Genomic DNA, 144,179 nt, shown 5'->3' on the forward strand with positions numbered 1-144,179 from the left:
CCTTCTCAGCTTCCTGCTCTGATCCCCCGGACAGCCTCTTGATACCCGTGGATGTGGACTGGCATCTGGAGAGGGCCTGTGCCTGGTTGAGGGTGCAATCTGGCTGCTGGTCCTTGTGGTGGAGAGGGTTCTCTGGCCCAGAAGGGGAGGAGAAATGGGCAGCTGCTGCAGGGGTGCCGTGGCAGTGTGGCTAGACAGATGGGGGAGGAGTTTCAAGTTCAGGGGAGTGGGGAGGGAGCCTAATGAGTCATGAAGAGGTGGAACATTAGGGGAGCGGTGGGTCGCTTCTTTGGCTCCCCGGGTGAGTCTCCGTATAGAGCAGCTAAAACCTTTGCCTGGCTCTCCTTGCTCTGTTCTGACCCCACAATGCTCCCATGAGGCAGAGTCGCAAAGACAGAGGGACAGGGGCGCCCCCTCCAATGAGGAGACCAGCTAGATGCCTGCCTGGCCATGTCCCAGAGAAACCCAGGCAATGCTCAGCCCCACAGGTTTCAGCCCTGCAACCCACAATCAAAAACCATTCTGATATTGCCACAGACTGTGCGCCATCCATCATGGAATCGCAGACAGGCCCACTCAGACTCCTTGGGCCCCTGGGGACCCCAAGGGCACCCGCCCATGGAGCCACAGAATTGAACTTGGCAGGCAAGCTAGACTGAGTTGCACATTCACATTCACATACACACCAGAGGTTATTACATTCCCGCCCACAGAATTCCTACCTGTGAGACTTTTGAAGTCTTGGGGAGTGATCGGGTCCCCCTTCCACTCTTACGAGTGGGCCTGACTACATTGGGCCCCAGCCTTACCGGTTGTGACGTTGGGTCAGGTCCTCACCTGCCAAGTCTCTCGAGTCAGGCAGGAGTGGTGGAGTGGGGCTGGCCTGAGGCAACCGAGCGGGAGACTGCCAAAATTCAGGCAGGGTGCTCCCTCTCCCTTGTGATCCCTCATTCCGTCACCGCCTTGCCCTTCTCCCAAACCAGTGGCAACAATGGGCCAGCACAGTTGGGTTTCCCGGTCAGGGAACCACATTTGTTACGGAACCAGGCTGGATCACTGGCAGAAAAACCAAGCAGCACTCAGAGATCTTGGTGGATAGGGAGATTTATTTAATACTGGCGGGCTCAGAGGAGACTGTTTCTCCAAAGATCTGAGCCCCAAATGTGAGTGAGAAGGGTCATTTGTAGTTGTAAGCCTCCATATTTGTGTGTTGGGGTTGGGAGGGGGGGGTTCGCGTGTGCAGCAAACAAAGGAAGAAGAACCCGAAGGAGGGGTCTCTAAGCTAGAGACCAGAGCTTGTTTTAGCCCCCATAGGCCATCTTCGGCATACTTTATTCCCTTCTCCAACACTAGAATGACTGTGAAATTACAAACTTAGATGCAAACTCAAATTCTCTTTATATTCCATAAAATTATTTCATGAGACGATTTGAGTGAGGTGGTTGCTAAGAGATAGTTAATTTGTAGCATCCACTGGTGGGTGGATCATACCACAACCTCATTTATTTACCCCGATGTGAAGGGGATCATAGTATCACATTTTATATTTCTTAACCATTTAACAAGGTGGCCATTTTTGTTACATGACTTTCACTGTCTCACTGGACACCAAGGATCCTTGTGGTGGGGCTGGGAAGCACTGGTTTGAACACTTAGGCATTTTCAGCTTTCGATATTTACCTTGAAGTTCTCTCAGATGCATGTGGTGATGCCACAACTCGAGGAATTTTTAGCCTTCTACTCATTAAACAAGAAAAAACAAAACAAAACAAAAAACAAAGAAAAATCACCACCTATTATGTGCCAGGCACTCTTCAAGACACTGGAAAATACGATCTTCATTCTTTAAGAACACACAGCCTATTAGGAAAAACCTAATGAAATTAAACAAAAACAGACAACTTTCATAAACCAGGTAATTGCACCAAAGAGGATGTGAATGAGGTTGAAGAAGCTGAGAAGTACCCTCTATAAATCCCTGGTCTGACTGTAGAGAGCATAGATTCTGAGCGCAGATCACCTGGATTTGAATCCAGACTCTTATTTCCTCTTTGACCTTGAAGTAGTCACTTTATCTGTATTTGTGTCTGTGTCTATATCCGTGTCAATGTCTATATCTATAGTATAGCTATAGCTGTTTCTGTATCTGTGTCTGTGTCTGTATCTGTATCTATATTTCAGATGTTTCCTCATCTGAAATCTGAGGTCAGTAATAGCACTTACACATAGGGCTGTGTTAAGTTTACATGAGTTGATATTCCCAAAGTACTAGAGGAATGCATGGCATATTTTAATTCCTTTTATTCATAATAATACCTAGTTTCAACATAAATGTCTGTGAACAGCATTTCACTGACACCTTACCTTTGCCCTTCCTACTATATCTTGATGCTCAATGAATATGAATGGCCACATGAAATACAGTGGTGACCATTAGAAAGTTAATGCTCCATCGTTATAATTTCTCATTTAATTCATCAGTAATTCAATAAGCACTATTGTCCAATGGGGGCATGGCTCTCTGCTAAGAGACAAGGGTGTTAAGATCGCCAAAGAAACTTCCCTTTTCATGGTAAGCTCAAAGTTCAGTGTAAGAGACAGGCATGTGGCTGTAATGGGCAATCATAATAGTGAAAATAAACATGACGTGTCAGGAGGATAGAGTTGGTCCTCCTAAGCCAGCTCAGGGTCTAAAAGGAAGCTTCCCAGGACAAGGCACACCCAAGCCAAGTCCTCAAGGGTAAATCGAAGCTGGTTGGGTAAGGATATGAGGAGAGACATCAGTTTGGTGAAGAGAACGTGAGCAGTTCTGGTGTGGCCCCAGATAGGCACTGGCAGGTCCTAGAAGATACATGGAACTCACTCTTCGATGGGACTCCTGATTGGCTTCTGTCCTGTGGGCCTGGCCAACAACTAAAACATTTTTTAAGGGTGTGTTATTTGAATCCCTAAAGTGACTTTTCCAAGATGACACCAGGACAGAGCCGAGGCAGTCCAGCTGGACAGTCCTCCCAGAACAACAGAAGAGGTGAGCACAGAAGCCCATGCTAGAGCTCAAAATGGCGCATCGGCCTGGCTGCATCTCCATCACCTGCCTTCAGAGGCACGAGCAGCTCACTGTCAGCCCGGGTCAGGCCAGGGCTTTTGTGTTGGCTCTGTAGAACTGGATGGGCGTGCCATACTGCTGGCCTTCCCTCCAGGCCCCAAGGCCGCTCACTCAAAGCAGCTTCTTTCTTTGTATATCCAACCTTAGGGAAGAAGAAAAATCTCAAAGATCCGCTCTCCTAACAGCTTGACCTACACTTTTTCTGTTATATTTGTACATTAAAATGTTATGCTCCTTCAAATGCTCCACGGCGAGTATGAGAACGTTGATGTGTACCAAGTGTGGGGCCTTGCCAACAGAGTCAAGGTTGAGTGGTTTCTGGGAGTTATTTATACTCTAGGTTAGAAATTTTGAGAATCGCCAACAATGCTGAAGATAAACTCACTTTGCAAAAAGCACTTGCATGCGTGTTGATTAAAGATAAAATTAAAAAAAAATTTTTTTTAAGTTTGTTCATTTTTCAGAGACATAGTGAGACAGAGCATGAGTGGGGGAGGGGCAGAGACAAAGGGAGACACAGAATCTGAAATGGGCTCCAGGCTCTGAGCTGTCAGCACAGAGCCCGACGTGGGGCTCGAACTCATGAACTGTGAGATCATGACCTGAGCTGAAGTCCGATGCTTAACAGACTGAGCCCCCCAGGGGCCCCTGGACCACATTTCTATTACATTGGCAGAGTCGCACCTGAGGAAGTACATGATGACTTTTTTTAAATTTTTTTTTTAACATTTATCTATTATATTATTGAGACAGAGAGAGACAGAACATGATTGGGGGAGGGGCAGAGAGAGAGGGAGACATAGAATCCGAAGCAGGCTCCAGGCTCCGAGCCATCAGCACAGAGCCCAACGCAGGGCTCGAACTCACAAACCGTGAGATCATGACCTGAGCCAAAGTCGGACGCTCAACCTACTGAGCCACCCAGGCGCCCTGTAAAAATAAAAAGATTTAAAATATGATGAACAATATCTGCACCAAATCAGATCGCAAGTATCAGGAAGTGTTTGTAGACCAGAATAAAGCAGCAGATAGCACGTTGTGTTTGGTTACCCTCCAAACCTCTAATGTGCATCATCTCTCACGCAGTCCTCAAAGAAAACTTGGGAAACAGCCTGAGGATACTGTTTTAGTGCAGAATTTACAGGTGAAGAACGGGAAATGGCATTTGTATCATTTTGACCACAAATAGAGGATTCTACCCACTGAGCCATGAGGAAGGCAGTTCAGTGTCACCAACCTGTTTTGAGTTAGATGTGGCCAGTGTGATGTTGGCCAGGTTATGACCTCTGGACCTCAGCTCTCTCTTCTGTAAGAGATAACCAGAACTGTCTTGTGGGACTATTGTAGGATTACATGGGCTGTGTTATCTAACGTGCTTAACCCAGCACCTAAAACATACATTTCAGTGATTTTTCTTGAGACATTAATATGTAAATTCCTGTCTTCTATCACAATTGTAAAGTATCTTCTATTCCTTGTCATACAAAGTAGTTTTTTTAACTGAAAAAATCTCTAGTTTCTTTCTGTCGTAGAAGAGACTCTTGAATCTCGTTTTCATGTTTCAAGCTGAACTGACCATTGTTGGTAACTTCACTGAGGGATTTGGTGTATAGTGAGCAAAAGCCCCTGGTCCCTGGTCACTGGGACTTGAAATGGACTTACAAGTAGGCTGTTGAGGATACTGAAGGCATGACTTTAGACGGAAGAGGCCAGTGCCTCTAATACCGATTTCCTTCAAGAGAAGCCAGAGGCAATGGACATCTCTGGCTCTTTCTTCACCTGGGGAGGATTCAGTTTGCCCTCTTCCGTTCAGAATAAAGTTGAGGGTTCAACCTTCCTTTGATTTTGTCCCCAATTCAGGTTGTACCCTAGTCACCCCTCCAAGCTGACATATATTGCACACCCAAGTGGAGGCCGACAAATCCAGAATGATGTTCTCCACAGATCTGACCATCATAGAGTCTGTGAAATTGTTCAGAAGCTCCCACTTTTGGGGCAGCTGGGTGGTTGAGTCAGTTGAGCATCTGACTCCTGATTTCAGCTCAGGTCATGATCTCACGCTTCGTGGGTTTGAGCCCCGCATCAGGCTCTGCTCTGACAGCGTGGAGCTTGCTTGGGATTCTCTCTCTCTCCCTCTCTTTCTGCCTCTCTCCCCTGCTCACATGAAGACTCTTTCAAAAACAATGAGAAAAAACAAAACAAAAACTCCCACTTTCCTTATAGAAGAAAAACTAAGTCACTGGCTTGGGATTCATGACCTGACCACAAGCTACTTTCCTGTCCTTTCTCACCTCCGGCAAGTCCTCAGAAGTGCTTGAATCATCTTGGCAACACATACATTTAATTAACAGTCACCCAGCAGATATTTTGTAACATGTGGCTTCTGAAACGCACAAAGCTTGCCTTTTCTTTACCTCCTTCTGCGGAAAGTCTGTTCATTCTTTGGGTCTCATTTCTGGGCAGTGTCCTTGGTTCCTCAGACATACTTTGTTCTGTCCTCCCTTAAGCTCTTGTGACTCCTTGTATGACTCACTGTGCCCTTTCTTCTACTGAACTATCTGACACAGCTTCCCCCACTTGGGAAGAGGTTTGAGGGGACTGGCTCGTCATTGCTGTGCCCCATGTCTTCACACAGTGTGTGACCCACAGTAGGTGCCCAGTAGTACTTGTCAAATCAATAAACTTAGCTTCTTTCTTGGCCTCATGAGCTTATTAACTGCCACATACGTGTTTAATGCCTACAATGTGTCATGTGCTGTTCTCGATGCCTTTGGAGCTCACATTCTAGCTGAACTGTAAATAGACTCCTTCCACTTCTTTCTGTCAAAACAGAGCTTTTTATTCTCTTCCTTCCTTCCTTCATCCTATCAAAAATTACCATGTCCTTACCATGTGTCAGGTGTTTTATTGAGGGATTCCCATGTGCAATATAATGTAATTTTTACAAAATAATTTACAAAATCCTATGAGGCAGCCATCATTTCTTTTCTACTTAGTGAAAAACTGAGACTCAAATCAGTTGACCGCTTACAAGGATCCATTAGGCTGCAGACAATAAAACACTGGCTTACACTGGATTCACCAACAGGCAATTTTTTAATCTCAAATAACTAATGTCAGAGGGGAAACTTCAGGGTTGGTTATTGATGTTCGTAGCTTCCAGATGAGGCTTAAGTTCTTTCTGGGTCTGTGCTCTGCTGTTCACGTTCCTCCTCCCCTCAACCCTTCTCATTTCAAACATGGCTGCCAGAGATCAGGGCTCTGCTGCCTTGTTCACACCCAGTGGAAGAGAGATAGTCACACACACACACACACACACACACACACAAAGTGTGTGACAGAAAGAGAGGTTGTAGACTTTCTGAAGAAGCCTCTCAACTTTTTCCTCACAATTCATTTGCCTGAAATTTGTCACATGCCCGTCGTGAATCAGCTAATTGGCAAAACAGATGGCATTACTCTTACACTAATTATTCCCACAGCTGGGTCTGAGCTCAGTTCTCCAACTTACATTGCATCCGAGAAACACTAGAATCAATGTTGGGGATTCAACCGCAGGATCCCCCATAGATACATGTCTGAGGGGCACTGGGAATCAATGCTGGCGAGGTGGATCTTGTCATCGCTGAAGCAAAAACAGCTCAGACGTGAGTGAAGAAGCCAACTTTTTGGAATCTGGAAGGAGGAAATAATGTGGAAGAGTGAAGAGTGAGCACCAGTGAGCCCCAGGGCCCAGGATGGCCAGTGGGACCCCAGGGGCAGAGCCGGGGCAGTTCTGTCTCATAGACCCCGAAGGGCCCAGAACAGTGAAGGGCGAAGATGGCTGGAGAGAGCTGTCCCACAAACGTCCAGTGTTTATCCCAGGCTGAATTTTGACGAGGAGGGGAATGTTTTTGCGAGCCTCACTCTGCTGGGTATACGGCACACAGGCAGTTTGGATGTAGAAACTATAAATGACATTTTTTTTTCACTTTGAAAATAGAATATGCTAAAAAATAGCAATATATTTTTTGATTCTCTTCTTTTATTCACTTTTAAAATTTTGGTTCACAACTGAATATTCATATTTTTCCAACATGTTTAACCCACTAAACTACTGTTGTGGAAAGATTGATAAATGAGGCTACACTGGAACTGTAATCGGTATAATTTTTTAAGCATGTTGATAATGTCAACACGTAACGCTGAATAGTTGCAGCCCTGTGACCAAATAAGTACACACCTAGCACACCCGACAGAAAGGTGTCCGACTGTTTACCAGATGACATGTGCAAGGCTGGCCAGAGAAGTGTTGTTTTGTAATCATGCCAAACCTGAAGCAGCCCAAATATCCACCAATAATAGAAGAGAGGAGGTGGGGTCTTCGAAATGACAAGGCAAGGTGCTCAGAGCTCAGCAGGATTTCTTTCCAGCAAAATAACAACTGACTGATTAAAATCACGTTAGAAAACAGTCCTGTAAACTCGAAGTTGTCCTAAGCACACACACGGCAAATGGGAAAAAATTGTCAAGAAAATCTACTGAATCTCCATGGAATCAGTGACAGTCCGTGGCATTTGAGCCACTCCCTGCCTCATCAACTTCCTTTCCCCCAGCTCCACGCTATCGAAGCTCTCCTGTGGGCCAGTGCAGTGAGTGGGGGCTCCCTCTCCCCCACTGCCCAGTCTGGGCTATGGTTTCATTTCAAGAGGGGCAGGTGGCAGTGTTTGTCATCACCCCCAGTCCTGTGTTGCAGAAACTATGTTCCAGACAGGTGGGGTGGAGATGACCTGTCTGTCTTCCTCCACCCAGTTGAGATGGATAGAGCTGCTGGGAGTCTGTGGCCCCTGCCTCAGCTTGTTCCTAGGGAACAGGTTTCACAGCTGAAAAGGCGAGCCAAGAAAACCAGAGGTTGTGCTTCCCAAGTGCCTAATGTAGAGAGAGGTTTCACTCTGGGAGAAGTGGATTCATGGTACTGGGGCTTTGCCTATGGGGAAAGGCAGGTCATAAGGAAGAAGATCGTCATAGCTCTGCCTGAGGAGATTGACTATTTGGAATAGGCTGGGAGAAATCCATTCCTAAGGGTCTTATTGGAAAGAATGGAGATCTTGGTGGGGAGTAACGAAAAGTAGGCTGGTAGCTCCCACATACATGTAAAATGGCAGAACAGCCAGTATAATAGGAAGAACCAGGAAAAGAAATGGCCAAGACGAGCCCTCTCAGCATCAGAGACAATCCTGGGGGTCAGGAAAGCTGGAAGCATGTGCTAGATGGCACCAAGTTGGAAGCAGTCAGAGAAGGATGTGGGTAGACCTGCAGGAAATCCCTCAAAGTACATTACAGAGTCTGAGTGGAGACTACAGCTAGAAAACCAGGCTTGAGATTATCACACGCAGTCCTGGCAGCGTGGAAGTTCATGCGTAAGTTCGAACCTATATTATCTCAGGGATTCTCATAGAGGGAACCTCCAAGCTACCAGTCCCTGGGGAACAGGGGGCAAAAAAACCCAAACTCCTTAAATTGATAGCAACCTTCAAAGCATATACTCATCCAATGGCCAAGGGTATAAATATAACTGGCTATGAGGACTTAAGCACAACCTTTGATCAATAAGGAGTTTATGCTGACTCAGGGGTATCCCCCTAGATAGCAAAGCTAAGAGACTTAAAAAAAAACGTGGGGTACAATCTGAGCAAGAGAAACTGAACTGCAAAGGAAATAGATGTAATAGATTTAGTTTCAGCCAAGTCCCAAGAAATAAACAAATGACCAAGAAAACAACAGCCATGTCTGGGAAGGAGGATCAATACACAGAATTGTTTGCCCCAAATAATCAGTTCCCAACAAAAATGATAAACATACAAATAAACAGGAATACATGATCTATATAGAGCGGGGAAAGAAAACAGGCATTTTGCAACTGCCTTTGAAGGTGAACTTGGCAGAGAAGGACTTCAAAGCAGCTATTATAAATATCTTCAAAGAGCTAAAGGAATCCACGCTTTAAAAATTAAAGAAAAGTAGGATGACACTGATACTGAATGTCAATGAAAGAAATTGTAGAAAGACCAAGAGTTGGAAAGTATAATAAACTAAATAAAACATTCACTAATGATCAGGGATAAGACAAGGATGCCCACTCTTGCCATTTCTACTTTACGTTGTACTGGAGGTTCTAGTCAGGGCAATTACACAATTAAAAACAAAAAAAGATACCCAGATTGGAAAAGAAAAAGTCAAACTATTTCTTCTCTCAGTTTGCCGTGATATTGTAAATAGAAAATTGTAAAGAGTCCACTAAGTGTCTATTAATAAACTAATAAAAAATTGGCAATGCTGCAGGATAGAAGACCAATATGCAAAACTAAATTTCACTTCTGTAAACTAGCAACAAGTATTCTTAAAACAAAATTAAGATAACATTCTCATTTATGATGGCATCCAGAGGAATAAAATAAAAACAAACATAACAGGAGTACAAGTCTTGTAGGCTAGCACTACAAAGCATTAATGAAATAAATTAAAGATCTAATAAAAAGAAAGCATCCACATTAGAAAATTTGATATTGTCACCATGGCAAAACTCCCAAAATAAATTGAGAGATTCCACTCAATCTTTCAAAATCCCAGCTGCCATGTTTGCAAAAATTGACAAACTTTTCCTAAAATTTATGTGGAAATGTACAGGACCCAGAACAGCCAAAACAATCTTGAAAAAGGACAGGATTGGAAGGCTCAAAATTACTGATTTCAAGCTTAGAACAAAGCTACAGTAATCAAGACAGTACGGAGCTAGCCTACAGATAGACACATAATCAAGGAACAGAACTGAGAATCAAGAACTAAATCTATATGTCTATGGTCAAGTGATTTTAGAAAAGGATTCCAAGATGATTCATTTGATAATAGTAGTATCTTCAACAAATAGAATCAGGGTGTGCCTGAAGCTCAGTCTGTTAAGCAAGGGTCCGACTCTTGATTTAGGGTCAGGTCATGATCTCATGGTTTGTGAGATCGAGCCCTGGATTTTCTCTCCCTCTCTGTCCCTCCCCCATTCACGTGTGTTCTCTCTCTCTCTCTCTCTCTCTTTCTCTCTCTCTCTTTCAAAATAAATAAACTTTAGAAAATAGAATCAGGAAAACATGCAGAAGAATGACTTTGGACCCTCACCTCACACCATATAAAAGACTATGAACTTAAAATGAATCATAAATGTACGAACTAAAATTAGAAAACTCTTATAAAAGTAGGACTAAAGTCTAGTGACCTTGGATTACATAATGTTTTCTTAAAGATGACACCAAAAGCATGAATGATGAAAGAGAAAATAATTAAATTGGGCTACAAGAATATTAAAAACTCTTGTGATCCAGACAATCCCATCCAGAAGGTGAGAAAACAACCCCCAAAACTGGAGAAAACATTTGAAAATCATTTAACTGGTACTTGTATCCAGAACACATAAAGAACTCACAACTACAAGCCCCTTTTTAAAAGAAAACCCAATTTGAAAAATGAGCAAGGGGGGCGGGGCGCCTGGGTGGCGCAGTCGGTTAAGCGTCCGACTTCAGCCAGGTCACGATCTCGCGGTCCGGGAGTTCGAGCCCCGCGTCGGGCTCTGGGCTGATGGCTCGGAGCCTGGAGCCTGTTTCCGATTCTGTGTCTCCCTCTCTCTCTGCCCCTCCCCCGTTCATGCTCTGTCTCTCTCTGTCCCCAAAATAAATAAACGTTGAAAAAAAAAATTAAAAAAAAAAAAAAAAGAAAAATGAGCAAGGATTTGAATAGGTATTTCTCCAAAGAGTTGAACAAATGGCCAATAAATACATGAAAAGGTGTTCCACATCATTGGTTATTCGGGAAAAGCAAATCAAAAGCACACTGAAAGACCACTTCACACCTCCTAGAAGGGCTAGAATCAAAGGGACAGAGAATAACAGGTGTTGGTGAGGAGATGGAAACAAATCAAAGACCCACATACATCGCTGGCAGGGATGGAAGATTGTTCAACCACTTTGGAAAACAATTTGGTAGTTCCTCAAAGAGTTTATCCCAGGGTCACCACATGACCCATTGTTCCACTGCTAGGTATGTACGTGAGAGAAATGAAAATACACATCAATACATGTCTGCACATGTCCATTATAGTACTGTTCATGATAACCAAGATGTGGAAACAACCCACGTGGGAAACAACCCATTCTTCAGTCGATGAATGAATCAATAAAAAGTGGTCTGTCTGCATAATGGAATGTATTCAGTGATTAAAAGAAATGAAGTGATGGGACAACTGGGCAGCTCAGTTGGTTAAGCGTCCAACTCTCAATTCCAGCTCATGTCATGATCTCATGGTTTATGAGTTTGAGCCATCCATCAGGCTCTGTGCTAATGTTGCAGAGCATGCTTGGGATTCTCTCTCTCTCTCTCTCTCTCTCTCTCTCTCTCTCTCAAAATAAATGAACTTAAAAACAGAAGAAATGAAGTACTGAGCCATGCTACCATGAACTTCGAAATTATTATGTGAAAAAAGCCAGTCACAAAACACCACATATTGTACAATTCCATTTATACATAATCCAGAATAGGTAAACATATGGATACAGAAAGCAGATGAGTGCTTGTTTTGGGTTGAATGGGGGAACAGTGCATGGGGAAATGGAGACTGAGTACTAACAGATTCTAAGTTTCTTTTAGTGAAAAAGAAAATGTTCCAAAAGTAGATTATTAGATTACGATGATGGCTGCACAGGCTGTTAATACACTAAAAATCATTGAATTGTACATTTTAAATGGGTGAATCATATGCTACGAGAATTATGTCTCAATAAAGCCATTTTCAAAAGACTAGAACAGATAAATTGTGATTAATTTGCACATTAATTACTATACAGAAATGAGAACAGTTTGTACATGAAACATAGGTATATCTTACAAAGATGATGCTGAGCAAAAGAAGCAAGACACAGAGGAGCACATACTGTTTGATTCCATTTCCATAAATGCACTCATCTGTGCAATAGAATCAGAGATGGGGTTGCCTCTGGGAGGAGGGAGCAGATGGGTGAGGGCACGGAACAGGGCGGGCCTCTGACCCGCTGCTGGAAAGGCTCAGTTCCTTGATCTGGGTGCTGGTGACATTGAGTGCACTCTGTTTGTGAAATTCATGGACCTGAGCCCTGCTGCTTATGTATGGCTTTTCTACATGCATGTTATATTTCAAGAAAAAAAGATTTTAAAACGCTCTACGTATCTTATCATTTATTGTGCACCCTAGTTCAGAGCTATGGTGAAGAAGTAGCCAACTGCACAAGATTTCCGGTTTGGCAACATGTCCTCTGTTGATTCAGCATAATATTTAAGAGCCACATGCAGAGCCTTTGAAAATGGCCTAGGTTTCTGGATCACAAAAGTGAACTGAACATTGCAACTGCTTTCTCTTTCCCCAAGTCCCCGTGGAATTAGCAGAAGGCATGTAATTTTGCTTAAAAATAAGAAGGGGAGACAGCACTGGGCCAGATATTTTGAGATATGGTATCTTGGGAAGCAGAACACAGATTAGATTGGATGGATGGAAAAGAAGAAAGAAAGCGTGCATCCACACCAGAGAGGTAAGGTGTGGATGCAATCCAAGGTGGCCCCAGAAGCGTCTCAAATTTACAGCCATGGAATGCAGATTGCGGAGTGATCCGTGGGCAGTCTTTGGGGTGATAGGGGAAAGAATGGAGAACCACCTTGGGAGCAGCTGGGTTGACGAAGCCCAGTCCTGTGAGCTTCAGCTGTTCTGGTCGTCCACACCAGGTAGAGAGGGCTGGAGGGAAGGCAGCTCCCCTGGGTAGAGCCACGCCACCGATCGATCCTCCTTGACCCCTCAACTGGCCTTAAGCTCACGACTCAATGTGCAGGCTAAGGAGCGCAGAGGCCCCAGGAGGGGGGATGAGCGTGGGCGGGGTGCCGGTTGGAAGTGCAGACTCTCAGGCCCCACCCAGGACCTACCAAATCAGCCTTCGTTTAACTCACTTGGGGGCCATTGATATGCACTGGAAACATTGAGAAAGTTGTCTGCTAATACTTTCTAATCTTCTTGTTCGCATACATGTCAGTGATTCCTGTGTTCTTTTAGAATTGTAAGAGAAATTTCCCTCAAACCGCAGTGCTAAAAAAGTGGATTAACTCACTGTTTCTCGGTGTTCCCCAAAGATGCAGAACCAATAGGGTGCAGATGTATATATACATCGAGAAAGAGATTTATTGTAAGGAATTTGCTCACACGGTTACAAAGGCAAGGCACAAGTTCTGGAGGGTGAGTGTCCAGTGTGTGTTTACTGAATTATGTGTCAGGAGCTGTGAAGAACATTGGGGGTGAAGGGGGCAACAGTGAATATAATAAATCCCCAGAGTCTAGAGTTGATCCTGTGAGCAGTCCAAACCCATAACTGATGTGTTTTCCCATTGCTTTTGTTATCAGTGACCTAGAAAAATGGAGGATGATATCTGTAATTATGGAGAATCCCTCAGCGTTAATTCTTCTGCACTATGATCCTTTCTTTCACAGTCTCATCTCACTGTTTTCCTTTCTTTTCACTTCACTCTGATCTTTCATGTTTGTTTTTGGTCATTCCGTATATACACGTTTTTGTTATCTGCTGAACGTCTCTCTGGGGCGATGTGGCACAGTTGGCTACAATGAGAAGACGTGCAATGTACCTGCTGACCAAGGGAAACTGACGTGCGTGTGCCAGCACAGGGCTGGTCCTGGGAGGAGGAAGTTAGGGTGTGGTGGCTGAATAGGGACAAGGGCTCCCCTCCCCTCACCGTTCCATCTCCCCCCAGTGGGGTGCTTTGTTATCCACTTCTCTTGCACGACACCTGCCATTTTCCATTGGCATCCCCTTCTGATATGGGATGAATTAAGTCCCCCCCAAATGTATGTATTGAAGCCCTAACTCCCAAGGTAACTGTAATTGGAGATAGAGCCTTTAAGGAGGTGATTAAGGTTAATGAGGTCATGTGGGTAAAATGGACCCGGTTCTGTATATAGATTTCTTATTTTGACTCTGACAACAAACAAACAAACAAACAAACAGATTAAGAACCAGATGGAAAGCCAATATGGCTGATGTTTTTATAGGAAGAGGAAGAGACACCTGCAGGATACATCCACAGAGTGAGGGCCACGTAAGGACACACGGAGAAGGCGGCCCTGCTGATACCTTGATCTTGGCCTTCAAGTCTCCAGAACTGTGAGCAATAAACTACTGTTATTAAAGCTGCACAGTCTGGCATCTTCTATAACAACGTAGAACCCCCAATGTCTCCCCTTAGCCCAGGACGGAAGCCCACCCTCCAGGTCCCTGCAGCAGCTCTTCTCTTGGTCTGGCTGAGTCGATCTGGTCATTTTCCCCTAGGACCAGTGAGCGGCATTTCTCGTGCACAAACCCACGGGCAAGGGAAGAGCTGGCAGAGAGGGTGTCTCTTGAAGGGGTGGTACTTATCATCCACACTCATTTCCCTTGAGGCACAACAGCCTGGCTCACCCACAGGCTGTATTGCTAGCCCTCCGCATGTTTCTTTCACCTCGGCACATCACCAGCCCATGAGCACGGAAGCCGGGGAAGGTAAAGGTTTCTGCAAAGCCCTTCCTGCCTCTCTCCCCAAGGAGCGTACCGTATGAGCTCCGGATCCAGTTGGGTCCGCCTGTGGGTGGACCCGTCTCCGCCTGTGGATGGACAGGTATACACGACACTTGTCAAGTGCCACCACTCTGCGTGGTTGAGGTGAGGTCTGAGACAGAATTAGGCAACCGGTCCATCCGTCCCTTTTCCTCCACGTTAACCTGCCCAGTGACATCTCGTGAGCCATGCTAGTTCATTTTGTTTGGCTCCTCCGTCTGAGTTCCTTTTTCCTGCTGCAGTGTTTCTCAAATCCGTGGGGCTTTGGAATCCCCTGTGGCACTTGTTGAGGATCCCACCCCTAGACTTCCTGGCTTGGCAGGTGTGGGGTGGGGCCTGGAAACTTGCACGTCTAACAGATTCCCGGGTGATGCTACTGCGGTTGGCCAGGGGGAACCCTCTTTGAGAACTGCCACTATACTGTGACCCAGAGGGCGGGAGGGGCTTCTGGGTGATGGTTGACTTTGGGCCTGAAACTCCACACCGGAGAGGGTGGCGAGCTGCAGACCCAGGGGTTCGAGGAAGCTACTGCCAGGTGAAACCTCAGAGCCAGCCACGCCTCTGCAAACTATTTAGGCTGTGAGTCAAAGTTCGGGCCAGTCGTGGGAAGTGTGGTTTTCGGCAGCATTGCTGAAACCAAAAGCTTTGCCCCATTTCAAGTGTCGAAAGCCTACGCCAGGCACTGGCTCTGCTTCTTTTCTTCTGCGGGAGTCTCTGCTCTCCGTGTGTGAAAGTTTCAGCTGCTATAGTGTCTGGGGCTTGGCAGGGAGGGACATTCCACAGTGATGAGATGGCAATGCCGAATCTGTGTATGTGGTGACTTCCTCCATCAGCCAAGCTCCGTGGAGTCTCCCTCTCCAGAAGACTGACATTCCTCCCCTCCAAGGCTCTGAGTCAGGAACCCCTTAGAGCAGCATCTTAAATGATGTTGTGCCCTCATACAGCCACATCTAGCCAAGACATGCCATGGCATCCATCAAAAAAAAAAAAAAACAAAGTCCTATGGGAAACATATCACTGTCACAAAGCTCATGCGTTTTACTGCATTAGCGTAAGAGAATCCAGCAGGGATCCAGAGCCGGGTAATTATAAAAACAAAGTCATGAATAGTGACGATAGTATACAAATATATTACAACCACAGTTAATGACAGAAGGTAGCAGAACAAATATATGGACGAGCTGTACAAATTCGAAAGAACTCCATGAGACCAACAATCTGGGGCCATTCGACGGGAGATTTATTCTTCGCAATTTACTGTCCCGGAGGGCACTACACGGCATGATCTAGTAGATGTAATGTCCTAAGTTCACCTAGATGGCCTAGAACTATAAGAAGACTCAGCAAGGTTTACTGTTCTTAATTCAGGAAGTCTGAGATAGGCATACCCCGTGTTATTAAGGTTCTACAGAATGATGGAGGAACTATGGACTGGTGTTCAAAAGCCCAGACTCTGGACTGGATTTGAATGCTGGACTACTAGCTCTGCAGCCTTAGATAATTTATTGGACGTCTCTGGGCCCCCGTGTCCTCCTCAGTAAAATGAGAATAATGATAGTCACCGTATTATGTAGTTATTAGGAAGACAAAGGTTTTAACGTATGTGAAGTTGTTAACATGGCCCACAGTACAATAGATTGTTTATCAGATAAGTATTCTGGTAGCTGATGAAGTACTTTGTATTGTTTGTTAAATAAATAAATAAAAGATGGAATATTCAATATGTTATGCTTATAGTCATAAGATTTGGTCATGGAGAGGATTCCCATTGTGGGAAAGCTCCTTATTTTCTGATTCTGGTGGGTCAGTGAGATGACCTGGCTGTTCAAGCCTTAGAAAAAGGCATTCTAACAGTGGAGAAAACACGGGCATCAGAGTCCCAACACATTTAGGCCCCGATCCTGCCTGTGTCCGTTCTAGCAGATGACCTTGGGCAAGACCGTCAACCTCTCTGAACTCCAGTCTCAATCCTCTGTGGAAGAAATATCCATGGTTTATTTAAAGCACCTCCTAAAAGCTGAAACACTCACTAGGCCCTCCCTGGATGGTGGAGGCTCGTGACTGTGTGTGCGGCCGGGAGAGCAGGGACCGGCAGCAGGTGCCCACGGAACTCAGGTGTGAACCCCACAAAGGCAAATGCCCACAAGTTACCTGGGCGGCCACTGCCCTGCCCTCCTCCTCCACCAGGTGCCGGCCATCTGCCCGGCAGCCTGAGCGTGTGTCGGTGTTGTTCCATGGGATCGGGGGCAGAGAAGACGATCACGAGAAGCCACCCAGACACCTGAGCTCTTGCCCCAGAGTGCAACTCCGGCGAGTCACGTTCCCTTCCGAAGGCTCAGGTTTTCTGTCTGCAAAACACCAAGCCTGAAGCACCTTTTAGCTCCAAATGTGTTACAGTCCACACTGACGTCCTGCAGGGTTTTGACTGAGCCTGAATCATGCCGCCGTGAGCTGTCCCGTTCTCAGCTGGCTTTTCTGTTCCCTGGCACACGAGCCTTCATCTGCAGCCCCTTGGTTTTCTGGCCATGTTGCTTATCTTCATAAGCCCTTGCCTTGAGAGGCCAACACCTGGCCATACTGTCCTCCTTCTGTGCATGCCTCACCTCCTCTCGCCAATTGCCAGAATGCTAATCTCGAGGGGCAGTGTAAAAACTCAAAATACTTTCGAGAAGAAAGGAAAACTCGGGTATGACAAATCACATCTGACAAATATATTTCAAGAGGATACGTGAAAAGGAGGCCACGTGGTAGACAGAGAATGCCTTGGCCTTGGGGATTTTAAGCCTTACTTCACTCTTGTCTGTATCTCACTTTCATCATCCGGGAAATGGGCACAAGTAAGAGCCATCCGGCAGAAGAGCCGTGAAGGGGAAGGTGCTAAGTCGTGGTTTCTAGTGCAATGCTTGGCACCAGACAGACTTGACGATTTTATCAGTTTCTCTCTATAAGTTTTACTTTGCTTACGTAGCAGTATAAATTAGAAGACAAAGTCAACTGTGGAACAACTCTTAAGGAGTTTTATAGTGAGGAGGCTGGGCAGAAGTGGCCAAGGGCCGGTCTTTACGGGTGTCCAGTAGGGCCTGGCCACGCTGACTCCCTCCCCTTTTCAGGGAAGGTGGCGGGAACCGGGGAGAGGTGGGCTGGAGCCCTGGGCCCTGCACTTGGTAACTGCGGGGTCTCGGCCAGCTTTCCTGACATTGGAGAACCAGTCCCTGGCTCTTCGAGGGTGCTCATTTGCCCTTTCTGGGGTACCAACGAAGAGGTCACTGTGAATGTTCTGGAATAACGTCCGGCCCTCTGCCGCGTTATTCTCACACAGAATACAGGTTTTCCTCGACATTTCAAGGTGTCCATTCTTTCCGTTGTTTTCAGTACAGCATTTGGGAGAAAAAGCACAAGGAGTCAGAGTTTTCTGCAGTCTTTTCCACAGATCTTCTGTTTTTGCATTTTAACAATCTCACTGACGTGATTTAATTTTCCCTTGCAAGCTAAGTTCAGGTCATGTCTAAACGCAGAATGTTTACACGCAGTCCCCTTTACTGGCACCTGCAGAGCTGCTGATATTTCAGGGAAAGTATTGCCTAACTTGAGGTTTTAACTTTTTGTCATCTAGTGAATCTTTCTTCACAATTCACAATGGGCCTTCTATGTCTCTGTCTTTTAATGTTTATTTATTTTTGAGAGAGAGAGAGAGAGAGAGAGAGAGAGAGACAGAGCATGAGCAGGGGGAGGGGCAGAGAGAGAGGGAGACACAGAATCTGAAGCAGGCTCCAAGCTCCGAGCTGTCAGCACTGAGCCCAAGCCGGGGCTGGAACTTATGAACCGGGAGATGTGACCTGAGCTGAAGTCAGACGCTTTAACCGACTGAGCCACCAAGGTGCCCCTTTAAAAAAAAAAAAAAAAAAAAAAAATTTTTTTTGATGACAAATAGCTTTGAAGAAACCACAAATAGCTTTGAGCAAACACAAACAATCGGCAGATGTGAGACTCCACCTCCCCCAGCCGTAGCCAAGTTCACTTTTCATCTGTTTCTGCCCAAGTGTCTTAGCTTTGGCCTTGAACCTTGACACATCATTGGTGGTGTGCTTTTCGGGGAATTCATTTGAGATCTTGACGTTTCCCGCGTCGGAGAGTTGGGTGGGTTATGTAGCTCTCTGCTTGAGCCAATTAAAACAGTTACATGCCAACCCATCAAAGCTCAGTTTTCCTCTTAGCTAATCCGCCCTGCAAAGTATGAATTCCGTCGTTTGTTCATCCGGGAATCAGCTGATCCTTCCATTTAACAAAAACGCCAACCGACCGCCGTAGCCGAGGCGCAGTGCCCAGCGACGCGCGGGCTGCAGAGTTAACAGCGAATGTTATACCGGGGCCACGTGCAAGGCGTTCCGAAGTGCAGGCCCTGCGTCGCACGATTAACTGACCACTTTTGCAGCCTTAACTTCCCCTCGGTGGTAGGGCCCCACCCGACTGAAATACAGTGCGGGTGCGTGCTCTTCTGGCTTTGAATTCTGCCCTTTTCATAGACCGGACTTCTTAGCCCTGGGCCCTTGGCCCTTGTCCTCCAGGCCAGTACAGCGTGAGCGATAGACAAAGATGCACCTATCCACGCTTCTGTGTGTGTGTGTGTGTGTGTGTGTGTGTGTGTGTGTGTAGTATGAGCGGGGGGAGGGGGGGCGGGTATGTATGCGTAATGTGTCTGTGTGCAGTGTGTGGAGTGTGGGGACAGCCACCCTCATACCGGGGGCGCACGACCGACCGTGGACGGACGCAGCGACGCACACAGAGGGGCGGGGTCCGTTATGACCTGTGGTCAGAATGAGGGGGAACCCCTGGAGGGCGCACAGTGGGGACGCGCAGCGTGCATGGGGCCCCAGTCTCTGCGGAGGAAGATGCTCCTCCGGGCAGGGCCGCTGCGGGGAGGGCCCAGGGCTCGGTTGGGGGGTGGGGGAGGGCCCCTGGGGGAGGAAGGCCTGGGGTGGGGGGAGGGCAGGCGCGCAGCCCCTCCGGGCCCACAGAGCCCTGGCTCCTGGGGCGCACCGGGGACCCCGCAGCGGTCCTCACAGGGAGCCAGGAGGCACCCCTGCCCTGAGTCCTGCCCTGAGCCCTGGCCCAGCAGCGCAGGCTGGCGATTGGCCTTATTTGGTAGCGAAGCCATCGGCCCCTGCTTGGCGGTCCCTCCTGAATTCCGTGGGGTCTGCGCTTCCTCACAAGCACAGGGCCTTTGCGGTTCCCAGTAAACAGCGCCCTGGCCTCGCAGCCAGGCCTGGCAAGTGATCAGACAGCCCCGCCGACCAGGGCGAGGACTAATTTGGTAATGGGGCGCCCTGAGGAGTGACGTTTACTGGATCCCTCCTGGAGCTAACGCAGCGCAGCCTGGGGACCTGAGGAGGGGGCCTGGGACCCCGGAGAGGGGCCTGGGGACTGGGACTGGGGACCCGGAGGGGAGCTGGGGACTGGGCCTGGGGATCTGGAGAGGGCGTTAGAGGACTGGGGCTGGGGACCTGGATTGGGGCCTGGGGACCTGGAAGGAGGCTGGGGACTTGGAGAGGGGGCTGGGGACCTGGAGAGGGGGCTGGGGACTGGGCCTGGGGACTTGGAGAGGGGACTGGGGCTGGAGAGGCAGATTGGGACAGGGCCCTGAGCCCCATTTCCTGGGGAAGCAGGAGCCCTGCCTGGCCCTGCTTCTCCATCGCGGGGTGTCTGGGATTTCTCCACCACGATTCCCCAGTCCTGCCCGCCCTCCATCCCTAACCCTGCTCACTCGGCCTCAGCAGGCCGGAGACGCCGTGGTGTGTGAGAGTCAGGAGAAAACTGAACTCGGCCTTGAAGTGAGCCGTGAAATTCCAGAATCCTTTGGTGGAAAGAAAGCAGGTTCTGCCACCTTGGATAACACCAGGATTTAAACACATAATTCTCCCAGGTAGCAGCTAAATTCGATTCCTGGGGCCTGCTTGAAGAAAGATCTTGTTCTCAGATATTCGTCCTTCAATTTGGAGGTCACTGGACCTGTCAATTCTCTGTCACTGGGGAAATAGTAACGGCTTCAGGTTTTGTGAGCTGCGAGGTTTCTGTTGTAGTCATTCAGCTTTGCCCCGTGGTGCAAAGGCAACCACAGAATATGTGCAGAGCAGTTGGAGAATCTGTGTTCCCATAAGACTTCGTTTATAAAAGCTGTCCCCCAGCTGGAGGTGGCCTGTGACTGTGATTTGCCCGCCCCTGTTTTCATTCCTCGTCAAATGTCGAGTGAATGCCTACATTTTCTAGGTCCTACAGAGACAGCAAGGACTTCAGACACAGAATCCTTGCCTCGGTAGAGTGCATGTTTATGGGGAAGAGAAACAAAAACTCCTAAATAATCAGGCAATCAATGACAGGCTGTGAAGTGTGCTATAAAGAAAAACGAAGCTGGGTAAGTGAGTCTTAACATTTATCCGGGCTCTTTCTCTTTAAATTTCAATCTCGCATTCAACCCCGTGAGGACAGGGACCTGGAACATCTAATTTGTTTTTCTGTCCCCTGCACCTAGTGTGGTATTTGCTCATGATCACTTCCATATGTCAATATATACATTTACATATATACGTATATGTACACACGCAAGTGGAAGAAATACAACACATGAACAAAAACAAAACAAAATACAGTACTTAAGAATGAATTTGCAATAGATGCTCCCTGCGACAAGAAAATTTTAAAATGTGTCTGAGGGTCAGAAAAATACAAGAATGTGACAAATGGAAATATTATGTTTTTTATTAAGAAGGCTCATCATTATAAATACATTAAAATTCCCAAGGACACATAGTATATGTAATATAAATCCCTTCTATTGTTTTAAAGGGAGGTAATTTTAGTTTGAAAAGGGACTCTTACGCTTTTCTTTTCGGCGGTCTCATAATAAAGGGGGCTCTAACAAAGACACAGAGCCCACTTTCCATCAGTACTGTGAACCTGATGGAAAAACAGGAGAACAGAGAATTTCATAGCTCTGCCTGTGATTAGATTAGATTTTTATGATTATTATTTTTTCTCTTTTTAAAGTTTATTTAAATTCAGGTTAGTTAGCATACAGTGTAGGGCTGCCCTCAGGAGTAGAACCCCATGATTTATCGTTTACGTATCACGCCCAGTGCTCATAACCAGTGCCCTCCTTAATGCCCAGCACCCATTTAGCCCATATCCCCACCTGCCTCCCCTCCAGCAACCCTCAGTTTGTTCTCTGTATTTAAGAGTCTCGTATGGTTTGCCTCCCTCTCTTCTTATCTTATGTTTCCTTCCCTTCCCCTATGTTCATCTATGGCGTTTCTTAAATCCCACGTATGAGTGAAATCGTATGTTTGTCTTTCTCTGACTGACTTGTATTGTTTAGCATAATACCCTCCAGTTCCACCCACACAGTTGCAAATGGAAAGATTTCCTTCTTTTTGATTGCCGAGTATACTCCATTGTATATACAGACCACATCTTCTTTATCCATTCATCCATCGATGGACATCCGGGCTCTTTCCATAATTTGGCTGTTGTTGATAGTGCTGCTATAAACATGGGGGTGACTGTGCCCCTTCAAATCGGCATTTTTGTATCCTTTGGATAAATACCTGGTGGTGCAATTGCTGAGTCATAGGGTAGCTCAATTTTTAATTTCTTGAGGAACCTCCATCCTGCTTTCCAGAGTGGCTTCACCAGTTTGCATTCCCACCAGCAGTGCAAAAGTTTCCCCTTTCTCTGCATCCTCACCAACATTGTTGCTTGAGCTGTTAATTTTAGCCATTCTGACAGGTGTGAGGTGGTATCTCATGGTTTTGATTTGTATTTCCCTGATCGTGAGTGATTTGAGAGTCTTGTCATGTGTCTATTAGCCATTTGGATGTTTTTCTTTGGAAAAGTGTGTATTCATTCATCCATTTCTTCACTGGATTATTTGTTTTTTGGGTGTTGAATTTGATAAGTTCTTTCTAGATTTTGGATACTAACTCTTTATCCGATAGGTCATTTGCAAATATCTTCTCCCATTTCATTGGTTGCCTTTTAGTTTTGTTGATTGTTTCCTTCACCGTGCGGAAGCTTTTTATCTTCATGAGGTCCCAATAGTTCATTTTTGCTTTTATTTCCCTTGCCTCTGGAGACATGTCTAGTAAGAAATTGCTGTGGCTGAGGTCAAAGAGGTTGTTGCCTGTCTTCTCCTATAGTATTTTGATGGTTTTCTGCCTCACATTAGGTCTTTCACCCATTTTGAGTTTATTTTTGTGTCTGGTGTAAGAAAGTGGTCCAGGTTCATTCTTCTGCATGTCGCTGTCCAGTTTTCCCAGCACCACTTGCGGAAGAGACTGTCTTTATGCCATTGGATATTCTTTCCTGCTTTGTCAAAGATTAGGTGACCATATGTTTGTGGGTCCATTTCCGGATTCTCTATTCTGTTCCATTGATCTATGTGTCTGTTTTTGTACCAGTACCATACTGTCTTAACGATTACAGCTTTATAATACAGGTTAAAGTCCAGAATTATGATGCCTCTGGCTTTGGTTTTCTTTTTCAACATTACTTTGGCTATTTGGGGTCTTTTCTGGTTCCATACAGATTTTAGGATTGTAAAAAGTTTAGCTCTGTGAAGAATGCTGGTGTTATTTTTGATTGGGATTGCATTGAATGTGTATATTGCTTTGGGTAGTATTGATATTTTAACAATATTTGTTCTTCCAATCCATAAGCATGGAATGTTTTTCCATTTCTTCGTGTTTTCTTCAGTTTCTTTCATAAGCTTTCCATAGTTTTCAACACGCAGATCTTTTACCTCTTTGGTTAGGTTTCTTCCTAGGAATCTTATGTTTTTTGGTGTAGTTGTAAATGGGATCGATTCCTTGATTTCTCTTTCTGCTGCTGAATTATTGGTGTATAGAAATGCAACCGATTTTTGTATGTTGAATTTGTATCCTGCAACTTTGCTGAATTCACCTATCATTTCTAGCAGTTTTTTGGTGGAGTCTTTCAGGTTTTCTATGTAGAGTATCATGTCATCTGCAAAGAGTGAAAAGTTTTACTTCTTCCTTGCCAATTTGTGTGCCTTTTATTTCTTTTTGTTATCTGATTGCTGATTGCTATTATCACTATTATTATTTTCATTAGAGAAGAAAGTAACTACCTTCATCTATGAAGAATGGTATAGAAATTCAAAATAAAATTTCATTGAATGCAATCTGGTGCTGCATTAAAATGATCAGATAGGGTGTATCTGAGTAACACATTGATGGCTTAATGTCAAAGTATCTATCAGCATGATATGACATATGAATGATTTGAGGGGAAAATACGCCATTTTAATATATGAAGAAATGATTTAGGAAATTCACTAAGCATTCTAGATTTTTTTAAATTCTTGAGAAGTTGGATGCAAAATGCAAGTTCTTTTTTACTACAAAAAGGCATCTATCACAAATCTATAGTAAACATCATACTTACTGGTAAATTATGGAATAATTTACATTAAATTTAGGAAAAGATAAAAATTCTCATTATCGCCAAACCTTATTCTTCAACATTTTCTTCAAGTACCAGAAAATGAGCTACAATAACAACAACAAAAGAAATAAAACAGCTTATAAGAATTGGCAGTATACTAACAAAATTCTTATTTGCAGATACAGTTGTCTACATACAAAATTCATGAAAATCTAAAAACAAACTATGAGAATTATTGAGTTTAGCAAAGTTACTAGGTATGTTAGTATCGTATGAAAAAGGATGTAATTTCCTTCCCGGTAAAGACAAAGACGATGTAAAAACAACCACCACCACCACCACCACAACACTAATCATAACAGTGACAAAACTGTAAGGTACATGGGACTCAATCTAATTGATTTTCTTATGAAAAATATTTTTATAAAAATTATGGATAAAGAGCACTTCAGTTCTAGAAATGGCAGGTAAGGTAATCAAAACAAATCCTCTCCTAGTGGACAGCAATTGCAAAAAATGCTGGATTAAATGTGAGAAAATTCTGAAAACATCGAAGAACTAGTAACATAGTAAGAACTGGGCTAAAATCTAAGGGTAGATGACAGCTTGATGAGATGAATCTTACACTAAAATAGGCTTCTCCTTGAAGGTGTTTGTAATCAAGAAGACACATCTTCAATTAATGTCTAGTGTTTGCCCAGTGCCCACCCATGTTTTAAGCTGGGCTTCAAAGTGGCTTCAAACACATGAAGTATGAATCTGAAGTTAATCGTGTGGCTTCCAGCCCGCCCTGTATCTCCTGGGTCTCCCAGAAGATCCCAAACCTTGAATTTGGAATTAAAGCGATCCTAGAACGTTTCTCCCATAGCCATAGAAAAGAAAGGAAGATCTTCTGTTAAGAAATATTTGATTTTTGGGGCACCTGGGTGGCTCAGTTGGGTAAGCATCTGACTCTTGATTTAGGCTCAGGTCGTGATCTCATGGCCCGTGGGCTCGAGCCTCATGTTGGGCTTTGCGTTGACACTATGGAACCTGCTTGGAATTATCTCTCTCAGTCTCTCTCAGCCTCCCCGCCTCTCAAAATAAATAAACATTAAAAAAATACCCGATTTTCATATACCTCATGTTATTCCTAGAAATAATCTTAAATATTACGATCAGCATACAAAAGTGAACAGGCACCCCACAAAACAAGGTGTAAATGAATGAGAACGTGAGAAAAGAGAACAGAAATACAGAGACATGTTCATTTCCAAACGTACACACCCTAAAGCAGTTATGCATCCTATACTTAAAGGTCTTTGTCTAAGAGCAAAGGAAATGATAACAGAATACTCTGATAAATTAGGGAGCATCATATACTTTGCAAACTGTTGAAGAAGCAGAAGGGCGGAATGATAAAAATTCTCCATCAAAACAAACAAGAAAGGAGATAAAGAATCGGAACACAATTAAGTCCCACAGAAAGAATGAAATAAACCGGTTCAATTAACCTAAAATATAAATGTAGTTGCATTAAAGCAGAAGGTTCTAAATTCTTCAATTAAAAGACAAAGATTATCTGAATGGATTAAAAGAAAGTGAGTTATCTTACATACAAGTGCATTTAGTTACTTACTGCTGTGTAAAAATTACCCCAAACTCAGTAACTTAAAACCACACACTTTTGTCATCTAATAGTTTCTGTGGATCCGGACATAGTTTCTCTGGGTCCTTTGCATCAGGACCTCACAGGGCTGCAACCAAGATACTGACAGGGGCTACAGACTCTCTTCCAAAGGCATAGTTGAGTAAGGGTCTAGTTCCAAGCTCACTCATGTGGTGACTGGTGATATTCAGCTCATTCAGGGACGTTGACCTGGCCACCCTCAGGTTCTTGCCCATCCTTAGGGAAACTCACAACATGGCAGCTCACTTATTGGAGCAAAGATGTGAACAGAGCCAGAAAGAGAGTTTGAGCAAGGGAGAAGTCAAATTCTATTATAATGTAATAAGAGCCATGATATTCTATCGCTTTTGCTATATGTTGTCTCTATATGTTTATTGCTATATGTTATGAACGAACTAGTCAGTACTCACAGACTGAGGACGACCTGGGGTGTGAATTCCAGGAGATGGGGATCATCAGAGACAATACTGAAGGCTGCCTAACACAGCTTGGTGTTGTCTCTATCAGAGCTCTCTGCACTTTTAATTGCCTGCATGGCACTCGGATGGGTTGTTTGTGTATCTCCTCGTTTATTGTCTGTGTCCAGCCCCTTGGATGGTATCCATGAGTACAGAGGTTGCACCTGTTATTATAGTAGGCGATCAGTAATACTCGCCGAATGTGGGAATAAACGGATGCGTGACCTGCAAACACCTGAAAAGTTGGCTGACCTTCCTGGAGAACCAGGTAGGCTCTTCTCCCTGGAGGAGATTGCAGAAACCAGGGCGCACTTTGACGGATGCAGAAATAGTGGACCAGGGTGTCTCTGATTTATCTTACTGCAGCTGTTCTTTCTGTTTCTGACCTCTGTCCTGGGGACAGCAGTTTAGAAAACGAAGGGGTAGCAGCTCATGATTATGCTGCACACGCTTATTCAATTGAAGTGATCTCATTTGTAACAGAGATTGCACGCTGAGCGAGAGCCCTAAGTGGCGCCTGCTGCTGTATCCTCCGTGGGCTGTTCACCTGGACCCCAGGCGTCACGGATCATTCTCTGTAAATCTAACTTCTGCTTCCCTGGCCTTTCCCCTCATCATTTTTTCCTCTGTGCCTTCGACATGACTTGTCTTCCTCCTCCAGCAGTTGAAATTTAATTATCCCTTGCTTCATGATCTCATGGTGCTCCATTTGTTCAACTCACATAAATTCTAGCCCAGGCTCTGATTTCCGCCGTCCTGCAAAAGACGGTATGAGGACAGCCTAAGCCCCCGTCTCAGAATCTACTTCTCCCCTACATTCTTTAGCTCTAGAAGGCCATGAAACTTGTACTGAAATGTCTGTGCCCTGCAGCGTCCTCAGCCTGGACACACAGTAAATGAATTGGCAAAGTTAAAGATAATCCTCACCACCCTTTCTAGAACTTCTGTTTTCTGGACCATGTGCTGCCTTTCTGGTTGCTATTTCTTATCCCTCTCCCCAGAGCATCCTTGGACTATCAGCTAATGCAGAAAAAAAAGAAAAAAGAAAAAAAAAAAACCCTCTTGACTTGGTAGTGATTGTGAATTTCAGTCATAAACACGGGTATTTAGATAATAAAAATTTCTTTCAACATAGTCAAAGATGTTCAAAGCACATTGTTTTTACAGTCGAGTGGCTCTATGATGTTTATAACAAAAACAGCAGAGCAGATCCCCCCTCTTTCATTTTTTATTCCCACCTCAAAGAGCTGGCCATTCCAACCCTTCCAGCTGATTTTTCCTGTGGTAGTGACCCACAGATTTCTGTAAAGCAACCATATGCTTCTATGTTTTGATTTTTCCATTTTAGTTGTTACCTATTGACTTTGTAATATGCAAGATGAAGGGTAAGTTCACTGATAACTAACCCAATGCAGGCATGAACGCTCACGTGCACGTGTCCACAACCCCCTTCCCAAAATAGTGATGATTCTAGTGCATTATGATATTTCCATACTTGCACATTTTGTTTTAATACTTTATCTCTTACCCATTTAGATTTCTAAGTAGCCATAAATAATGCATTCTACACCTCCCTAACTGGAGGGTAAATCTTATCTTAACATATTGAATTTCCTTTTATTTCCTGGAAGACATCCCTTAGTAGTATTCTGCTTTGCTCCCCAAATGAGCTAGACCTATGCCTTAGCTGTTCCAATGGGGATTCCCTGTATAATTACCCTGTAAATTTGCCTATTCACTTTTTTTTCCCCTTTGGGGTTAAATATTTCTTTCTTCATATCTGTCTCTTCCTCTTTTGTGGTTTAATTCCTCATTTATTTGAGTTCGTCTTCCAACAAAGAGCGCATAGAAAGTAAAATGTTGATTTATCTTAAGACATCCTATACTTTTGCTTAATTGCTGGTTTGAATACAAATAGGATTCCAGGTGAACAATATTTTTTTCCCACAATAATTTTAAAGATGTTGCTCATTTTCTTCTAGCTTCTTCTGTTGCTGCTGGAAAGTTCTATTTCAGTTATGTCTTGCTGAGTAGGAAATGGTCCCGGATCTTGGTGCTTAAAACAACAATTTGTCATTCGGTATCATTTGGTATCATTTATCTTCTCTGGGTTGGCTGGCAGTTCTCTTGCTGGGCTTACATGGGCTACCTCATATGATGGCATCCAGTTGGGTCATAGCCTGGGGCTGGGGGATTTCCTCTCGTTGCAGTGCTTTGTCCTTAAGAGGGCTGGACTGGGCTGGCTTCATCACAAAGTGGCGGCCATATTCCAGAAAAGCAAGACCCCCCCCAAAAAAATGGCAGCTTATTAAACATTTGCTTGCAACATTTTCACCGATGCCTGCCCATGGGTTAGAACAAGTTCTGTGGCCAAGCCTAGAGTGTTTGAGAGCCGATTATACAAGGGTATGGGCACTGGGAGGTTTAATTCACTGGGCACCATTAGTGTAACAGCCTGCAGCATCCGTCCTCCTGCCCCAATGATTCAACCCTCTCCATGGATTCAACACACTCATTCCCTAATAAGACCTCCACCGCAAACTCATCAAGTCACAACAGTGAGTTTGAAGACCGTGTTCTCATGTCTACATCAGGCCCAGATGTGAAGTGACCTGTGTGGATGCTTCTGTCTTTGATCCAGAGCTTTGTGAATTCAAAAGACATGCAATCTGCCTTTCACACACCTATACACATTGGTGATATGGAGACAAGATAACTGTGGCAAAACTCTGCATAGGAAAGGTAGGGACAGGAGGCACAGAGGGGTCACTGGTCCATAGCAATTCTGAAATCCAGCTCATCATCTCAAGGCCTATGTCTGGCAGCAGAGGGTCCTTCCTTGATTAGGGACAATTATGCCTCTCAAAAGTAGTTCCCAGTTCATGATTTACATCCTTTGGAATTCTTCCTTCTGAAACATCTCTTCTTTCCTATAAGAAATAACCCACGTGTTCGTTCACCTGAGCAGTTTTCTGAGCCTCCTTCTTGGTTGTGGAAAGTCTGAGAATCTCAGAGGTATCTTTCTTTTTTGAATGATTTCTGCCCCTTTCAGTCCCTACTTGTACAACACCTTTGAAAACTTTGTGGGCTTTGACCAAATCCGATCGTGACTTGCATCATGTTCCAAAAGCCATGCCCTTAATTCCATTTGAGTGAATGCTCTCCACTTTTGAGCCAAGCGTCCAGCTGCAGTGAAGCAATACTTTCAAGATTCTTCAGAAGTGCTTTCTCTTAGTTGAGAGAATCTACCAAGCTGGGTCTTAAAAGGGGTCTTCTGACCACACCCTTGATTTACTCTTTACCCTGAGGCCATTTCTTATTTTGAGAGCCTTGAGCCAGCTGGTGAGTCTGAAAATGTGTAACAGTTTTATTTTTCAGCCGAGCAAGTCTGGATTGGAGATTCTGCTTGCATACTGAGCAGTTCTCTCTTTAGCTCGTCTTCATCATCCCGTATCTTATCATCTGCAACTAACAGAAGCCAATTGGCACTTTCAATATTCTGCCTAGAAAATTTATCTGCATGCGTAGGTTAATTTGGTACATTTTTCTTTTTATTTTTCAAGTTAATGGAAATGGCGGGTTTGCTTCTTGTTTCCTTACAGCAGAGTATGGATCACCATCTCTTGAGCCTATACGATCAGTTTCTCGCTGGGCTTCCGGCCTCCACTGACAGTCTCCTCACTGTCCTTCCGGCACCCCCCACGACTGTCCCGTGACAAAGCGAACACTCCTTTGTGAGTCTGTGTTATCGCAGGGTCCCATTTCCACACCACTTTCCTGTTTTAGTTATTTACTGCTGCACGACACTCTAAAACGGTACGGTAACGTACGACATTATGTAAAGCACCATATACACCTGAGAAATAATATTTTCTTTATTATTTAAGAAGACAGTCGATCTAAAGATATCACAACTTCTGCGTTCTGTGTGAATGGCAGGAAAGAGAGTACACACCAAACTACTGACAATAGTCACCGATTTGGGGGAATGTGATTCCTGAGGTTCCCGTAAGAGGCTTTCAATGTGTTTCATCGCAAACAAAAGGCATGCTACGACAGAACTGGGAGCGGTGGGGGAGGGGAGAAGTATTTTATTTTAAAATGTGTTTTTAATTAGAGCCAGTTGAAGATGCATTTATCTGGAATTTAGGGAAGGTGGGTTGGTTTTCCTTTGCTCCTGTGAGTGCATTTCAGTAACAAATAGGGGTTTAGGAGAACAGGTTCTCAACACCATCTCTGACACCAAGTGTGTGACCTTGGGCAAGCGACCTCATGGCTCCAGCCTGTGTTTGCATTTGCAATGTGGTAAGGTTAGGCCATCTGCTGTTCATCTTCTCCCCTAAACTTAACAGTCGATGACAGAATAATTTGAGCCTTTAAACAAATCTTTCCCATCTGGAAATTGGACTCAGCATAAAAAGAAGGCAATGCTCATATTTGGGAAAACTCCCGAGACAGTTTTCCTAAAAAAAATCTGGAGTTTATTTTTTTTATAAAGTACCATAACACTTGCAAGCTTTTATTTACTAATAAGTTTGATCCTAAGATAAACTAATGGGGGTAAATCACCTCCTTCAAACGTGTTGATCACCCCCCAGAGATTCATGTGATTCAGGTGATTAATCAAGCTTCTATTTAATTGCACAGAGGAGAGAATGTTAAATGTGCTGGGTGAGCGCTACAGAAACCATTCACCTGATGGGCATGGACACAGTTTACACAAGACAATCTGTGTGTCTCTCTCTGATAATTTTATTTTTAGAGTAGGTGTGTGTGGACAGGCTAGAAAACATTCTCCAGAGCATAGTCTGTAGGGATTTAATTGAAAATCTCTCCACAGACATGAAAGTATAGAAAATCCTTTCTGCTGCAAAATGAATTCAACTTTCCAAATTGACAGTGTAATTTCTTTTTTAGTAGATGATTTACCAGATAATTATTGTTTATCGGACAGAAGACTCAAATTCAGAAGTGGAAAGACTCACACCACCTCTGAGACCCTATTAAACTTACCTTCAGTTTCAACAACCGCAGACAGAACAGGTTAAAGTCTCTTTTGGGCCACCCTACTTGAAAAATGTGTAATTTTGGTCAAATAACTTAGTTCCCCTGAGCTTTATCTTTATAGGCTGCTGAAGGAAAAAAAAGAGATGATGAATGTGAAGACACACTGTAAAGTATAAATTGCTATTAACATTTGAGGGCTTGTTTTCATTCATGATGCTATTGTAAATTATTTTATTGAAAGCTTTTTAAAAGGATAATTTAAAAAGCTAGAACCAACGTTAAGCAAGTTTTATTATCCCATGTACACTGTTATTTTGGATAACTGATACTTATTAATTAATATTATTTGTTTAATTTATGGAAGAGAGAAAGAAAGGGAGTGAGGGAGAGAGAGAGGACAGGGAGAAAGACTTGTTTCTTTTTATAAAATATGCTATATTGTAAATATTTTGTAATTTAGTGGTTAATGTGCCCAAACTTGACTTTAAGTGCATGTGTAGTAGTCCTCTCCAAGTACCCGTATTTCCATTGGTTGCTCATTTAAATGTATTTCAAATTGTAAAAATTATAAATCATATAATATTAACACTTTTCATATACAAATTAGCATCGGTATCTCTGACTACTTTAGTAGGATTGGTTCCTAGAAGGTTCTGAAGTCACCTGGCCACTGGGCCACAATTACGAACTTGATACAAATTGGCAAATTATTTTCAGGAGATTTTGTACCAATCTGTGCTCTAACAGGTAGATTAAGAGAGTTCTTTTCATGACACGTGCTCCTCACCATTGCCATGTTTCCAAACATATTTCTCATTTGTAATAAGAAAACAGTATTTATTGGTTCGTCCTCATACGTTTTGTCATTTTAGCGCTGCACGGTCCGAAACAGTAGCTGCATGACTTAAATTAAGATGAACTGACGTTAAATACAATTAAAAACGCAGCTCCTCAGCTGCACTAGCTGAATCTCAAGGTCTCAGTGGCCACGTCGTGTTGGCCAGTGCAGGCCGTTGCCAGCATTTCTGCTGCTAGAGAAGCTAGACTTTATTTTCATATATTAATTAGTTACCAGCCATTCCCAATAAGAAAGAGAGATCACTCAAGCCTATTAAAAAAACACGCGTAAATTCAAGAATGTTTTGGTACATGATTTTTAAGCAGTGCTTCCCCCACTCTCTCTGCGCTCCACACACCAGTCACTTCTGTCGTAAATCTTGCCGTCATTTTCTCCATGTTTTCTGTTTTGTGGCAATGCCCACATCTTGCAGTCGGCCGTGTCTCCACAGCTAGTTCTGGTAGAGATTTGGTTTGACTCGTTTTAATCACAGGAATTAACTCAGTTTTCCCATCTGGAAATAGTGCACTCCAGTGTTCACTTTGATAGATCACTAAAATCTTTGTATGTTTCTTGGTTTTCGTATAGCTTACACATAGGTCTCGAGAAATTCACACCTAGATATTTCATATTTCTACTCTTATTCTCAGTGTGGTCATTTTTTAAGGCGTGTCTTCCAAAACCTTATTGCTGGTTTCTAAGAAAATTTCTCAGGTTTCTGTATCTACTTTGTATCTGGCTCTTTTGCTTGACTAACATACTGCATCTAATAGTTTTTTCAGTTGATTCTCTTGGGGTAGCCATAGAATAATCTAAGCATAATCTTTGAGTTGTATTTTAGTGTAACTTGGTATATCTTAAAATATTTTGGCATATTTAAGTATCATTTTTTTAATTATAAATGGACTGTCTTCCTTTTTTTTTATTTCAAACAGTTCTTAGTGTATTTGTTCTTGCCTTTTTTCATTCTGTAGGACATTCTGAGTCATTTACATTTTTATTTTTATTTTTTAAGTAGGCTCCACACCCAACACAGAGCCCAGTGTGGAGCCTTGAACTCGTGACACTGAGATCAAAACCTGAGCTGAGATCAAGAGTCGATGCTCAACCAATTGTTCCGTCCAGACACCCCTTAAAATTTTTTATTTGAAACTCTTATTAATTGTGGGGCACCTGGGTGGTTCAGTTGGTTAAGCATCCGACTTCGACTCAGATCACGCTCCCACACTTTGTGAGCTCATGCTCTGAGTGTGCTAACAGCACAGAACCTGCTTTGGGTCCTCTGTCCCCCTCTCTCTACCCCTACCCCGCTTGCTCTCTCTCTTTCAAAAATAAATAAACATTAAAAAAAACTCTCACTAATAGTTCTGACTTTTTTTTTTTTTTTTTACTTTGAAAGAATCATGTCGAAAAGATTTGATATAAATTTTAAGTGCATTTTAAGAAATCTTTACCTGGTCACATAGGAGACAATTTAAAAATAGCTAAGGTGTTTTGGAAATAAACAGTATTTTTAAAGCATTTTATAATACAAAAAAAGAGAGAGAGAGAGATTCTTTCGGAGGGAAAAGCCCCCAGAAAAAAATAGGGCATTTCCATAATTCATTGGAAGCGTAGATAGTTTTAGAGATCTGGTCAAAGGGCAAAATAGAAGCACAGAAGGCCATCAGTGCCGTTTACAGAATTTCTTATTGTCAGGTTTTCACCTTTTTCCTTCTTGTTGGATGCCTAAACGAAGAGGACAGAGTGGGTGCGGGGCGTTTACTCAACTGCATCCCGATTTGTTCCAGGAGCACAGGTGAACATGGTGGGGACCAGCTGCCCTGTGTCTGGAGGTTTTCCCAACTCCCCAGTTACGGCATTGAGGGCACAGCTGCCCCCTGTGATTCTCTTTGTCGCCCTTTCCTTGTCATGCCAGATCTCCCCAGCTGCCTCCGTGGGGAGAGCCCCCGCAGGTGCCCCCCTGGACCCACACCTGCCCCCTTGCACAGAGGGGTTGTGTGCCGCAGTGGCTGCGTGTGCGGTAAGAGCCACCGCCTGAGCGAGGTTGATCTCTCGCTTTCCTGGCTTCCATGCTCCCAGGTGCTTAGATCAGCTTTCCCATCCAGGGGGCATCCACAGCCCCCAAACCCCCCTGGGTACCCCTGCTTTCCAAGGTCCTGAAATGTTGATGGTGCCTGCACACTTCCACGGTCTCTCCACTCCCGCATCATGAAGTTTCTGGACTTACTGCTTTCCAAATAGCTTCAGATCCACTTTTCGCTTTTAAGAAACCAAAACTTGAAATTCGGACGTTAGGTTGTTGGTTCAAAAACATAACACAGACGGGGCGCCTGGGTGGCGCAGTCGGTTGAGCGTCCGACTTCAGCCAGGTCACGATCTCGCGGTCCGTGGGTTCGAGCCCCGCGTCGGGCTCTGGGCTGACGGCTCGGAGCCTGGAGCCTGTTTCCGGTTCTGTGTCTCCCTCTCTCTCTGCCCCGCCCCCGTTCGTGCTCTGTCTCTCTCTGTCCCAAAAATAAATAAACGTTGAAAAAAAAAATTAAAAAATAAATAAATAAATAAATAAAATGAAAAAGTGGGGGCGCCTGGGTGGCGCAGTCGGTTAAGCGTCCGACTTCAGCCAGGTCACGATCTCGCGGTCCGTGAGTTCGAGCCCCGCGTCGGGCTCTGGGCTGATGGCTCGGAGCCTGGAGCCTGTTTCCGATTCTGTGTCTCCCTCTCTCTCTGCCCCTCCCCCGCTCATGCTCTGTCTCTCTCTGTCCCAAAAATAAATAAACGTTGAAAAAAAAATTAAAAAAAAAAAAACATAATACAGAATTCTGATCAATACGCGGGCCGAAGAAGAGACCTTGGACCTCTACTGAAGTGGTTGGTGGACATGTGAAATTTGCATATTTTCAAAGTAAAATAAAAGATTAAACTTAACATAGTTTTAATCCCAGTGTTGAATTCTTATTTTTATGCTTTCTCAAATCTGGATAACAGCGTTTTTTGAGGTTTTGTAAAAGAAATTAGGTAGCCGTGCATATGTTTATGCTCTAGCTTATATTAAAGTTTTGGAATTAATCCTTCCTTGAATTTTGAAAAATATATATATTCATAGTATTGTTCTTATTAGTAGTCTACTCATTCCTGCTGCTATTTTGACAACTGTTTTGTTGTTGTTGTTGTTTTTGTTTGTTTGTTTTAGAGAGAGAGAAAGAGTGAAGGTAGGGGAGAAGGGCAGAGGGAGAGAGAGTCTTAAGCAGGCTTAAAGCTCAGTGCAGAGCCCAACATGGGGTTCGATCCCTCAACCCTGGGATGTGACCTGAGCCAAAATCAAGAGTCAGAGTCTCAACCAACTTAGCCACCATGGCACTCCAATTTTGACTTTAAAATTTTCCAGAAAGTGATCCATCCAATGGGATTATAAAATTAATGGGCGTTTAACTCTTTTTTTTTTTTTCCTTTGGTGTCTGTTGTTACAGTACCTTTATGGCATCTAATCCCTTTCTTTTCATGTGTCATAGTTTTACTCTGTCATTGTTCATTATTTCAAATGATTGATTTAAAATTTTTTTAATGTTTATTTATTTTTGAGAGAGAGAGACAGAGTGCAAACAGGGGAGGGGCAGAGAGAGAGAGAGAGAGAGAGAAAGAATCTGAAACAGGCTCCAGGCTCTGAGCTGTCAGCACAGAGCCCGACATGGGGCTTGAACCCACAAAACATGAGATCATGACCTGAGCTGAAGTTGAACGCTTAACCGACTGAGCCACCCAGGAGCCCCTCAAATGATTGATTCTTAAAATTTCTCATTCATATTGTTATTTACTATATTTGATAAGTTCTATTTGTTCCCTTTCCCTGTAGTTGCCTTTCTTATCTTTGTGATTTCTTAAAATCAATGTCTAGTGTCTGTTTATTATTACTTGATAAATAAAATATTTTAAGAGATGAATTTAACTCTGGATATAGCTTTGGCACCCCACATGTTGTAACAGGAGATATTTCCTTTTTTTCCTTCTTTTCTTTCTCCCCTCCCCTTTTCTTTTTTCTTTCTTTCTTTCTTTCTTTCTTTCTTTCTTTCTTTCTTTCTTTCTTGTTCACACTCTCATATCCCTTCTGCTTTCAGTAGAGCACATTTTATAGACTATATGATGTGCTTCTCATCCTTGGATGGGCCACTTCTCCCAGGTTTGCAGGTATTCTTGAGCTAACATACTTGGGTGCTGTTAGCTTCTGTCTTTCTAATGTGGTCATAGGCTCTGACTGGCATGCACAGCACTCCCTTGATGTGTCCCAGGTACAAGGCAGGCATCTAGTGTTGTTTTGCTAGCTAGAGTCTGAATCTTCAAATTGGTCAGCTTCTCTGACCGTGGTAGTTAGAAGCAATCTACAGTTTTGGGAGAGGGCCAAGTTGTATAGAAAAAGCAACACAAGCTACATGAGCCCTTCCTTCCTCTGCCTAGTTTCTTAAATTAAAAAAACAATTTTTTTGGAGGGCCAGCCTCCTAAGATATAAGGCATCTCCATATGCGCTCTCTTAGCTTTGTATCATTCTGCGGGCCAAGAGTCCCTGATTTGGAACAGTGGTGAGCAGGAATGAAATACTGCGATATTTATTGTGTCCTGGGCCGTGTGCAGGTTGAACAAGCATGTGACTCGGTTTCTCAGATAGTACATTTGCTGAGTAAGAGGATTTGGGTCTGCGTTTATCACAATTTGTTTCTTTATTTTCATGTTCTCGATTGTCCCTTGGCTCATTTTACAGCAGCAGAAGTCCTGGGATCCCTGAGAATCCAGAGCAATGTACGTGTTCAAAAGTCCTTTCCTACCATTTTTGGAACCATCTGACTTGCTTCAACATGCAGCATAGAAGGTTAAACAGTTAAGCATACAGTTCTACATAGAATGTATGGTTAGGAGAAATACTGCCTATTCTTGGGTCTACTGTCCATTTTTATCTGCAGTGCACTGTGCTGGTACATTCTACATTAATATATCTTTAATATATTTTAAAGGGGTCGGAAGAACATCATCTGCCGTGCTGAATGCAAGTCTTACTTAATTTGCTAAGTAACATGAAGACTTTGTAGAAACCTCTATTGATTTGAAGTATGTGCTTTGTCAGTATGTGACTCATTTCAGCCTTACAGATAACTTCTAAATCCAGGATGGGAAGCAAGGAGGAATAGAAAAAAAAAAATCATCATCCTTTTTTGTAGCACCTAAATTCATTGTATTTCCAAGTTTTAAAACTGTGCTGGCAGTTTCATTTGGTTGGCACAAAGGGTGAGGCTGGAGCGCCCTTGGCCTTCGGTCATGCTCCCAAATTTCATTTATTCAACAAATATTATTGTGCTCCAAGCCATGTACTCATCATTGAGGATAAAATCATGAAAAAGACATGCGGCTCCGGCCCTTTTAGGGTATGTGTTCTGGCGAAGGAAGGAAGGAAACGGTTTAGTGCACTGTTTAATGCAGCAACAACGTTAGTAAAGAACAGTCAGTTGCATAAAAGCATTAGCAAGTTGCATTAAGTACAGCGAATTTTAAAAGGTAGCTGAGTTTTAAAAAATAATGAACAGGAGCCCGTCTTAGATGAACTGGTTAAAGAAGTCTTCTTCAAGAAAATAATATTTAGGGGTACCTAGGTGGTGGCTTAGTCGGTTGGGCGTCCAACTTTGGCTCGGATCAGGATCTCGCAGTCTGTGGGTTTGAGCCCCACATGGGGCTCTGTGCTGATGGCTCAGAGCCTGGAGCCTGCTTCGGATTCTGTGTCTCCCTCTCTCTCTGCCCCTCCCGCCCCCCACACACTCTGTCTGTCTCTGTCTCTCAAAAATAAACATGAAAATTTTTTTAAAAAGAAAATATTTAAACTGAGATCTAAACTATGAGAAGTAGTAGTAATTAAATGAAAGGTAGACAGAAACCACTAAAGGTATGGGTAACAGCATTTATAAAGGCCAAGAGGAAGGAAATTAAAAAAAAAAAAAACTCAATATATTTGAGGGTCAGAAAGACAGCACGTGTTGCAGGAGAGTTGTGACCAGATCAGAGTGTGGCAAGAGTTGGAGCAGCAAGACGGGCAGGGCTCAGGTCATGCCCAGCAGTGTCAGGCCGTGGTAAGGTGAGCAGGGAGAAGGGCGTGGCAAGAAGGGCAAGGAAACACTGAAGGGGTTTAAACAGTACCACTTCTCAGGACTTCCCTGATGCCTAGGAGCTCACAATTCCCAGGTGTATCCTGAGCACTTCATTAATTTCATATTTGTGAATCCAAATGTGCAAAATGATCTGGGGACACCTGGGTGGCTCATGGGTTAAGCTTCTGACTCTCAGTTTCAGCTCAGGCCATGATCTCACGGTTCATGGGTTCAAGCCCCATGAACCCATCAGGCTTCATGCTAACAGTGTGGAGCCTGCTTGGATTCTCTCTCTCTCTCTCTCTCTCTCTCTCTCTCTCTCTCTCTGCCCCTCCCCTACTTGCTCTTTCTCTCAAAATAAATAAATAAAACTTAAAAAAAAAGATGGTAGAAAGTGGTATGGGTAACACAGAACAGATATATTTTGGACACATAATTGAAAAGCCTATATTTATATCAATTAAGAGTTGATGCAGTCGTCTAAGAGGATGAGAAGAGGAAAGAAGAGAAGATGGTTTTGAGACTGGAGAAGAAACTCCAAATCCCAGGGGTTTGGTAGAATGGAAGTACCTGCAAAAGAGATGTAAAAGAATGGGCAGAAGGCATGGAGTTTACTGGTGGCTGAGAGGAGAAGATTGAAAAGAACAACTGGCCAAGATGCCCCAACATTGGATTCAAGATTGAGAAAAGTAGAAGAAATGCAGACTGCATTGTAGAGAACTCTCAAGAAACATACAAGAGTAGAGAAATAATCCATTAGCTAAGAAATGCTATGAGGTCCAAGGATGATTTTTTTTTTTCTGAAGATGAGAAGGTCTAGGACAGTGTCTGTCTACCAATTAGAGTAATACCATAGAGATCAACGAGGTAGGAGAGAAAAGGAAACTACTGGAAGAAGAAGCTCTTGAAAAGGGGAACGGAGACAGAATTCAAGAGCAGGTAGGATTGGCCTTTGATACAGGCATGAACATGACTTTCTTTTGAATTGTTGGGCAGAGAGAAAAAGTCTATGCATGTATAGACAGGTCATTGGTTTAGAACTGGAAATATAAGCGTTTATGAGCCTGATGGTTCCTATTTTCAGTGAGTATGAGGGTACATGTGGGAAGATGATGGAGATTTCAGTAACAAGAAGACATGAACGTATAAGGCTGGGAAAACATAATTTTATTGCCAGGATTTCGTATCAGTTGAGGTTTGTGATTATGAATTTAAAGTGACTCTACTCCTATTGTTTGAATCCTGCTGGTATGGATTAAAAGTCAGACTAACCAATCGCGATGAAGAAAGCAAACCCAATAATTAGTGATCTTTACCATATGTTGACACGAGGCTTGTTTGGTCGCCATGCCCACTGCCAAGCCTCTTGAGTTAGTTATTACTTTGCTGGCACTCCTTTCATGCCCTGGGAAAGCTGGGTTTGGCTAGTTGGCATGCAGCTTTTGAGAGAATGCCAATCCTTACTTTAAAAGTTCCCAAATAAATTTTCATCTAAATAACGTAATCAGTATCTATTGTCCTACTTCTCCAAGAAACCTTCAAAAATCCTGAAATCTGAATATTTTCACCCTCTACAAATGGTAGTTTTGTATGTTTCTATTAAAGCACTAATGACATTGTCTGGCCCATGCCAACAATCCCCTCCCCCCGATCTCATTCCACATTGGCTTTCTCTTTGAGGCTGGGCCATGTTTCTTGTCTCTGGTATAGAGCATATGTTGAGTCCTTTACTCAAAATGCTAACACCAAATTGTTTTTCTGATGAAAATAGTATATCCATAAAAAGGTCTTCCCTAACTCTTCCTTCTAGTTTTTCCCCTTCTGTGTTTTTAAAATATCTTCCACTTTCTCCTAGGAGAGCACTATCTTTCTTCACCCCATTGGCATCTCATGGTTTAGTCACGGGACTTGTTTTGACCGATGAGACATGAGTGGATGAGCCCTTGTCACTTCCAAGTAGAAGCTTTAAGATCTGGCACTTGAGTCACCATACTCTTTTTCACCCTGAGATCTTGAAAGCATGTGCCAACGATGGAAAACCTATCGGTCTAGGACCCTGACTGACTGTGATGAGCACAACATAGGGCACTAGCTTCCCAGCTGGCCAGCGAGCAGTAAGAAAACTCTAAGCACAGTTTGTAAGGATGGTGATCCCTCTAGGGTCACAGTGAAACATTTAGTAGAACTGCCATCCACAGTAACTTGTTCCTAGTTATGCAAGGACAAGACAAATTTGTCTTGTCCGCAAATTTGTTCCTAGTAAGATCACACATGGGTTTGGTCAAGAATTCAGACTTTGGGTAGCGTAAGTTTGTTGTTAATGACTGCATTTGACAAAGGTTGATGAGAAAGAGATGAGATCAGTGAATAATTGTCCCGTTTACAAACATAAAAAAAAAACAGGAAAAAAAGAAAAGAAATGGAAGTTTCATAAATCAACAACTTGAAGAGTTGGAATGCAGCTAATTCTGTCTCCTAACTTGAAGCGTCACTTGACTAAAACTCATCCTTATGACAAGGACCACATCTGGAGAGGGGGGCACATTGCACTCTTTGTTAAATCATGTAAAATTTTATTGAATTACTTTCAGTTGTATAATATATAGATAATTGCCTTGTCTCTTCCATAGACACCTCCTAGACCCATTGGCTAAAGCAGCTAGATCTAGAGGGGAAAAATGCATGTCTAAAAGATAATTTTGGATATGGCTATTGAAATAAAGTAGATAAGAGACTGACATTTTTGAGAGAGTTGACTCCCCAAAGAACCACTCGTCTGAGCTAAAGCAGAGCGATCCTTAAGACTTGAAGGCTTGGGTCTGCAACACTGTGCAAGAAGCATGCTAAGACATTGCTGAGTCCGGAAAAGAGTTATCAGCTACTGTTATCTTTAAGTGTGGTTCAATAGGATAATCAAAAGGAGGATGGGACCAAGAAACAATTTGATCAGTGGACTAGGAAGCAGAACAAATTCCTGTAAAGCAGTGTCTGTCAGGGGGTTTCAAACTGTCTGTTGAAACTAGGCAATCCCTCTTCTATCTTGGTTGTATTAGTTGCAGGGAGGGAAGATTCTTTTGTTGTTGTTTCTTTTCTTTTCCTTTCCTTTCCTCTTTTCTTTTCTTTTCTTTTCCTTTCCTTTCCTCTTTTCTTTACTTTTTTCTCTTCTCTTCTCTTCTCTTCTCTTCTCTTCTCTTCTCTTCTCTTCTCTTCTCTTCTCTTCTCTTCTCTTCTCTTCTTTCTCAGTATATAGATCTCCAGAGCAGAGTGTGCTGTTTGGGGAAGGAATGAGCATGTTGGCAAGCAAAATGGGGACTAAAATTAATATTTGTGACCAGAATGGGCAGGTCGTGGGGGACTGTATTGTCATTTATAGCTACCTGCTGTCTTTCTCAAATGGAGGACACTTCCCTTCACATTGACAAAAGGCCTGGCCAAGTGAAAATGAGCATTGTTTTGGTCAATGGTAATGATCAGAAATGACTTTAAGAACTAGTGTGTGGTCAGCCATGCTGTATCCCAGCCTTTATGATTGTGGGTTGAGATAGAGCCTCATCCACAGCCTGGATGCCTGCTAAAAGCCATCCCCTTGTGCACCAGCAATGAACTTGTGGGACACGGGAGTAACAAAACGGTATATTTAGCCAGTTTAGTGAGTTCATTTGGGTGTTTTCCCTGCAAACCTTGCCTATTCTAGCTTATTCCTCCTTGTATAGCTCTCATAGCATCTTGCTCTCTCTATGACCATCTGACGTATCATTAGTTTTGTCACTTTGTTATGCATTGAGGTGAGAAATAATATTTATTCTTCAGCTAGATATGCTTAATGGAGGATGTTTTTGTTTAGGAACTTTGGTCAGATGCCTTGGAATAGCAGGCAGGGCACTAACCAGATGGGTTGGAGGGACAAGAAAGAGATAAATCAGGCTTTCATAAATCATGAACTGGAATTCAGGGCTAGCTAGGAGAGCAAAGAAAGAAGAGGGATGAGCAGAATTCCTGAGTAATCTATGGGACCAAGCTGGGGATGGCAGAAAAGGGAGAGTATTTCAGCTGTAGGGAAGTCTGATGCTCAGGCTGTTGTCTCCATTATCCTTGGAGCCATGCATGCCTGCTTGTAGGGTGGTCCCAGGGGAGTTCTGTAAGAAGCCCTGTTTTTCTGTGAGGGATCAAGTCCATGTTGCACATTCCTGTTTGCTTTTCAGGACATGTCAAAGAATAAGCCCCTAAATGAAAAGTGGAAGCCAAAGTTGATTATAAGAACTATGAGTCCTCAGGGATTTACAGAGATCTTGGGAAGAACAAAGGAATTTGGGCAGAATCTCTGGATCTTATGGGCATGGTTGACTCCAGTTGATATCTGGCTTGCATTTATTTAAACCATATATATATATACACACCATATATATATATATATATATATATATATACACACACCATATATATATATATACACACACCATATATATATATATATATATATATATATATATATATATATATATGATATTATCTCCTCCACTATTCTGCAATTCTCCAGTCCCAGGACTGGCTCTCACTTGTTCAGTGTCTTTATTTCAGTGCTTGGCTCAGCCTAGGCATAAAAATAAGTGATGCGTGCACACACAAATGAATGAATGAACAAGTGACTGAATGAATGGAGTTATTTATGAAAAATCAGTTTTCTCCACCCGATTGGGAGTTTCAATGAGCCAAAAGTCATGTGGCACGTCTCCCAACATTCCTACTAAAGAATGAAAATAACAATGTTAAGGAAGAACTAAATGGTTCTTCCTTAGTTATTTATTTGTTGTATTTATCATTGTTGTTTTCATTAACTCCATTTGTCTGATTGACTTCCCTGAGTCCTCAGAATTAAATGTCTTTGCCTGGTGATGTGGATTCCTATCTCTGAGGCTGCAGGAAAAAAAAAAAAAAAAAGAAAGAAAGAAAGAAAAAAAAAGTCAAGTGGCAATTACGACTTTGGAGGCCAGATGGATGTAGGTCCAAATCCTAGCTCACCCAAATGCGATCTTGGGCGAATTCCTTAACTCTCTGAGCCTCTGCTCCTCTTTCTTTAAAAGGGGCATTAGTACCTGCACTGCAGTTTTTTATGATAGCTAAATTAGACAACGCACTGAAAGCCCCGTGCGAAATATTTGATGGTGGAGGCTCAGTCCGTCTTGGCTCCCTGGTGGGCAGCCAGGAATGAAGAAAGCCCATCCAGTTCCACACAACATATCAACAGAGCACGTCCTGGCACTTTCACGCCCTGTTTGCAGCTGCAGTGTTTTCATGGCCACTGGGAGAGCACTTCTAACCTTTTACTATTTTACTATTGCCATTTTAATTAGTGCTCAGTGCAAGTGCTTGAGGTCACCTGGTTCTGATACCATCCTTTGGGAAAAATCATGGTTTCTCCAAACAGACAGATACAAAATGGATAGACAGAAAATGAATTGTGCAAAATTAGACAGTTTTTTGTGGTTTTTTTTTTTGAAACTCGGGCTCTTCACAGATCAAAGTAAAGAAAAATGTCCTATCCGTTCAAACTTTTCTTTCTTTCCCTGAGTTCTGGAATTAGGGAGGTGACAGTTTCATCCTGTGATGTTTTCCAGAGTTCGCAACTGGTTTAAAGTGGGCATTTATGACATTTCAGTTAAAGACACTAGAGACACTAGACATAATAGCCAGCAAGTGGAGGTCATTGCCGTCCCGGACTAGGGAAGAGCTACGAGACGTGCAGGCACAGGCTCAGTAACTGGAGTTGTTCCAAACCATCATTAATCGCTGAGACTCAGTGTCCTGAGAACATCTGCAGAGTGATGCTATGGAAATGTTGAGGACCTGCCCAGAGGAAGTCTGGCTGTGGGTCTGATATCACTAACCAGAGGCTGCATAACGTCTTCTGTCTCTGGGACCCGGGAACCAAGTCAAAGTTAAGGTGACACCACCCAGGTTGTGGGAAGTACCACAGAGAAGGAGGGAATTGGCTGCAGCCTGTGAACATTGGGTGCATCACTGATGCAGGTGAGAGGCCATTACCCCTGACACCTGTGTCGGGAGCAGGTGCGGGTTAAGAAGAGACAGAGTTGTTTTCCTCATGGCTGTTAGTATAGGTCCGTGATGGGGCTTTATGCCAGTTAAAGAAGTTAATGGGAAACTTGCCCCTGTGTCTTTGTCAGATCCCCCAAGATTTGCAGAGGAAGGCCCTGACACAAGGGGCTCTTTTTGTCTTTTGTTGTTTGTTTGTTTGTTTGTTTTCAGTACTCTTTTCTACCCCTCTTGACCTAACTCAGAGACACTGAAATGGTAAATGGCTTTTAATTTTTAAAAAGTGAGTTGGAAATTTCAGAAGAAACCTCTCGTGCTCATATGACATGTTTGCTTTGTGTCCGCACTGTGATCACAATCCCGCTAAAACCTTTAACCGGCTCTTCATCGCCTGCAGGATGAGCCAGCATCATTTCAGCGAATACCATAGGCCCTCCATCAACTGGCATCTAGCGTCATCTCAGCCTCATTTCTTCCTGCGCGCTCTCTCGGACGCCATATACAGGTGCGGCTGAGCTCCGTGTGTGTCACGGGTCAGGCTGTTTTCCTATAGATCCATACGTGTTCGTTCTCATCACTTAAAGTTAACTAACCGAACTCAGGATTCTCCCTCTCTACGCACCTTCTCTGACCTGTGCACGTAGAACCGATCCGTCGCTCTTCCTCCCGAAAATTATACCTGGTACTGCTTCCGTAATGACACTTTTACCTTGTGTCAACTTCCTTCATACCTTGTCATTTATTTGAGGACACAAAAGTGCTCCAACGGATGACTAATCCCAAGGTTGGCACACGGAACAGTTACAAAATCTTGATGAATTGAGATAGAAATTTCCTCTTAAGTATATATATATATATATATATATATATATATATATATATATAGTTTTGAGAGAGAGAGAGACAAGCAGGATGAGCACAAGCTGGGGAGGGGCAGAGAGAGAGAGGGAGACACAGAATCAGAAGGAGGCTCCAGGCCCTGAGCTGTTAGCACAGAGCCCGATGCAGGACTCGAACTTACAAACTGTGAGATCGTGACCTGAGCCGACTGAGCCACCCAGGTGGCTCTAAAGTAAAATATTTTTAATCATGAGCAAAATTCAGAGTTTTAAACACACAAAAAATAATAATAAAGGAAGAAAATTAGCGAATGGACCAAGAAGTCGATAGCTTTGGCTGATTTAACTTGTTTAACCAACAGATCCTTTATTCCTGTTATCAGACACCTTATGCATCTTGTAAAGAAGAATAACTTCAAAAGCCGTTAATTATTTTCTCCTTACATCACAAAACAGAGACAACAAAGCCAGCAGATCAAGGGATAGCATGAGGCTGACAGGCCCTTAGGTAAGCCACACCTGTCTCTAGCCTCCCAGAGGAAGAGGAGTTAGAGGGTTAAAACTCTGCCCTACAGCCCCTGTGACTCAGGCCACAAGTACAAGGGATTGAGGAGGCTCTGATTACATTCAAGTCATGAAGAATATTTAGGACACAAGTGACGATAGTCTGACAGAGGGCTGTTTCCTTCCATCTGGGTAGGAAACTGAAGTCCATCCTCAAAGATAGGAAAATCAACCATCGTGCAGTTTCATGGAGAATCCAGAAGCAGGTTCCTTCTGGGCTCTCCCTGACCGCTCCTGAGCAAAAGCTAGATTGCTTTTCTTTCCTCCTTAAACCATGTTGAACCGATCACCTGAACACAGTTCTCCACGATGGCCCCGGCAGCTCATATCCACAGGATATCCCCACAGGATATCCTCTGCACCCATTCTGAGCTGAAAGGAAGCTTTCTGATGTCTTACTCCACGCCCATCTCCACCTGCTCTCTGCTGAGGAGGTTTCCAGAATGTTCCTAGCTCAGTGTTGGCGAATTCGTCTTCATAGTTACCAAATACCTATTCTGTGTCAGGCATAAGGCATACATGTACTTGCATTATTTTATTTGATCCTCATGATGAGTGGAAAGGTAGTTATTATTGTCCCCAGAATATTGGGGACTGCTAAAGGTAGTTTTTATCATCCCCAGTTATTATTGTCCCCAGGAATGCCAGAGCAGGGAGGTATAGAAATACGATTTCACTCACAGAGCTGACTTCTAGGAGAGCAGAGGTTCCCTGGTTTGGGGCTCTAAAGCCCTTTCTCCTTAAAAGAATTTTGTTTACGTTTATTTATTTTTGAGAGACAGAGAGAGGTAGAGCCTAAGTGGGGAAGGGGCAGAGAGACAAGGAGACCCAGAATCTGAAGCAAGCTCCAGGCTCTGAGCTGTCAGCACAGAGCCCGATGTGGGGCTCGAACCCGCGAACTGTGAGATTATGACCCGAGCCAAAGCCAGATGTTTAACTGACTGAGCCACCCAGGTGCCCCTAAAGCCCTTTCTCCTTAAACATGATACATCCTGGCCCTCTCTCCCCTGCGAGAGCACCCCCATTATTCCCCAGCTCTCACGTGTTAAAGCCACCAGCCAAGGTCATCTGTGAGATTTCTTGGCAGATGCACAGCCCCACATATAGCCAAGTACCACTTTTAAAAAAAGATAATATCTCACAAATCTCTCTGGCTTACCTCCTTAAAACCGTGCTGTACTCTTAACGTACCAATATAATCACTTTTACTTTGAATCAGGAAGCCTGTTCTACCTTTGCCAATATTAAGGTTTACTCAGATTTAAGGGGGGAAAAAAGAAAATGCAGAAAAGTAGAACAAGATCATCTGTAGTACCCCAATCCAAAGATGGCTAGTATTGGGTATGAATGGCCTATGATCACAGTCCTGACAGGCGTGGGTCACTCTGCTTCGGTGTGGATCCAGCCTGGTGGCCCAGCCCACCTGAGTGTGCCACCGTATCTCCCTCCCCTGTTGGCTCTTTACAGGGTTCCATTGTGCATCAGAGCACACACGTGATTGGAGAGATTCCCTGTCGATTGCAGCATCCTTCTACTCAGAGCATCTGAAAGAGACACGGCTTCCTTTGTAGTCCTCAGGAAAGGCTGTTGTCCCCATCACCTCCGTGTCAAGAACAGGGGTCGGCCCACAGATGGGAAGTGAGACTTTCTTTGGAGGATCTCTGAGAATGAGCAAAATCAACACATGTATTGTTCATGCCCATTCTCTGCCGGGGATTTTGACAAGAGATCTTTGAGCTCTGCGACAAGCAGGATTCAGTCTGTCTTGCTGTTGTTTCCCCAAGACATAGGACTGTTTCAAAAATAACACGGCATTTTCAATTGTACAATAACTCCTTATATATCTACAGCAACAGATTTGTGAGATGAACATTTCTACAAGCATTAAAGAACCCACAAGCTAAGGTTTAGAGAAATCCAGTGAGCTGCCCGAGGTTAGGAATGTAGGGCGCTGGGCTGCCCTGGGGAGGGATTGCTGGGTTCCGAAGCCTGTCTTCTTTGTCCGGTGCCTTTCTGCTTTCCCTCACGGTGTATTGGATACGCTGGTGAGTGGCTTCACACAGTCCGATTTCAGTCCCGGCAAAGAAAACCGCATCATTGACCAAGGCCTTGTGTTAGTCACCACTGCACCACCCTTTTTCATCTGATCCCAGCCTTCTTTCACGCTGGATTTCCTGACCAAAGTATTTTGTCTAGGTCGTCTCTGTTGGGAAAGAATTTCAGTCTACGGCGAATCAGAGCGTATAAAATGGAAAACCTCACACACGTGCCCTCCAGAAAATAAAACGTAGGAACTGAGAGACTGATTTCCCATAAATGCCTGACTTACAGAAAACTGATAATGCTGGAATTTCCTTAAATGTTAGGGAGCCGGTCCAGAATTGCCTCATATCAACTGTGGGAAGTTTGACTTTTGGTTTCTGGAGACGTGAAAGAGAAACGACCCAGGTCAGGTTGATGTCACAAAATAAGCTGCATTGAGCTTTGTGTCACTTGGACTGGTTTTGTCAGCTCCGGAAATTTCCAAAGATGGTCTTCATTTGTTTTGATTTTCACAGGCTGAATGAACTCTCCTGTCTTTACACCCCTGCCCATAAATGCAGCCCAGCCCAAACCCTCCACAGACCCGCCTACAGCTTGCCACAGTTTGCTCGTCCCAAACTGCAGTTCCTCAGCTATTCAAAACACAAGAAAAAGCAAAAAACAAAACAACTCCCCTTTTGACGGTTTTGAGCTTGCTTGGTTCACCTCTTTCTACTTAGGTTGACCCTGTTTGCTAGAATATTCTAGATAATGTTCCTCACAAATAATTCCTCCATCTTGATCAGGTATGCTGGCTTGTCTCCTCTCTCCTTTAAGCCCTTTAAGCCACGTTCAGGATTTTGAACTTTATTCTAAAGGCATTGAGGAATCCCTCAGCAAATAGGTGAGCGACCTTCAGAATTCCCAGCGTGTCACGTGGAGAATGGACTGGAGAGGGGCAAGCCGGGAGTCAAGGAACCTGTTAAAAGAATAGCGCATGACTCCATGTGAGAGATGAAGGTGGTGTGTGGTGAAGAATTGAGCCCTCCCCAAAAAGAAGGCTGGCCTCTGCCCTTGGATCCTGGGAGGTAAGCTCTGAGCTCTGGAACGTCGTGCCTGAGGAGTGTTTCCATTTCCATTTGCCTGGGGTCCTTGGCTCGCACCCAGAATGATGCAGGGTGGAGACTTCGGATCACAGTGTGCCACCTCAGCCTCTGAAGGGATTGCAGGCTCAGGTCAGCCATGTCATAGCCAACCAGGTTTCCATGATTGGGCCCAGGAAACACACCGGACGTCGAGGCCCAAGTGAGTTAGTCTGGCTGGCAGTGCTCTGTGGACCTATAGCACAACGTTGCTGAGACTGTAGCATTGCCCACAACCCCACCGGGACGGGACAACTGGAAGCTCCAAGCTTGGAACCCTCCTGGACTCTGCCATATCCACCCCTCTTCCCTTGGCCAATGATAGCCTGTGTCCTCTGGCTCCACCGACCTACAATGATGAGGGTAACCGCTTTAAGTTCTGCAAGTCCTTCTAGCTCATTAATAAGACTCAGAGTGGCCTTGGGAACCCCTAGACCCAGCGAGGCGGGGATGAGAAGGAGTCTTCAAGGGTGGCATTCAGATTTCTGACTTGGCCACTAGTGGCGTGCCCTGTGGTACTTACTTAAACTTGATTTTCTCTTCTAAGATGTTTTACTCTTAACGCCTGGGACAGGGATTTTACATACTAAATAGATGTTGAATGACGAGTGGTAAAATCTGACTTACTTATTTACCAGAATAGGAAATGATCATTCACTTACAATATTAATTGGGAGGTAAAGCCCACTTTTAGTTTTTAAATCAACCTAGGAGGCCGGATTATATATTGAATGGATGGTGGCAGTTAGAGGTATATACTATTGTTTATTTGCTGCATGCTTATAAAGAGTTTAAGATGGCTTTCCATAAAGAAGTTAAACTTCTGGAAGATTAATTCCATCAAGCTATGTTAGTGAACATTGTCTCATTTCAACTCAGATTATTTCCACCCAAATAATGGGTATTTCTCTTGTCCTGTCTGAACATCTGGAATCCCTGAGAAGTGTCATGAACAAAGCTTACTGCTTATGAAATCTTTTTTCTTATGTTCTATAATTTTGTTTAGATTTTATTTTTTAATGTTTATTTATTTATTTTGAGAGAGAGAGAGAAAATCCCAAACAAGGCTCTGAGCTGTCAACACAGAGCCTGACGTGAGGCTCAAACTCACCAACCATGAGATCGTGATCTGAGCCAAAATCGAGAGTCAGACGCTTAACCCACTGAGCCTTCCAGGCACCCCTGACTGTTTTTGTTTTTAATCCATACTTTAGTTACCACAAGATTGAGTTCACGAAATTTTCTTTGTGTTTATGACATGGCTGTCTTATGGTTAAAGCTAAATGTTAGTCATGGTTTCCTTGCCGATTTATATTTTTCTCATTTTTATACTGTCTTCTCTTCAGTAGATTTAGATTACACAAAAGTCTCCCTGTAAGCTTTTAAAATCACCCTCGTCTCAATAGTACCATATGTATGTAAGTTATTAAATTGAAAAAAAAATCAGGAGACGATAACATTTCCTTCCACTCACTGCTGAAGAGGTCTTAATAGTCACTGTGTAATTGAGAACAACAATAATATTTATATTTCTATTTACAAAGAATATTTATAACATTGATAATACATGGCCTGCTTAATTTTTAGACTTTTTTGGAGGAGTAAATGTGCTATCTTAAGCCAAACTACTGAGTAGAATATGCAACTGTGAGCTATATGTTTTAATTCGTTGAATTCTTAGTGAATGACTCAAATCTAGTGTGTGTATGTGTGTGTGTATGTGTGTGTGTGAGTGAATTCTGTTAAGTCCAATTTTAAGGACTTTCCTCTTTACAAAGCAACTTCACAACTTTTATCCTACTTATTCATAACAAGAGTCTCGCAAGTTGGCTGTTATGACACGTTCTGTAAATAGGAACCCGAACTGCAGTGAGAGACCACGGACTTGCATAAGTTAGCACGGCCACTGGGTGACAAAGCTATGCGTTGGGTCAGACCCATTCACCTTTATGACCACGCCCCCAGGCCATACTTCTGGCCAGGTGGGACACATTCATAAAGGGGAGAAATCGAATTTGGTTCTTTTCTGAGGCACTCTGCCTTCTTTCATGGCTTCACCATTCATGTGGCAAGAAGAATTCAGAATAATCAGGAAATCTCAGTCCCGGAATGCTGTCTTGGTAGAAAATTAAAATATTTGCCATTGGAAGTCCAGCGGGAAAAACGCCTTCCTAGCTTGAGAGAGAGGCTGCTGTTACAATGATGTTAACGACCTAAAAACAAACAACAGAAAATAAAAACCTCTTATTAAATTTGCGTTTATGTGTGGCACAGGAACAGAGCTGCTGCCACGCACAAAGCAGCCAATTGTCTACACTGGTCTTACCCAGCCGACTAAAGGGTCTGGGACGAGGCAGGGCAAACACAGGCTTTCTCCGTAGACTGCCTTGATCTGGGGTTCTCTCTGCAGCAGTTGCTGACAACAGGCCCTTAATTTCTCCAAACCTCAAACTGCTTATCCATAAACTAGGGATTCGATAATAGCCTTGCCACACATTCTTCAACAGAGACCAGCTGGGAAGCGCTGTTGCAGGTTCTCTTTCTAGGCTAAGTCCCTGCACTCAACTGACAGTTACGGACAGAAACAACTTGCTTGGGCTGTCTCTCCATCTTCCCCATGAAATGCTGTGTGGTGGGCATCCCGTCCAAGTATGGCCCATGAAATCAACTATCTCCTTTGTCCTTTAGAGGCAACAGATTCTGAAGATCTGGTCGCATTTGGCTACAAACAGGAACTACAAGAAAGCAGTGACGAAAAGTTTGAATCGAAGCAAAACCAGCACGCTCATTTGTGGCTTTGATTTCCTAAGTATTCCCCAACGTCATGGACATTGTTGCATCTACTTTAGAGATACTGACGACCCTTCACTGAGCAAATAGTAAAACCCATCTTCTGTGGGTTCATTATGTTGACACTAATCCTATTCAGTTAATGTTGCATTTTCTTACATTGTACTTTTTCCATGGAGTAATTGTGAGTCAAAGAGAAAAAGAAAACACAGGTAAATTCATCAGTGCTTAAATAGTAAACAATATACCTAAATAGAGACGTAGCGGGAAGAGCACGGGCAGAGGCAGCACGCTTTTGAAGTGAGTGCTTCTGGGTAAATGTAACTCGTGGTGACCATTCCTTTCTCAATGTCCTCTTGGTTTGCTGGATAGATGTTGGAGGAATACTGATGGTGGACTCGGGTCTGTATCCCTGGCAGGGCTGTAGACTGATGTAATGTGCATCTCCCTGAAACAGCGGCATTGCGCATCCTCCCGGTTCGTCACCAGCGGGGGCTCAGCTGCGAGGACTTAGTGGCCTGGAACAGCTAGGCTCCTCTCCCCTCTGGAGGGTCACACAGTGCGCTCACACATGAGCCACTCTCGTTAATTTTAATGGGAGCTGCATGCGGCTCTGGGGTGATTTAGCCTTTGCGTAATTCCACTTTGGGGACCCAAAACTTTTACGTTGCCCTCCTGAGTGGCAGTTTCCTGGATTCAGGCCACTAGGGCATCACCCATTTCTCAGTCACACCCCATGCAAGGCTAATCACATTGGGCCAACAGCGTTCTCTAATGGTGTTTCCCAAATACGGAAGGAATGCCCAACAGCTGCCTTTTTCTGGGCACTTGCTCTGCGCCAAGCACTGCTGGCTGCCTGACGCATAGTACCTTCGGTCCTCGCCAGCACCCTGTTCAGTAGGTGCTGTTGTGCCACGGAGGTTAGGAGAGTAAGACCCAGCCGACTATCTAGCTGCAAATCACAATGCTGCACTTCCTCTGTGTGCCCGTGGACAAGTCAGGCAACCTCTCCCAGCCTCAGTGTTCTCATCTGTAAAAGGACACTATTGTCTACTTCTTAGGTTGTTACCAGGGCTAGCACGCTGAACACATCGCCAGGCCAGAGGCAGGAGCTCCCCGTTGTGGAAATCACTGTCTATAAAGATCTATGGTGGCTCCTCAACTGCACCCTCATCATGTCTGTCTTTGTTCCGTCCTTGGGAAAACCCGGCAAAACTGAAGATGAATAATCCTAAAAGCATTTAGGCTAAAGCCCCTCGGTCCTCACCTTTCAGAGAAAGTGGAGAGAAAGGGGCATGAAGACTTCAAAGAATAACACGTCTACCCCTCTCAGGCTCGTCATCACTGGCAGGAATGAGAATTGCACAGTAGTGTGATAAACATATTTATAGTTCTGCTGGTCACCTGTATGTGACTGCCACCGCACAGGTCAAAGACCTCTCTCTGTCTCAGAATGTGCCAGCACTTTTGCTGGAACAAGGTCCGTGTATAGCAGCCCCTCTCCATGTTGGGCATGCAGGGTCCTCAGACTAGACTGTCACACCTGCCGGGTGTATCTCTTGTAACTACACATGTTTAGGAAACAGCGGGTACAGAAGACCGAGATTCTGACATCCTGTTGCAGGCTGAGTCTGGTCGCTTAGTATGAAGGGAGTTTATCAAGGAGTATCTTGGGATCAAAGCCTGTGGAAGAGAGAGACAGGAGCAGGGGTGGGCAGAGGAAGGAATGAGCTTCAGTGAAGGTGCAGGACGGCCTCATGTCTCTTACGGGAAGCTTGCAAGCTAAATGGCCCATCAGTAGAGTCTCTGACTTGGGTTGAGATGGCGAGAGTCTTTTTAGTTACCCCTATACCCAACCCCTGCTCTGGACCCGTCACAACCATCTCATGGATCCCATCAGGAGAATCGCCATCCGGGGACAGCTCTCTGCAGCCAAGGCAATCTCTGAAAGGCTGCCCACCGATGCCCCCGCCCCAGGGTCTTTCAATGAAGGACAGTCGGGCTGGTGAGTCATATGTCCGTAAGTGACACACACACACATTCTGCATGAATGTGGCCCCGTCACTCAGTGGCCCCGTCACTTCCCCTATGACCACTATCATGTGAAGACCCATCTGTGGAGAATGCAGGTCTGTACCTTTGGATGGTCCTGGGTTATGAGAGGACAGACAGGAGGGAAAGAGGGGAAAAGGAAAAGGTAAGAAGGAGAATGTAAGGTGAGAAGGAAACTAACATTTGGGACGCATCAAGTTGTGTAGGGCACTGAGGTAGGTGGTTTACATCTTCAATTCAATGTAATTTCCACCCCTTTCCCTTAGAAGGCACGATGTGGCTACTTGCCATTTGAGAGATGAAGAATCTGGGGTTCAGTGAGGAAGCAGCAAACACAATAAGTGCTTTGTCTCAAATCTCTTTCGCTTTAAAATCTGTGCCTGGAGCTGTGGTGCCCCTGGTCCAAATCCAAGCCCATGAGGGCAGAGACACAGCCACGTGCCCCTGACATCAGCTTCCGGGGCCCACAATCCCCTGTATCTGCTCCCAGATCTGGAGCCAGACTTACCTTTCTACCTTTCTTCTCATTTCTTGCCTACAAGCACATCATGCTCTAGCCTCTGACTTATGAAAGATGCTCAACAAATACATGTGCGGTGGCTCCCACCCAAGACTCAAAAGCCCTCCAGTAGCCACCACTGTGTTTCCACCCCACACATATTAACCAAATTAATTCCCTGGTATAGCAACGCTAGAAAAGGACTCTTGGGAGATCACAAGGGGCAGCCCAGATGGCTTACGAGTTCAAGACAATGTATCCTCAAAAGTGCTTTCCCAATGGTGTGTTTATGTTACACAGGGCACACGTCCTGGCATATAGGAATGGCTACCATTTTACACAGAGAATCTCAATCCACAGGAAAAACTTGAAGAGACAGATATTCCCCTTGTTTTAGAGATGAGGGAAAACTGAGTCATGGAGATATTAAGGAGTATACCCAAGAGCACCCAAGTTCGGAAGTGATGCAGCCCAGATTCGAATGTGGCTCTTTCAGACTCTAAGTCTTAGCTTTTAACTCTGCCAAGCCAAGATACAGACATAAACTCTTACACTCCCTCCTACTGTCTTAGCCGGGAGACCAGCCTTGCAGTGGGGCAGGGGGTCCATGTGAAGTGAGATGCATATTCTGCTTTATTCTCTGTTCCAGGACACATGAGAAAACATAAGCTTATAGTTCATGTATGTATACACATAAATGCAAACACAGTTTACAGTGTGTGGACCAAATGAAATATTCGATACGCATTGAATGTATTGGGGAGCGTCTATCTTGACCTAGATACCTGGAAACAAGTGACTAGTATATCCTTTTCACACTGCACACAAACACTCACACACACTCACACTGACTCTCACATGCACTTCGACTCACACACGCTCATGATGACCTTCCCTCTTGGAGATGTTGGTTCCGAGGCTGGTTCTCACCTGCCTCCGTAGGGCGGGGGTGGGGGCCCTTGCACAGGTGTGAGTGTGGGTGGAATTTATTTTCTAAACAAGTGAGAAAATGACAAAATGAACAGAAAAACCACAGAAGCAGCTATGGTTGTTGATCTCGATTTAGGGAAACAAAACCCAGCCAAAACAATGCAGACAGAAAGAAGACGGAACAAGTGAGGTGAAAGGGTGGGCTAAGGAAGGGGTTGGGAGAGATGGAAATAATGGAGGATCAAAGAGAAGATGTGATAAGGCTAGCCTCACCTCTTAGAACAAATGAGCCTAGCTGTCGCATGCTTTTGAACCCATCTTATGAATTACCACCCATTAGCAGACGTGAGATACACCTCGGGGAGGTGTTAGGAGGCTGGTTTTGCAGCTCATACTGTCAAAGTACGGATGGCTTTGCTCAAACCAGGTCCGAAGACTATAACCACAGAGCTTGTTTCTGAGTACCTATTCGCTTAGTTGCTCCAAATTGCATGACTCAGAGTGTTATGGCAATTCTCTCGGTTTCGTACTTCCATTTCTTTGAGACACATGATTAAAACTCCGATCTGCTGTTTGCTCGTCAAGCCTTAATCAGCTACCACGCTGGGCTGGAGTGAGAGCCTCAGTAATCAGCCTGCATTATAGGGAAGGCAGGGGTAGAAATGGGACATGGGAACACTGATTTCTTAGGGTTTTCCTTAAACTCTGAAAGTGTCTCCTTCCTGCAGAATTTCATTCACAATCTGTAATCAATTAGCTAACTAGCTCCCCCTCTTGAAACTTTTCTTTCAGATGAAAACTGCTTAATGCTATAAAGAGATTATCTAACATCAAATCTGTGTTTATGGCCACGCTTGGAATCGATCCTGCCAGGATTAAAAAATAAAAAAAAAGTGATTGTGTTAAAATCTGGCCAAAGCAAAATCTGCAACTGTGCCGTTATTTTAATCAGGTTTCAAGTTGTCTCTTTTACTTAAAGGTGTTTTGACACAGCCTAAAAAGCAAAGGGGTTAAGAAACTCTCACCTGCAGAGTTAGCTTAAAGCTACCATGGGCTTAAAGAGTTAAGGAAGCCAAAACGGTGAAATTTATGCCACCAAAAAATATGAGTTTGTGTTACTGTCAGAAATTGAGAATTTTGACAAAATGCTGTGTCATGCCTTATTTATCTTGTATTATTATTTTATTTTTGTTTTGATCCAGACATTTTCTTTTTTTTAAATCTTTTTTTAACATTTATTTATTTTTGGGAAAGAGAGAGAGAGAGAGAGAGAGACAAAGCACGAGTGAGGGAGGAGCAGAGAGAGAGGGAGACACAGAATCTGAAGCAGGCTCCAGGCTCTGAGCTATCACTACAGAGCCCGACGTGGGGCTCGAACTCATGAGCTGTGAGATCATGAAATGAGCCAAAGCCAGATGCTTAACCACCTGAGCCACCCAGGCGCCCCTAATCCAGACATTTTCTCTTCTCATCTTACATTGAACACAAGAGAACTTTGCCTATCTCTACAATTCTAGCGATGAACCTTTTATGTGATATATAAATTTCAGAGCAACTAAGGGGGTTACTGGGTGACACACACATTTCAGAGGGTTAGATTAATAGCTAAGAGATACACTGAACAATCATCTGTGCTGAGACAACTGTAACGAGACAGATCTCTTTAAACCAGCTGTTCTCAGGTGTGGCTGCATATGTATTTGAATCCTGTGGGTTTGAACGAACTCATTATTTATGCCTGGGTCTTGCCCTCCAGAGATGTGGACCTGGGTGTCAGGGGATTTAAAAAGTTCTCCGGGTGACTCAAATAGGTAGCCCCCACGGAGGGCCCTGTTTTAAGCTGACTGTACCACTCACAGGCACTTTCCCTCCCCAACTTCATCGAGGAATATTAACTTGTGTTAATAAAGGCAACCGGCCCCCCAGGATCTTCTCATTCATGCTGGTCCTGGTTTTGCTCCGATGCGTCTTTCCAGGTCCCCAGAGTGCATCTCCAGAGGCGATTCTGGTGCTGCTTCTGGGGCTACTGACCCAAATGGGCACTCGGCCATGCCAGCTTCTTGATCATTGTCCAATGTATTAGTTTGCAAGAGCTTCCATAACAACATGCCACAGACTGGTGGGCTGAACATCAGGAATGGATTTCCTCAATTCTGGAGGCTGAAGTGTGAGATCAAGACGGGGTTGGTTTCTCTGAGGCCTCTCTCCTTGGCATGCAGTTGACTGCCCTTCTCCCTGAGTCCTCACATGGTCTCCCCTCAGTCTATGTCCTGATCTCTTCTCATAAGGACATCTGTTATATTGGATTAGAGCCTACCCCCATGACCTCATTTGACCTTAATTACTTCTTTAAAGGACCTGTCTCCAAATACACTCACTTTCTGAGATACTGGAGGTCAAGGCTTCAATTGATGAACAGAGTTGGTAAGTGGGGAGGGGGTTCATCTCATAACAGCTAGTGAAGAAGGGTGTTTGCACTTCAACATGCATTCGTTTGTCATAGCTCTCCAATGACTGTGGCTGGGGAACATGTCAGAGAAGTTAGGATGCATAGATATTTGTGAACAGTCTTCCTGAGCTCACTTTATCAGTCAAATTAGCGATCGAGGTAGCAGCCACTGGGGCTTCGGTGGCCATATCAAAGGGCAGCATTAACCTGGGAATGGACCAGAAAATTCATCTTCCGCCCCAAGGGTCATCTAAAGGGTCTGGGCACCTTTTCCAGAATCCTGGGAAGTGGGAAGCCCCCGCCCCCACAGCCCCTGGCAGGCTGAAAGAGGGTGGGCTCTGTTCCCTCTGCTGTTACTGGTTCAAAGCAGCTCAGCACCCTAGTCCCCACACACAAGCACCTAGCTGTCACCATGACCGTGACGACTTGGCCACCAGAGGCCATGAGGTGGCTGGAAAGACCATGTTGGTTTTCCTCATTAACGATAGAGCAATACTTACTGTTTTCCAGTGATTAGATCTTTGGACGTTTAGTTTGTTCACGGTCTTTCCTAAGTTTGAGTCTCTTATGTCCCTTAGAGTATTTCTTTCACTATTCTGTCTACTATTTCCGTTCTCTGTGTCTTAAAGTTGGATACACTTCCACCTTCATTCCTGTAAGAGAAGGTTCAGGTGGACTCCACTCTCAAATTTCCAAACACAAGTTCTCTGACTCTTTCCACTGTCTTTGAGTATTCCTTCCCCCATGGCCAAGAAGACGTGGCCTAGGTATAGAACTCTGGGTTTCCTTTGTGTCCCACTGTGTTCTAGAGATTTCTGTAAGCGGTGATTTTTGTCTTCTAATTAGTGTCTCAGCTTATCCACGTTATTTCAGTTCCTCTTCTTAGAACTTTATCAACACTTTTTAAAACAACTTTGTGTAAGACTAAAAAATAAAATTAAATGAATAAAGTGTTATTCTGAGCTCCCTGAGAGCATGGGCAATATACCCACGAGGTTCTGATACTGTGTGGATATACCTTTGCAATCTGTTGAATTGAATCAGACTTCATTAAATTGACCACTTTCTGTCACAGCTGGAAGGGACTTGTGACTCTTTAACTTCAGAGATGAGCAAGCTCCAGACAAAAGCACTGGTCTAAAGCCACAGAGGGAGTTAGGTCAGAGCTGGGATTAGCTCTCCGTTGATCAATGCCTACGTTAATTAATATATGATGTGCCTCGAGATTCATGATCACTTTGCTTCAGGAAGATGTCAAAGCAGGACACTATTTCACTGTCTTCCATTGAGCACATCTCCAGAGTTTTAAAATAACTTTTCAGAATGAACCGAGGTGTGGATGTGAGTGCGAAAGTGAAAAACACCCGTAATATTCAAAACACACCGTCCCTTAGACTAGACCATGTGGCTTGCAGGCCATGGGGAGAAGGTCGCCGGTAATAAAAGAGCTGGACTGAGTTTGCGGACGGCCAGCTCCTCTCAGCTACTAACAGCCATCTGGATTGTCTATGTGGAGGCCAGATTGCCTGTTATGTCCACCAAGTGACTTGTCTTGCCCTGGAAAAACAAAATACAAAACATCAACAAAAGAAACCTGTCATTTCCCTGTCTTCCTCCGTGGAAATGAGCTTTCTTCCAACACGCGCTGGTGGCACAGTGACTGAGCTCATCTCTGCAAATCTGGAGGGTGACAGCTGCCAGCGGGGCATTTGGACAAGAATCCGATGGGCAGGCAGAGGGTTCCAGATGAGGAAGTCACAAGAAGGCATTATGTTGTTTCCCTCCTGCAGCCAGCAGGAGTTTAGGGAAACAATACCTATTTACTAGCTGAGCGACAATCCTCTTTCCCCAGCTCACTTTGCTAAATTGATGATGAAGTTTGGGGCCGTTTGTCTGCAGAACTCTCCGAATCTGCAGCTCCCTTTCCTTTGTCCCTAAGAATAAGCAAATCACCGAAAGGCTGAAAAATCTCTCCTTTAAAAAAAAACAATAATAACAAGCTGGTCTGATTTGGCATTTAATTGCAGCTTTTGTCCCTGTTTCGGATTAGTGAATCTTCTGCTTAGAAGGTGGTTGTTCTGACTTTTTTTTTTTCCAAGTTTCTTCTGCTCTGAATTGCTCGGACATGCTGACCCAGAGGAGCAGAGCGCGTGTCTTTCTGGAAGAGTGTTCTGCTATCAGTGGAGTACGGCAACACAAATATTTTCCCAAGTAAAATGGCAGCCGTTCATCAAGTCAACTGTAGCAATTTTACATCGCAGTCCTGTGAATTCTGTACCTGTTCATAAAATGTCCATCTCCAGAAGCACACAGTAGAATATAGTTTGCAAACGGCCGCACAGAGGAAGCATCCACCAAGTCATTTTATTTGCTGTAAAAATTTGGTTGTTAGTTTGTAATTGTGATAACACGTCCTACACTGACCACCCCACCAAGGGTGGAGGGGGGAGCATATCATTAGGGAGTCAGATAAAACAGCAATCAGAAATCCCAAAGCACCTTTAGGTAGAGGTAGAGTACGGGGAGGCCACGCTGTTTCACTGAAACAGGAAAACGTTTGTGGATAGTTTGGATAAAATTATCTTACGAGAATCATAATCTCAAGGACTTATGCAATGAAGAACCCAATTTCTACTGCTTCCTCCATCGAAGATGTCAGAGGTGCGCTCAGGTTGCCTACAAGGACAGCAAAAGCTCATTCACGAAATGTATGCTAAGTCCCAAAAGCTGTGCATGTGAGGCAGCAGGGAAGGTGGAGGGAGGTGTGGGAACAAAAGCAGGAAGACAGACTTATACTAAAGAGATGCTTAGCATTAGTCACAATACCAGGACACATACGCACACGTGCACATCACAAATATGCACATATACACATGCATGTAACAAATCCTGGTTACACACAGTTACGTCCATGTTTGCTTCTGCTCTTGTGTGTTTTTTTTTATTTTTTATTTTTTTTAAATGCTTATTTATTTTGGAGAGAGAGAGAGAGAGAGAATGAGCAGGGGAGGGGCAGAGAGAGAGGGAGACACAGAATCTGAAACAGGCTCCAGGCTCTGAGCTGCCAGCACAGAGCCTAACATGGGGCTTGAACTCACAAACCGTGAGATCATGACCTGAGCCAAAGTCAGACGCCCAACCGACTGAGCCACCCAGGCACCCCTGTTCTTATGTGTTAGCAAAAGGTCATTTTCTCTGCCTGCAGCGACTTCTCATGCACACAATCTACCCCACCTCCATTTTTTTTTTTTTTTTTTGGCTAATTCCTTTTTTGTGTTATAAATGTTGACCAGATAGCACCTCTTCCAGGAAGTCTTCCCAGGCTGTGTTCTTCCTCCACCATCCAGATGACAATTCATTCGTTTGTGCTCCATAAATCGCCTGGGCATTCCTTCCTAGAACTTTTGTTTTGTTTCGTTTTGTTTTTTTATGATATATTGTGATGATACTTGGGTTAATCTACAAAAGTAGATCTTCCAGGAGTCTTATCTTATTAAACCTAGTCTGAGCCTTCCTCAGATTCAATTTCCATTGTCCATAGATGTATGATACCCGGGGGACCAACAGGGAAGAGGGGCCTGCAACCATCAGTGTCACTGCTGATGCACGCATTGCCCAGGACTGAGCAACCCTTTAAAGACCGGCAGTCCTGTTTCTGGGTGGCAGTTGGCTTTGGGAAGTTTTTGTAGCGCTAGGAAGCTTGGTTCGCACGGCCCAGATGGTCTAGGTGTTGAGTAGAGACAGGGGACTTTACAGAAAGCAAAAACCAGATGGACAAGTTCTGGGAGCTGAAAAGACATGTCTGGGCAGTGGTGGGTTTTCTGTTTTGCTAGGGATGCGAAGTCATGGGAGATGAGGTTTTGCAAGGTTGCACACAGCCAAGTGGAAATGGTACTCGAATATGAGAGCTAGAGATTTTTTTAATCGGGCAGTGTAGTGTAGTTATTAGAAGTGTGAACTCTAGAGCTAGAGTGTGATAGGGACCCGAAATTTATTTATTTACTACTTGTATGAGCCTGAGACACATTTCCTAACCTTTGCTTTCCTTCTCTATAAAATGGGGCTAAATCGTTATCATACGACGTCAGAGGACTGTTGCAAGGATAAAATGAGTCAAAATACCTAAAGCATTTAGAACAGTGCTTGGGATATAGTAAACGCTACCTAAGTAGAGTTGTGGGTGTTATATACTCTTCAGTCCTAAAGGAAATGGGGTGCAAATGAAATTTTGAGGAGGATTGCAATGAAAAAGTTCAATGCATTTCTCAAAGTATTTATCTATTTACTATTTTATTTGACCTTCAGGCTCCTGAGATGAAAGGGAAAAAAAATTTACTCTGATAAAACACGCCACGATGAAATAACCCCATTAATAGCAAAAAGATGGTGAGTTATTGACATTCATTTTGACAGCCAGCACCAGGAACACACAGCTAGGGAATAGGTAGGGAAGTCATTGTAATAACGGAGTCCTGTTCAGGATAAGCGTGTGGCTTCATTTCCGTGAGCAGGACCCAGATTTTTGAGATAAAGCTTGAAACCTGAAACGATGATTTATCAGGTATTTCAACACAGTTTTCTGTCATTCTTTGAAATGTCGTGGCAGAGAAGATAGGCTTACAGAGTCAGGTTGATGAAATAGGTTGGCTTTTGATAGATTTGTATAAAACTTTCATATTCTCTCTTAACGTTCAGCAAGAAATTGGTTGAAGCTGATTGTTTCCTAAGGGAGATATGTTTTTAAGCTATATGTCCTATTACTTACATAGCATTGAAATAGGATTTAAATATGGGGGAACTTATAGTATAAAACTTTCAAGTATATTTTAAAGGGTAAGAAGATCACCATGCCAGCATGAGAACAAAACCAGGTTCCCTTTGGCAACTTTCTCCAGGCTTCTCCGTGAAGAAACAATTTGAGATTGCAGTATTTATATCTGGCATACTAATTTTTAGCTCTTTACTTTGAAATAATTATGACATGATTTAAGATAATCCAAAATACTTATAGAACGAGTACAGAGAGCTCTCCGGGACCCTTTCTGCCATTCCTCCCAGAGAAAGCCCTGAGATAACTATAGCATAATATCAGCCCCGAGAGACTGATATTGCTACAACCTACAGACCTTATTCAGATGTCGCCAGATTTCAGACACTTGTGTGTGTGCGTGCACGTGTGTATGTTTGTGTATCCTTCACATTAGTGCATATTTTCCTTCTACACGAGAGTCTTTAATGTTCTGTGGGTCAACACATCATTCATAATTACCAAACTTTTCAATATAAAAGCTATATAATCACCTTATAGAAAAAAAACAGATATTTTTTAAAACCCCTTCGGCTGTGACTTCACTGCTTTGAAGTATTGTCATCAAATCATGAGCTTCCATACAGCTAAGGGCAGAATTGATGTCTATTATTAATTTTAGAGTTGGATCACTGACCCACAGTTACTTCTTTAATGCCTGCTACCGCAGAGGACAGAACATTCCATGAGAAGACGGCATGCCTGTCTTCATTTACCACTTTATCCTCACTCTATCTGATATTTGTAATGGTACTTTATTTGGTATCCCTACTCTATCTGATGTTTTGTAGATATTTTTGAGTTAAATGGTTAGTGAACAAACATAAAATACGTACCATCAAATGTTTAGCACGGCAACAATTCCAGATTTACTGTTCAGTATATGTAAGGTCGACAAAAAAAATGACTTACCACCTCTCAGGTGGACTTGAGAGATGAGGGAAAATGAAGCCCTCTGTCTGGCTATAAAAATCCCACATCTTGTCTAATATGTCTACAGCTCAGTGATACTCAGTAGAGTGTGATTGAGTTGAGGTTAGACACCACATTGGTACTTTAAGAAGGGCCTTTGGCAAAGTGTGGACTGAAACATTGAAACTACGATTCGGCACGCATTTATAGAGAGACTTGAATGTGTCAGGAACTTGACAGGCTAAAAAATAGTAATTTGATGATTTGCTTGGAAAGAGACCCAAAAAGCCATACTTGCAGCAAGAAGGATATTTGCTATCTCAGGAAGGAATCTCAGGAAGACTTACGATATTGGAGGGTAAAGCTGAGTAGCCTGCAACTTATGATTCTTCGGGAAGATACAGTATTCTGAACTTGCACATGAGTGGCTCTGTGGCTAGTGGATGGTGTCATTTCTACTGGAGCTCCTGTTGCCCTGCCACAGGAAGATGGACATTTAGAGCCTTTAAGAACTTGTGTGTCCTGCTGAGGATGGGGAAACATGAATCTCAAAGCACTGATCTGGGGCTTTGGTTTGCCTACAAAACTAACTACATTCCCCAAATACCTCCACCTTTTCAAAAATAAAAAATCTGCTTATTCATTTATGTATGTATGTATGTATGTATGTATGTATTTATTTATTTATTTATTAAAGTTTTATTTTGAGAGAGAGAGAGAGAGAGAGAGAGAGAGAGAGAATGAGTAGGGGAGAGCCAGAGAGAGAGGGAGAGAGAATCCCAAGCAGGCTTTACACTATCAGCCTGGAGTCCAATGCAGGACTCAAACCCATGAACCATGAGATCATGACCTGAGCTGAAACTAAGAGTCAGATGCTTAACCAACTGAGCCACCCATGTGCCCCCAAAGTCTGTTTATTTTAAATACAAAGCTGCTATCTCATTAAATGTAAGGCCAATACTAGCCTCTTTAAGATGCAAATAGGAGGGAAGTAAGATTAAAGTCTCCTACTCCCTTTTTTTTTTTTGGTTTTTATTAGTGAACTACTGTACTTATTTTTCTCCTACTGCTTAGCAGAATAAAGTGGGGCTAAGAAAGAATTCTTAAAAAATTTTTTTTTAATTTTTTTAATGTTTATTTATTTTTGAGAGAGAGACAGAGACAGAGACAGAGCATGAGCGGGGGAGGGGTAGACAGAGAGGGAGACACAGAATCGGAAGCAGGCTCCAGGCTCTGAGCTGTCAGCACAGAACCTGACGCGGGGCTCGAACTCACAGACCGCAAGATCATGACCTGAGCCGAAGTTGGTTGCTCAACTGATTGAGCCACCCAGGCGCCCCTCTTAAAAAATTTTTGTTGGGGAATGAGTTGGGATGGGGATTTTATTACCTAGAGCTTCTTGGGAAATGAGACCCACTTAAACAGCAAGTAGTGGGCCATAGGGTTAACAGGGGCAGTATACCATGCTCAGCAACACTTGGGGAAACTCATTTGCTCCCTCTCTCCCTTTCTTCTCCCAGGATTCAGATCTTATACCATACGAGTTCATCATGGGTTAGTAGCACTTAGTGGACTGATCTGAGAACCAAAGCATCTTTTAAAACACTGACTTGACAAATAAATGTGGCCTAGCTTCTCAATCATCAAATTTCAATTCAGTTTTTAGACCATAGTCAGGGTAGAAAGAGAGACTCCTTACCACACTTGCAATTGTATAAATCCATGCTACTTTTAGAATAGCCTGGGATGTATGGACCATAAGTAGTAACCCTGTGGTCATCTCATCCCTAACTTTTGGAAGGAAGGAAGGAAGGAAGGAAGGAAGGAAGGAAGGAAGGAAGGAAGGAAGAAGGAAGGAAGGAAGGAAGGAAGGAAGGAAGGAAGGAAGGAAGGAAGGAAGGAAGGAGCAAGGAAGGCAGAAAGAAAAGGGAAGGGAAGGGAAGGGAAGGGAAGGGAAGGGAAGGGAAGGAAAGGAAAGGAAAGGAAAGGAAAGGAAAGGAAAGGAAAGGAAAGGAAAGGAAAGAGCTAACAGAGAAGGTAAGTGACTTGTAAGACATATTGCTAGTTCATGAATAGGGAACCTAAACTTTGGTCAGTGTCCTTCAATTTGTCTCCTGTAATTTAAAGCATTTCTTGCCTATAATAGCCAGGGTTCTCCAGAAAAGAGCCAATGAGAGAGAAACAGAGAGTGATTAATTATAAGGACTTAGATCACATGATTATGGAGACTGACAAGTCCCAAGATCTGCAGTGAGCAAGCAACCTGGAGACCCAGGAGAGCCAATGAAGTAGTTGCAGTTCAAGTTCAAAGGTCAGAGAGCCAGGCTAGTGGATGGTGTAAGTTCCAGTCTAAGTCCAAAGGCTTGAGACCCAGGAGAGGTAACAGTATAATTCCAATCTGACTCACAAGGCCTGTGAACCAGGAGAGCCAATGGTGTAAGTTTCAGTCTGAAGGCAGGAGAAGATTAAAATCTTCTCACATTGTCAAAGCTCTGTCTTACTTGGCCTTTTTTGTTCCATTTAGGTCTTTAATTAATCGGATGAGGCCCACCCCCATCAGAAACAACAGTCGTTTTTACTCAGTCAACTGATTCAAATGTTGATCTCACTCAGAAATAGCCTTAAAGATACACCCAGTATGTGTGACAAAATGTCTGGGCACCCCAAGGCTCAGTCAGGTTGACACATAAAATTAACCATCCCACTGACCTCCTTTTCTGTCTTTAGTAATATCCCCATCCCCATACCAACCCCTAACTCTAGATTCTCCCTCTCTACACTCTTTTCTGACTCAAGTGGAAGCAGCTCTCAGCTTTCCTTAGTTGTACTCATCTCTTCTTAGTTGAGACATATTGACTTTAATAAGATAAAGAACCTTCAGGATTGTCCAGAGTGGAAATGAGATGCCAATGGAAGGCTTACAGCATTAATTCCTAAGTCTCCCTTAGTTCAGAGAGACTTTGAGCAGAAGGTCAGTCAAGGGGCTTATAGATTCACTAGCTAGAAAATCATTATGATAAAGGATATGTATCAGAGATAGACCCATGGCACATATAGGAATTATAAGAATTGGCATTATGTAGTAGGAAAAGAAGATTTGTCCTTGACTGGAAAATTGAAATGGTAATAGTCAGTAGGAAAGAATTCTCCGTTCAGCTATGAATATATATCCCTACTGTAATAAATTGAAACCAGTTTGCATTGGGGAATTTTTAGAAAAAAAAAATGTATTCCTAAGTAGTGACTGGGATGTTTAATTAATCACTGTCTTGACTTCCTTATGCTCTGCCATTGGAGGGCAGGAGGATGCATTGATTTGGGAAGGCTGGGCCGCAGGAGCACCAGAGACAAATCTCAAGTGGTCAAGGCAGATGAACGTCCAGACTAGAATCCAACTCCAAGTGAGGTGACCTTTAAGCTACTGGGGGACATGAAGAGGCTGGTGATGAGAAATCCAGGAAGGCAAAGTGGAAAACATTAGGAGCAGCTATAGTATATCGAGGAAAGCATGGAATTAGAGTCAAGCTATTATGGATTGAATCTTGGCTTTGTACCATACCAGTTGTGTGACCTTGACAAGGACTTGTCTTTCTTTATTTCTAACAAGTTGGATAGTAACAACTTCTGCTACTCGAATATATTTGGTATTAAAAACCAACATATGGGGAAATAGTTACACAATGCCTGGCATGGAGTATGTTATTAATAAATGCTAACTAAACCTGAATGTTAAAGAAGTAAGCAAATAGCAGAGGTCAGAAAGCCAGGGCCCAAGATGCCAGGTTGCTTGTGAATTACGTTGATGTAGGGAAGGACGGCCAAGACTCAGTGGTATGAAGTATGAAAAGGACCAAGACACTAGGTAAGAGCATTCTGCCTCACCTGATATAAATTCTCATGGAAGCACCAGAAATAAGACTTTTTTGTCTCATTTTATAACAACTATAATTGAGAAACTATGCCTCTTAAGAGCTTTCCCAAGGACACACGGTTTGTTAAGCAGAGTGGAGGAACCTAAGACACTTTGCCCCCAGAGCCTAGGATCTTTCCACACACCTACTTGTCTTAAACTAAGACTCTGGGTGGGATGAAGCAGGTTCACTCCATCCTGTCTCCCCCACTGAATGCAACTTAGAGGCCAACTGTAGCACTAAATTCTTGAATCAGAAGAAAGCGAGGCTGCAAGTCAATGATGTAAGCATCCACCTTAAGAAACTAGAAATAAAAGGTCAAAATAAACATGAGGCAAGCAGAGTAAAGGAAATAATAAAGAGCCTAAATCAATTAAATTAAAAACAGAAAGGCAATAGAGAAAATCCGCGATACCAAAAGCGTTGTTCTTTGAAAAGGCCAATGAAATGGATATACTTCTAATGACAATGAATAAGAAAAAAGGAAAGATAAAAATGTACCAATATGAGGATTGATACAGGAGATATCATCATATACTCTGCAGACATTTAAACAGAAAATCAGGAAATTCCATGAACAATTGTTGGGATCTTTGAAAAATTACATAACCTTAATTGTTACATCTGTAAAATGAAAATGATGGTGCCATTAATGATCATGAGAAGATTGTTGCAAGGATTAAATGAACATAGATCAATGGATACAGAGATAGATAGATCTTAATGTGGAATCTGATCTGAGAGATATTCCATAAATATTTGCACAATCGGCAATTGCCAACTGTGTAGTGTTGACCATGCCATTGAGGTCAGAGGGGGCCAGGAAGCTCCAAGGACTGGGAAGATGAAGGAAACATTTATTCATTAATTCTTCATGGAAGAACTGGGGCCTGAAATGAGGCTTACAAGCCATGGCTACACAGATGAGAGACAGTCGAGAAGAGGGGACAGTGACACCCAGGGAAGAGGAGGACTGGGACAGGAGCCCACAGGGAGCATTTGTAGCATGAGGTGAGCACCCTCAGAAGAGATGATTAGAAATGCAGGGAGGGACAGGGCTTGACCAGAAGGTTCAGGTGGAGTGTAGGTCAATGGGGCCATTTTTATGTGCCCCGAATCCCTGGATATGGAGTCTGGACTTGACCCTACCAGCAATGGGAGGACAATGAGACTTTGAAAGTTGGCATTGTTGTCTGAAATGTATTTTGTTTTGTTTTGTTTTGTTTTTATTTCATTAACATTTTCAAAATTGATTTATTTGTGAGAGAGAGAACGAGAGACAGTGTGAGCAGGCGTGGGGGGGTGGAGGCAGAGTGAGAGACACACACGCAGAACTCAAAGTGGGCTTCAGGTTCCGTGCTGTCAGCACAGAGCCCAACACAAGGCTCAATCTCATGAACCATGAGATCATGACCTGAGCTGAAGTCAGACACTTAACCGACTGAGCCCAGGCGCCCTGTCTGAAATTTATTTCTTAGAAAGATTACCCAGTGAGATCGATTGTTTGATGGCAGAGAGATCTGGAGGTAGAAAGACCCAATAGAAGGCTATGAAAATAGACTGAAAACAAAATGGCACATACGTACATTAGGATGTTAGAGGCCATTTTTTGCTTGGCATTTATGTAGTGGTGTTACCCTAGTGCGGCAGAGCACCAAGTTTGGGAACCAAATTTCTTCATATGCACAGAGCTGTGACATTACCCAGCTTTGGTTGTAACAAAGTTAACACATCATCATTACCCCTAGAGCACTGTATTGTTACAGTGGTTATTCTGATGGTGTTATTTTCCAGGCCGCACTGATTACAAACGTAAAGCCTATATGTTAAACTTGTGATGAGAGCGGACGCGTCCCATTTGAATGTTGGATGTCCCAACTGGTCTATCGTCCCTTTGTGTATGGTGTCTGGGGTCTGGGCTGAAATACCACAGCTAAATTCAAACTTCATTCCTTAATCCAAGAGCTAACATTCGTGGCAGTAGCAGTCCATGTGTCCGAGGCACTGACCCCTTGATCCCCCTCCTACAGCAGAGCAACCTTGAAACTCCGCCCTCCCAGCCCCCAGCTTCCCAGCCCTACTCACACAAGGGCTTGCTGTAAACCTGCCACTGTGCTTTTGGTGCTGGGAGCCACCCACTTCTCCCCGACCGACGTTTACATCCACTCAACTAGCAGTAATTTGGACTGCCCTTCTTGCCGCCATTTTGTATTTTTCTTCTTGCCACCATTTTGTATTTGAAAAGCCCTGGGGACTTAACTTAATTTAAGTCATCTTAAGAAGGCCTTAACACACTCAGGAGGGAGGAGGTCCTCAGCAGCAAGGACCACGTATACAGCCCCAGGCGAGAGTGCATTTCCCTGCTCGTCTGCAATCTTCTTGTGCATTTCGGGTTTGGAATCGCTTACCGATGGCATACAGTTTCAAGATTACATTCATGTTTACTTCCTCCTGCACATTTCACAGATATCCTTTATTTTTTGTTGGTGGGTAAATACCTGCAGGTTTTCACACCTGTTTCGCTTTCGGGAGAATGCAAATATATATAAAAAAAAAATAATCAGTGTCTTTACTGACAGGTGGATGTTTAGTGCAGTTTCATGGTAATTAAAACCATATTCTAAATATTTAAATAAGCAACCTAAAATATGAAAATAAGTTTATATCCAATAATTTGGTACACGTTATTTTAAAATATCAAATGTTATTTTCGAGCCTTTTGTTTGATTAGAGAATTTGTGAGCCTTCAAAGCGCTGACTTACAAATTGACAAATTTACTGCTCGAGCTGCTCCTGAGAGCATCACACTACAATAAACAAGAAAGACATTTTGCTGGAAAAAGAAATTGGCCAGCTTATAGGATACTGGCTTTCCATGAGAATGACAAATATCATACCTAAAAAGGTAAATATTAGGATAATGTCAACTACTTGTAATGGGTGCAGAGTGTGGTTTTTAAAAATTTATGTGGCTAATAATTCCTTATCCTAAGTTTTACGTTAAACCAAGCAATTTTGTTTTCGTAGTTTATGTGGCCATTCTATTCCAAACAAATTAGGAGATAAACATGAGAGGAATATAGAGCCAAAAGAAAGTTTAGGGTGACTGCCATCGCATATAACGAAATTGTGTTCTTTCCTGGGAACTTCGCACACACACCACCTTGTGATTTAAATCGCCTAGTGTTTGCCACACAAGTTCTACTAGGCAGAGATGTGAAAAACCCACCTCTCCTGATCCAGGATACGTGGCATAACTCAGACTCTCAGGGATTTGAGATTTCTGTTCTGCTCCTTTCTCCTCTAGAAGTGAAAATCAGGGACGCTTGGGCGGCTCAGTCTGTTAAGCGACCGGCTTCGGCTCAGGTCATGATCTCAGGGCTCATGAGTTCCAGCCCCGCGTCGGGCTCTGTGCTGACAGCTCAGAGCCTGGCCTGCTTCGGATTCTGTGTCTCCCTCTCTCTCTGCCCCTCTCCTGCTCTCTCTCTCTCTCTCTCTCTCTCAAAAGTAAACATTAAAAAAAAAATCAAAAAAATTTAAAAAAAAGTAGAAGTGAAATCAGATGTCTTTTCCAGGAAATCACCTTTAACCAATCAGAGCACAGAATCATGTGCCTCTTTCTTTTTTTATCCCCCATTAACAGTGTATACCATATGCCAGTTAAAACTATTTTCTCTCTCTGTATCTATGTAGGTGTGTATATACATCATATATATATTAGTGATATATATGTATATACATATGATATATCACTAAACACATAATCTCTTCGAAGTTATTATGACCAGTCAGTTCCACTTATATACGATGTGAAACAGAGAGTCATCCAGGATAGAGTGTATAGCACATCACCACCCCGAAGTCCCAGGGCGAGGACACTATGTAGCATGGCAGTAATTCCTGTTGACAGATTCTGGCCACACCATTCTTGACATTGGGCAAATTAGCCAGGCCAGGAGCAAATAAAAAGAAGAAACAGGTGTGAAATCACCTTCCTGCCTCCCAGGATGAATGCCTTGTACACTGGAGGCAATGCACCTGCACTATTGTTTCGGAGGAAAAAATAGCTTTTAAGAGCAAATACTCATGAGCCTTGATAGAGACAAGCGACTCCTGTGTAATTTGAGTATAAATGGGTCCCTTTTTTTTTCTTTTATGATGGTTTGTATTATATTAACTCTTTCAGGAAATGGCCCTAAAGCTCAGTTGAAGCATTTAATGGCTGCTTGCTTGAAAGGGAAGGGAGAGACTGAGGAGGGAGCCCATTTCTGGAATGACCGCACCGCAGGGGACCCCGCACCACTGTCGTCCTGATGTCTCTGTGACCATGAGGTCTTGGCTTGTTTCTGTGCTTGCCGATTTCCTGGCTGCTCTAGCGACCTCTGTCCACACAAAACCAGATCGGTAAGGACAATATTATGGTGAATGGCTGGAGCCCCATCCTCAGTATGCAATTCTAAATAGAAATGTTAACGGCATTGCCAAGAAATCACAGGAAGTCCTGCCTTTTCCTATGCTAACTATTTTAGTGCCTTTTAACATACGTTTTTGTAGTTTTTTTGTTTTGTTGTTGTTGTTGTTATTGTTTTTGGTGTAGTTTTTTTTTTTTTTTTTTTTTTTTTGCCACAAATAGACAAGGTTAATGCCCACTGGATAATGGACAGCTACCCCAAACCTAGATCTCTGGCTCCTGTGCTGGCCCCCTGGCTCACATCGCCTCCTGTCCCCCATGGCTCTTCCCTGCTCTGAGCTGAGTGAAGCAGGGGGTAAGGGGGGCAGGGATGATGCAGCCATAAATTCGTATTTATTAAGTCAGACTAGTTCCACCAGACAAGTAATGGCTTAAAAGCATTCTGGAAATCCTCTCCACCTGCCTCATTTGCTGGATCTGGGTTCCTGCCTGGGGCGAGCTGCTTTGTTCTCCGTTTCTTCCCAAGCCTCGGTCCTGCCTTCCTCCGGTGAATTCCTAATCTAGAAACTGGAGATTTGCTCCTGAAAACTCCCAGCTTTCTGAGAGAAATGAGAGCTGTTTCTGCTGGTCTGAGCTCCGGAGTGTGGCCTTCCCCATCATGTCTGCTCTCCGACAGACATTCCATTATGAATTCCTGGAATCTCACTGCCAACTGCTCGCCTAGACTTCTGCTGTTCTTGCCGAGTCCTCTGAACGCGCATCTTGTTTGTCAGAATGAACTCTCCCTCGGCTACGACAGGTACCATCAACGCCTGCCCCGTTGGACAGACCTGGCACCTGTTCTCCATCTGCCCATATCTGCTCTAGGAACCCAAGTGTAGCCTGGCCCTGACTTAAGTGACGTTCTAGACACTCTTTGCTAACACTTGCCTAGACAATGTCTAATTTTCTCTTAACCCTATCACCGTGATAAATGGCTTGTAAAGAAGGTCACAGTACTCTTCCTGATATTTCCAAATCACTCAGACCTCCCGTGGAGCGCCACCATGTGCCAGCTGTGGTACTGGGCATTTGGGATGAGCGGAGGAGCAGCGACTGCCTCTGTCTTTGACGATCTTCCGAAGTACGATCTGCCTCCTTCCGATCCTAGCTCTGTCAGCGCCTGCTTGTGGCCTTCGGGCAGGCTGAGAAGAATCACCCTCTCTGTTTTCCTGTTTGTGAAAAAGGGATAATAATTTTTATCTCTGGGGGTCGTTGAGGGAACAAAGTGAAACAGTGTGTGTGAGAATGAATGCACATGATGACATGATGTTTTTCCTAGCCTCCCTCACCAGCAAAGTCACTCGTTTTTTGTTTTTTCTTTTACGTAAAGTGACCTGTTGGGCTCCGTGTGCCACCAAACTCTTTTGCATTTAAAGACTTTCTGATTCTCAGTGTCAATGCGATTACTTTCAAAAAACGAGTACGCTACGCATTTAGAGCAGCACTGTCCGATAGAGCTTTCTACGGGGATAGAAATGTTCAGTATCTGCTCCCTCCAATATGGCAGTCGCTAGCCACATGTGACTGTTGAGTACTTGAAATATGGCTAGTGCAACTGAAGAAACTAATTTCTGATTCTATCCGTTTTGATGAATGGACATTTAGGTATAATAGCCAAGGAACAGACTTACTTTATTCTCCTGTGTTTGTGAACCAGAGTGGAGCAGAAGAGTCTTAGCATAAGTCACTTTGGATGTCCTCTCTTTCAGAAGTCAAAATGGCATCCTCAGCTAAGAACACGCCCCCCTCCTTTTGTTCATGCTGCTAGGGAAATGAGAGAAAATGGAATAAAGATACACAGGGCAGTTTCCATACTTCCGTAATTTCCCCTGAATTGCTCACAAAGTGACGATTATTCTCCTCCCATTAAACATGGGGCCATCTGGGGCATAGATATGCAGGGAGATGGATATGTGACTGCACAGAACCTATTCTTTAAACATGGATTCGTTCTTTTGTGTTGTGTGGAGGACAGAAGGATTTTCCGAACTTCTATGGGAGCATCCCGGCATCTTTGTCTCTTTCACATCTGCCGCTGCGAGGAATTGATGGTAATCGGGGTTATTATTATGGTGTCTTCCTCCACTTAATACGAGGCCATCTGGGGTTTGTGTGGTAGGGGACGGATTAGCATTTTTTTTTCAAGTGCCCTTCTTCTTTAGTAAAAATATTTTACGGAAATTATTGCAGAGAAAGGATTATGATAATAATGATGATAATACTAATAATAGGGTTATTATGTGAGATCTCCTTTTTAAAAAGCCTCTAGTCAGCATAATCCAGAGCAGGGAAGGCCAGGAGTTGAACACCTGGCCTGGCCTCTGGAAGCAGCCGTGAGCGGTTTGCTCGGCCTCGTGGGCTCGGCAGCAAACCGGGACCGGGTCTCAGAATCGCAAACGTGGCAGTGAGGGCGGTGGGGAGACCATCAGACTGGAGTCCAGGGGCCGGTCCCGACTCCAGCTCCGACGGTACCTGGCTGTGGGCCTTCGGGCAGGCTGGAAAGAATCACCCTCTTTGCTTTCCTATTTGTGAAAGAGAGATAACAGTTTTTACTTTTGAGGGTTGTTGAGAGAACAAAATTTGGCCCGGGGGGGACGGGGGGCGGGTATGAGAACATGTTGCAGAGTGCTTGGTGGGTAGTCTTAACAAATTTTCGAGTAAAAACGAAACACAACAGAAGAATAGTGGAATATAAGTGCCCAACGTAAGTGGCTTTTCAGTTTCCTGATTTCTTGACAGGTTATCACAAGAGCAGTTAATATTAGAATCAATGTAGCATTTCTACTTCGTGGTGTATAATTAGCTTAAGTTATAGTTAAGTGCCAAGAGGTTGGGCGAATCTAAAACCTTATTTAAATTGGTTCCTAACGTATGCCTATAGCATAGTGATGTACAGTGATGAGAGCAGAATTTGGAGTCCTACAAAAATGTCTTTGAATTATTGGCAGAGCGCCCTTGAATAAGCAATTTGTCTCTCTTAGCTAAGTGTTATTTACAGTAATAGTCGCATGAGGAAGGTATGCCACATGTTTAGGAAGAAATTATTCAAGTTACAAAATTTAATGTAGAGCCTGTTACGTAGTAGGCACATGATACGTGCTGGTTTTAATATATATGTATACGATAAATTATATATATGATATATGTGAGATGCATGTATATGTAAGTGACAAATTATACATATGTATGTATGTAGTGTGTGTGTTTGTGATTCAGTTCTTATCACTCTAGCGCAACTTTGTCTTTCTCTCTGTCCTCTGGAAATTATGTGAATCTAACGGGTGTGGCCATCTTTCCAATGGTGGACCTTCCAGAATAAGGCATAACCTTTCATTTCATCTTAACTGTGCTGCTTTCCATTTATGGAATATTGTCTCCTTCACCACGTACTGTGTTACTTTGGATGCCTGTCTGAAATGGCTTCTCCTTCCTGAGATTCTTCCCAGCTCTGTCATGCCGTCTTTCACAGGTGGATTTAGAATGGTTGTATACGTGAGAAACCAGACTTTGTTCGGAGGACACTGAACTAAATGAAGGTACTTGTTTTCTAATAACATACGTTAGCCTATATTTTCACTTGATGAGGAAATTTCCTTTTAAGATTAGAAACCCAAATCTGTTTCCCCACGCAAATATTTATTTTACTCTGTTGTGTAGGCACGCGCCTCTGATGGTAGAGCACTGTCTAGAAGAGCGTATTTGCGTCTGTTTAGAAAATTAAAAAAAAAAAAAAAAAAAGAGTCTGGAATCCTATATCCTTGGCGTCTCTTCCAAGATGAAAGGCACTTTTCCTACTGAAACCCTGCACCGTGCTCTGAATCATGGGTCTGACCAAGGCCTGTTCAGAGACTTTGAGATGGTAGACCTGGAAGGGAGCATGAGATTTATGTAAGTCTGGAGGCTCTCCCTGCAGACCCGTTCTTTTCTCTTCCTGTTCTGCTCCAGATCCCAGAAGGCTGACCCCTGTGGGCTGCCTTTCACAGAGCCCCCCACCCCCCACCCCCCACCAGGCAACTGGCATCCAGCTGGGTTTGGTCAATGGGAAGCCCGCGTGAGAAATCGAAAGCTGGGATGAGGGAAGGAGCCAGCCCTCTTTGCCTCTTTCTCTGTGTGGGTGGTGGCCCCCACAGCGGTGGTGTCTTCCATCATAGCGGCCCTCCGTTAGCTGGATCTCCCCTGGGTGACACCGGCCACTGCGTTCCTGCAGTGCCACCTCTTTATTTTACTCCTCCGTCATAGGCCAGGTAGTGGCTCTGTTACCCCTCACGCCTGGCTTGGATCTGCAGCTCTCCCATGGCCTATACAATCAAGTTTTTACACTAATCTCCTATTCTTTGAAATAACGTGTCTTTCTTTTCTGATTTGAACCCTGACTGATAGACACAGCATTTTCTCGGGGTTCGCAAGCTCTTCTCAATGCCACAAGGTTTTTCAGAGCTTCTCAGGGCCCACTGTTGACCCAGGAGGGGGAAGGATAAGAAGGGAGTGGCCGTGGGACCCCAGTAGCTATGGAGAAACGGTAGGCGTTAAGAAATGGCTTCAAACAGAGAGGGAGGGAGGCAAATCATAAGAGACTCTTAAATACAGAGAACAAACTGAGGGTTGATGGGGGGTGGGGGAGAGGGGAAAGTGGGTGATGGGCATTGAGGAGGGCGCTTGTTGGGATGAGCACTGGGTGCTGTATGTAAGTGATGAGCCACGGGAATCTACCCTCCAAAACCAAGAGCACACTTTACACACCCTAGGTTAGCTGATTTGACAATAAATTATTTTAAAAAATCCTTTTTCAGTGAAAAAGAAAGGAAAAAGAAAGAAAGAAAGAAAGAAAGAAAGAAAGAAAGAAAGAAAGAAAGAAAGAAAGAAAAAGAAATGGTTCCTGTGTGCATGGCACTCACAGTCTAGTAGGAATAATGTTAATGTGGTTTCTGTGTCTGTGACTTTTCAGTTGGATCGATATATAACCTCTGGTCTCACTGTCTGCAAAGGTGTTTTGTTTGCTAAAAATGTGACTGAATGAATGAATGAGCCGATCAGTTATTCAGTAGGGGAAGATATTATATCAGTGGTCATGGGGTTTACCTATGCACCAGCAGGGATGAAAAATGAATGAGGAATGAGCACTGCATCAGTGAATGAATGAATGAATGAATGAACAAAAGAGGAAGGAATACTATACTATGTGTTCTTCATGGCCATGGGTCACGGTATAAGTTGCCCCACAAAGGTAGCTGTGGGTTCTTGTCTAAACTCTGGTGTTGATTTGCAAGGTTACTTTGAGAAAGTCTCTCCTTGCACCTGGACCTGTCTTCCCACTTGTAAAATGCGGCGTTTCTACGAGGCAAATAGATTTTATCGTGAATGTGAAATGTGCCCAGGTCCAGTGGCTGCTTATTTTACTCTAAAGAGAACGATGCTGAATGAGCCTGTGAGCTGCAGAGGACAAGAGCGCTGTGGTCTATCCGTGGCACCTGCCATGGGGACACCCACTGCACGTCTGCCTGGACAGTACTGTTCAGGGCAGACCCAGTCCGGTGTTGTTTCTCTGTTTCATCTGACTCATTACAAACAGCCTTGTCTAAATCTTTCTCTGCACACAGAGGCAGCTGGAAGTTACCGCTGCTCAGGATCAAAGAACGTGACGTTTGCTGGATTATAAAAGTAGCTTTCCACTGTGATCACCTCTCTGCCTGCCCGTCTTCTACACCAAAGCGGGAACGCGGTGGGGACAAGGACGTTTTGTTTGCACGGTTGGATCCCCAGTATGCGTTACAGGTTGTAGCACGAGCTAAATAGGAGAATCGTTGGCTGGATTTGGTCACATGTGACTTGTGGGATCCATCAGCAGATGAGCCGGGGGTCAGGAGGTAAATATAAATATAAAATGTGAAGGACAGCACTGGGCGGCCTCTGTATCTTCGCCAGTGGACCCTCAGAGTAGAGCTTCAGACAGGGCCATGGATGCAGGAAGGAGTGAAAAGGAAGGAGAGACAGCTGAGGACCTCAGAGGAACCCGAACAATGTGGGGCTGGCGGAGGCTGTAGTTATGAACTATCTTCCGAGCAGCCTCTGATGCTTGAAGGTTGCTGGCTCGTGCAGGCCTGGGAAGCCTCAGCAGTGGCCTCAGGGACAGAGACTCAGGCTCCCACGTGGCAGGGAGAGAGATGCCAGAACAGGAAGCCGGAAGTGGCAGAAAGTGCCCTTAAGCACACCTAGTTTCAGTAGCCACAGCGAAGAGGTGACTTCAGCTCAGGTCACCATCTCATAGTTCGTGGGTTCGAGCCCCGCGTCGGGCTCTGTGCTGACAGCTCAGAGCCTGGAGCTTGCTTCAGATTCTCCCTGTCTCTCTGTCTCTCTCTCAAGAATAAACTTTACAAAGTCTTAAAAGAATAAATAAATAAAAATGTAAGATAATATCTTCTTTGTGATAAAGAGTAGCTAAGGACTTACAACAACTTCCAGAGCGTTAAGTACGAGGCAAGAATTGATAAAGATTTGATTTTCTCAAAATTAAAGTTTTCTGTTCCAAAAAGGAATGGGGGGAAAATGATTTCGATGTTTAAACAGGAGAGAGATTAACAACCGAGTTGTTAAAGGAGCACCCAACAGTCACGCAAAGAGTCTTTCTAGTCATTAGTGACCAGAGAAACAAGAAATACAAAAAGCTATTACTACAGGCCTATTAGCTTCCCTCCCCTCACAAAGAAGGCCATAAAATAGGATGGATGCCAAAGATTGACAGGCAGTGGGGAATACAGAAACACATTTTCTAGCGGGGATGGGGAGTAGCACAGCCATTCTGAAGACCAACACGATAGTAATCAATCACCTTGAGTGTCGCTACATCTGTGACTCCAGCCATCTTCTCCCTGGGGCCGTCCCAGGGAAGAAACTCTCCCACATAGTCATAAGAAGACAGGGACAAAGATGCTCATTGGTCACTGGTCCTCATGGCAGAGCCGCCTGTGTCCTCCTAGACGAGGGTGCTTCCACAGCGACAGACGCACATCGTAGGGAAGTAGATGCAGTTAGGGCAGCGGTCAGATGCTTGGCTGTCCATGTAGCACCGTCTTAAAAATATAGTGCTTAATGGAAATGCAAGAACGAGGGCAGAGGCACAGTAGGCAGTCGTGTCGCTAACACCCATCTTGAAAAATCTCAAACTAACAGAAAGATACTTGCTATATAACCCTAAAGTGGTTGTGTGGGGAGTGCGTGTGTTAGGAAGATAAAAGATAATAAATTATAAACCAAGAGAAGCTCACATGAACCGATGCTGATGACGCACAGTGGACTGAAGCGTGTGCTCAGCTCTGTCCTCTGCATTTCTGTGCTTGAAGACAAAAATCAGTATACTAAATGTAACCCTATGTTTCCCTTTATTGTAGTATGATGAGGAAATAATAAAGGAAAATAATGAAGTTGGCAGGTATGCACACCCTACACAGAACGGCTTGGCTGTTCAGTTACAGTTGACTAACACAGCCATAATGGTCACCCAAATACCACCAGCAGTGTTCCAGAATGTTAAGATTTTTCAGACATGTGACTAACTTTGTCCCAGAAGACAAAATATTATCTCCCCTTGGCTTACAACAGTAGGTGTCTTCTTGGAAAGGTCAGTACACAAGAAAGCTGTACAAAGAGAGTTGTGTATTTATATTTGTAAAATGAAATTAGATTCTAGGTTCAAATAATTTTTTAAAAGTTTTGGGGTGCCTCTGACTCTTGATTTCAGCTCAGGTCATGATCTCATGGTTCGTGAGATCGAGCCCCACGTCGGGCTCTGACAGCGTGGAGTCTGCTCGGTATTCTGTCTCCCTCTCTCTCTGCCCCTCCCCTGCTTGCTCTCTATCAAAATAAACAAAAATAAACTTAAAACACAAAGTTTTCACCTGCCTGAATTTCGGGTGAAGGTTTTGAAAGTTTGACAATATAGAGGTAAGTTGTTTTTTTTTTTTTAAATCTCTAAAACATTGTTCCATGAATTGGGGTACATCCGGCATCCCCGGCCCGGAATGCCAATAACCACCAACTCCCTGCCCCCACACATTGTGACTGAAGGGGCACCCAAAGTGCTACCCTCATTGAGTCTTGTTGAAGCATTGAAGTTCAGAATGACTATATAATGGAAGGCCAACTTCTTTTTCTCAATAGTAGAAGACTTCTATAGCCTTCCATCTAGGAATTTGACTTTATATGGCATCTTGAAAGCGAAGGCTAAAAAGATGGCATAGGAGATGAGAATTTTGTTCAAAGTTGCCTTGGTCAGGCAGGTCTTGGCGGTAACTGTCATGCTTAATCATCAATCTGTGAATAACAATAGAAACAGTGAACAAATGGTTATTTCCCAGGGAAAATCCAAAATCCCGGTGCAATTTGAAATAACTCATGCAGCTTGGGAAAAGCTGAAAATAATCAATGATTAACCAGAAGATGAATTCTGGGAAACTATGAAAACTTACAGTATAAGCAATTTCTGCTTTTAGAAGCAGAATTCGTATGGTATTGGCCTACTTTAATGTTTTTCAAACTTTGAAAAAAGAAAATATCATTTTCAAATGAGCTATTAGGTAGATCTCTAAATACAAAGCAAGTGAAATCAGTATTTTCTTACTACAAACGTATTTTATAAGCTCAAATTTATAATACTTCATTATTATACCAAACAGTTACAAAACGAAGCTGTTTTTATGCATAACGCATTTGAAATTGAGGGTATGATGCTCGCTCAGTCTCGTCTTTGGCATCTACTTGGTTCTGGTATTTTCTTTCTTTCTTTTTTAAAAATCTTTATTTATTTTTGAGAGAGAGACAGACAGACAGAGTGTGAGCGAGGGAGGAACAGAGAGAGAGGGAGACACAGAATCCGGAGCAGGCTCTAGGCTCCGAGCTGTCAGCACAGAGCCCGATGTGGGACTTGAACCCACAAACCATGAGATCATGACCTGAATCGAAGTCGGACGCTTAACCGACTGAGCCACCCAGGCACCCTTGGTTCTGGTATTTTCTTATGGCTGTGCAAAATTTAAAGATCTTGATTCGTACAGATAGGACCATGAAAACAGTGATTTTTCTTAAATGCTTACCTTGTACACTCAGAACTTAATTTACAAATCTGTTGCAAAAGCTTAAAATATAAATGAGGAGAACTTCATTGAAAATGAACCATCAGGGGCGCCTGGGTGGCGCAGTCGGTTAAGCGTCCGACTTCAGCCAGGTCACGATTTCGCGTTCCGTGAGTTCGAGCCCCGCGTCGGGCTCTGGGCTGATGGCTCAGAGCCTGGAGCCTGTTTCCGATTCTGTGTCTCCCTCTCTCTCTGCCCCTCGCCCGTTCATGCTCTGTCTCTCTCTGTCCCAAAAATAAATAAACGTTGAAAAAAAAAATTAAAAAAAAAAAAAAAAAAGAAAATGAACCATCAGCATTACCTAACTTCACTTATAACCAAACTGCCATATCTAACTATTCCTAGAGTCAAATCGTAAATTTAAAACTAAACGAATAGCAAAACTAAACTAATGAAACCAAACTAAAGCAAATAAAACAAAAAAGGAATCACGTAAGTCCGTGAACTATCCAAGGGAAGCCATAATTCTTATCCTTGTACAGATGGTAACAAAACCAGGATGGGAGCATGCACCTCGCAGGGGCACACGACCCCTTCCTGGCATCGATTGAGCAAAGCTGTGCTAGGCTACAAGAGTGCACAGTAGACATTTGGACTTGGGATGAGCACAAACCCTCATGTAGGTCTGAATCTTCTGAGGGACAGTGTAGAACTATGGTCTTCACTTGTAATGATATTTAAATATATTCTGATGTGAATTTAAATATATTTACAGGATGCAAAACATTTTCAGAGCTATTCCAAAACAGATTAGGCCAGTAGTACAAATGAATACGTTGGTCACCTCCACTGTGTTACAATTTGGTATAAACCACACCATCTTAAAAGCGCTAACTATGTATATTAAAAATGAAATTCAGTACTACCATTTGTGCTACTGGAAAAGGATCATTTATAGAACCTGTTCTACTTGAAATAACCCTGTATGTTTAGGCAGAAACTTAGAAATATATTCTTAGCATCTAAGCACAGAGGAAACTGGAAGGAAGCAGACCTCGTGGTCAGCATTGACCTGCTGCTTCCTGACTCCCAGCCCCCAGATTCTCTTGATCCCGAGTCTTCTTATGCCCTATTTTAATATTAATAATTGCTTTATTTACTAAACAAGGTGGCTTTGAGAAATAAATAGTTGAGTTTGGGGAGAATGCTTTGAGCATTCAAGTTATCTATGAGTATTAACATGTATCCCAATGTTTATAGCAGTGCTTTCAACAATAGCCAAGTTATGGAAAGAGCCTAAATGTCTATCAACTGATGAATGGATAAAGAAGATGTGGTTTATATATACAATGGAATACTACTTGGCAATGAGAAAGAATGAAACCATGCCATTTGCAGCAATGTGGATGGATCTGGAAGGTATTATGCTGAGTGAAGTTAGTCAGAGAAGGACAGATATCATATGTTTTCATTCATATGTGGATCTTGAGAAACTTATCAGAAGACCATGGGGAAGGAAAGGGGGAAAATAGTTCCAAAGAGAGAAGGAGGGAGGCAAACCACAAGAGACTCTTAAATACTGAGAACAAACTGAAGGTGGATGGGGGGGGTAGTGGGGGAGAGGGGAAAATGGGTGATGGGCATTGAGGAGGGCACTTGTTGGGATGAGCACTGGGTGTTATATAATAAGTTTCACAATAAATTATCTTAAAAAATAAAATAGCTGGTTTGACAAAAAAAAAAAAAAAAAGACATTGTTTCCCTCATGAACAAGATCTAGGACATTCCGTGCTTGTTGTGAGGAGGTAGATGCCTTTCTAATACAGAGTGTTTAGTCCAAAAAGAAGCCCAAATATAAGGTTATCACTCTTAAGGAACTTTGAGTAATTTTAAAATGTTATTATTTACTCAACTACAAAGTATTATGTACTTACAAATATGAAATATATATGGAGAAATGAAAAGAGGACACCATGACTGGAAGAAAACCCATGTGAACAAGTTGGTTCACTTCCTTCCTGTCTTTTCTTTCTTGTTTATAGTTTTACATTTAAGCATGGCCATGTTTGCAAGTAATTTTTCCTTCACTGTTTTGTCTTAATGTTAAAACAAATATTTCCTCGTGTCAAACCATAGATTTTTATAACTTCAACTTCACGAGTACACAGCAAGCTGTTTTATTTTCCCCAGAGGCAACGTATCTGACTTCAATTTCTACCTTTGCCCTTGACCAACTGTCTCGATCTGTTCATATATTTTTTTTTTAAGTTCATAAATAAGGAATGGTGACTTTTGGGAAAAGAACACTTTTAAGATCAGTCAGTAGGTATTTAATACCATCCAAAGTATGGGGTGGGAATTTCTAGGGGGAGTTAAGCCTCATTGTCTGATAAATTCACTGTCCATAGATTAATGGAAGGTATCTTAACTACAGGGCCAAGACCCTGGGAAAAGAAGAACATAAAAGCAATGCCCCAAGACTGTAGCTGGAGAGAGTACAACTGGAGGGAGATTGTCCGGTGCGGTGGTTGTTGAGGGGTGAATTGTGTCAGCCCCAAATTCATATGTCAAAGTCCTAACCTCTGGTACTCCGGGATGTGACTGTATTTGTGCCTGGCTCATGTCATCCATGGCCCCGGTCCCTCCTCTGTGAATTAGACGTAACAGCACCACCCCCTGCCCACTGTGCAGGGTTATGTGAAGACTGAGTTAAGGGATCTAAACCACAGCAAAGCATACAACCAATTCTATGTAAGTGCTTTTGTTATTTTATTAATATAAATGTAATGTGAACAGCATGGGCATTGGCTCAGGTAGACCAAAGTTCAAATCCTAACTCTGCTACTGACAAGCGACATCTCTGCAGACAACCTCCTTGGAGAGACTCTTCTCATTTGAAAAATGGGGGAAGGGTAGCTCATGTGGATGAGCCTTGAGTGCAGCGTATACAGGAGGTGGAGACCGTGACTTGGTAAACATCATTCCCCGTGTCCAACCTCAGCCCCCATGTGTAGCAAGCAGGGATGAAAGATGAGAGTTTTGCAATAAATCAGAGGCACTTTTGAAGGATGTGCATCAAAAAAAGAAACTGAGGGGAAAATGGTGCCCAGGCAAAGTGATCCCAGTAATACCCCATTTTAGGAGTAAATAAAAGTCACGACCACCAAGGTTTCCCATTTTATTTTTCTCCTCAGTCATCTCAGGGACTCACTATGTTTCCTACAGGAGGCCAGGGCTGTTTCCCAGGCCAAGCGGTCACTCTGCATCACAGTAGCGTGTTGTCCGTGTGAACCAATCTCATTTGAAATCTGCTCTTCAATACTTTTTCCTACAACGTTATGGTTTGGGGGGAGGTATTTCAATGTCTCGTGACACAGCCCCTTCTTAGGCATCTTTCATGATGAGTCCATACTTCTCTCTTTGTGACCCAGAAGAAGGACTGAATTACAAACAGGAGCCCTGATTCCCAATCAACTCTGCCTTACAATGTAATTCTTATTATTATTCAAAAATATTTGTTGAGCACCTCACAAGTGCAAAGTTCACTCCAGGACTTCCGCATGCTCTATTTCATCGAACTATTACAGCTCATTAGGGCACCATCATGGTGCATGCATATTACGACGTGAAGACCAACACTTGAAGAGTTCATTTGCTTTCCCAGGGCCTCAGAACTGGTAAGCCCAGAATTGTAGGGTGCAAACCCAGCCCTGGTAACTCTGGCTGCCTTATGTACAGCATGCCACACTCCTTCCACAATTCATATCTTGGTTTACCCATCCACTTCACCTGGCCTTAAATTCCTAATGGAATTCATATGAAAACAATTCACAAGGAAATAGTTTACACTTAGGATTAACTGCACTGAAATCTTTCAAAAAAAAAAAAATGATGCTATAACCACAAAACGTTTTGCTTTAATGGATCCTACTGATTTTCGGTTCTTTGTTTTCTTCCTAACTGGCAACCTTGGCTCTCATCTTTATACTCCATTTTATCACTTTCAGGTATTTCAGACCAAAGTCTCTCTTGCTGGCTTCTGCTCCTCCTTCCTCAGTCTTTCTCTCTTTCCAGGATACTGTCATTTCCTCTTGGAGGAATCTCTTGTCCAATGGAATTACTTGCCTGACTCAACGATGGATAGTTGCGGTCATCAGTTTCCCGCCAGTTGAAGACAGAATATTCTCTTGGCCTCTCAGCAGGCTGTGCCAAGCTTTCTGTTCCGACACTGATGAGGGGGTAATGGCTGAGACTCAAAACATCAGTCCCCACTTGGCCCCACCAGAATCAGGAGGCAGCTCAGGGGCCCAGGGAAGTGCCGAGTGGGGCTCCCGCTACCTGGTTGGAGACTCTGAAACCTGTTTCTTGTTTTCTTCAGGCAAGAGATTCCTAACCCAGTCATCTAGGAGACACTGTTTCCAGGAACTGGTCAGAGACCTTTTCTGTCAGCCTGACCTGGACCTCAGTTACACAGGAGAAAACATAGTATGTTTTGGAAGAAAAACAAAGACTTTTCAGCAGCTTTGTACAAGTTCTGCTTCCTCCTGACTTTGTGACCATGAGCTCATTAGTTACATTGCCTAAGCCTCATCTACCTCACCTCCAGGATGGCAATAATAACAATACCTGCCTGGTACGGGTGGAATTATATGCTCACAAAATTCAAATGTTGAGGTTGTAACCCCCCAGTACCTTAGAATGTGACCTTTTTTTGGAGATAGGGCCTTTACAGAGGTAATCAAATCAAAATGAAGTCATTAGGGTGGGCCCTAAATGTATATGACTGGTGTCGTTATAAGAAGGGGAAGTTTGGGGGTGCCTGGGTGGCTCAGTTGGTTGAGCATCCAACTCTGGATTTCAGCTCCGGTCATGATCTTGCAGTTTGTGGGTTTGGATCCCAGGTTGGGCTCGATGCTGATAACGCGGAGACTGCTTAGGATTCTTTTTCTCCCCCTCTCTCTGCCCCTCCCCAGGTCAAGCTTGCTCTCTCTCTCTCTCTCAAAAATAAGTAAGTAAACTTAAAAACAATAAATTAAAAACAGGAGAAATTTTGACATACAGGGAAGGGAAGAGGATGTGAAGACATAGGATGAAGATGGGCATTTACAAGCCAAGAAAAGGGGCCTAGAACCTTCTTCCCTCATAGCCTCCAGAAAGAACCAACCCTGGGACAACTTGATCTTGGACTTCAGGTCTCTGGAACTGTGAACTAATAGATTTGTGTTATCATTCAGTAGGTGGTGCTTTATTACAGCTGCCCTAGTAAACTAATGCAGTCTTGGAATTTTTGAGGGATTAAATGAAATCATAAATGTGAAGTGCTCTACAGCTATACAATGAGCCCTCAAAATGCATTGTCATAGTTACTATATTCATCATATCATTGGCAACATGACACCATTGATATTGGAAAGGAAAGTTGTGCCCTAGGTGGAACTTCATCTGCCTCCATTAAAGAGCAGGATGCCTGAGAGAGAGAGAGAGAGAGAGAGAGAGGCATATTTTCATTCCACAGTCTTGTGATGGAGTAAATGGTGACTCTTTACCTCTCTTACCCATTGTTACTTTGCTAACAACAGGAGGATTTAGAACTCTACATCTAGAAACTTGTGCAGGTCTCTCTAGGCTTAGTATCAAGGTAGCCATGATTGGTAGGGCTGGTAGCATTTTCCCATCAGTGTCAGACTCAGTTCTCCACTAAAAGAGGCCACAAAAGGGCATCAAATCAGAGTGGGTTCTGGATCTCTCATTAGATATTTTTGGGCCTTTGGACAAGTTAATTACCTTCTCTGGACCACCTGCCAACACAGAGGCAGAGCAGAGCCCGGGCAGTCAATAAGGCCTCTAAGAATCTGTGACTCACGCTTTGATACTGACGGTCACCTAATGTAGGTAATAACATTCCTTCTGTGGGCAGCCCAATCTCATTGAACAATGCAGTGCATCACCAAAAAAGTGTTGTGTTGTTTTTTTTTTTTTTTTAATGTAGTTTAATCATCCCTACTGCCATACGATTAGCATTTTCAAGTGGATCTGAGTTAGTTGAAGCAGATGGTTTATCTTCTCTTATAGTGTTTCGACTTGGACATTATATCATTTCTACATCTAACTCCGTCCTTGCAGTGTTCAAGGAATCATTCCAAATTTTGCGCACTGTGTTTTGACTTATTTAATGCAGACGTACTTTACCCGCGGTAAACATGATTACCAAAATACTTTAACTTGAGAGCTTCTGCTATCCTCTCTGGTGTAATTAGTCACACTGCACTCTCTCTGCATTTAGGGGGAGAGGAGGGAAGGGAAGCGGCACACGCAGCATCTTGCAAATGTGTCTATACTTCTCTCCAGCTGCTTGCCTCACTCTTTGGAGTTTTCAGAGCGTCGAACTCTTGAAACAAGGGCAGGGAAGTGGAAAGTTCCCAGAGTCGTCACCTGATCACACAACTTCAAAGACAAGGGACGAGAGACCTCATCAAGGGGAAAGCTTTGGACACCGAAGAGGCACAGCCCTGGTGATTGGCCTTTGCTGCCTTTGTGGCTGCCCTAAGTTTTTCAGCACTGGGTTGAGTGTTTCCTTTTCATGCCCAGGAACCAGCCAAGTCCCCGTGGGTAGTAATAGTAACATAGTGCCATAGAACACCTCACCAAATTTTAACACACCGTGAAATCTGATCTCCCCAACAATTTTATCCAGAATGAGATAGCCACTATCATAATGCCCATGTGAACTGGGCGATCAGGCTGGTCCTGGTCAAGCCAAGTGATTCAACTTTCCTTACGGGACAACCGTGGGGTTTAGTGTTGACGTTGGCTTAGCTGCTAAGAAAGAGTGTGACGCAAGGCAAATTTTCAATGAACAGTGTCCAGTACGCTTCTCAGATGAGGAAACTAAGGCCCAGAGAGACTGTATGACTTATGTATGTCATATACTACCAAATAGATCCACATGTAAATCTTAGCTTTTTATTTTGAATGGAGGAACGCTGTCCAAATAGTGAGATGCACAGGTTTCTAGTATATCTTTGATTTCTAACCTGTCTGGCAACACCAACTCCATTCCTCAGACACCTGGAGTCAGAAAGACTGCGACTTTGTACCTGAGTCCTGGCCTCTGTGGTAGGCACACTGGGAGCGTCCTGGACAGGACACGGTGTTCTGGGGAGTGGGGGGCGGGGCATGACTATACTTTCTACACAAAATTCTCACCCAATGTGCTTCCTATCTTTCGAGGACTGAGAGCGTCTCATTTCTACCTGCTTTGGTTTCTTCTTCATTAGTCTATATCTGTATATCTATGTCTGTATCCACGAATCTATGCACCTATCGAGTTTATCGGTTTGATAACAACCTCTTCAGCAATGACCACATCACTGAAACCCAATCTCATTTTTGTCACGTGCTTTCCTTCTTTAAATGTTCTTTTCACTAACATCATACCAATTTTTTCAAAGAGTTACAAAATCAAAAGAAATATGCTGACAAGGTATCTGTATATAGACATAAATATATACACACACACACTGCCTGGGTTATACAGAAATGTTTAGCTATCCCCAACCATAACCATATAATTTCTTATCCCTTAATTTCCTCCTTTTCTGTTGAGAAATATGACATTCAAAAAAGAAAAAGAAGTTACCTAGGAAGATTTATGAAATACAGGCTAAATGAGGAACAAAGAAAACATGCAGAACATGTTTTATGTGAGTTTAAGACTCAGGGAATGAAAGCATTCACCAGTATAAAAATTGAAATAAGGCATTCTTAAAGGAATAGATAACATTGAAGAGGGGGCTACAGATGAGCAGAACTGGAGAGAGTTTTCTTTTCGCTTATAAATTTTATTTATTTTTGTAAGTTTATTTGTTTATTTTGAGAGCGAGAGAGTGCACGTGCGCAGGGGAAGGAGAGAGAGAGAGAGAGAGGGAGAGAGACCCAAGTGGGCTCTGTGCTGGCAGTGCAGCCATGGGGCTCGATCTCACGCACCAGGAGATCATGACCTGAGCCGAAATCAAGAATCGGACGCACAACAGAATGAGCCACCCAGCCACCCCTGTAAATAAATTTTATAAATAAAAAAAAAAAACCTATAAATTTTAAAAAGGAGGAGAAGTTTTGATCGTATTGATCAGGAAGTGAGTCAGTGAGTCGTGGCCAAAGAGGTGGTCAATAAACTTGATCATTTGGAAGCACAGAGAAAAACAAATGTGACTCTTTACCCGCAGAACATCAGCTTTGCCTGGTCCCACTATGACCTTCCTTTTCCCTTTTCCCTGCTGGAGCCACCTTACCCTGTCTCCGTGCTCAGCTTCAAACCCACACCGACTGGAGTGATTTTAGCCGCGGCATCCAGTGTCGAGGCGATCAAGACTAAGGCCTGCTCCCCTCCGGCAGGACTGGGCCTTGGATGAGATAAGATCAGGAAGATCTCCATGCAAAGCCTGATGGTCGCCTCAGGCAATAAGAAGAATCGGTAATACCAACGCTGTCTTTATTAAACAGTTTGATATTTGGTTCATCATGGACTTTTTTGCATTGATTTTTATTTTTATATCTATTGCATTAAAACAGTATTTCTCTTGACTGCTGAGAGGTTTTGGTGCCCCGTGAATTTGCACTCACAGCAAGTGCCTCGTCCTTCCCCTGCTGTCTTCCAGTTCCCATCAGATCAGTATCCTCATGAGTAGCCGGGCTGAAGTCTTTCTCCCTGAACTTGTCCCTATTCTGTTTCCTGGTCTTGGTTCCTGAGTCCTTGCTTCAAGATTCGAGGTTGGTCAGTTCTCCTGAGACCAGGGTCCTGATGTTCCTTCCAGCTCCCATCCAGGTATGTTTCTGAAGTGCGTTTCAATCCAGCACAACCCCTTCTCACAGACTATCCAATTATCGACTTCTTTCTTAAATTTCTGAACACGTCTAACTTCCCATATCTAACATGATAAACAGGTTAATGCCTTGTGTAATTTCAGCTGTAATTTCCCATCAGAGAAGGTAAAGCCTTCAAGGAAACATTGACGTTTCAGTACTTGCTGTCACAGTTGGTTCTCAATGAGCGTTGTTACCTAATTGGATATGAGTGAATGACGGATATGTTATATAAAAGCAAATAATAATCTCACTAACAATATTTTCTCTTTAAAGATGTCTGCAACCCATTATGATGCAAAAAATATACTACTTTTGGATATAATTTTTATGACTCTAAAGTTTTATTTATCTTCACACCTCCACCCTTGCTGCCAATTGAAGAAAATGCCATTTTTTTTAACTCTATATTGGGGGAGGAAGCGTAGAAGTCAGCATATCTGTGATCAGTTAGTTCAGCCACCTCTTCTTATAAACCAAGTAAGCATTCAACATAGTGCCTGTCAATTAATTGACCTCCAATGTTTGTTGAATGAATGAGTAAGTGTGTGAATGAATGAGAGTGATGATCTGAGAATAAAAACAGACTAATATTCCCAACTAAAAAGTGACCTAAAATGAAATTTGGAAACACTGTCTGAATTTAGAAATTTAGCAAGAAAAATGGTGACTACTGGAGGTAAATAGATGTTCCATCCTTTTTTTTCCTTTTATTTATTCCTCCCATTCTTTCTTTCTCTTCGCTATTGGCTGTTGATCCTGTGAGTCTTCACAAAACTAATAAACCTGATAACAGAATGTTTTATGAAGGCAAGATGTCCTAAGCTAAAGTGCAAAGGACATGGAATATTTCCCCAAGATGATGATAGGGCGTGGGGGAGGGTCACAACGGGAGATTCTGGAGCCTGATTTGAGCAGCTCTGAATTTGCGTTAGAGCCGTCTGCCCAACTCAGTAAGTTGCATGGCCCACGTCTTGCTCTCTATTCAAGTCTTAATACCAAATCAGCTTTGAAGCATATGTGCCGGTAGTTGAAGAAGTCAGATCCGTTCTAGAAAGACCATATTGCAAACATTTGCTCACAATCAGTGTCTAGTGTGTAAGTTCAAGATGCTTCAGATGTTTCTCCAAGTTCAAGATGGAAACCTGCATTTACTTCTACTCCATCTCACTGAATGTTAGGGGATGGAAAAATGAACGCCTCTCGTCTAACTGCGTTTGAAGAGTGGCATCAATTCCCCTGACTCTTGTGTTGATGAGCAATTGCATTCTTTGCTTCAGATTAAAGGGATATAAGGAAAAAAATAAAATTTCTGAAATGTCTACTGTTGGTCAGATGCTGAACTATGCGCTATGTATAACATTAGATAGTATATTAGTGTATGTATGCATATATGTTATTTGCATATAATTTATATGTAGTTTTAGTGAGATCTCATAGATGCTCTAAGATTGATACTTTGTCAATAAAACACACACACACATACACACACACACACACACACACACACACACAAAGAAACAAACAAACCAAAATGGAGGCCCATAGAGATGAAGTGTTTTGCCCAAAGTCAGTGCCAGAGCTAGGACTCAAAGGTAAATATTTCCAAATCCTAAATCTGTGCTCTTTCCACTATGCCCCCTTGAAATATCATCAGCACACATTAAACTTTGGATTAATTGCATCTCCTGCTAGCAAAAGACTATCTGTTGATTCCTAGACAAGCCCAGAAGGACCAGGCAATTTGCATTTTCGATGCTTCTGTCCAGCTGGGCACTTCTGCTCCCTGCATAGCGACTAGATAGGTATGGATTTTGAGGAGAGATTACTAAAAGTGTAGATTATCCCACTTCCAGAGACCCTGATTGTGCAGGTCTGGAAAAGAACCTAAGATTGTGACTTTCACAAGTGATTCCAACAACTCGATTAAAGAAATACTTTCCGGGGCGCCTGGGTGGCGCAGTCGGTTAAGCGTCCGACTTCAGCCAGGTCATGATCTCACGGTCCGGGAGTTCGAGCCCCACGTCAGGCTCTGGGCTGATGGCTCAGAGCCTGGAGCCTGTTTCCGATTCTGTGTCTCCCTCTCTCTCTGCCCCTCGCCCGTTCATGCTCTGTCTCTCTCTGTCCCAAAAATAAATAAACGTTGAAAAAAAAAATTAAAAAAAAAAAAAAAAAAGAAATACCTTCCTAGCAAACCCATCAAAAGTAGACAATCCAAAATTCTTCCTTCCTCCTAATCTAGTTAAATCATGCATTTGCTCTTATTAAAAAAAACAAACAAAAGACAACTTTCTTTGGTTTGAAGATATTCCCATTCAAAATGAGGAGTGCTGTATCAGATGAAAGTACATCAGGTGCCTGGGTGGCTCAGTCGGTTAAGTGTCTAACTCTTGGTTTTGGCTCAGGTCATGATATATACATATATACATGTACATATACATACATATATATATATATATATATATATACACGTGTATATATGTATATATACATATACATATATATTGATTTTTTTTAAAAAAAGGTATGTCAGCCTTTGATGTACCAGTTGAGACTGAGAAGATGAGATGTCAGGGCAGTAATCAGCCATAGAGGAAGATGAATAAGGGAGATTGTAAAACCATGCATCAGCCTGAAAGGGAATACTCCATGTTTATTCATCTTGACGTTAACACTGTTGAGTATTAAACACTGCAATAGAAAATAAGTTCATGGAGATGGACGAGATAAAGCATCTGTCTTGATAGATGTGAGAACATGTGATTTGTACCCAGCAGAGTGAAAGTGCCATGACAGGAGGAGACGCAGAGGCCATGGGAAACCAGAGCTGGGGGAGTGGAAAAGTCTCCATTGAAGGAAACAGTTAACCACAATCACATGGCAAGAGTTGGAATTCTGGGACAGTGTGACCTAAGTTGTCCTCAGAGAAGGTGCTCATTTGAGAAGAACAAGGAATGATGAGAGAAAAGCCAGGAGGCATCAGAAGGGTCACAGCATGGGCCTTGTAGCCATGCTAAGACCATCGGTTGCATCCTGTAGTAGAAAGTGAACCCCAGAACACCATGTGTGTGGATGACTGGAGGACAAAGTCTCAGACTTCTCAGAGGATTCTGTATCTACGACCTCACAAATATGTGGGCTTCTGTGGGAGGGTGGGGACCAAAGAATATGCTAGTCAAATATTATAGTGTATGTGGAGGCTTTATGGTGGAAGAACAATATAGCACATTGGAAAGAAGAAAATTTAAAACCCTGAAGCAAGAGACGGAAGGGGATTCGTAAAAGATAAGGTTCCTCCAGTTCTTGTCATCTCACTTAATTCTCATGGAAATTCTCTGAGGTAGGTTAATTTTACATGTCAGTTAACTGGATGAAGAGATGCCCAGATAGCTGGTAAACATTATTTCTGGGTGTGTCTATGAGGGTGTCTCTGGAAGAGATTAGTATTTGAATCAGTAGATTGAATAAAAAATGACCTTTGCCATGTGTGGGCATCATTCAATACACTGAGGGGTCCAGTAGGACAAAAAAGCAGAGGAAGGATCAATTCTCTCTCTCTCTCTCTCTCTCTCTCTCTCTCTCTCTCTCTCTCTCTTTCTGCTTGAGCTGGGACATCCATCTTTTCTTTTAACCCAGAATGAGACTTACACCTTTGGTCTCCTGATTCTCAGCTCTTGGACTCCACCGAATTACATTCCAGCTTGCAAATGGCAGATCATGGGACTTCTCGACCTCCATCATTGTGTGAGCCAATTCCTATGATAAAGCTTCTCTCATAAATATCTATAGATACCCTCCTGGTTCTGTTTCTCTGGAGAAACCTGACTAATACAGGTAGGTATTTCTATTCCCAAATGGCCAATGAGAAAGATCAGGACTCAAAAGAATACATAACTTGGGAAAGGTAGAGCTGGAGTTTGGATATGAATTCCTCTGACCACAGAGTCTGAACTCTTTCCTTAATGCCATAACGTTTACAACGTCCAGCAGGATCTATGTGTCTTTGCTTCTACTGTGGACATTGTGTCCGTCATTTTCAAAAGACTTGGTGAATTTTCCTTCTTATTGGGAACATGATGGCTTGGATAACATTGAAAGAACATGTTACCTCCATCCTGTCATTGTAAAGAGGAAACGGGCAAAGATTTTGGCATTAATCCAAGGAAGGAAGAAAGCAAGAGGGAGAAAAGAGTAAAACAAGTAGAGTTCCAGTTTCCATTATGAGTTTTCCATTAGGCCAATGAAACCCCTGTCCCCACAAGAAATTGTCCAGCAAAGCTCCATGGGAAAGGGAGCTTGGGACAGCCTGACCTGGATGTGAGAGCTCAGATTTTCCCACTTCCCTCTCCAAGCCCAGGGCAGGAGACTAATTAAAGCCAACAGGACTGGCAGAACATGACCTTTTGCAGCTGAAGGCACACTTTGAAATTTACAGGGAACCATGAAAGAGCTCAGCCTGTTTCCAGGACCCAAGTGGAGGTGACAGGATGGGTTCATTGGCCAGAACTGGCCGTCTCGGCCCACAGAAGAGTGGTGTGGGAGTTGATTCGTTCCAGGCAGAGACATGCCACCTGGCGCATCTGTAGCAAAGCTGACGTGCGGTTCCCTGGACCATGCTGGAAACTCAGATGCCTTTAATGTTTCTGCTGCCGACATGTCCATCGTTGTGGTAAAGTCTGGGTTTTTGTTTAAAGAACTGTCTTTTCCAGGAAAGCCACCTTAAAAAAAAATTCTCTTCAGCATCAGGATTTCATAGGTTTGACACAAGAAGAAAAAGAAACGAAGGAGACTGTGTGGGCCAACCAGTCTGTTCCCAGGGCCAACAATGAAGATTCCAGGGTGAGCGATGCGGTCTAGGGAAGGTGCCCTGTGATTGAGGTCTTCAAACACCAGTTCAGTGTCTCCCTCGGAAACTTCCTTTCTTGGAGTCTGAGTCTCTCTAAAGAACAATCTGAGAGGAAGGAGGGGAGGCGGAGAGGTTACAGTTGAGACACTACAGGAGTCAAAGAACAGAAAGGACAAGAGGAGAAACGAAGCCAAGGAAGGCTGAGCTCCAGCTCCTGGCCTCAGCCTTGCATGCCCAGGTGCCCAGGGACACAGTGACCATCTCCCCTGTGTGGCCCACATCCTCATGTTCAATCGGAGAATGCCAAGATGGCCATCTGGAAGCCCCAACCTACACGTCAAACCCAGCCCCTCGTGGGCCCGCACATCGAGTAGGAACGCCAAGGTCAGTCCGTCTTGCCTTCTAAACAGCTCTTGCATCTGCCTTCATCCACACTGGCCCTCTGTAGCTTCACACCCAGTGGCCTCCTTGGCCCATGCGTCGACAGCTTCCAGAATTGTTCCTCTCCTCCTGCAACGTGAGTGATCTCTCCAGAATGTGCATCTGTTTCTGTCAGGTGGCCTCTCCTCCCCTGCTTCAAATTCCCCATCAGGACTCCAGATTGTCAGGGTAAAACTCAAAGCCACCAACTTATTTTCATGGTCTGATCCACCACAATCCTTCTAAACTTGTCTCTGGCCCCCGTTCCGTGTGGAAAAGTCGCTCCAGCATTGCCACAGACCTGTCTTTCTGCTCGAATCTCTCTTTGCCTACTGCTCCTTCGATATGAAACGTCTGCCACACCACTTCCCCCAAGAACACCTCTCTCTGTCTGGTCAGCACGTCCTCGGATATCACCTGGATGTCACCTACACCCAGAAACCTTTGCAGCTTCGCCCCTCCTGGGTGCAGTGCTGATGGCTGGCCCCTGGAGCTGCGTTCAGCTCTCCCTGCATTTTCCATTCCCCCTCAGTTGTCTCTGTGTCCCTGGGTTGTTTCTGTGGTTGCAGACACACAGCACAGCCAGCCGTACAGGAGAAGGTGGCCGACACCTGTTCCATACAGAAAGGGGTGGGAAGGAATAAAACGGGGGGAAAAGGCATAATGGTAAGAAAGCAAAGGACTTTGTGCCATCTTGGGAAGGTGTTGAAACATGAGTCTTAGAATGTCATAAAGAGAGGGAACAGAACGCTACCAGACCTCTCTCCTTAGCTGCGTAGGAACGGTTAACCTCAGCCTGGCGTTGAGATAGATCTTCCCGGACCAACCCGCTCGTCCTCGGTGGCGTGGTCTCTTGCCCACACCCGGGGGTGCTCTGTGTTTGCTTCCTCTGTTTCCTGCCTACCCACTCACATGCGATTTGGCCTCTTTCTCATCAGGGAAGCTATTGTCTCTCACCGCATACGCTTAGTTTTTATTCCGCCCATCCTTCTGAAATGCTCACATCTCCCTTTGACATTTGTCAAAATGGCTTCACCTCCCAACGATTTTGCAAATTCGCTTCATTAGAGACGCCCCCAGAGCCAAGACCTGCTCTTGCAATTTAGCGATTCAGCCACCAGGTGGCAGGACAGTGTTCAAACTGCAAGGCGCTGGCTTTCCTGGCCTTCCCCCCGCCCCCCGCCCCCCGCCCCCCCATGCCCTACGGATTTCCACCGGAGGCAACACCCCTCCCGCCACCCTCCAGGATCAGCCTGCACCCTCCGCTTGGGTGCTTCCAGGGGCCGGATACTATGCGGCAGCCCGCTCTCTATTCAGGTGAATCTCAGAAGGAGGGGCAGCATGCAACAACTCAACAATATTTTCTGAGCAGATACGAGGGGTCCAGCATTTTTACAAGAGCTGGAGATACCAAGTGCTCTGCTCTTAGGGGTGCACATCACCTAGTAAGTTTCCCTTTTACAAAAGTCGAATTCCACCTTGAAAAACCCACAGACCCCTGACGGGCTCTCAACCCTGCAATGTGTCCCTAATCCACATTCCTCAGCCCCCCAGGCTGCTCTGTTCTCTCCTTTCCTTCCCCCTGTGCCCAAAGGAGCCTGCCAGAAGAAACGAGAAAATAAGAGGCTATGGTGGCTCGGTTCCCTAGGTTGTTTTCTTCTTTTTTTTACCCATAAGGGAAAGATTCAAATGTCCCTCCACCTGGGTCCCTTTGGTCCGCCTGAGTTAATTCACTCACCAGCTGTTAAGGCTGTTCTGTCCTTGGGTGAAACTTGGCCGCTCACCCGTTTTTCTGAGCCGCAGCGGACTCTGGCCTCATTAGAAGCCATGTGGCCTCCAAAGCTGGCACCATGGCCGTCCCCAGAGTCAGTCCGGATTACATCAGCCTCCTCTGATGGCCAGACGCAGATTTCACTGGTTTTTCCTCTTTCAAATTTTTGCTGCCTTCTGATTTTGCTTTCTGTCTCAGAGACACATCTTCAGTTCCTAGCTCGTTTTCACGCAGAGGTGTTATCAAGCTTCCAGATGATGCAGTCTTCTTGTCCTTTTATGCTCCAGACCCCCAAGCAACGTCCATCGGGGTTACAGTTCTGGAGAGTGGTGGTCCGAAATATCATCTTTCTATCTTAAGGTTTGCCCAAACATCTTGAGCAGACGGTATGAACGATATAATTTTTGGCAAACTTAAGAGCATGATCCTTCCTGACAGATGCTCAGGAGAGTAACAAAAGCTCACGCAGGATGGCTTTGTGTTCAAGAGGCTTATTAGCATTCCTTGGGCCTGACCCTCACTAGGTTGGGAGGATGTGGGGGAGGCTTTCTGATAGAATTAAGCAGACCGGAAAAGATCTTATTTTGATCTTCTGACTTCATTAGTGGATATCGTTCACGAGCGTGTTGAATTTTGGGAAGGAAACTAGCCCAGAGTACCTGCCATGCATACGTCAAGCACCTTGTAAGGTTTGCCCATGTAACCCTCACAATGACTTTGCAAGTATCCTATTATTATCCCTTTTAAGAGGCGTGAAACCTGAGACCCAAGAGTATATACGTTTAACTAACGTTGCGCAGATAATAGAGATTCAGACCAGGAAGTCATTCTGGGTCTGTTTGGATTCAAACCTTACTCTCCTAGGAAGTGGTATATTTCTTTTCTAAACTAACTTTGATTTCTTTTTTTGGTTATATAAGCAAAATGTGCTTCATGCAGACAATTTGAAAACTGTAAACAAAGTCCTCAAATCACCTTTAATCTATTACTACAGACAGACAGATGGGTAGATAGATCATAACATATTTAATTATTTTTCTTTTAGAAATTCAGGGGCAGATTTTCTTCCACAAATAACAATTCCTAGATTACAGTTGTGATTTTTTTTCTTGGGGACACGGAAATGCTAGCTCAGAGTATGTGTGCATTCGTGGTTCTAGATACCTATGTCAAACTGATTTCTAGGAACAAATTAGCAGCAATTCTTAGCTGTGTATATTTCTTTCATATTGGAAGAGGCAACAATGCAGGAATTTCTACAGTCTTTGCTTACTTTTTTTTTTAGAAGGAAACAGCATCTTATTTTTTACTTGTATTGCTAACAAGATCAAACAATCAAATATCATTTTTGGTCATTTTTTTCAATATTTACTTTTCTATGAATTTCTATTTTCATTCGTATTCTCTAGCAGGGGTTTAGATATTTCTATATTTGGAATTAGAGGTCTCTCTTCTCATTTTATGGTAAAAAGTCTACATTTTCCCCTTATAGATCTATAATTTCTTCCTTTGCATTTTCAGAAATGAAAGAGCTGACTTTCCTTTCATGGTCACCCCCAGCACCAGTGCCAAACCCCCTTTTTTCAGGGTAGACTTTGGTTAAGTCGCTAATTCCCTTGGGTCCTAGCAGTTGCCAAAGCTTCTCTCACCTTGACCTGTCATTGCATACCTGCCCCTCTTCCTTCCATTCAGACTTTGCACATATCTATAAAATCCTGCAAGCAAATTTTGGTTTATGTTACTTCCTATGGAAACTTCCAAGATATGTATATATAAAGAAGACTTTTTTTTTCCTTTAGATACAATATTTAATTTTTCGGAGCCGTTTTAGGTAACTTGGTAACTTAAGTAACCTTAATTGAATTTTGAGATTTATTTTGGGTCCCTCCGGTTGCTTAGAAGATGAAATATTCTTGAAAATAATTTTGTGTCTTCTGAAGATTGTTAATAGTATAAAATATAACATTTGTGGGGACTAGTAATCAATCAGTAAATATTCCTTGGGTTAATTTCTGAATTATCCTGTCCTCCTCTCCAACAATCCAAATCTTAACCGTTTTCTAACCTCAGGCCAAGCCCCTGGCCTGGCCCTGACCAGACTACACAGAAAGTTCTTGCCCTCTCTGAAGTTTTATTTTCCCGTTCAGTCTCCCTTGGCACAAAGCAAAACCCAGCCAAATGTCATTAAACTTCCCATGTGTTTGCATTTTATCTTTTCAACAAGCTTCATTAAGTGTGCATCCATTCAATTCAATTTATTCCGTGATTTATTAAGCTCCTCCTAAGTAAGACTTCGCAAATTTATGTAATTTTACATATTTGTAAACACACACACTTGTAATACGATACTATTCCAGGGAAAGATGAGGAAAGGCTAGAGACTGGACCACATAGCAGTGTGTTCGAGCTGACTCATCACTAGTCTGCAGGAATCTATGGCTAAATTTTGGGGACTGTAAGCTGGCTGTTACACGTGGCCATTATTAAAACTCAAGTGTTCTCTTGTAGATCTGTCCCCAGATTTACGTTCAGTGACATCATTTTGGTAGCTTGATCTTGGCCATGGCTGGAGTATTTTTATGCTACTGAAATTGGCAAACATTGTCAATCAAAGTTTGATTATGGCTTTGTGGACTGACAAGGCTTAAGAAGGTAGTGGAGACGATGTTAATGATGTGGACTAAAGTTAAAAGCATGTTGTGCGTATAGTCAGTATCTTGCGAAGAGCACGAAGAGTTTGAAGAAATATTCTTCCAGGATTTGAATCCTGTTATCCGGTCAGGCCAAGAAACCACTCATGTCATTGAACAATGTGTAACGTTCTGACATACATGCCGAATACAGTTTGTGTGAGTGGAAAATAGTCTAGCGCGAGGTCACATGTCAGACTTAACAACGATAAACTTAACGAGAAAAGAGCTTTCAGAAAGGGACGCGATGCAATTTTCACATCATGGTTGAATTGCAGCTATAGATTGCAGATACACGACTTTGGCAAAAATCAGCGAAAGCATTCTATGGGAATCGGTTGTTTATGTAGAGTGTACAATGAAGAGTATCGTATCTTTTATCATGATGTGTAAATTGTGTGCTGCACATCCTTTATAGGAGTCAAATTTATAAGGAAGTTATATACATGTGTATGTATACCAGCACTATTATTATTATTATTATGATTGGTGAGCTTGTTAAACATTTATCTGCATATCACCTCATGTATTCTTTGTTGCAAGATGCAATCGTAGTGAATTTTGAACCAGAAGATGGAGAGCTCTGGCTGTACCCCTGGCATCATCTCCATGCCCACCCTTGAGATGCATCCTTTCCTACGATGAAATATGGAATTTATAAAATATATGTAGCATAGGTGGTTTTTTTTTCCCCCGGGGGCCCCTTCGGAATAATCACATTTGTATTCTGCCTGTAAAATACCTACACATGCTTCCTTTTCCTTCTAAACAGGAAAAGCATATAAATGAAATCTTCTTAAAAAGGAACTTGGAAGGAAGACGTAAGCTTCCTAAGTATCACCGAGAGCTTCCAGCTAGCGTCTTCCGAATTGCCCTACCACACGCAGTTCTTTCTCCAGCTCAGGAGCTCTCCTCCCTTACACACTCTGGCAGCCCTCCTCCCCGTGAGATATCTTGTTCCAGAACAAGAGACACCTGAGAAAAATAAATTTACGTGTTGTGAAAACGGACATACATCCTTCAGGACTCACGAAAGCTGCCTCCCAGCCTTCCACGCCATCGCGTTGCCTGTGTGCTCTCCGGTGTGTTGATCACGGTGTCCACAGGAAGAGGATTCTCTTCAGCCTGAAGCTCGTTTGCCCATGAGTAGGGCATTGAATGTTGGTTTCTCTGGGTTAAATCACGGAGAGGAAGGCCTGCTGGGAGGACGCCGTGCAGAGCTGCAGTGACGTCCTCCACCGCCCTGCGTGATTCCACCTGTGACACGGCGCCAGCCTAGGGAGCCTCCCCGGAATTACCTTCAAGAAAGTGCTGGGTTCAGGCCTCCTCTCCCTTCCCGTACTCTCAAAACCTGAGCCCTAATTTTAATTTTCTCTGATGAACCTGAAAAGATGCCCACTTTTGATTCCTGAAATGTTGTCCACAAGGAGTAAAATAATTCGATTTAACGGATGAAGAAGGACTTCTGGAATCCACTTGCCCGCACTTAGAATGTTCCGTACCAGGGAATATCAAGGTACTCCCGTTTGGTTACATATGTGCCGACGAGGTAATCGTGGTTTAAGGCAAACCTTCGGTTATGAGCTAATCAGTTCAGCTCGCTGACTATTGGCCTGTTACGGCAGGACAAGAATAATTAAGTGCCACTTAAAGGTATGGGAAGAACGTTAGTCAGAAATTGATGTGCCTCCAGAAGGCTCCAAATGGCCGACGTTTAATGGTCCTCTGTACGTTGCCATGGCAACTCACTTTGGTACCTCACATATCCTCAGTGTAAGAAAACAAGGGGCAGAGTGTTCTTAGGAAGGTGCAACCCCCTTTAAGCAGATCTAGAAGCATCGCAGATGAACAGAACTTGAAACATTCCGCCATGAATATTCATGAAGTAAGTTGTTTTTTGTTGCCTGCCTAGTCAGCAGTCACAAAACACATGGTGTGTGTTGGCAGCATCTTGCCTAGGTAGAGGGCTATGGACTGAGGCAATGGCAGCAACCAGGACCTGTGAGGCTGACTGACATTTCCATCTGTAGCGAAGGCTGGTAATTAACAGGAAGGAGTATGCCTGCAGCATTGCACCATCTGCTAGGGAAACGGCTCAATAAGAAAGGAGCTGGATAGCATCTCAGCGGTGGCGCGATCTGGTTCCGACATGAGGCCGGGCATCTGTTAGCTGAGGAGACGGACTATTAGGGAATTCGACTGGGAATGAACAACATGGAAAGAGCACTCTGACCTAGCCCATAAAAGCAACTCTTTAGAAATGGTGTCTTTTTATCTTACTTACCCAAGCCTTCTGAAAATGGTTTGCCGAGGGACCATTACAGATCTGTTTGAAGGAACACAATGGCTTCAAAAAATGCTGTTTTATTCCGACATGAAATTCTTGAAATCAGGATACAGCTGTCATCTTTTGACAATAGAGCTAATTTCAGAGCGAGGATATGAGGTTAAATTCCTCCTTTTGTCGTTTAGATTGGGGAGCAGTGGGGGTGGGGAAACAAAATGATCATTTCAATGCTATGCTATTCAAAATCAAGGAGACAAAAAAAAAAAAGCAAAAAAAAAAAAAAAAAAAATCACAACCCTAGGATGCCCTGGCAGAAAGTGAGCAGATCAGAAATCACCCCCAAGTTCTTGTAATGTCTTCATGTTCTGTTTTGTTTTAGTCGTACTGTTTTCTAATGCAAATCTTTCTTGTCATCAAAAACCACACTTTGGGACTTGGGGCATCAACCATACTTTACTAGTCTCAGGACCTTCGTTGGAGAGAATGTTGGTGGTTTAGGTACCAAATCTAGAAATGGGAGTCCAGTTCATGAGAGGGTTAGTGTGTACTTGGGGCAAGACGAATGGGCAGAACATCTCTATCAACCCCCCCCCCACCTCACCCTCATATTCTTAGGAGATAGATAAACTTCTTCCACAGGGGAACCCATCTTTGAGAGGGGTCAGCAGACAGAAAGCTTGATCTCCCCATCATTCTATAGGTTAATGCAACTTTTAAGAATATGTATTAGTCTTTCAACCACTGGGGAAAAACTGTTGACCTAAACCATCTCAGTGAGGTTGGAGCTTAGAATCTATTACCACCATTCCCTTGACTGGGACTCCTGACTCATGTACAGAGTCCCCCAGATGGCAGATGACTTTGTGTGTGTGTGTGTGTGTGTGTGTGTGTTAAAGTTACTAAATCAGAGCCATTGAATGATATTTACTGAGACCTCATGGTACCATATGGAATCAAAAAATATATAGACCTTGGAATTTAAATTCATCTGAGAAAGGTGGACGCAGGATTCATGTTTAGAATATTTTGTTCTCTCTCCCTCTCCTGTGAATGCTGATTATTTTGCTGATCTACGGGAACGCTGATGTCTGAAAGGGGTGGTGTGAGACAAATAGAAAAATCTCATCTTTCCTAAATATGAGAAAAATAAAAATTACATTCACTGTGAAAAATAACACGAGGTTTATCCAGTTGTGTGCCAGTATAGGTTTAATAACTGTCTGTCTGGGGAGGGAGTAAAGACGCCCTGATTTGTAGCTTTCGCCAAATTCCATGGTGTAAATACCCCCACTGTGGCTGATTTCAAATTAGCCACGTTGAGATTTGCGAATAGATTCATATAAACTTTTGGAAGTCAGTGGGGATGTGTTCCAACACACCACTGATTCTATCCCTGCATCCTCCTATAGAAAGGATTGGTAACACCAGTGTGGGTTATGCTGTTGAAGGTGGTCTTTTTGATTCAATACAGTCACTCGTCACATACCAAAAGCATAGTTAACTCATATCTGTGTAGCATATTATAGCCTATAAAATCCATTCATATTCCTCAATTCACTCAATCTGTTTAGGCAGAAACTGAGGCTGACTGGCATGCCTAGGCTTATCGTTTAGTAAGCGGGAGATATGAACTAAGTATCTAAATGTTAATAGAAGAATTTATTTCTAAATAGATACCTACTGATCTGGGACATGGAACTGACCAGCCACCATATCAGTACATTTCTTTGTTTCTCCATTTCTGTTTTGTGCTGTATTACTTTGCTGCATTTTGGCCCCCACCTCCCCCTGTTACCTCGTCTCAAAGACAGTATTTGAAATTGCCTTCGAATATGTGTATCGGTGTCATGCCATGCGTTCGGCATTTGTCACCCACTGGAGCTGCTCAGAATGTGGCTGTCACTTCCGCCTCCCTTGTTCAGTCCATCAGGCTTGGGTTGTATTGAAACCCACCACTTAAGAAACCTGGGTCTCAGGCTATGTTCTGGGAGCTCGTTCAGTATTACTCATGGAATATCAGGAGAAGGAAGGATAGTCGAGGCAGAAGGATCCAAATGCCAAGGACCCTAGCGGATCCTTGGAAAGATAAACTACCGTCTTCAAGTTGTCTTTCTCAATATGTGGATGACAGTTGGTGAGTTTCTACCTTGATCTATTCTGAAACTAGTAAAAACAGAGAAAATGGCACAAGGGCTCGGAGACATCCCCGCAGTGTCACCTTTGGAAAACCGACCCTCTTGGGGAATGTGAGGGTCTCATCCTTTGCATCTGCTGATGCCGTTCTTTTCCCCAGGCCATCAGTCTTTGGGGAGAACTGGCTTCTTCTCGGTGCCCACGCAGTGCCTGGTGGATAGTAGCTCTGTGGTTTCTCTTCACCAAATTATATTTAATTCATGTCAGGGTTTTTTTTTTTTCTTTATTGACATTTTTCATTGCTTTTGTATGACATGAGTAATTTCGTGTTCATTTTAGGATACTTCAAAATTTAAATGAGAATAAATTAGAAAATAAATAAGAGTGCCTCTTGTCTTAATCAAAAAAAAAAAACCCCTGCTGTTAATATGTTTTACATGTTTGCCATATTTCCAGGATGCTTGTGTTTTTTTTTAACTGCCTGAAGTATTTCACATTTGATTTAGAAGTTTGTTTTACTTTTCTCACCAACTATTTTTAAATGGCTTTTATATGGACAAATTATCTTTTATACAGATAAAACATCACTTTTAAAAATTTTTTTTTACATTTATTTATTTTTGAGAGACGGCGAGAGACAGAGCACAAGTGGGGGAGGGACAGAGATAGAAGGAGACACAGAACCCGAAGCAGGCTCCAAGCTCTGAGCTGTCAGCACAGAGCCCGACGCAGGGCTCAAACTCATGAACCTTGAGATCATGACCTGAGCCGAAGTCGAACGCTTAACCGACTGAGCCACCTAGGTGCCCCAAAACATCACTTTTTACATCTATATGTGTTGCTCTGTATAGTTGATCAAAATTTATTTAACTAAGTTTTTGTTACTAAGCATTGTTTGTTTAAATGACTTTTCTTGTTATGAAAAATGTTGTGTCGAGTGTAATTAGCTATATCTAAACATTTAAAAAATTAGCTAACATTTCTTACATGCCTCAAAGATGAACTGATAGGTCAAAAGACTTTGACCCAGTAATATATCCTCCAGTCTTCAAGATCCTTCGGTAAGGCGCAAGGATATACGTAAGCAGATGTTTTGCCTCCCCATCCTCAAAGCTGGAAAATAATACCCATGTCTCCCTCCAAAACAGTGGTTTCTTAGCATCCCTGATATGTGTCTCCTCCCAATAGCGCCTACTTGGTACCAAAATCATTTTGATTTGGGATGCAGGACATGCCCTACTTCCCTCTTGTGACCGACCAGGTTATGTGAGTCTATGGAAATGAGGGCAGTTGTCAAGTGTAGAGCCAGGAATTCTGGTGAGGAGTGCCGTTGTGCTGGATGGTGGGTATGAGTCATCTTGGGTAAAAATTATCTTTTGCTTGGATCACAGTATAGCCTCCCACAACCATAAGTCCAGAACATTCCTCAGAAATATATCCTTCCGAGGCATTGATAACCGGTGAGTGAGTGAACTTTGGAAAGGGGAATCCTTGGAACAGCCACATTTAAGCCACTGGCCAAACAGCTAGTTGGAAGTAAGAGAAAGCTTCCTTGTTGGCTGGTGGCGAGCCAGACCCCCCACAGGGATAACAATGAAATAGCTGCTAGTGGCTCTGAGAATATAACCAAATTATATCTTTGGGGGTCAGTGGAATATAAAGCCCCAAAGCCTGGCTCCAAAGGCTGTAAACATACATCCTCTTCCTGCCCCACCCTTTTGGGGCCTTCAGACAAAGAGGCGAGAGTGGGATATAATAGGGATCCATTATACAGGCATTTTTGGAAGAGGTGTGAGGTGTTCTTAGCTTGGGACAATCCTAAAGCAAAATTTGGCAAGATCTCCATAGATTCCTAGGACTGGATTTCTAGCACACAACACAAAATCTCACTCTCAAGGATGTTTGCTGTGGATTGACAAATAGAACGTTCTCTACGGCGAATAGGACTGGCTTCCTCTTCTCTCCTAACCATTCTCTTTCTCGTATCTATTTTTTTTTCTGCCAGCAGGTTCCCTTCAGCATTCAATCAAGGGCAATATGTCCTCGATCAACATTTTTCATTTTTTATGCGACAGTGTCCTTTAAAGCTTTCCGCAGCTGGTTGGCAACGGAATGCTGCCAGTCTCCTCTGAGAGCCTCCCCCGTTGTGTGCACATCAGTCTCTATCCCAGAGCTCCCCAAGTGCCCTGGAGGCAAGTTGACTTGGAGAGTGTGTGCGTGTGCGTCTGCTTACCAGGCTGCAGCAGTGCTCAGGGTTTACAACAGCCAGGAGCCCGGCCATTGCGGGGTGAGGGGGAGGCATAGGGAGGTCAACAAGTAAGCAGGATGCAGTTGTAAAACGGGGCGTGTTTTGTACAAAAGAGAGAAATCTGGTATTCAATTTGGGGAATGGTAAATATGTCATTAAAACAACAGGAAAGGAAGGACACCTGGATGGCTCAGTCAGTTAAGCGTCCAATTCTTGGTTTCAGCTCAGGTCATGATCTCAGGGTTCATGAGTTTGAGCCCCATGTCAGACTCCACACAGAGCCTGCTTGGGATTCTCCCTCTCTCTCTGTCCCTCCCCTTCTCTGTCTTTCTCTCAAAATAAATAAATAAACTTAAAATAACAACAACAACAACAAGAGGAAAGCATTCTGATGGAGGAACAGAGCTGAACAGGAATCAGAGACCTTGGATTCTTGGCGTTGCAATAACTTATTCATTCTCAATCCTTAAACAGTCAGGGAACTCATTTTACAGTCCATTTTATTTTTTTATTATTTTTTAAAATTTATTTTGAGAGATAGAGAGAGCAAGTGGGTGAGGGGCAGAGAGAGAGGGAGACAGAGAATCCCAAGCAGGCTCCGAGCTGTCAGCACAGAGCCTGATGCGAGGCTCAATCCCATGAACCGTGAGATCATGACTCGAGCCACCATCAAGAGCCGGCTGTTTAACCGACTGAGCCACTCAGGTGCCTATCATGCATTTTTAAAAAGGAAGATACTGCATTAGTTCTCTCCACTAACACTTGCTATCCTCAATATCCCACGTCTCTTCCTCTGGCCTGGGAGCTACATACCGAGTACAAAGACCCATGAATTGGCTGCTGTCCGAGGTGCTTTGAGTGGACAGAGCCCTAAATAATGAGCCTTTGGCTTGTGTGCATGGGAAGTGCTTTTGGCTACTCCAGATGTGAAATGAAGGCCTCTTAAAGTCCTCTTTTTCTGCTCAAATATTGAGTGAGAGCTCCTCTGGGAAATCAGTGCAGATATGAGCTGGTCTCCGGGCACCTGTGTGTTTTATCTGTGGAATGATTACTCTGCAGGAGTGTCCATGAATCTTCCACCTGTTGTTTTACAAGGGACAAACTCATGTCAGCAATCACACCGAACTTCACTGTTTCAACCCACACAGCAGTCTGGTGAGTCTGCACCACGGCCCGGACATTTCAAGAAGGGGGAGGCACGCCAGGATCAGAATCTGCCAAGTCACTAGCGTTTCTCAGACCTAGGTTTGACCCTCAGGTAGATATTGACTGATTCTGTGGTCTTAGAAAGTTACACACCCTCTCCAGTCCTCCGTGAACATTCAGTAAAATAGACACAGTTCTGTCCATCTCAAAGAGTTGTGGCAGAGGTCTCGTAAATATTTTCTATCTTTACTAGGATGTGTTAGAGGTGTCTCATGTTTCATGTGGCCAGAAATCTCCTCCCCAAAACACAACCCTTGACCCCATCTCTCCCCTCTTCACATCTCTCCTTGCCTCAGTATTTAGCATTTCCCCATCTCAGTAAATGGCGCAAATATCCAATCGGCTAAACAAGACTCTAAGAGTAATCAATTCCTCCCCCTAACCCCCCAATCCAATCTGTCAGTAAGGTCTACTTATTAAAGAAAAATACTTTCCTAATCCCACTTTCTTCACTTCTACCGTCCTCATTCAAGACACCATCATATCTTGCTCAAATTCATGATACATTCAACCAACCAGTCTCTCTGAACCCACGTGCACCCCCTTTACAATCTATGCTCCATGCAAACTGATATTTTTAAACAGAGAATTCTATTTTGCACACAGTTCCCACTTCAAGCCTTCTAAAGGCTTCCTATCAAGATAAATTTTGAGTCCCTGGCCATGGCTGAAGGAGGCTGCATAGACTCTGTCCCTCTGCCCTCTATACAGTTCACTGTACAGATTGTTGCCTGGATTCCAGCTGAACTGGCTGCCATGGTTTCCTTCATCATCACCAAACTCAGGTGATCCATCATTGGGTTTCAACACATGCTATTCTGTATTTCTCTCAGATCTTTACATAGCTGACTCCTTTGTGTCATTCTGGTTCCAGCTGACAGTCACTAGCTGGCACGTGACCATGGTATATGTTAATAGCAGTTATCACTATCTGAAAACTCTTATTCCTTTATTTATTTTCCCATCTCTCCTTCTTTAAAATAAAAGCCGCACTAGAACAGAAGGCTAAGTGAACTCGGTGCTCTGGATTGACACATGTTGAAGTAGAGCTACTTAAAAATATTGTGAGAAGGCTGGAACACAGAGGACTATTTTACACACACACACACACACACACACACACAGGGCAATCTTTTATATGCCTATGTGAAAACCAAAGGCTTCTGAGTCAGCCCCGTCTTCGGTTAGAATCTACCCCTGTTATGGCTGGCTGTGCAACCTTGGAAAAAACGAACCATTCAAGCTCAGTTTTCTCATCGGCAAGATGGCAATAAAATCAGTACCTTCCTCATAAAGTTGAGTAGAGAGTCAGTGATAAACATGTGCACAACCTCCAGCAAAGGTCCTGACACGTTATAAATGGCTGAATTTCAACTACTTCTACTTTTTATTCTTGTTCAAGCAAGTCATTGTTAAGTGTGGCTCTAAAAGAGCAGAATTTGATGGAAGCTTCTGAGACGTTTTTTATTACATATTTTGTTTAAAAAGCTCTGTGCTGGGGTGCCTGGGTGGCTCAGTCGGTTAGGTGTCTGACTTTGGCTCAGGTCATGATCTCGCGGTCTGTGAGTTCGAGCCCCGCGTCGGGCTCTGTGCTGACAGCTCAGAGCCTGGAGCCTGTTTCAGATTCCGTGTCTCCCTCTCTCTCTGACCCTCCCCCGTTCATGCTCTGTCTCTCTGTCTCAAAAATAAATAAACTTTAAAAAAAAAAAAAAAGCTCTGTGCTGCATCGTGTCGCACAAATCTGAGAAAAGTGTAATCCAAACGTCGTATCAACATGTCTAGGTATTACATTATTGATCTATCCCTTTTAGACATTGGATCCTCAACTGTAAAATGAAGATAGTATGAACTGCCACATGAGGCTGGTGGATTAGTTAGTTTAATGCGTGCAAAGCACTTGACTACAAATGGATATAAATGTTCTTCCCTTCTTCAGTCATGCTTTCAGTCTACTCTCAGATGTAAAATTCATTTGAAGAAAAAGACCAATAACTTGAAGGGGCTGCAAATAATTGATTGCATTCAAAGTCATTAAGCATGTACTGAAACAATAATATTTAGGGAACCTTCTATGTCTTTCGTGCTGGTTGAGTAGGTAGGTAACCGGCTAGTACGAGACATAAGTGCTTCATTTACAAGACCGTCAGGCCAAGTTCGATTGTATCCAGGGACTTTAGAGAAGTGGCAACTTGGAAACTAGAAATGCGTTTCAGAAAACTCAGCTTCTTATTCTCTGTGACTTTGTGCCTTGCTCCATAGAATAGATTGAAATAATCTAGACTTGGTGTTGATGGAAAGAACATTGAACAGAGGGCCAAAAGGTCCAACTTAGTAGCTGTGAGACCTGAAACATTTCTTTAGCTCTTTGATTTCCAGGTTGTCCATCCATAAATGGGGTGCATAAAACCAATTTTTCTTTCTTGTGTGAAGGGGAATTTCCATTCACCATAAGGAGAAACTAATGTCAAGGTTAGCTGCTTAACAATAAAATCAGCTACAGTGACTTCTCTGTCACTGGCAGCATTAAATAGAATTAAGATAGCTATTTGGGAACAGTTGATCTGATATTTCTGTGTCATTAAACCACATGAAGACCTACTAAATAATAGGTGTGTTCTAATAGCCATGCAAACCCATTCCAAAGTTTAGAAATGAGATGTAAAGACGAGAACTATTCATTGGAATCTAACTAAGTGGAGATAGATGCCAGACTTAATCCTGCGAAAATGCCATTATCTCCAAATGGTTGGACAGATTCAGTGCAATTCCAATGAAGACCTCCGACATGGTTTCGTGGCACTTGCTACCATGATTCTGAATTTCAGAAAGAAGCGTGAAGAAGGGTCACAGGCATGAGCAGAAGGACGCATCCAAGGTGGTTTCACAGGTCCTGGAATTACCCTCTCTTTGTAAACAGCTATATTGCTGCACAAACTTTGTGAAGCAAATGTTCTAATAGTGTTTCCAGGAACTAAATAATTGGTGGATCATGGCTCCACACTCATCAGAGACTCTGATTCGATTCGGACCCTTTCCCTGTGAAGGTGTGGGCATGTGGGTCCCTCAGGAGCAGCGATCTCAGTGAGTTGAAGACGTAGATGTCTGAGTCTCTGGATGCCCAGGTGGCCAGAACTTGTGTACTAAGATGGAAGGAGAGGGAAATGCATGTGGTGTTGGGAATGGGGGCGGAATGTCACATGCAGATCCCCCACAGGTCCTGATCAGGGCTGGCTTGGGTGTGTGGAGAGGAATGACGAACACAAAGGTTTTTCTTTGCAGTGTATTATTTATACCGTATGCCTGAATTGGTATAATAATGTTTTCTTTTAATGTCATGTACGGAAGATTATAGCGTGTTTTGGTTTGTTTTTGGTGTTGTTTGTTTGTTTGTTTAAGTAGGTTTTATGCCTAAGCATGGAGCCCACCGCGGGCTTAAACTCAGGACGCCGAGATCATGACCTGAGCAGAGATCAAGATTCAGACGCTTAACTGACGGAGCCACCCAGGCGCCCCTAGTGTGTCTTTGTTTGTTCTGGGTTTTGTTTTTTGTTTTTGTTTTGGCTATTTTTAATGCTTCTATGGCAGCAAGTGGATTAGGAAGGTTTCTGTTCACACGTGCCTGCAAGGCTGTGGTTGCCAAACATTCCTCTACAGCCTTGCTTAGCGCTCTGGATGTCCAGCTTGAACAGGGTGAACGAGTCCTGTCGGGATACACTGTTGCTTCTGTCTCATTTTTCTTATACTCGATGTGTCTTTCATATCCTGAAATGCATCAGCCTCCTGGGGAAGTTGCACATGCGTTTTCTCCTACAGGACATAATCCCCACCATCCCCACCAGGGCACCTCAGCGTGACGGTCTCTTCCTCAAACTTTAGTTTCTGCCAAAATGACATCCTCAGAGAGGCTGACCCTCCCTCAACAGATTTCAGTCCCTACTTCCGGCTCTCACATCGCCCGTTCGGTCCCTATAAAATATTTCTAACATATAATCCTATTAATTGTTTGCTTATCTTCTTTGCCCCTCTTGACTCAAAGTCCCCTGAGGGCAGAGCCATACGCACCTCGCGCCTCATTCTGTCTTCTGCTCTCTGGCTGGCAGATCTCACTTACTTGCACACTATAGATACTCGGTAATAATTACTCAATTACTGTCCAGGGAATACTTCAAAGAGCATGCATGTCAGCTGGTTTGAAAAAACTTGCCTGACACCAATTTGATAATCGTGGTCATCTGTAACCTGACTAGAATGACTCTCCTCTGATTCCTGTGAGTGACAAGAGTAAATCTGGGTTGTCATGGCTTGCCCTCCCGACTCTGCTCTCAAAAATTTTTGAGAGCAAAGGAAGTGAAATTCACAAGAAAAACCATGTTTTCATTCTGATCTCATAGCAACATTTCTTTTTTAAGCTACCATGTGTGCGGTGATTTTTAAAACAACCTTTAGGTTATAGTTCATCTGGATATAGCCGGTAGGTTCTGAATTCAGGGTTAATTTTCATCGCCACAGAAAAAGCATTTAGAAATGGTTGGCGTTTTTCTTGTATTTATTTTAACAGAGCAGAGAGCATATTTCTCTTTGTCTTCGAACAGGTGAGCGCTATCTTCATTCTTCAGGGGACTTCAGCAAATTTAGTTTCCTTGAGTGATTATGACTCTTCATCATCCACATGGCTCTGATCTCTGCCACGTGTCTCTCTCCTCCTGGACCACACATATTCCTAACGTTTCCTGTGTCCTAACGGTACCCTGTCACCAGGGATTATGCAAAGTCAGCTGTTCCTATTACATTACTCTTTCTGGCTATAAGCATTTTATTGATTTCTCCAAGACCTTGCTTAGCTCTTGGGTGGACGTTGCTGGATCCAATTCTAGATTTGAGTCCAAGGACTGTGTTCAAACTACAAAGAGGAAGTCAAGTGTGTCTGGCTCACTGCTTTATCGCCTAGCTTTTACTGGGAGATGCTAAAAATGTCTGACCAAGTGGGGACTTAGAAAGTCTTTCCTGCTTACCCTTGAGAGGAGAAAGGGCAGAGAAAACCCCATGAAGAGGGACTTGGGAGTTTAATCTTATTCAGAGCTCAACCAGGTACGGACCTCCGATTTGTGGTTGGACATCGTAACCATGAAAGAATGGGATTCCATCTGCGACCTACATTTCAGGGTTTTAGTTTTCTTGGCAAACACATCTGACTAGCAAGGATAACTTGCCTATTTTCTTCCTTGGTAGATGTCTCTGAGAACTGCCATCTGAGGACTGTTATTGAGTCCTACACTTAAGGTTTCAAATCTGAAAGTCACAAGCTCATTACAGACATATTTATTCCCTACAAGTGTTTTCTGGACCTAAACAGATGGTTTGGACATCACCCAGGCTAGTTTAGTCTGATCTTTTTTATATCGAAACAATATTTTATTGTCATGATGAAATTGTACAGCCCAACAAATAATGTAAATGCTGGGTTTTGGCACTTAGAAAATTTCCATTTTAAAAAGTCACCAGAATAAACCCTTCCACGTACCATGTGACTATCAACTGCTTTTTTTTTTTGTTTGCCTCAGCAAATATAAAAATGAATATCTTGCTGGATAATGGATTATGCCTTTCTGTTCACTTTGATATCATTCTTGATATGACATCTTTGATATCATTCTTGAATTTATTCGGTCTAAAATAATTAGTGAATGTCCATCATGTAAAAGGCACTGCGTTACACGTGCTGGGGATACACAAGCATAATTGACACGAGTCTTCCCGTCAAAGATCACTAAAGTAGAAAAGAGAAGACATAACCGCAGCAACTCCTACTCTCCTAGAGACATTTGAAGAGCCCTTAGATCTCACTTTGAACAAACCTTATCATCAAAGGTTCAGACTAATGGGAAGATGTAAATAAGGAATTGTAGACAATACAAAGCGCCTCTTCAAACATTTAGCATTTCCCTCTCTCAAATGTTACAGTTCAACTCAATTCCAAGTCGTAGCATAAGACCATTTTCCAAGATGTATTTGAAAGCATGCACTTTCCAACTGGATATGGAGACTATTTTAAGTCAAAAATGCTACATTTCATTCCCCTCCTTAGTTAGGCTCAATATGAGGTGAGGTTTTCAAGGGTGTAGCAAATTTTTTTAAAGAGGAGAAAGGAGCCCTTCAGGTTACCACAGTGACGTGGGTCCCCCACTATTGACCGTCATGGGAGATCGACCACCTCCTCAAGAGAACACGCCTCCAGGAAGGAGTGTGAAGTCAGCACACGCCCCATTTGAAGTAAACACTTTTCTGCTCTTTAAGATGTTAAGAAGCGATTGACTGAACTGTTTCCAGAAAGTTGCCTTGGTGAATGTCAGACGCCACCCTCTTCCTGTGTGGATCTTGATAAGACTGCCATCCTGTGGCCCATGAGCCATGGATGTCTTCCCGTGCCCCACCACCCTTCACGTCCTTCGCCCCGGCGGCAGTACAACCTTCTCCCGACTCTAGCTGCTCTCTCAGTGTGTGGAGACAATCTGTTTGAAAAGACACAGGTCGAGCTGCCCCCGACTTCATGAATGGTGTCACTTTCCCTGGATCTCCCCAGACCTTATTTGGAGTCTTATTTCTTTCGGATATATCTCTGGATACGTGCATTACTGGAAAGATTTTTCACTTGGCCCTTTCGAGAAAGACCTCCCTGAAAAGCAAACAAAATCAGAAATGAGCAAAAGCTTCACTTCTCTGCAGGCTCACTCCCTAATTTCCTGTCTGCTATATTTTCATTTAAAGTATTTGTGAACTTAGGGCAATGTTTATTTCCATGACAAACACAGTTTGAGGTTCAGAATAAAAGGACAGTGTTCAAATTCTGAAATAAGTCTTAGATTTACATACTTCTTTTAGGGGGAATAAAATAAAATGGACACATTTCTTCTTTTTAAAAATCATCTTTAAGATTGTTAGTTCAGACATTTGGTGCCTTCCTTTATGATGTTACACATCTCATTTATTTTTGAAGATCACTGTAAAATAGATTGTAAAAATTCATTCTGAGATGTAAACTTTAAAAAGCTAGATCGGGGTGTTGCCTACCCATGAAATGCACTGCTTCGTAAAAAGAGAAATGTACATTTTTATGACACATTTTCCTTCTTTAAACAAAGTGCATGGGGAAAAAAAGGAAAAAGACTGATTAGCAAGAAAGGTTTGATTTTTCAATGATTTTAAGATCTATCTTTCCTAAGAGAAACCTCTTAGTTCTATGAAATTGGCAGCTTTTTGTGGCTGTTAAGGGGGGGGGGGGGAACCTAATAAGAGTATGTCAGTAGCCCAGTTTATCTTCCTAGCATGTGAACATTAATCTACTCCTGAGCAAATGCCCTTGACGAGATTGTATTATTTCAAGGGCATTAATAGTAAAAGGAAAATAACTTGACCTCTCTATTTCTCAGTATTTCCTGGAAACGGAGCAGCAGTGATAACACTGCCACACAATGAAACACTTGATTGTACACTCAATGTTTTCTTCTGGTTTTTCTATAGAAGGTCCTTCCCCCTCCCCTTGAAGAAACATAATTAGGAAGGTCTTAATAGGAGCAGCTGGTATTTGACCCGGCTCTTAGCATGGCAGGCAGTGGCTCGCATACATAAACCCTCTGGCTTCCATCCTATATGTGTCCAAATAGCACTATGTGTTGGGGGTCTCCAAGACTACCCTCAGGTTGGATGGCTTGCTAAAAAAATTTACAGAACTCAGAAAAGGTGTTATTCTTATGGCAATGGTTTATTATAGTGATAGGATACAGAGGGTTTTTTTTGTTGGTTTGTTTGGTTGGTTTTTTTTTTTTTTTTTTTTTTGAGAGAGAGAGAGAGAGAGAGAGAGAGTGTGTGTGTGGGCAGGGGAGAGGCAAAGGGAGAGACAGCGAGAGAATCTTAATCAGGCTCCACACCCAGAGCAGAGCTTGCCACAGGGCTCGATCTCACAGCTGTGAGATCGTGACCCGAGCTGAAATCAAGAGCCAGATGCTTAACCGACTGAGCCGTCCAGGCGCCCCAGTGAGATCCAGATTAATATTGGCAAAGGGAAAAGACACACGCGATCCAGTTGTGCTCTCCCAGTGCAGTAGCGTAGGCAGCACTTAATTCTCCAGCAAATGTGCAAGGCAGTACTTGCCAAATGTTCCCAAACAGGGAAGCTGGTCCAAGGCTTGTTGTCCGGACTTTTTACTGAGGGTCAATCACATAGGCCTGCAGTGTCATATAACTGGTCTCAGCCACTCAGACCTCAGTCCCTCGGAGATCAAAATGATACAGCATGGCCCCAGATTCCAGGCATACAAAAATAGACATCCACCAGAAAGCCATGTTGGAGTAAACTATTTGTCGTGGTCCAAACTTCAGGTATTCAAAGACGCTCTTATCAGGCTAGATATTCCAAGGGCTTGGAAATAACTCCCAGGAACTGGCCAAGGGTCAGTCCTGAACATCTTTGGAACGTGCAGGGTTTGGGTAACCTTAGCCTGGCAGATTACCCCTACTGTACATGTTAGATATTTGATGCTTTAAATTCTCTTCTCTAGATACAAATTCTGCCTTTCAGGAGAAAAACAAAACAAAACAAAACAAATCAAATCAACCCAAAGTCCAGAGAAGCCATATCTCTTTCAAATCAATGTCACTTTGCTCTTTGGTTTGACCGTGAAAATATAGCAAGGCAAATTTAGATGTGATGTGATAGTTAAAAAATAAAGAAAAACAGACACTTTTAAATGACATTTCTACCTTCCTAATTGTGTGATTTGGAGCAAATACTCAAGTTCCCCCATCCTCTTTCCCGATCTATAAAAAAAATCCAGTAAGACTGCTTTGGGAATTAAGTAATGTAAGTGAAAGCACAATCTTCAGCACTTGGAAGGCTAGACTCTCCAAAAAGTATTGATATGATGAGGCAACATAACTGGCAGAAAGAGAAAGACTGAGAGACGAATAGATTAAGAACATTTCAGTGTGTTGCAAATGTTTCCACCTCATGGTGCGTGTAGAAAGTGGTCTTCTGGATACAGCACACTGGAGAAAGGAGAGCCTATAGGTAGAATAGGACAGAGGGCCCCAAGGTGTGGCTGCCTGTAGGTCCCTGCCCTGCCACGCCCTACCTGACCTGCCGGAGAGGTGAGGGAATCCTCATTGTGACTTCTCTGTGACCACTCATGGCAAACATGGTGAGTTCTGTCTGACGTTATCAACACATTGGGCCTGAACTGTGACCACACTCCATGGTAACAATAGGCCAATGACAGTTGGAGAAGTAGAGAGAAATTCTGCCATTGCACAAACCACCTGTTTGACCGCTTGACTCTCAGTCACCCCCGTCCATGACAAGCCAGCTCTGCTCCCTGATGCCCCCTGGTTCACTTAGAGAGTGAACAGGAGGGAATAGAAAGGGGAAATTGAGACACAGTCTGGACATGATTGAAATGGATGGACCCATTTAGAAACTGGGAGGAAAGATTAGGGAGTAGGTATTTTAATTTCCTAACTTTCCTCTCTTCTAAAAATTGCTGCTGGCAATTTGTAAAAGCCCAACATGAGATAGTTAACTTTTTTTTTTTTAATGTTTCTTCTTTTTCATTTTTTTTTACGTTTATTTCTTTTTGAGAGAGAGAGAGCACGAGCGGGGGAGGAGCAGAGAGAGGCAGAGAGGGAGAGAATGCCAAGCAGGCTCCATGCTGTCATCGCAGGGCCCGATGTGGGGCTCAAACTCACAAACAGTTGGGTCATGACCTGAGTTGAAATTAAGAGTCTGCCGCTTAACCAACTGAGCCACTCAGGCACCCCCGTGATAGTTAACTTTTGCTAAACGAAATTTGTATGTTTGTTATTGTTGTTTTTAATTAGGGACTTGAGCTATATTAGTGATTCTCTACTCTAGCTACACAGCAGAACTACCTGCAAAGCTTAAAACAAAGCAACAAACAACAACCAAACCATAAAGTCGGGGCACAGCTTTAGCCCCAGAGATCCTGATTTGATTGACAAGTTGAAGATTCTGATGTCCAGCCACTGAGTTAATAATTCTGAATCCTCTTACTCTATTATCACTAAGGGTATTTCTATCAATAATAATAAATGATACCACAGAAAAAATAAAATAGACCATAAATGCTAATCTTTGGATAAAGGACACTGAGGGCTTTTCTCCATTCTGAGGAAAAATCCATTATAATTTTGGCATATGATCAAAGAAAAGAAGTCTTCCTGGAAGTAGAGGTGTGTGTACTTTATAGTAGTCAGAGATTCCCTGATACGGCTAACGAGAATATGCCCGCATAAAGAGCTGTGTGTCATACACAGGGTGACCAAGCATCCTGTGTGCCTGGCAGACGTTCCTGGTTTTATCATGGAAAGTCTCCTTGGAAAACTAACATGGTCAATCATTCTCTATATAAAATTGTGCCTTTTTAAAATGGTATCACATTTTTTTTAATTTTTTTAACGTTTTATTTATTTTTGAGAGAGACAGACAGAGTGTGAGAGAGGGTGGGGCAGAGAGAGAGGGAGACACAGAATCTGAAGCAGGCTCCAGGCTCTGAGCTATCAGCACGGAGCCAGACGTGGGGCTCAAACCCACGAACCGTGAGATCATGACCCGAGCCGAAGTCGGACGCTTAACCGACGGAGCCACCCAGGCGCCCCTAAAATGGTATCACTTTTGATTGAACTGCCACATGTAGAGAAGCAATGAGAAACACCCTTGTGAGCAGTTGTCTTTTTGTTAGCAAGTCTTTATGGTTATCTTAAAACTAACCAATTAATTCCTTAAACATAAATAAATACATAGATAAATAAATATGAAAGAACAAATGCTGTTTGTGTAGTATTTCAAGTCCGAATTGATGACCACCTCTAAGATAAGGATGAATTAGTACCAGTATCTTCCCTGTGATGGTACCTGTCTAAGAAAGCTACCACATATTTGTCTAATCTCTTAAAATCATGCTTGGCCTCTTTTTCACATGGAGGTTAAGAGAAATCTGTTTTCTCAGTAAATCTTTATGCCTTGTATGTAGACCAAGGGACTATCTCCTGTATGCTCCAAGAATCCTTATCCCTCATTTTGTCCTCCTTGTTTTAATTTGCTGACAATGCCTGCCTCTGTTTTTGTATAGAATCATGGGCCAACGAGAACTTAATGTATATTTGGGGGTGCCTCAGTGGCTCAGTCGGTTGAACATCTGAGTCTTGATTTTGGCTCAGGTCATGATCTCACGGTCCATGGGCGCGAGACCCGTGTTGGGCTCTGCACTGACAGTGCAGATCCTGCTTGGGCTTCTCTCTCTCCCTCTATCTCTGTCCCTCCCCCACATGCACTTGTGTGCTCTCTCTCTCTCTTTCTCTCTCTCTCTCTCTCAAATACATAGATAAATAGAAGTTAATGCATATTTTCGAACGGTATCAGTGCAAAAGCAGCCACAGCCTTGATGTTGGGCAAGCTTGCCAGCCAGCATTTAAACAGGTTGGCTTAGAGTAACAGAAAAAACCAATACCTCCATGGCTTACCAAAAAATAATTATTTCATACTCCTATCGCTCATTGATTTTTGGTAGGCTTGCGGTTCTGCTCCGCACATCGTGTTGGGGACCCAGGCTCAAAGAGCATGCCATCTCTTGGCAGAGACAAAGTACGAGAAAACTGGGGTAAACACAAAATACGTTTAAACTGCTTGCGGTCCATGAGGCAGAGAGAGTCGCATGGGCATGTGCAGCATTAGTGGGGCAGCGATGTGTACTCCCAACACAGGAGGTGTGGACAGGCACGTGACCGTGAGCAGGGACCCAAACCCTTCTCATCGGAAGGGCGAGTGAACTGCCGGAAGCGATAGTCCCATCTCTCACAGAAGGCTATTTTACCTACTTCAGCTTGGGCGGGCCATGCTAATAAAAGATGGATTACAAAACCCACTTCATATGGCTGTTGTGAGAATTAAGTTGCATGATACATGCATGGCATCCAGGAGCATGCGGGCTCCAAGAATGGTGTTCAAAATATGTATTCTCTCTCTCTTCCAGCAGATGTTATGAAATATTTAGGGGCCCATAAGTTGTAATGAATGTTGGGAAACATCTAGCTGGCAGGACAATTCAACCTGGGTGAGCAAAAATGCCAATTACATAAAAGAGGGACAGAGGGTGAGGAGGGGGGGCTCTTCCCAGCCCCAGGATTTGGGGCAGACCAAACTGGCTCTACCCTAGAAATCCAGCTAGAGCGATGCCCACAGAGCTACTAAAACACTGCTCCCACCGCTGAACCCAAGGGATCTGCTGGAGTTCTGACTCCTCTTCGTGTAGGCACAGGGTTGATGCTTGGTGAACTTCGGTTTCTTCGGCCGTAAAAGGGGAAGGGATTGGGGCGCTTGGGGGTTCAGTTGGTTGAGCGTCCGACTTCAGCTCAGGTCCTGATCTCACGGCTCGTGGGTTCGAGCCCCGCGTCGGGCTCTGTGCTAACAGCTCAGAGCCTGGAGCCTGCTTCCGATTCTGTGCCTCCCTCTCTGTCTGCCCCTAACCCACTTGCATTCTGTCTCTGTCTCTCTCAAAAATAAATAAACATTAAAAAAAATTTTTTTTTAAAAAGCGGGGGGAAGGGATAGTTATGCCCACCTTGGGTGTGATAAGGAAAATGAGATAATGTAAGTACATCACCTACCAGACGGTAGTAGTCAACAAATAATCATCGTTAAAAATAAGAACCAGACCTGAGAGCAAACTAGCACTCTCCGTGCTCATTGTTTCTGGGACCAAAATCCTCTGCCCAGGTTTGTACCGGGGAAACCTTTTTGCTGATTTCTGGATGGTTCTCGGGAATCCTGCTCCGTGTTCTAGAACCCCGCGTGCCCTAGGGGATTCCAGAAACCATCATCTTGAACCCACCCATTTTGCAGAATGAGAAAACTAGACTCAGCCAGGGGAAATCATTGTCTAAATTTCATGCGGCTACAGAGTGAAAAACTTTTGGAGAAACTGAAATATCTGCATAGCTACCTGGTGTTTTTCTAGTTTCTCGTGGTTGTCCAGAGGGTGTACGGTCCCCCTTCACACTGTTCTTTTTTTTCTTAATGTTTATTTATCTTTTTAGAGAGAGAGAGAGAGAGACAGAGAGAGAGACAGAGCACAAGGGGGGGAGGAGTAGAGAGACAGGGAGACACAGAATCCGAAGCAGGGTCCAGGCTCTAAGCCATCAGCGCAGAGCCTGACGTGAGGCTCGAACTCATGAACCCTGAGATCATGACCTGAGCTGAAGTCAGAGGCTTAACTGACTCAACCACCCAGGGTGCCCTGTCCCTTCACGCTGTTCTAAGAGTGCTTGGGATCTAGGAAGGAGTAGAGAAGTCTGGGGGTGACTTTGAGATGTTGAAAGCAGCCATCATTGGGGCCAGACATCACAGATGCATGTGCAAAAAAAAATTATATTTTACTTCTGACTAACGTAAGGTATCCAGAGACATAAAACTTAGCATCCTTGGGGACTGTTGAATACGCTTGTGTGGGAAAAAAGAAGCAAGGCAAAACCCAGAATACGGCTAATAAATGGTGTAATGGTGACTCCCAACATTGAGGGTACACTGAAGTCAGTATGATCTCCAATTTTCTTCTGTAGAGTGAAAGAGAGGGATTTCTTTCTTTTCTTTCTTTCTTTTTTTTTTTTTTTTTTTTTTTTTTTTTTTTTTTTTTTTTTTTTTTTTTTTTTTTTTGCTTGCCTCAGTCATACCACTAATTATTTAGTGGTCTTTCAAACCTTTTGTAATCTCTACTCGAGAAAGCCCTGAAAGATATTAATTCTTAGCCATGTGCCTCATAAATGAAGGCCATTCTGCTATACTTAATGACAAGGCTGAGGCAGCAAGATGTCATTTGCTTTTTTCTCGGTTTTTAAATTGCTTTCTAAATGAACTACAGCTGTGAGGGCCAGGTGCTGTGATCCCTTTAGAAAGATCAGGAAATGATGAAATCCAAAATTTCAAAGTGTGATGGATGTCAGCTCCCGATTTGGTGTGTGTGAGGTCACCCCGTGCACCTGGTACCATCTCCACAACAGAATTACTTTTCTGTGGAAGGGGAAAAAAAAGGAGAGAGAGAGGGAGAGGGAGAGAGAGAGATGCACGTGGCTAATGCGGGTGCAACAATAAGAGAAACAGTTTATAATTATCTCTTTGTTTGCTCCTCATCTAGATGGAAATGGTGAAATCCGCAGTGTCTCCCCACCCCCAACCCCCTTTCCCATTATAGGTATCGCCGCTGTATTAGATGCAAGATTTTTGTGAATCGCAGACTTGGTGTGGTGGCAACTCAAAGCCACTAGGAAGCAAATGGCATGTCGCAGTGACGGGAGCAGGGAGGGAAGAGGAAAAAGTAGGGGGAGTTCATTAAGACTCCCTTTCACTTCATTAACATCCGTACCTTTAATACTTAGGAGCACTGCTTGCTCTGGGAACTCGGGGCCAAATCTGGGACCCGGTAGGGGCTGCCCTTGAAGGGGGGTGAGTGGAGGACAGGCTCTGCGTCCGTGGCCCCGAGAAGCGTGCAGACCGTGGCGGGCACACCCCTGCGGGGTTACCAGTCATTGCCCAGCTTGAGGCTCTAGGTGAAACCTATTTCCGAGACCTTGTACACACAGTCATCCGACAGGGGAAATAAAGAGCGAGTGTGTTTATTATCCCCAACACCGACTCCCCAGGATACGTGCTTGTCAGGGCTGGAGAGCTGCCAGGGTCAACCCCGTTTTCTCTGGGACGTCTGCCCAGTCTGCCCCTGGGAGGGGTGGGGGTCCTCAGACTCCGCAGTCCTTCCGCTTCCAACCACTCCCTGGGGCCTTGAACTTGATGCACTCAGGGACAGGTGGTCTAGGGCCAAGCGTGCGGCAGGCCTGGGGCTGAATCTTGACCCTAAACCTACAGTGAGCCCTTGGAAGAATTGCTTTTATCTCTTGACTCTTAATTCCTCACATCTGTAAAATGGGGATAGAAATACTTTGCTTTGGTGAGGATCGACTGATCCTGCATAGGTAAAGTGCCCAGGGGGGTGTTTTGCACAAAGCTGGTCATGGGGAAATATTAACCTCCCCAACATCATTGTCCCTTATACTCACTACGTTAGACCACGAGGTGGAAAAAAAAAAAAAAAAGACCAGTAAGTGAGACCCCAGAGATCATACAATATCTAAGTCCAGTGCTTCCTAGAAATCTGGCTTCACTTGGTTACCTTGGCCTCACTGACTCTTAGTCTCCTCATCTGTACAATGGGAACAATATTCTTTTTTTTTAATTTTTTTAAATTTATTTATTTTTGAGAGACAGAGAGAGGCAGAGCATGAGCAGGGGAGGGGGAGAGAGAGACACACACACAGAATCCGAAGCAGGCTCTAGGCTCCGAGCTGTTTGTTAGCACAGAGCCCAACGCGGGGCTCGAACTCACGAACTGCGAGACCATGACCTGAGCTGAAGTCGGATGCTCAACCGATGAGCCACCCAGGTGCCCCACGATGGGGACAATATTCTACCTCACTGGTTCTTACAAGGATAAAATGAGATGCTAGATGTCAAAGTGTTTTGCATTATGTTACAAGAGGAATGAGGGACTGAAGGAAGCTGGTGTCACACACACGCAAACGCACACACACGCACACACACACTGTAAATGGTAGCTGTTCCTTTGGTGTCCCAGCCTACTGCTGATACCTGGATCCGTTTCTCCATCAGCCCTCACGATCACCCCACGTGTCATTATGGGAATCCAGCAAGTGCTGAGTCCTGGGGTGAGGGCTCATGAAGAGAATGAAGTAGACAATACTGAACTCATATCCATCAAAGACCCAAAACAGGGGCGCCTGGGTGGCTCAGTCGGTTGAGCGTCCGACTTCAGCTCAGGTCATGATCTCACACTCCATGAGTTCGAGCCCCACGTCGGGCTCTGTGCTGACAGTTCAGAGCCTGGATCCTGCTTCAGATTCTATGTCTCTCTCTCTCTCTCTCTCTCTCTGCCCCTCCCCTGCTCACGCTCTGTCTCTCTCTGTCTCAAAAATAAATAAAAAAAAAAAAATTAAAAAAAAAGACCCAAAACATAGCATGACCCCAGCCCAGAGGAAAGGTTCTCCAAACCCAAATAGAAGAAGCCAATAGCACACCCCAAACTGAATAGCTTTAGAGTTTTGTCTAAAACTGTCACATAGCTATAGCCCAAATGAGAGGAAACCAAAGTCTAAGAGAATAGCAGGGGTCTCCGTGGCTCAACTGTCAGTTGCTACTTTGGAAGACTTTGCCTTCAACAGCCGTAAATGTGGGATTGCCTCCTGTTTCATAACCAGAGCTAATCTAACCCCGTAAGATTCCAGAAGAGAGGTCTAGAGACACTGATGCTGGCAGGCCAGGTCCGGGGACCCAGAGGAGTCCTTCAGGACCAGCCAAGAGGGTCTTTGGCTTTGAGTAGGATGGAAACCAAATGTGAGCCATCAGGAGGTGAAAGCAGAGCTTGCTGAAGACACAGAACAGATAGAGACAGAGTATCTAGAAGACTTGGAAAGAAAAGGGAGGAGGGGTCTCATCTTTGCTTGGGGTCTGGGGTTTTCACTGATGATCCTGGTCTGCTGCACATGTCGCCTCAGGCATCCAGGAACTGATGGGAGCAAGGGCAGGGTCCAGATGTCCATTACAAGCCACTCATTCCCTGGAGCCCAAGGGTCTTGGCATTAAGATATCTAGCACCAATGATCTGGAATATATACACAACGGCCTTGCCTGGTCTTTCTTCAGATGTTACCTACAATGCTGGAAGAGTCTAAAGAAATCATTAACTCCTTGTCCCTTACAAGGAGGACATGCACTAAGGCGGGTATAGGCAGTGTACAGGTCCTGGCAGAAATAGAAACAGGAAAAGGAGCAAAAAGATGTTTTATGGCGTTCTTTCAGTTTCCCTGTCTCAAGCCCAGGCTCCCCTTCCCTCCCCCGGAAGGATGACTTCATGTGGTTGTTCCCGGTTGTGGCATCAGGAAAATGGGCCACTCTGAGGCAGGGCTGGATTGGGAGGGAGCTGGTGCTAAGGAGGCCAGCTGCGCTGCCCACCATTCACTCCAAAGTTGGAAGCAGGGCATGGGAGGTATCAGGACCACATTTACACCTTGGCGTTTCACCCGCGCCTCAGCATTTCCCCATCTTCTCTCCTGGATGTTGTCCTCTCCAGATCTCTCCGGGGCCGCTTTCGCTTCTGGCCATTCTCCACTTCAACAGGTGCCTCCCTCTTTTCCCCAGACCTCAGCTTCGGTGCTGATCTTCCAGCTTGTCCATATTCGAATCCACCCGTTTACCTCTTTCTCTTCCTAGTCCTAATGGGCAGCCTGAGAGGACAAGTGGGGAGCAGAGGCTGGGGCTCTAATGCACAGAGGCAAGGCCACTGGGTCACCTGCTCACAGAGTGCTGAGTTTGCCTCCTATGGGACCAGCCACTTTTTCTTCCCCATTGTTTACAGATGACAAGGTGCCCCTGGCTGAGAATGGACCTCAAGATTTTTGAACCCTAGATGAAAAGACAGAGAGAAACTCTTTAATTTGTAAGCAGTTCTGTGCTTTCTACCAGGTGGAGGCCAGGATTTACTTTTGATGTAGACTGTTCTTTTCTTCTGGGAAAACCACCCCAAGGACCTTTAGATATGCAAATGTAGATCAAAGATCCTCTTCTGGAATGGATTTAAACTGCTCTGAATAACAATGTGGCAGGTTCTGTGTACAACTTCAGAGCTACACTTCCTAGGGCTACCTTCTCTTTAAAAGAATACTTCTTTTCCAAAGCAGGTTAAGACAATAAACATGAGGTTGAAAATTATTATTATTTTTTAGAGGAGATGGTGTGTGTGTGTGTGTGTGTGTGTGTGTGTGCATGTGTGGAGAGAGAGGTTTCGTGTGTGTGTTCGTGTTCAAACATTTGCCCTTAGAAAATCAGGAGTGACCCCCAAACACTGCTTAAAAGATACACATAGCTAAAGGAATGACTTGGAAAGAGACTGAGCATGGATGAGCACTGTTCAGTCTAGACTTGGGAGACAGTTCTACAGCATTCAGGCTACTTGTAGGCCTGCAGTTCTTTGGGGGTGAGTATCTTCCCCGCCCCTTCCTTCATTCACTTGGTTTCAGGTTTCTATCATGCTGCTCTTAATGTAGGCTCCTGTAGGTCAAAAATCTTTTAAATTGAGATGCCCAGAAGCCAACGGGCAGCCCAAGCAATACGAAGTAGAACTTACCAGTGGCCTCTTGAAGCTTTTCAGAAATTCCACCTCTATTAATGTAGCTGAAGAATACATTATCTTTCTTGGGTACCACATTTCAGTGTTGACTCACACTCAGTTAAATTTATGATAGAGGAAAACTGTGAAATATAATCCTCATCTTTCTGAGATTGAGGTGCTTTCTTGGAACCAAGTATAAGACAACCCTCCCCATTAAACTTAATTTTGCTGTATTTACTTCTATTTGGATGGTTTTGTGACTCAGGGTAGAGCTTGAAGACACAGCTATCTCACTAAACAACTGTATTAGGTTGACATTGACCTATTAATCTGCTTCTTTCAGGGCAGAGCCTCTCCTCCAGTGAAAAATCCTTTTAAGATTACCATCACCCAGACGAGTCATGAGTCACCTGTATTTAGACCATAAAAGTCTGGCCAAGACTAAAAGTCTTGGCAAAATGCGTTGCTGAAGTTCTGATCTGTGCCTTTTCTGTGAAATGCCTGTCTAAAGGTCTGGCCAAATGAGGTGCACCTGGGTGCTTCGGTCAGTTGGGCATCAGACTCTTGGTTTTAGCTTAGGTTACTATCTTATGGGTTCCTGAGATCAAGCCCCTCATCTGGTTTTGCATCCCTCTGTCTCTGCCACTCCCCATCCTGTGGGTGTGCTCTCTGTCTCAAAATAAATAAACATTATAAATAAATCAATAAATCGTTCAATAAATAAGTAATAAATCTCTGGCAAAATTAAAAATACAGTAATTAGGGGCACCTGGGTGGTTCAGTTGATTGAGCGTCCGACTTCCGCTCAGGTCACGATCTCACGGTCCGGTCCTTGAGTTCGAGCCCCGCATCAGGCTCTGTTCGGACAGCTCAGAGCCTGGAGCCTGCTTTGGATTCTGTGTCTCCCTCTCTCTCTTCCTCTTCCCCACTCATGCACTGCCTCTTTCTCTCTCAAATATAAATAAACATTTTTGAAAAAGAAATAACCATAATTATTATGCACAGAGGGAAAACGTAGTCTCTGTGCCTTATGTTGACTCTGTTAAGGTGCATAAACACATATGATCTTCCCTGGAATTCACAGCAATGCATAAAGACAAGGAAGATACCCCTTCACACGTTTTACATCTGAGAAAGTTGAGAGGCATGTCGGTCAGTCACAACCACAGTCGAACCATCTGCTGTGCAGACAGCCCAGCTCCATCTCGTGGCATCTCCGAATTTCCCTCTCCGACCCACTGCCCGCAGCTCCAGCCCCAAGCATTCACCACAAAGCCTACTGATCGATTTGGCTTGTTCCAAACAGTCCCAATAGAATACCCCAAATTATAGGATCTCAGAGTTGGGGGGAATCCTGAGGATGCACCCGACCCAGGCCCCCCACACTCCAGAAATCCCCACCACAGCGCGGCATGAGCGGGGCAGCCCCCTCAGGTCTACACCACTGCAGGAAGGGCTCCTGCTTTCCCAAGGCTGCCATTTCATGGCAGATTGGCCGTTCCTCTATACGACAATGAAAAGCTGCCTCTTCTACCTTCTCCTTGAGGGCTCTAGATCAATCCCTCGTACCTGCCCAGATCGTCTTTCTCTACTTCGGGTATTTGAAAAACTGCCTTTGCCTTTCTTCTCCAGATAGTGCTCCCCCAAATATTTAGCCACTCGCCTGTGGCCCAGTTCTCAAACCACCTCAGAGTGCCTCCTCCTTTCCGTGCGCTCCAGTTTTTCAACATCTTAAAATGCAACACCCATAATTAAACAGAATGCTCCAGATGTGGTTTGATTGGCACAAAATTACTTCCTCTTTTGTTCTGGACTATGTTGTTTCCTAATGTTGTTTACTGCTTTTTCCATAATTATTATTTCATACTGGAGATACTTCTGATCCTGAAATTCCCTAAAGCCAGGGACCTTTTTCCCTGAATGCAGTGAACAGTCCCAGTTTTCCGCTCTCTGGCTCCCTGTACTGGTTCCCTGGACTCAAGTGTAGGTTTCCAAATTTGTCCTTATTGGATTTTCTCTCTAGTTTTTCCCCATAATTCAATCCAGTGAACTCTGTGAACTTCCATAAATACTGTTTAATATTTTCATGTCTGATGAACATATCTCCTGTGTCTTTAACAAAATTCTGCACAAAAGTACAAAACGTTCAGGAATGAGTCCTTCACACTCATAAAATAAAAGAGATCTGCAACAGTTAGCCCTGTTCAACACACCTTGGAGAGATAGAAACACACAAAGAGCTTAGCTTCTAATTGAGGAAACAAGTCTAGCACAACTGGAAGTGACCCACTGAGGAAACCAGATGATTAGGTAAGATATTGATATAAATAGGCATCAAAAGTTTTAAGGATTTAGGGGATTTAAGGATTAAGGACTCTTCTTTTTTAAGTAGTTGGAGCAAATGCAAAGGCATATTGCAAATGTCACGGGCACCGGGAGGCTTGAAGACGGTGGTCTCTAAGGCGGAGGCTGTTGCAGTTCCCAGGTGACAGATGAGAGTAGTTTCCAAAGGATGGCAGCAGTGGAGGTGATGGAAGGTACTGAATTCTGGATATAATTTAAAGGTAATGACTCAAGGGTGAGAATGAGTGCAACGGAGGAAGGTCTCATCGATGATGAAAATTTTCAGCTTCCGCAATTCTAGAGTTAGAGTCACCAATTACCCAGAGGGGGGAAGGTGACAAAGTGGCTCAGAAGGGACAGTTAGGAGCTCAGTTATGTACACGTTAACCTTGAGAAGCTTGTGAAACAGCCAAGAGGAACGTTCACTGGCAAGTAGACTACGTGAGTATGGACTTCAGGAAAGGTTTTCCATCTGTTGGTATATTTGGGAGACATTGCGTATGAGTGGCACTCAGTGCCATGGTAGAAATCACAGGACAGGGAGCATTAATAAACCTGAGATACCCGAGTGGAGCTGGGACATTGCAACACGAAATGAAAGGGAATGAGTCAAGGACATGAGAATCAGTGACCAGTGAGCAGCTGTAGACGGGACAGATAGAACAGGCTCCATGGGGCAGGAGCATAGTTAAGAAAGAGGCGGAACACAAAGCTGACAGAAGAGATTGAGGCCGTCTCAGGAAAGCCGTGCCTTCCATGCTGAGGACATGGATTTGGCTGGAGGCAAAACTGTTATTATGGTGTTTTAAGTACAACAGTGTTTTCTTCCCTGTCCTCCTGGCCTAAAGACAGTCCGAAAACCCCAATTATTCTGACAGCAGTCTCCTGAATAGGTCTGTTCAGGATGTCATAAGCAGGGATGTCATAAGACATCACAGACCTGAATGTGACAACTGCAAGGATTCTCTGCTTCTAGATTTAAAAGCATCTTGAAGGGATGGATGCCTGGGTGGCTCAGTTGGTTGAGCGTCCGACTTCAGCTCAGGTCACGATCTAACAATTCCTGAGTTCAAGCCCCGCATCGGGCTCGCTGATGTCAGTGCCCAGCCTGCTTCAGATCCTTTGTCCCCCTCTTTCTCTGCCCCTCCCCTGCTCACACTCTCTCTCTCTTTAAAAATAAATCAATAAACTTAAAAAAATAAAGAAAAGCATCTCTGGTCATCAACATAAAACTGAGATGGCAAAGCAACAATCTTAAGGGTTGCTTTGCTCAAACTTCTGTTCCTGTGGGCCTCCGAGCATTGCCATCATGGAAAAGCAGATGATTACATATGGAGGTGGGGTGGGGTGGGGGTCTAGGGACAGGTCTTCTGCAGGGATCCAGCTTTCTGTTTTCCCTGCAGAAGCACTGGCAAGTGATATCTTGAGTTCCCCTGTAGAACAGCTAAGGACTGGAGAAGCAAATTTGCTGAAAAGGACCAGTGATTTCATTTTATTCATCCTGTATCAAATTTCTGCATCTTGCAGTTTGGGCACAACAGGAGGTGACACTGTTAACTGTTACTCTTTTCACTTCCTTTTTTTCCCCCTCGCTGAACATAAACATATCATTACACAGTTACACTCCACTATATTTAGAGTTGATTTTGAGCTATCTATTAAATCCAACGGGGAATCTGGGCTCTTCTACCTGGAGCCAGTGGGACCGGCTGGGAACATGGACGTGCTCACTGGGAGAGGATAAGACAAGAGTGAGAGCCACGTTGGCAACCACCATATACCCCCAGGAGCCCCCACCCTCTCTTCTTGGAGACACAAGCAGACCACTCTAACTGGGGCAGGGCCAACATCCTCCCCAGAACCCCCCCTGCAAACCTCTTGTTCACCAGTGATACAGGCTTCATCTCCTTCTCAAGGTCTAGATGGAAGGGACTCCAAAGTTGTCTATAGTGTCTATTCCAAGCAGTGCCCTCATCAAAAACAAAAACAAAAACAAAAACAAAAACAAACCATGATCTAAAGTAGTTCAAGACATGACATGCTCTGTGGAATGTGTACTTTTATTGTTAAACAAATTTGGAAAGCACTGCTTATTTCACTCCTTCTTGGAGTCTTGAAGGTGTATGTCGGCATCCTAGGCGGTCAGAGCTCTGCACTGGAGAAACTTTCCTGGTATCGTTCACCCCAAGGTTCTCCCGTCCTATTTTACCATGGAATCTTCTATTGCTGACGATGCCCGTTAATGCTTCTAGAACTAACCGTTATAGAACACGCTTTAGAAGACACTACTACGACTCGTACCGGTATGGTGGTTTACAACATGCCAACTGGGCATTGTTTGTGGCTTTGTCACAACACTGTATGTGAAGACCTGGAGATGTTTTCTCCATCTTATGATCCAAGAAAATGAGACAGTTGGAGGCGTCCAGATCAACAGAGATAATGGTGGTGGAGCCCTGAATAAGAATGCAGCCCTCAGGATGTCTATCCAATCATGCTCCCTTTAGGCAAGACAACCCATGCCTGGTGGAAGATCGAGTAGAACTCTTTCAATCATGGTGAGTACCAGGGATTGGAAACGGGCTGACTAGTAGTACTGATAATGAGTGTAGCCGGGGACAGGAAAATTGGAGGGAAAGGATTGGGAGGGTACAGGGGCCATGCTACTACATCACCGGCTGCCCCTGTCTATATCTTTAATTCTTCTTTATGTCTTTTAATCAAATCGAATTACAACATGGTTAACACAGAATCAAACAGGTCCCACTCTCCCAGTTGGCCACATCATCATTCATCAGTTATCTGCCAACTTTGTCATGAAGTGTATTGTTATTTACCCATTCTCTGATTTTTAACTTAATACTCTTTCCGTTGTCTCACTCTGTCTTGTTTTTGCATCTTCTAACCTAAAAATGGACGTTAGAAATCGCAGATAATAAGCAGGATCTAAGAAATCTTCAGAAATGAAGGACACTATTATTCATTTGAAAAGATGCATTTACCAGACTAAACCAACCTTTCCGTGAAATTTTCTAATCTAGAAGGGAATTATGTCACGTTGGTGAACTAGACAGTCATGAGTTCCAGCTTCTCCCTACTTTCTTCGCGAAGAGAAAATGCCACATCTGATATGAAGCGAAACAGGATGATATTAAGAGTTTCTACAATATGTTAAAGCCCTGGTTCTAGGTGGTGCCGTGATTATTAAGCGAAGCCCCGAATGCACTTAGTGTGATTGTTTGCATGCCAAAATTTGCATGTTTTTACAGTACAATTTAAATGTATAATGACTTCATTCTACTACCCCACACATATCATCGAGTATCTATTTTGTGCCGGGTACAGACGATTCATAAATGAATCCCTTCCTACATGTTGCTCAGTCTAATCAGCCTCTTTTTCACATCTAAGAAGAATTCAAATGAATGTGTGTTCTGGGCAATAAAACTTAAAACATGTAAGAACATAGTGAACCAATCAAACTTCTCCGTGCCTGCGTATAACCGGACTCCATTAGATTTTCTGTTGCATCCACCAACAACACATAGGCTCACTGCAGCCACATGGTTCTCGATCTGCTTGGGGAGGGGAGCCATAAATTCATAAAACCAATGGACAGAATAAACAAAAACGCCTAAATTGAATAAAGCGACAGTAGGTATGAAATAGCCACAAAAGTTTAAAGTTTGTTGTATAATGTCTGAGGAAATAAAAACTTCTAAGTTCGGCAGGAAAGAGCCCCCTTTGCTGTAGTTTGGATAAGCCTGTGAAAGAAGAAGAGAGTCCTGAAGGATAAATATTTTGCGAATGGGAAGAGAGAAAAGAGGTCTTCCGGAAAACATTGTTCGCAAAGCCTTAGGGCTAAAAATTGTCAAAGATTGTAGGGGGATAGATAGTAAGAACTGGGGGTGGGGGGGCTGTTCTTTACGATGGCATACGTAGCCCTTAAAGTGCAGAGACCATTTTTTAGTACCTCTCTCTTCTGTGTGTGTTCTGCTCAGCAACACTGCCACCGTCACCTACTCTAACACATCAACCGCATCCCTGCTTTGCCCTATGCCCTTTGTCCAGAATACCCTCCTCTCTGCTGTTTTCATAAGCAACCCTGTCTTGTTACCTATATACCAGTTCATCAGAAAGACCTTCTCTGACCCAAAGATTTGAAGATTTGAAATCGCTACCCCCTCATCCCCTCAATGGCTCTCATGTTTCAACCCGCCTCCTATGACTAATTTAATTTGATTCCTAGTACTTATCACCGCCTGATAGTTTTACCTTCTTCGCCTTGTTTGATTGGTTGGCTGAACGGCTGTCCCCTCCCTGTCAAAGTGCTCTGCCCAACACAGTAAACAGGAGCCAAGCCTGGCTATTTACTGTTAGATTTAAATGAATTAGACTTGAATACGATTTAAAATTCTAGCCCTCAGTTCCCAAAGCCATCTTTCATGGACTCAAGACTCACCTTTGTTTAGTGATTATGATCATGAAAAATGCAGAAATAAAATGCTTCCATCACTCTAGAAAGTTCTTTTGGACACTACTGCTCTTGAATGTAAGTTTTTCGAGGTCTAGGGACCTTGTTCTGTATACCACAGTGGGTATTTGTTGACTGAATAAATGGACCAGTTTCATAGAGCAAATGGATCATGCAGAGAAGAAAAATAGGAGGAAATGGGGCGCCTGGGTGGCTCAGTCAGTTAAACATCTGCTTCTTGATTTCAGCTCGGGTCATGATCTCATGGTTCGTGGGATCGAGCCCCTTGTCTGGCTCTGCACTGACAGCACGGGGCTTGCTTGGGATCCTCTCTCTTCCTTTCTCCATGCCTCTCCCCCTCCTCTTGAAAAATGGGATGAAGCTGAATCTATCATTTGACCCAGAAAATAAAAGGACTCATATGATTAAACAAGGGTTTTATGCTCCTACCTTAAAAGTCATAAGAGAGTCATTGAAAGTTTTTGAAATGCAGAGTGGCCTGATTGACCATCTTGCTTGAAATGATTCTTCCAGCAGCATGAGCAGAGTGAGGTGTGACAGAAGGGACTGAGGTCACGAAGACCAGCCAGGAGGTTACGGTCACTGTAAAGACACGAGATGACAAGGGACTGAACTGACTTCGACGAGGAAGAATCGATCAAGTTGGCGCCCATGTTAGCCAGAAGAGTCTATGTCATGGCAACATCACAAACAACTTCAGCCGTCTCTGTGGTTTTATACAAGAACAAAGAGTTTTGGGGGTTTTTTGTTTGTTTTTTACGTGAAACATTGCATATGGGGGGCAGATAGTTCTGTTCCACGCAGTCACTCAGGAACCCAGGCTGACGGCAGCTCCACTCTGTGTGACTACATCATCTAGAATGCCTGACTCCCTTAGTCACCACGGCAGGAAAAGAGATGCTGGCAATCGCAGGTGGCTTTGCAGTCCCTCACTGCTAAAGTGACACATGTTATTTCTATGGAATGTAACGAGCCCCAACTAAATCACATGGCTCTGTCTTACTGCAAGTATTTAGGAAATTCAGATGAGCAAAGAGGTTTATCTATATATTTATTTTGTGAATCAATCTGTCCACCATATTGATAACGAGATTGGAGGAAGTAGGGAGAGAGAAGTGAGTCACATATATCTCTGAACTTCCCTGCTCATATGCAATTTAAATCTGTACATAGCAGAATTCCCAGAGATGTTTGACTGTCCAAAGAGAGGTATGTTCAACATAATGTGAGTGGTACCAAGCATAGCATCCTAGCAGATGATGGGTGATGAAATGATGAATAATAATATATGAGTAACACTGTTGATGTGTCAAGCACTTGGAAGAGTGGAATGAACACAGCAAACATTATCTCTGCTCTGACTGAGCTTAGATTTGTTTTTAAAAAAATTTTAATGTTTATTTATTTTAAAAGGGAGAGAGAGAGAGAGAAACAGAGTGTGAGTGGGGGAGGATCAGAGAGACACGGAATCTGAAGCAGGCTCCATGCTCTGAGCTATCAGCACAGAGCCCCACGTGGGCTTGAACCCACGAACTGAGAGATGGTGACCTGAGCCAAAATCGGATGCTTAACTGACTGAGCCACCCAGATGCCCCTGAGCTTAGATTTTAGTGTACAAGGCATGTGACAAATAGCCAGTCCCATAACTTGTTAATTATAATTTTATATGCTACAAAAAGAACATATAGCATTATACCATAACAATCGTTTATCTGTAATGCTAGTTAGTGATCATTTTTTAAAATTTCTGCCTTTGTTATTTTAATATTTCTTTAATGCATATTCTCTCTGAGAATTTAGACCATTCATCAACTGAAAATAATAAGAAAAGAGAATTCATGATAAGATGAGACTTTAGTGAGCACCTCTAATAATCTATTCATTTATTAAAATTTTTTCCACTGGGGTATTCTACCAGTGAGTTTTGCTAAATCACTTCATTTTTCTTTTTATTCTTCTTTTAAAATTTATATCTAGAGAAAGAGTGTGTGAGCACACAGGGAAGGGACATCAAGAAAGAGAGAGAGAGAGAGAGAGAGAGAGACAGAGACAGAGACAGAGAACTCCATCCGGGCTCCAAGCCGTGAGCACAGAGCCCAACGCAGGACTTGAATCCACAAAATGTGAGACCAGGACCTGAGCCAAAATCAAGAGTTGGACTCTTGACTGACTGAGCCACTCTGGCGCCTAGGTTTTTTTTTCTTTATTTAAATATCTAACTATTGTGTAAGGATCAGTACGTTGTCTGTCTTTGCATAATCTTTAGTGTAATACAGATATTCCAGAATACGTTATAAATTGAGGTAACACATCATAAAGTATATGCTAGGAAAAGAAATATGAGGATACTGTATCAGCTCAGATTTTATATGCCTGCCACCTTATCACTTCATGGGGCTTTACAAATGGCCTATGTTTGCTTCCTGAATGAAAACGGATGTGTAGAAATGATTGCACACTATGTATGTGACCCTAAGAATTAGGAAACGGTGCTTCTCGATGACTCTGAATTGAGTTACTCTCAGGCCAGAGTCATCACTGTTGAGGTTCTTTGTGGCATGGTTAACAGGGGAATGGCCATATTTTAATAATATTTCTGTTGTCATGTTATTCGAGAAACAAAGATACCAGACAGGAATCACCAGTCCCAAAATGCTTCATCCTTCTGAGACCCGGCATATTTTCTGTTTTTGTCTTTTCCTTTTAAGCGAAGATATTTTCTGATCAACTCATTTCTGCCAAGTATCATTGGAGTTCCAAAAACGGTCTTCTGTTATTTAGAAGGCACACGATGAAGAGGGCTGGTACATCACCTACCTCCAAAAAGAATATAAACCCAAACGATATTCCCATCTCTGCAGAAGTTTCCCTAGTAAGATCCAATAACCTCAGTGGCCCCGATTCCTCTCTTTGAGCCCAGTGCCCTCTGCATGCTCTCCCTCACTCTGCTAGAAAATTCCTCGGCCTTGGGTGCCCCATAGCCATCGGAAGGGCATACCGTGCATATTTCTGTCCTGTAACGGCAGAGGGTAATAGACCTCACAGCACTGCTCACATTCCTCTTTCCCGTTCGGCATTGTCTCTCTTCCAGAACAAGCGCGTTCAGACTCTGGGCTGGATTCAGCCTTCAAACGTTCACGAAAGGCTGCAGTGCAGCCAACATATTGCTGAAGCTGCAACATCAGTGTGACGATACAGAATGCATTACACAGCGGTGGGGCCATGTTTTGCTTTGACTGGAGTGCCAATAACTCAGAGATGAGCTTTCTTTGTTTTTGTTTTTTCCTCCCCCCACTATTCTAAAGGCATAAAGGATTGTGCCCATAACATTTTCTGGCCATGCTGTAACTGTAGCTCCCCCGCCGCCGACTGCCCACATGATAATGGAACTCTGCAATAATATTAGGGGTGTGTGGAAAATCTATGGCCAATTTAGTCACTCAAGCAGTGCTCAAAATCTCTGGGTTAGGGCTGCAATGGGAGATAACTTGCCATAAGATGAGCTGCCTGGAACTCTGCGAAATACATGCTTCAGTGCCTCCTGGAACAGTCCAGAGCCGTGCATGCGCTCGCGAGGGAGAAGGGAATGGGCAAGGCAGATGCCAGAAGCCACAGTTTTTTGGGCTTCAGTATAATGACTGATTTGATGGCTGTTTTACTTATTTTTCAAAGGTAATTTGGATGCTGTGCTCTCAAAATGTCACCACCAAACAGTCCTCTCATATGGTAGAGAGCCATTCTTGGCCCTGTTGTGCGGAAGGCTCCTCGTCTATTTTGCCACAGCAAAGTTAAAAAGTAGAAAACTTCATTCCTTTTTTAAAAAAAATGGGGGCATCAAATTGTATCGGGCACAAAGCTTAGACAATAGAATTTTGCTTCTCGGGGTAACGCGGCTTGGCCAGCGTGGAGCTGCACGCGTCCAGTGGTTTCTGGCACCAAATTTGTGCGTAGGAACACCTGGAGTTTGTGCAAATTAACCTATGTGGCCGGGTCAGAAAGAAGAATGGCCGTCTCATCATCAAGCCAAATCCGTTCAGTATGGACCCTAAGTAGCGACGGCAAAAATCACGGACTTTCAATCCTGGAGCACAGACAGCGGAGCGATGGACCATTCTTACATAGCAGTGACTGTATTGTTTATCTCCCGTGTCAGGGAATGACAGCTTCTGAGCAGGATAAGTCTTCTGGAGGATTCAAAATGCTGCTTAGATTTGTATAAAATTCACTTCTTGGTTCACTTTGTTAATGACTTACGAGTCAATGTTACATCCACCTGCAGCAGTCAACAAGACAGGTGTGCCCTCCTCTCAGGAAGCATATGATTTAAGGCAAAAGCCAAACAAGCAATTACACTAAAGAGTGATGAATGGTCTGTCTGGGGACGCACGCGGGCGCTGCGGGAACACAAGACGGGCGCACTTGACGGGGTCCCGGGGGCAGAGCCGAAGCGTGAGCAGAGTCACTGGCCAAGGGTAGCCGGACTGGAGTTCCGTATCTCTCCCCTACCATAGTTTCCTCACGGTCAGGCAGAGGGGAGTGGAAACAGTGGTAGAGGCTGGTGGCTTCTCTGAGGAACCGCTTTACTGAGCCTCCCTCCTCCTTCTGTCCCTCTGTGTGCAGGGACAGAAGGAAAGCTGGAGGAGAGGGCTCCGTGGCCACAGTGTGGGGCTTGTTCACGTCTTGTTGGCTCCAGGGGAAGGAAGGACTCCCTTCAGGTGGCAAGACCGTCCTGGGCTGCTCTGGGCCCCGGTACTGAAGTCCTGTGGGGCGTCCATCCTGAGATTCCATGGAAGGTGTCGCTCTGTCCTCCCTTGACCTTTCCCCTTACCCATTTAGCCGTGTGTCCTTCCAGTGTGGACGGGCCCGCAGGAGCCTGGACCAATCGGCCGACGGTTGAACCCTTAGCCCGGCTGCCCTGTCTGCCATCAGCAAAGACATCCACTCATTTTCCTTTGGATGCGGGGCTAGGCCCCAGTCTTGACACACAAGTTGCTTGTCGTATCAGAAGGGATTTTCCTCCAAGCAAAACGTCCACATCTAATTTAACAATTTGAGCCGACACTTTGCCCTGCTCATCAGGTGTTTTATCACCGTGAACTTGTCCTGCCTAGATATGCCAACTATACATTAAACACACGCTTCACGGTCTCCCTCAGACCCCCTGCGCCCCTCAGCATGGATCCCACAGAATTCCTGGGGCAAAAGCCGGGGGCCCACTCTGCTATAGGAGGTGATGGGAAGCAGCGTTAGGAAGCAAACCCCCAGGAGAAAGTCTGCCCTCCCCCAAACCGTCCACAGCTGACAGCCTGAGCAAGGGCTCGGGGGGGAGCTTTCTTCAGTGTAGCAGGAAGAGAGAGGGGCGATGTGGTGGTGGAGACCTGGGGCGGGGGGGACCTTCCAGGGAAAGCGAGTTACATCACTTTCGAGAAAGACAATGGAAACACAGTTAGCCTATTTTAACGAGGGGGTGTGTGTAAAACTGATTAGAGGTCTGTTTTGGGGGAGATCTGTCCTCTTACAACAGCCATACAAGGACAAAGAGGCTTTTTATTCCCATTTGACAGATCTCTGCCCGAGATCACAGAGCTGGAGGAGGGGGGTGACGGCTGATTCCCAGAGCTCATTCCCAGACCGCGGCCAGCACATACAGCCAAACTGGTTATTGCCAATCCGTAAACCCTTAATAGCCAATTTTTAAAAAGTGATGCATGAAGAACATCGTTCCTTGGCTGTCAATCCTGGTGCCATCCTATAAAACGATACTGGTGTTTTCCCTTTGGTGACAGTGCTCTCATTGTTGATATAGGCGGGAAAGAGCTCAACCACTTTCTAATCTTTTCCTGCGTCAATTAGGTACATATTTAATTGTAAGACAAGGACGATCACACGGCAGAATATTAGACGCGCTCCCAAGCCACACCTTGATCTTTTCCTCCTTTTGAAGTTTGAGCATAAAGTAACTTATGGTAAAGAGTTAATAGACATTCCTTTTTGGAGTAACTTTATTTTGTTGAGGAAAAATCAGTTAAATTTAAAATTCTGTGGAGAAAATTCACTTATTATGGAAAGAAGAAATCTGCTGAACCGCCCAAAAATAACTCAGGCGGCGAACATTCCCCAGCTTGCCTACACTATTGATACATTTCGTTTACTACTTTCATTCCATCTGCCAGATTCACCTGGTTTCAGATGGGGTGGTATTTGCTAGCTGAATTAATGAAGAATACAGGATCTTTAGAAAAAAATAACCCATTTGACGCATCATTTAGCCGAAGTTATCATATATATCACTGTGCCCTTAATGTGGCTTTAAGTCACAAAAAATACATAAGTAAGACACATCCATCAATGCAGAGTTCTTAGTACAGCTCAATCCCATATTGCTTAACATGATCTGACGAAACAAAATATGGATTTTTAAGGACGACTTTTTTTTTTCCATAAGCTAAACCAAATTCAAGGGCACCAAGTTTGGACTCGATGAAAACAAAATAGCTTGCTAGTAAATAAATAGTCTAAGCTGGTTCTTTATTCTTTTATTCATAGTACGTGGTCATAGGAAACAGATAATACTTTTGAGTGCTTTTATGGATTTTACAAGCTCTTCTCATGCAAAATCTCTGTTAAGCCTTTAAGTATTGTCTTAATCCCCTGGGGAGGTAGAGACCTGAATTAGACGATCTTCTGTTGGAAGGTGGTCAGGACTGGGTTTGGCATTGAGTATAGGGGACCCAAATCTGAGGGGTGCGGTTGGGGACCTCAGGAGAGTGAATGAGTTCAACCTGTGCTTGATGGGAGACCCAGAGATTCAGAGCATCACGTGGAGAAAGATCACACGAAGCGGTTGATAACCTTACAAATGGGTAGGATCTCATGTGACACGGTTAATGGCAACAGCTAACCTGAATGCTTCAAAGGCAAGAAAAACAGTCCCCTCCTCTTAGGACGAAGGAAGCAACAATTATAGCAGGGAAAATTGGGGGTGAAGATCTTATTCACAGATACTTGCGACAAAACATGTGAATGCTGATATCCCTGACTAATGTGCGCTAGGTCTTATCAAGGGGGAAGGTTGGGACAGACACAGGAGAGCCAAATCTGAGAGGCCATTACTCAGAGAAGGAATGGAATGGAGTGCTGAAACCATCTGTAAACAACAGATGTGGGCTGTCTGCAACAGTCCTAGCATTTCTGCGTACTTGGGAAATGCCTGGGTCCCAGCCTGGATCCTGAGACTAGAACGTGCCCACCTTGCCGACCTGACAAGAATGCTGAGGCGCTGAGAGAACCCACTGCGGGAGCAGATGTCAACCATTGTGTTCACTGTGGTGTGACGCTAACAGAAGCCATTAGTATTTCGCCTCTTTGGAGTCAAGCAAAATAAACTGAATCGGCAGGAATGGGAGGACATTGAAATTGGGAACCTTCCTGGATCCATTCATCCCTTTATTTATTCTTTGACTTTTTCTTCAATAAATATTTCCTGAGCGCGTACTTGTTTCTTCACGGACCGGCCCCAGCACCCAGAGGCAGGGAGAGACTGGAGGAGGAGGCAGGCCCCCGCAGACGGGTCCCTGGTGGGTTTTACAAGCAAGGAAACTCACTTACAGGCTTGTCCTGGGCACCACGAGACAAGATCTGCGCACTCTGCAGAATCTCACAAGTTCACAGAGAGGCCTCGACACGGCTCAGGCCCGACCACCGTTGGATGGTCTCAACACCGCTTGCTCTCTCAAGGCTGTGTCCTTGAAAATGCTTCCTGGCTGTGGGAACGGTGGGCAGGGCACACCCTGGAAGGACGGTGGAGGGGGTCAGGAGCCTCCGAGCGAGCACAAGGGGCCAGCTTGAGGTTTAACTGGCGGTCACGTCTTCTTGATGGAGGCTCTGGATTTTGAGTGAGGGAGGAGGCCATCGGAGGGTCTTCAGTGGGAGAAGGATGGACCTAATTACCTTATAAAAGGTTCCTCTGGCTGCTTGCTCACCACCATGGGAAGGAGGCCCAGGACAGCTGAAGCAAGGAGGTAGCAAGGATCTCCTCACAACACTCCCAGTAAGCCCGACCACACCGCAGCAGGGTGAGGGCAGTGTGGGTGCTAAGACCCTGCGAGGTCCAGGATGTCTTCTGAAAGAGTTGTTGAGCCATGCTTTTGGGTCTGCTTTGAAGGCATGCACTCAGATCAACGCACAAGCATTGTGTGTGCAAGCCTCTATGCGCTACGCTCTTGGTGGCCACTTGGGACATCCTGGTGGCCACTGAGGTTTACACATCAGATGGAAGTCAAGGAGCTAGCTGTGTGAGGATCTCATGGTGTAGCATATGAACCTCGGAAGTAGAATGTGATTATTTGGACACTGGGTTTTGCTTAAACATCGCTGATTTTTTCAGAGAAAGAGAGAGAGTGCTCACAGACGTGTGCGTTGCACAGAAGAATAAAGTGTAACTCAGGGCTGAGGAAATGGAAGCCCAATGATTTTAATACTTTGTCCAAGGGTTTAAAGCAAAAACGAAAATTGCAGGCATTGCCATGACAGGCCTGTCTTAAAACGGACTTCATGGCCTTCGAACAATATTGTGCTGCCTTAACACTCCTGATTGTCACTTAACTTGTGCTCCTAAGTTTTATAATAACATGAGGGTTTGTTTCTGTAATTTTTTTTTTAATGAGAAAAATTTTAGATGAAAACTTTAAGCAACGTCGGTAGCCGATACCGTAGGGTGACTCACTCAACATCCATTTTATTCATCCCCCCTCTGCCATCCTTTTTTAGAGACAGAAGGAAGCCTGCTGTTTAATTTTTACACCTAGTTTCGATCAGGAAGGACCTATAGAAGATAATTGTGTCCAGGGAACTCTATGTAGATATCTGCTGGCAAAGTCTCCCTTTCCTAAACAAAATGCAAAGTCTCGCAAAAAGAAGGTTTTTAAAACATTCCTTTTCGGGGCACCTGGGTGGCTCAGTTGGTTGAGCATCCGACTTCGGCTCAGGTCACGATCTTGCTGTTCATGAGTTTGAGCCCCGCATCGGGCTCTGTGCCGACAGCTCAGAGCCTGGAGCCTGCTTCGGATTCTGTGTCTCCCTCTCTCTGACCCTCCCCCGTTCATGCTCTCTCTCTCTCTCTCTCTCTCTCTCTGTGAAAAATAAATAAACTTAAAAAAAATTTTTTTAATTACTTTTCCACCTTCTGATGCCTCGAGATACAGCAGGCATCTTGTGACCAGGAGGACAAAAGACACAACAGTAATGACAGCAAAGTAAGAAACTAAGCATCTGTCATTTTGTTGTTGGATTGTTCATTGTGAGATCTCATACCATGAATCTTATCTACCTTTAGACTTCATTCTACGTGCGGAGGATACTCCGTGTACGTATTTAAGACAGTTCGATCACACGTGTAGCTGATTGATTCTAGAACCCGCTACGCTGACGCATTTCTTCCACTTCTCTGTATTTTAAAGTTCTAAAAATAAACTTCGTGCTCCAAGAATGCTTGAGGTCACATCATTTGACCAGTTGAGGAAACCTGGGCTCAGAAGGGAGGGGCTTGAACAAGCAAACACGGAAGGTTTCATGGCAGGTTTTCTGACACTTGGCTCAGCGTTCTAGTCACCAAACCCAACTGCCACGTTCATCTGAGAATTCAGTACCGAACCGCCTCTTCTCTTTGTCTTTCTAGAACAGCCGCCCGCCTAGGCAGTGGTTAGTAATGCTTTTCTGTTGATGGTGGGGATTCCGACGGCCGGGGCTGGGGCCCAGGTGGGGCAGGGAGCTACAGGCAATGCCAGCACCCCCAGTGCGCCCCACCCCCGGAACACCCACACTAGGCGACCTGCAGGGTTAGTGCAGTGAGCTGAGTGTGGAAAGCAGATGAAGACAGGTGTATTTCTGCTCCCTTTAATTTCATATGATCGGAAAAAGAATATGGAGATTTCCTTGAAGGGGCTATTTGCAAAGGGGGCGGTTTACTGTCGCAGGAGCAATGTAAAAACTGCAACATAAGGAATCTGTAAAGGAGGCGAAAGTGGATAAAGCCCTGGGTTCAGAAGGAGGGGGATGCTGTGTGCAGCAGAGCGAGTACAGAGTTCCAGGAGGACACAGAGACAGGAAGTCCCCACGAGGAAAAGAGGAAAAACAGAACCGGTACAAAGGATGGAAAATACTCAAAGGAACTGATAGAGGAAGCATTGTGGGCCCCTATCATTTGGTGTCAGTCCTGGAAAAGGATATTCGTCCCTGCCTGTCGCTGTGTGGCCCGCCGTGCCTCCCCCGAGGGATGTACATCCCCACCCCTGACAAGGGTCGGAGCAGAAGGGAAAGTGATGTGTCCCAGTCCCCAGTAGATGCATTAACCCTGGCTCTTCTCTGTCTTCTGCAAGCATGACAGAGGCTGCCTGTCAGGCAGAGGCGGGTCTGGGAGAGGGACCGCAGAGCCCAGCCGGACCCGGAGGGAGGAGCCAGTGTGGAACCGGACCTTAGAAAGGAGCCTGGCTGGTGCAAGGAACAGAGGCATCAGGAGAGCGTTGTTCGTCAGTGAATCTCGCCAACCCACAACGTATCGAGATCGAGAGCTTTCAGATCCTTTCATTAATATTGCCCAACAACACAGCAGAAGTGGAGGCCCCCCGAGGACACACCAGTTACAATAAATGAGTGTCGTACACATAATCATGCCCGGACATCGCAGGCAACCGCATTACCCTGGAGGCAATGGCCCAGGAGGCGAGAGATGCTGTGGGATCATGGAACCAGAGGTCCCCTTCCGGGTGGATTATCTGCTCCTTTCAGGTTTCTGTTTCCGCCGTGGTTCTGTCCCTTTCCCTTCTCTCTCCCGATCCGCCCCTAAATATAAAGTGGCACAACATCCCTGAAGCGGCAACGCGGAGAAGATCAAGTAAATCACTGCTGCAAAGCCCAGGACCTGCTCAGAAGAAAGTCTGGATAAATCCTGGCTCTAATTATAACATTAATATGGCTGGGATCACGGAGGCAGAGACAACCGACATATGGCAAAAGTTGCGGGCCCCAGAACTGCAAAGGAGAGACGCGTTCTGAAAGAGAAGACAGGTTGCCTAGGGAAACAAGGCCACCCTGCACACAGCCTGCACCCGGAAAGTTTCTTCCTTCCAACTGCAGGACGCCAGCTCCCTGAAGACAGCGAGTGGGACAAACCCCGGGGGGCGTGGGGGTGGGGGTGGGGTGAGGCCGTCCGGTGGGACTCCGAAAATTCTAGCCCCGTTCATCGATTCACCCTACACTGCATGTCAGACACCGGGTACGGCTACTGGGAAATGAGTGACGTGTGGTTTTCCCCCCAATGCATGTAGAGACACTTGAAAGAGAAGGATAATCAAGCCGGGGTCTCAGCATGATGTGACAGGTGGGGATAAGGAGGCGATGCCAGGGACACCCAGAGGGAGTGTCTACTCAAAAGAGGAGCCCAGACAGAGGGCATCCTGAGCCATGATCAACAGAAAAGGGAGGAGGAGCTCTGAGCCAAGCTGACCTTTCTCCTCCCAAGTCCCCCTCTCCCCCCGACAGTCAGAGCTTAGCTGGGGCTGCGGGAAGGGGGCGGCGGGGGGGGGGGGGCGGCACCACCTCCCCTGGCCTGGAGCCCCTTCTCTGCCTAACAGGTGTGTGGCTTTCCTGGTCTTCACAGGCACCTGAAGCTTCTCTGGAGCCGATACTAGGTCTGAGAAGAGGAGCTTCTGGACTCTTCTCTAAAGCCACACGGCTTCCCACTCCCTGGAGTTCTGGAAGAACTCTCCCTGGTGGTGTGCCTCCTTTGAGATGCTTTTGTTCACCATTTGGTCCTGGTTCATGGTCTAGGCCAGGACTTGCACACGAGAAATAA

The sequence above is a fragment of the Lynx canadensis genome, chromosome A3 (genome assembly GCF_007474595.2).
Source record: "Lynx canadensis isolate LIC74 chromosome A3, mLynCan4.pri.v2, whole genome shotgun sequence".
NCBI lineage: Eukaryota > Metazoa > Chordata > Mammalia > Carnivora > Felidae > Lynx > Lynx canadensis.